General features: G+C 46.9%; 1 protein-coding gene across 1 annotated transcript; it reads right to left on the reverse strand.

The window, feature by feature from the left end:
* Positions 1-23,337: 23,337 nt before the first annotated feature.
* DESI1 (desumoylating isopeptidase 1) lies at positions 23,338-103,616 on the reverse strand. The gene is made up of 6 exons (XM_078683201.1): positions 103,436-103,616; positions 79,936-79,957; positions 78,743-78,812; positions 78,504-78,613; positions 44,405-44,527; positions 23,338-24,754 (listed from the first exon to the last, which is right to left on the reverse strand). Exons 1-6 carry the CDS (start codon positions 103,530-103,532, stop codon positions 24,661-24,663), a joined length of 516 nt encoding a protein of 171 aa, XP_078539327.1. The 5' UTR covers positions 103,533-103,616; the 3' UTR covers positions 23,338-24,660.
* Positions 103,617-144,179: the final 40,563 nt, after the last annotated feature.

The raw sequence follows: 144,179 nt of genomic DNA on the forward strand, positions 1-144,179 counted from the left end.
GAAGGAGACCCTGAGGGGCGGAGAGTTGCGGGAGGTTCAGGCCCAGCTGACTAAAAGACCTGCACAGTCGAGAAGGCGGGTCCGCAACAGAACTCAGAAAAAACACACACTTACCCAGACAACGCATGAGCGAGCAGCGGCGGTGCAGGCGGTGGTGGAGTTGGTGCAAGCTAGTGCTCCTGCGACTGATGAAGAGAAGGGCGCTACCACTGATGTCTCGGTTGAGCAGGACTCTGACTCCTCTCAAACGGGAGAGGAGCGGATGCCTGTGGTGACACCACAGACCGCAAATAACATAGCTTGAAGAAGATGGAGGTGAGATGGGAGCGAGATCGACAGCCATGGACTATTTTGGCAGGCGAGAGACTGGCTGACGATCCCGTCCTGGATTAGTAGATTTGGGGCTGGTGGGGTTCGTTAAGAGTTTCTTGAGCCAGTTACAGTCTCCAGTGTCTCTGAATTCGTCAGAGGCTTCTTGAGTGTGTTGATTTTGTGGTTTGGATGGGTACTAGCATGATAGTAACTGTCCTGGGGAGGGGGCGTTGGGATTGTTTATTAGTTTTTGGGGGTTATAGTGCCAGGCATGTCACTACCTTAGATAGCAGAGGTGCGTTTCAGGTGCAGTCAAAATGGGCTCTACTAGCGACCTGAAGTGTCTTTCCTGGAATGTGCAGGGAATGCACTCCATGTGGCGTAGGCAGAAGTTACATACGTATTTGGTAAGACAGGGAATTCACATTGCACTGTTACAAGAAGCGCATTTGCAGGCACAGGAAGGGGCAGCATTGCAGAGGCACTGGGGCGGTCAACTGTATCATATGGTTTACTCTGCCTTTGCTCGAGGAGTGCTGGTTTGGGTGCGAGTGGGGGTGCCTTTCCAGTGCAGAGAAAAGATTATTGACCCAGAGGGTAGGTTTTATACACACTAAGCACAGGGGTTTGAGGCTATGAAAGATTGCACCTATCCACTAGTGTCAAATTTATATCTACGAAGTTTAGGTGCTAAGGACTGGAGATCCAAGACCCCTCGATCTCCCTAAGACTACCAAGTCTCAAACAATCAAAATTAAAAAAAATGTCCAGCACTCTTTAACAACATGAAAGTGATCTGTTATTGTACAATACAACCATAACAATTTGTAATAAACAATGTTGTAACATGGTATTCCAATAATTGCAGTCCTGGTCAATGACGAGTCTTCAGTGGAAGAGTGATAAAGTCTTTATTTGGTTCAACAAGCGATTCTTTCTTCATAAAAAACAGACTGTAGCCGGTGCCAGAGGGTAGGTTTGTAGTGGTTATTGGGAAGTTAGATGGGAGGGACATTACCCTGGGCAGTGTCTACGTACCCAAAGCGGAGCAGCCACCCTTTTTCGTACGGTTATCCGCGAAGCTGGCACCTTATCTTACCGGGTCGGTGCTGATCGGCGGTGATTTTAATTGTGTGACTGACGTGATTTTGGATCGTTCCCAGCCATAGCTCCCTAATGCTCCCACTCATAGGATAGCGGAGGCCAAGCGAAATTGGCAGGCTCAGTGGGGCCTGGTAGACACTTGGAGGGCCAGGCATCCGGCTGACAGGGATTATTCCTATTTCGCTGTGCTGCATGATTAGCACGTGCCGCCTAAATGCGTTGCTTTGCACTCCAGATGAGCACGCCAGGGTGCAGGGTAGCGAGTACCTTGCCAGAACACTCTGGTATCCTAATCCAGTGTTGCTCCGGAGGCATTGGTCGCGATCCCGGGCTCGGATACCTACTTGGCGGCTCCGCCCAGAGGCTTTGGAGGACCCAGTACTTAGAGAAGCGGTTGGCACGGCTTTCACTCAATATTTCGGGGATAACATGGGAACTGCCTCCACGTCGAACGTAGAATGGGACGCATTTAAAGTATTGCTTCGGGGGCGCTGCATCGCCGAGGTGGTGGGGGTGCGCAAAGTGCTCTTGCAGGAGATAAATGAGGCTGAACAACACTTATGAGTTGTTGAGCAGGCTCGACCTGACAAGCCGGGAAAACAGCGAGACCTGTTAGAGGCACGTGAGGCAGTGGCAGGACAGGTGAAGTGCCTGCGGTGCTTTAACTACAAGGCACATATAGCACGTACTCATGTTGAAGGGGATTAGTCAGGGGCTCTGCTGGCCTGGCTGGCCAATCCATCGCGGAGGGGCTTGCCAATTCTGGAAGTTCGGGACGACCGGGGAGAGACTTGCTTTACTCCGGAAGGTATAAATAGGTTGTTTTATGATTATTACCAGGAATTATACAGGAGCAGGACAGTTAGGACCATGGATGAGTTTGAGGGGTTCACACGCGGACTACAACTTCCACAGCTGGAGGATGATCAACCCGAGACACTTGGGGGGACATAGACGTCCGAGAAGTGCGGGCGGCCATTAAGCACATGGCGCGCAACAAAACCCCGGGAACGGACAGCCTCCCGATTGAGTTCTATGTCACTTATGTGGAACAGTTGGCACCGCGGTTAGTGCATTTGTATAATGGGGCGAGGCAACTGGGTCACCTCTCTGTGAGCACGAGAGAGGCGGTTATTATCCCGCTATAAAAACCTGGTAAGCCGGCATGGGACAGAACGGCGTATCGGCCGCTGTCCATGCCTAATGCGGACTATAAGATATTAAGCCATATTTTGGCCACCCGTCTGATGCCCTATATGACTACCTTAATTCACCATGACCAAGCTGGTTTCATTCCTACGAGGAATACGGCCCTCGATTGCTGCGTATATTGGAGGCGGACACTTACCATAAGGCTAATGCTGCAGTATTTGCCGTCGATATAGAAAAGGCCTTCGATAGTTTGGGATGGCCTTATCTCTTTCATGTTATGGCCCGGTTTGGTCTGGGGGATAACTTCATAGCATGGATGGCTTTGCTTAATAAGTCCTCTACAGCACAGGTTCGGACGGGAAGGGTGATATCGGAGGTTTGCGAGGTGTCCTGGGGCACACGACAGGGATGTCCGTTGTCCCCCCTCTTATTTGCATTGGCCATGGAACCCTTAGCAGCGAAGGTTAGGACTGGGAGGTATTTCAGAGGACTACAGGTGCAGGAGCAAATTCTTCACATAGCCCTATATGCGGATGACCTGCTTATGTTGCTGGGAGGCACAGAGAGGTAACTATTAGGAGCAAAGGTGGTATTGCATGAGTTGGGGGAACTGTCTGGCCTTAGAGTTAATTGGACTAAATCCTGTTTGTTCCCTTTAGACGGACAACGGCAAGAGCTACAGGACATAGCGGGTGTGCGATGGGAATGTAGGTGCCTCCCATATCTGGGGGTCCAGATATACCATTCCAGATCGGATATGTTAGAGGGCAACATTAGTACAGCAGTGCGGGGCCTAGCGGGCAATTTTGTTTTTTGGGGAACATTGCCGCTCTCGGTCACTGGGCGATTGCCTTTATTTAAAATGGTGGCCCTTCCCCGATTGTTATATTATTTCGGGACCCTGCCAGTATGGATCCCAGCGAGGATATTTAAGCAGCTTACATCTATGATAACGGGGTTTCTGTGGGGTAATGGGAGACGGCGGGTCGCCTTGAAATTGGTGCTGAGACCACGCGCGGAGGCAGGTTGGGCGGTGCCTGATTTTGAGTCTTATTATCTGGCTGCCCAATTGCAATGGTTGACGCAGAGAGTGGCACTGAGACTACGAGGTACCGAAGAGGGAGGAGGGGGTGCCCTGGAATGTCTGGTGGCGTAGTTTTAAGAGGGCGGGCCTGAAAGTGCCATACGCCCCTGATATACCGCTTTTAATGTGTGAGGCACTCCCTCACGGAGGGTCTTGGCGGGAACTGCATGATTGGACCGAGAGGGGACTGACTACCAATGGAGATTTATATGAAGATGGAATTATGCTGCCTTTTAGTGCTTTACAAGAGCGTTTTGATCTGAGAGGGGGGTGACTTTTAGCTCCATGCGGCACTGACTGCGGCTATTCGAGTGCACTGGAGGGAAGGTCAGGCGGAACCTAGGGTTTCGTTGGGATGTCAACATGTGGTAACAGCGGCGGGAACGATTAAAGCGATCACATGCCTATACAAGCGGCTTATTACCGAAGGACTGGCCCCTCTGGACGAGCTTAAGTGAAAGTGGGAAATGGATGTGGGCAAGGAGATTCTGGAAAGAGCCTGGACTGGGGTGGTAGAGCGAGCGTGGAAAAGCACTAGGAATGCCCGCTTCCAATTGCTACGCTTTTCCATATTGCACCGCGCCTACCTCACGCCGGCGAAAATTGAAACCTATTTCAACACCGATTCAGACGAATGCCCGAGGTGTCGAAGGGAGGGGGTGGACTTTCCTCACATGCTATGGGGCTGCCCACTGCTGTCTGGTTATTGGACTGAGGTGCTTGCATTATTGAAGGAGGTGACAGAAAGAGAGCTGGAGTTGTCCATGGGGACTTGTATATTGCACTGGTTCCCTCACACAGCCAAAACTAAGATTACCAGCAAGATTATAGACATGGGACTAGTGTTGGCCCTAGAGGGAAATTTCGATGCATTGGAAGGTGAATGGGCCCCCGAACGTAGTTCGCTGGAGGAGAGGCTTTCTTAAATGGGCAGAATGTGATGGCATAGTTAGTTTACAACTAGCAAGAAGAGCGGGTAACGAGAGGGCGTTGGAGGCAGCGAGAGCGTGGGAAAGCTTGGTGGGATTACTGAGAGAACCGGATGCTGTGAGTGATGAGGAATCGGAACTGAGAGCCCCGGACGCAGAATAGGTCCTTCTGTGAGGCGTGGACGCACATTCACACCCTATGCTGTACGTACGAGTACTGTGAGGCTGGAGGGGTACCCTGCACAAGTCTCAATTGCTTAAGAGTTGGAATTCATTGACTGCACACAGATCATAGGGCTGGAAGGCTAAGAAGAAGAATTAGAAGAGACATGCCTGGAAGGGAGATGGGGGGGGGGGGGGGGGGAGTAGACAGATTAGGTTAAGACAAGCTTCTCCAATGAGTAGCTCGTGAGCTACTGGTAGCTCTCCAGTTACCTGCGAGTAGCTCTCCTGTGTGTTGCCCCGCCTACTAAATTAGAAGCTTTTGTTTGGTTGAATTAATGTCATACGTGCCAGCTTACAACATATTTTCAGTGTGTGAGGAAGCAGGGCCTTGGAGGGGGTAGGGCCTGGTGCTGGGAGTGCAGAGGCACTCTGACCCTCGCCAAGCCCCCTACCCACTTCCCTTTAAACAAAAAAAAACAAAGGGTCATCAAGGCTGTCCCAGTTGTTATGGGGTGTTTTCACACCTTTTAGGGACATTGGCTGGCTACTGCCTCCAAAAATGAGCTGGAAATACACTGTTTAAAGTGGTTTTCCGCTAGTTTTCCCTACCACCGTGTGATTTCAGCTCCTCCCTGGGGGACATGTGATGGGAGCCGAAATCGTGTGACACACGATGGCACTGTGTGAGGTGGCAGGTATGTAATATTTGTATCAAAATCCAAAACAATTGCCCTTTTGTGCCTCCTATCAATGTTCAGGATCTATTGTTAATCAATCAGAATGCACTGGAATAAAGATCTTAAACTATCTTAGCTCTTCCAGAAATATTTACTGTTTCCTATGGTGAAAAATACATTTATTTAAATTATTTACATGAAATGTATTCACAGTGTATGAATCAAAGAAAAACATCTAAAAGCATCAAGTGCTTCCTAAACAAACATCACCTATACATGAACATTTTAAAAGGTCTCTAAAATAAACCACCTATATCTAATGGGCACCTCTTATAATTCATACATTCTCAACATTTTGTATATATACAGTAAAAAATAGCTCAAGCTGCACAAATATTGTTTCTGAGCAAGTCGTTTATAGAAATATTGTCAAATCCTTTATAGAGATACTGTCATCGAGGCCCTCCCCGTTGTTCTGTGGTGTTTTCACACCTTTTGTGCACATCAGCTGGTTACTGCCTCCAAAACAGTGGTTTCTAGCTTGTTTTCCCAACCACAGTGTAATTTCAAGTCCTCCTCGGGGACTGTGTGAATGGAGCCTAAATCGTGTGACAGACAGTGGCACCATGTGAGTTGGCAATATATGTATACCAAAATTGAAAAGTGTGTATTTGATATGAAAATGTATGTATTTCCAAAACCCATCATTTCCTAAATCTATTTTAATCTGGTATATAAAATGATAGACTCATTGCTAATGTTATTACCTTGGTGCCAGGGGGATGCCCCTGCTGTAGGTTGCATACTTCCCAGAGCAACAGTAGGTCTGAATGACCAGAAGAGGCAAAATCGTAAAGAGCATGTCCTTCTATGTGGGTGTCGCTAGCTCCAACCGTAGTCGAGCTAGGTTGTGAAGCCTTGGAGGTTAAAAGATTTAACTTGATGGGACTAAACGGGGTAGCGGAAATCAGGTGACACGCAAAGTTGCTGGTAGTATTGTTCCAGTCAGTAAGTTGGGCACATAGACTAAGTTAACACTGGGCTGGGTGTCTGGTATGCCATACTTGTTACTGCAGTAGGACAATTACTCCTAACAACTTCTCCCTCTGTAGCCATGTTAACAGCATTTGTAACCAGAGATGGAGTGGTTGCATATTTTGTCCAGGATTGACAAACTATCCTCCAACATATCAGCAGCAGTGGCGTAACGAACCTTGAGGGGGCCCCCCTGCAGGGTACGTGAAGGGGCCCCCTCCGGACTCAATCTAGAGCTCCCCAGCAGAAGTGCGGTGCTGACAGGGCCCCCTGGAGGGTGAGGGCGCCCGCACCGCGGGGGCTGCAGGGGACTGTGTTACGCCCCTGATCAGCAGCATGGGTTTGAGCGGAGACGGTCATCAGGGCGCGACACATTTTGAGGTGGCCGGAATTAGCATACGTGCTTCCTTGCTCGTTACTGAGCGGCGCCTGTGAGTCACTTACTGAGGGGCATTGTAAAGGGTACTCCATTTTCCTTACCCTGGTGGGAGTGGAATTGCTTGAAATTGAGTAATCCGTAAACTTAAATCGCTTAGGGAGTGGCGGGTTCAAAAGTGATATGGGGTATGCAAACAGTCTGTTAAGGGTGACAGGCTTATTTGTGAGTCTGTAGCCCTACGTCTGAGAGGTAGCCTGCGTCCCTCTTGGTACGCTACTTGGAGGCTTTAGATCTACCCCCCTTTTTAGGTCTCGCCTGTCAATGCGCATGCGCATTGAGCAGAGCGAGACTATAGGGCTTTAAACAAAGTTTACCTAACTGCGGCGATTTGGTGCTGTGCCCGTGGCTTTTAGGTCAATGCGCTTGCGCATTGACCTAAAATGCGCGTGCACATCACTAAATCGCCGTCTGTTCCCTCAGCCGCACTCCTCCGACACCTTTGAAGTGAAGCTTAGCTTCACTTCAAAGGCCCCTGCTGCTTAACACCCTCTCCCCACTCCGCCCCTCCCCTGCCCGCCATGTCGCATTTCTCCTCCCCCCTTCTCTACCTTCAATCCGTCTTGTTTTATAAGTGATGTAGGCGTAGGCGAATACATCACCAACAAGCACGTGTGTAAATTCCATTGTTTATAACAGCCTGTCTCTTTTTTCTTTTTTTTAAATTAGGTTTTATGCGGTTTTGTAGGTTTTGTTGCAGTAACTACTATATGCGCACTATTCACGTTTTGTTATTGCGCCTGTTTTGAACCATCCATGCGTCAGCCTTTGCAATGTTATCTCAGCCGAAACATTACTTAACAGCCACGTACACCACGGGTCCCACGCTGCACTCCTTCACAGAGCGTCACCCTCCCTGCATCTGTTGATGCCAAAAATAAACAGCAAGTAGACAAACATTCCACCCGCGTGCAATGAGAGACTTGCACGATGGATTAAATGCATATGTAAATGCTTCTAAATATTTGTACTTTTTTTTTTGTTTTTTTACTAAATGCTGCCCAGACGCGAAGGCCGCTGGACTTCCTTGAAATAAACATCCTCTGTCTCCAGGGATGTCTCTCAGGAAAGGGTCGCTTTAGACACCATAAATTGTGCTTGCTGCCCCCTCCCCGTACACTTAGCAGGCCCCCACACGGCGGCCTGCAACAATGGCAGGGGGGCGCCTCTCAACACATCATTAAGGCTGTTTTACCAAATGCAAATACAGCAGAGGCGCCTCAAAGACCGTCTCATCTCTCACCCTCACCCTCACTCACCCTCAACCCCTCACCCTCAACCCCTCACCCTCACTCACCCTCACCCTCCCTCACCCTCAACCCCTCACCCTCACTCACCCTCACTCTCACTCACCCTCAACCCCTCACTCACCCTCACTCACCCTCAACCCCTCACTCACCCTCACTCACCCTCAACCCCTCACCCTCAACCCCTCCCCCTCACCCACCCTCACTCACCCTCACCCTCACTCACCCTCAACCCCTCACCCACCCTCACCCACCCTCACCCTCACTCACCCTCAACCCCTCACCCTCACTCACCCTCACTCACCCTCAACCCCTCACCCTCAACCCCTCACCCTCACTCACCCTCAACCCCTCACCCTCAACCCCTCACCCTCACTCACCCTCACCCCCTCACTCACCCTCACTCACCCTCACTCGCCCTCACCCTCGCTCACCCTCACCCACCCTCACTCACCCTCAACCCCTCACCCACCCTCAACCCCTCACCCTCACTCACCCTCAACCCCTCACCCTCACCCTCACTCACCCTCACCCTCACTCACACTCACCCTCACTCACCCTCACCCTCACCCCCACTCACCCTCAACCCCTCACCCTCACTCACCCTCACCCACACCCTCACTCACCCTCACCCACACTCACCCTCAACCCCTCACCCTCTCTCACTCACCCTCAACCCCTCACCCTCAACCCCTCACCCTCACTCACCCTCACCCTCACTCACCCTCAACCCCTCACTCACCCTCACTCACCCTCAACCCCTCACTCACCCTCACTCACCCTCAACCCCTCACTCACCCTCCCTCCCTCACCCTCCCTCACCCTCAACCCCTCACCCTCACTCACCCTCAAACCCTCACCCTCCCTCCCTCACCCTCCCTCACCCTCCCTCACCCTCACCCTCCCTCACCCACCCTCAACCCCTCACCCTCACTCACCCTCAACCCCTCACCCTCACTCACCCTCAACCCCTCACCCTCACCCTCAACCCCTCACCCTCACTCACCCTCAACCCCTCACTCACCCTCACTCTCACTCACCCTCACTCACCTCAACCCCTCACCCTCACTCACCCTCACCCTCACTCACCCTCAACCCCTCACCCTCAACCCCTCACCCCCTCACCCTCACTCACCCTCAACCCCTCACCCACCCTCAACCCCTCACCCACCCTCACTCACCCTCACTCACCCTCAACCCCTCACTCACCCTCAACCCCTCACCCTCAGCCTCACTCACCCTCACTCACCCTCAACCCCTCACCCTCACTCACCCTCAACCCCTCACCCACCCTCAACCCCTCACCCTCAACCCCTCACCCTAAACCCCTCACCCTCACTCACCCTCACCCTCACTCACCCTCACTCACCCACCCTCACCCTCACTCACCCTCACGCACCCTCAACCCCTCACCCTCACTCACCCTCACTCATCACCCTCACTCACCCTCACCCTCACTCACCCTCACCCACCCTCACCCCCACTCACCCTCACTCATCACCCTCACTCATCACCCTCACTCATCACCCTCACCCTCACTCACCCTCACTCACCCTCAACCCCTCACCCTCACTCACCCTCAACCCCTCACCCTCACTCACCCTCAACCCCTCAACCCCTCACTCACCCTCAACCCCTCACTCACCCTCACCCTCACTCACCCTCACCCTCACCCACCCTCACTCACCCTCAACCCCTCACCCTCACTCACCCTCAACCCCTCACCCTCAACCCCTCACCCTCAACCCCTCACCCCCACCCTCACTCACCCTCAACCCCTCACCCTCACTCACCCTCACTCACCCTCACCCACCCTCACTCACCCTCACTCACCCTCACCCACCCACCCTCACCCTCACTCACCCTCACTCACCCTCAACCCCTCACCCTCAACCCCTCACCCTCAACCCCTCACTCACCCTCACCCTCACTCACCCTCAACCCCTCACTCACCCTCAACCCCTCACCCACCCTCAACCCCTCACCCTCACTCACCCTCAACCCCTCACCCTCACTCACCCTCAACCCCTCACTCACCCTCACCCTCACTCACCCTCACCCTCACTCACCCTCACTCACCCTCACCCACCCTCACCCACCCTCACTCACCCTCAACCCCTCACCCTCACTCACCCTCAACCCCTCACCCTCAACCCCTCACCCTCAACCCCTCACCCTCAACCCCTCACTCTCTCACCCTCAACCCCTCACCCTCACCCTCACTCACCCTCAACCCCTCACCCTCACTCACCCTCACCCTCACTCACCCTCAACCCCTCACCCTCACTCACCCTCAACCCCTCACCCTCACTCACCCTCAACCCCTCACCCACCCTCAACCCCTCACCCTCACTCACCCTCACTCACCCTCACTCACCCTCAACCCCTCACCCTCACCCACCCTCAACCCCTCACCCTCACTCACCCTCAACCCCTCACCCTCACCCTCACTCACCCTCAACCCCTCACCCTCACTCACCCTCACCCTCACTCACCCTCACCCTCAACCCCTCACCCTCACTCACCCTCACTCACCCTCACCCTCACTCACCCTCAACCCCTCACCCTCAACCCCTCACCCTCACTCACCCTCAACCCCTCATCCTCACTCACCCTCAACCCCTCACCCTCACTCACCCTCAACCCCTCACTCACCCTCACTCACCCTCAACCCCTCACCCACCCTCACCCTCACTCACCCTCACCCTCACTCACCCTCAACCCCTCACCCTCACCCTCACCCTCACCCTCACTCACCCTCACTCACCCTCACCATCACTCACCCTCACCATCACTCACCCTCATCATCACTCACCCTCACCCTCACTCACCCTCAACCCCTCACCCTCACTCACCCTCACCCTCACTCACCCTCACCCCTCACCCTCAACCCCTCACTCACCCTCAACCCCTCACCCTCACTCACCCTCAACCCCTCACCCTCACTCACCCTCAACCCCTCACCCTCACTCACCCTCACAACACATATTGTGTTACAATAGGTGTCACATTTGCGAAAGATAAAACTATTGGCATTGTAAATAACAAAGCTATTAATTTCGCTATTTTCAAAACAAGCACATAAATAAAAAATGTGTGCTTTACAATACCAATAGCTCAAACTTTCCTAATGCGAGACCTATTGCATTGCTGTGCTTCTCTCCCCTGCTGCACTCTCCTGCTCTCTAGAGATGTGGCCTAACGACCAGAGCTGCCATCTAAGTCACGTAAATACAAAACATGTTGCATTCCGAATGCTATAGGTGTCACATTCGCGAAAGTTATAACTATTGACATTGTAAATGACAAAGCCATCAATTTAGCAATTTTAAAAACCAACAAATAAATAAAATATGTTATTTACAAGACCAATAACTCCAACTTTTCTAATGCGAGACCTATTGCATTTCCAATGCTTGTTGTTTGAGGTCTGCTTACCAGCACCCCATTTTCTGCAGTGGTGTAACATGGGCCCTAGCAGCCCCGCGGTGTGGAGGGAACCCTGAGCTCCAGGGCGATCCCTCACCACAGTACACTGGCCTGAGAGCTGCTGACTGAGTCAAGAGGGGGGGTCCCCCTTTATTTAGTTTGCAGGGGAGCCTCCTACAGTTTCGTCACTCTAGTGGTGTTCTGCCTGAACACATAGTGATGTGATACAACAAAGGAGAAAAGGATCAGGGCTTTAAGTTGGCCGGGTCCGGTCTATGCTCAGCACCGGCAGTTTTTAAAAGCAGGTGCCAAGACGGGTTCCTATCGGGCTCTCCATTTTTACCCTCGGGGTGGAAAAAAAATATCACTGCTTTTGATGTAACTTTAAAGAGACTCATTTTTCAGTTTTATGTGGCCCAAACTTGATGCACTTTACATGACCACTAGCTACATAGGACAAGGACATAATAGGTTTTTTTCAGCTCGAAGATCGGCTACTCTAGCCTTAGGCCAAAACCTCGCCCACAAGAACCAAACCATTTTCAATATTATACACAACGAAGTCATAGTTGTTGCTTATTTATCTTATGCAAGTTACAACCATTGACAAAGCCAATAGGCCTGGCTTGTTGCAGGTGTAATGTTACTTGTGTTATATATCTGGATGAATTGACAGAAACAGTAAAATACCAGTGGGGCAGCACACTAAACCACGCCCTTAATTACAGCGGCCACGCCTCTATGAGAGACCCCTCAGTTTTTTTATCCCACTTAAAGCCCTGACAAGGACTTAGAGCAAATATTACGTGCAGGTCACTGCGTCGCTAGGGCATATGTCCTAGATCTTGGTCTAGCACCGCTTCAACCCAACTAAGGCGGAGCAAGTGGTAGAATGTGGGTTGGGGGCACAAGCACGTTATAGTTTGGAGCCCTTGTTGTACCTGGCAGTGCGTGGAAACACTAGCTCATTCCAATGGAAATGACCCAGGGTAGAACACAGTGTTCTAAGCGGGTGTGAACGTGCTTTCTGTAGAACACTTACCTCACGCAACAAGCTTAGCTGCACGCGACCGTCGCAAGAGGCGCAAATGCTGGGGAGAAAAAACCACACGTGGCATAAAAAGGATTAATCACTTTTATTCATACACTATCCAGAGCAACAGAATACATTCAAATACAACATGGTCTCTCTGCTGTACACCAGCGACGTGCAGGAAATCTCGCTGACACAGAACCTTGATATGCAACTTCCTCTTATGAGGTGTTGGCATGGAGCTCACCCCGTGAAATACTCTGCAGTCATCACTGAATAAGAAGGTAGTAATATGCTTTGTTGGCATGTTCCACTCGTGCACACAATTATAACATTGTACAAAGTATTGGAATACTGTTGCCTTTTTAAAAATCGTATGTACAACCGTAAAGCTGTAAAATACATTTTGCATGGCTGTCATAAAATGGATTCTGTACAGTTAAAATGTCATAAAATACACTGCACGGTTTAGAAGTCATGCAACTCATTCTGCACAAGTGGGATTTTGTGAAACAAGTCTACATTTCTTGTTGCGCTGAATGAATCTGTTTGCTGTGGCATTAGTACAAAAACTGGCCATTTCCCTGTAAACAGATGACAATTTTGCAACCACATTACAGACAAGGAGCAAAGCGAGAAACACACACACATTTATAAAAGTGGGTGGTCTAATGGGCACCTTCTGATACCATTGGTAATTGACTAAAGATAGAGGGGGTGCAAATAGCATATTAAAAAATTGTGAACCATGAATGTAGTCATACAACAGGCCACCTCAGTGCCTCTATGCTTCATAGTACTTGCACAACAAAGAGACAGCTTTTTCCACAAATAGGAAATGCATCTTTCAAGTTTCTTCCCCTTCTTACTACGACTAGTATCATTCCTAATCCTCTGCTCAAGGACAGTCACGGAGATAAAACACATTTCAGGGTAAGCACAATTCATTTACGATATCCAGATGGGATACATTTGTGCATCATGGATATACATGGCACTCTGGACAGTTCCATTTAAATTCTTGGTGTACAAGCGTCTCGTCTGGATATTCTAAATACGTGGCATCAATTCTACTCACTGAACACTCTTTGTCAGGCAAGCCAGGACCAATAATACATTTTCAGGATAACTGCTGTCTATAAATGAATATTACGTAGATACAGTAAGTGTAAAATTATCTTACCGTGACACTGAAAAGGAAAAATGAAAAAATCATCCAGGATCCAGGTATGGACCTATGCTGGGACAATATCTGAACGTTTTAGTATTTTACTAGCCCTTTTGCACCTGTTTTCTCAGGTTCGATCTGCCGAAATTTAATAACGCAAAAAACTCTAGGGTTGTGGTTTTTAATCACCCTGGTAACTACCGGCTGTGGTAAACTCTGCATCTCTTATAACAAACAGGTGTTTGCATTGTGGTCACAAACATGTTGGATACCAATTTTAAGCCCTGAATGTTTTCAGATGAAATTCACACAGTGGACATTTGCCATTTAAAGGCCAATTGGTTTAACAGCATGCCAGTAATTTGGACCAAGGATCTTGGCCAAAACTCATGCTGCCAGGGCAGATTGCCCGCCCCATCCCTCCTTGCCACGCCACTGATGATAGTCTGTGACATAGGTAAGCATATATCTAACAGTGTACCACAACATAACTAGTGCAAGTTATGTTGGATTTAAAATGTATACTTTAGTCAATTATTGTATGTCCTAACCATGAAGACTGCAATGTACATTAGCATTCAGCATGGAGTTTCAAGACTGGTCAGTTTAGACCGCTTAGACCAACACTAAGGACTGTTTGCCTGCATTCTAGATGTCACTACCTGGTACAAGAAGCAAACCGAGACAGTAGGTGGCTATTTGTTTGTGTAGTGTGAGGTTAGGTGGATGAGTGCCTATAGTCATAACAGATACCTGCTGTTGGGAATTGACAGCTGTTAATTGTCCTTCCCCCCTCCTTGTACATTTTTGCCTTCGACTCACAACTACAAGGTGGGAAATACCAGCTATTTACACATCTTGAAGAAGACTTAATCTTCAATATTAATGCCCTTAGCAGGAGACAAAGCTGCTTAATGATTCTGGTGGTAAGGGGCTATGATCTGAGAGTATGAGGCATCAGAAAGTTGTAATGCAGGTTCTGTTATGCTGCATTTAGATATACCACATGCCACCAAAGTGTTGGCACACCAGCTAATGTATAGTGTCAACGCAGTCTAGTTATTTCTTTTGTAGCATATGACATGTCACCTTAAGGGTGTAACACTAGAACCTTAAGGGTGTAAAAAAAGATATATTACTGGTTTGCCCAGAATGGTATGTTATGTTAAGGGAATTTGTAAACACCTGCCTTCTCTATAGTGTGATCATTGAGTCTGGACTGCAGCAACACGAAATATAAGCAGAAAAGCCACCCTTTCTGAGTACCACTTGGGCAGTAATGTTATGGACAGTGCGTCTGAGATGGTCCCAGAGTTTGACAACGAGAGAGTGCAGCACCCGGAGCTTGACTTGTGGAAGTGGAAGTAGGGGCACTAGCTGAAGGGGAACACAAGCATCGATCTGAGGAGCACTGTATGAATGTCTGTGTGTTGAGAGTGGTCTTGTTTGCATTCAGCATGCCAAAAGTATTGAGCTTGACGCTCTTGGAAGCGGAGAGCCAGTGAATTACTGCAATACGAGGTGGTGCGACTGCAGTTCGTAAGATGCGGTGGGAATCAGCAGGATGCATTACAAGCTTGCTAGAGGCTGCAGATCAGGAATTGCACAAAATCACACTCCAGGTTTTTTCCAATGAAAGGCGGCTGACTTTTTGGGCATGGAGATAACTTTTCAGCAGATGGCGGTGGAAGAAACGGGCGAGGACCCCATGGTGTACATGGATTTGAGAGTGAGGTGTAGAATAAGATAAAATCATAAGGAAGATGGTGGTAGATGAGGAGGTATAGTCAGTAGAGGAGGAGAAGGACCTTGGTCTTGGCACTTGACGCCTGCGATAGTTTCTCCTTGCAGCCAGTCATAGATTGTTATTGTGCATAGGTGGAAAAGGCACATTGCATTGCCACCACTTTGGTGTCTTATCAAGCTTTGTGTTTTGCCAGTGTACAAGTAGCCAGCAAAAAGAAGAGACGTAGTAGAAGAGGCTAGGAGTTATAGATAAAAGTAGAAAAAGCAAATGGAGGGAGAAGGGTGGGAAATCATAATCAAGAGTTTTTTACCTTTACAGTTGAGGAGGATAGGGAGACCTGCATGGATTTCCAGCACAGGACCAGAGAAAGCCAATCAAAGACAGCCTGTCAACATTGGCTACTTCCAGCACAGTGAAGATTACACGTTGACACTACCAAAGGTCGCAAAATGATCAAGGAGCAAATCAAATCACCGTCAGCCATCACCTAGACAGCTTACAGTGCCAACCCGTAGAGAGTTGGTGACTGTGTATAAACCACAATGGTTGTCGTTGAGTAGCTGTAATGACCAACAGTCCAGCAATTTAGATGGATAGGCCGATAGAGCACATAAGATTTGTAGGGTGCATGGAAGTGGAGTAACCATGCCCATGCACCGGTATCTGTTGAGCAGGTGAAGAGGACTGTATCTCAGAGCATCAGCCGTTTCATCAGGGCAGGACACGAGAAGGGGCACGAGAGAGAAAAAGAAAGGATAGTTTAAGAACTACTTTGATGGTTTTCAGGGGCCACCTTGTTGAGGGTGTTACAGACCCTGCTGCAAAGCTGGGGCAGAACTCTGTGTGGGCCCAGATCCAATATTCAGTCTTGAGTTCAGCACACTGCGCAGAACGTAAGACCTGAGGCAAATGCGCTGCAGTGTTTAACAATATACATTATAGCTATGCTATACAAGATGAACGTTACTCACTGATGTGTCAGTGTACTGCCTGGTTAAACCAAACATGGTGAAAGTGACATGATCTTGGTATTAGAATACATCAAAACAAATCTTAAGCAAATACACTGTCTTGTCAAAAGAGATGAAGGCTAATATCCTATGTGATGAAAATGATTCATGGCTCTGGAATTAGCATCAGACAATACACAAAACCTGAACCAAAAGCACTGCAGTGTCCAACCGTACATGTCCGGTCTATGCTACATCATAGACAAACAAATGAAGCACAAATACAGTGTTAAGAAAATAACAGCAGTTATCCTGTAAAATATATGTTGAAAGTCACGTGATCCTGTGATCAGTAGCTGGTTAAATAGACGACACAAGAAACAAGAAGGGTGCAGTGTAAAATAGCATACTGCTTGGTTAACGTACACAGTGCCCAATGAAAGTGACAAATGATCCTGGAATATGTCATGTTATGACAACATCTGAAGTAAACGCACTGTACCGTTTCATAGATACTGCCTGCTCAGCCATAACACATACAATGAAAGCGACACTTGAGAGCACACACAGCCTGATCCCAATACACTGCTGTCAGACAGCATACTGCTTTGGGGATCCTATATGATTTATAGAGAAATCCTGAAATGTGTCCATGTTTCTGCATGAAAGCAAAACCCCATATCCTGAATGGTTAGTATGCTGCCTGGTTATCCTATACAATACATAATGAAAATGGCACACAGCCCTAGAATCAGCCGTGTTTCAATACATAAGCTGAAGCTAACACACTGCTCTGTTAGACAGTATACTGCCAGGTTATCCTATACAATATACAATGAATGTGACGTATGGTCCTCTATCAGTCTGTGTTAACACACAAAACCAAATATGCTGCAGTCACATAGGATACTGCCTGGTTATCCTACAGAATATACACTGAAAGTGACACATGGCCCTGAAATCAGTCCTGTTACAACACAAAACCTGAAGCTAACACACTGTACTGTCAGATAATATACTGTCTGGTTAGTCATATAATACATGGTGAAACATGAAAGCACAAAAAAGCTGAATACAACCCAAAGTACTTCTGTGTCACACAACAGTGTCTGGATATGTCATACAAAATGAAAAAACCTTGGTAGCACACAAACCTCTCCCAAATATACTGTGGAGCTATACAGTCTAGTGCCTTGTTATCTGATACTACACATGATAAAAGTGACACTTGGCACCATGCACAATACATACCCAACACACTGCTGTGTCATTCAGTTTACTGCCCGGTTATCCTATCTAATATATTAACAAGGCAATTCACGTGCTCAAATTGGTCTAAGACACCGTCCAAGATGTGCACCATTGCACTCCAATGCCAGACTGCATATTATGAGTTATCTACACAATGAAGTGTGTGCAATCGATGTTACGTGGAGAGAGGCGGGTTGAAGTGGCAGATTCAATAACATTTGCGCGATTCGCCAGATCTCACAGTTAGTTAATTGTGACGAGGAGAGCCGACCCGGGAGCATGATAGGGGAAACGATACCCTTGGGACCTACCTATAGCTCCTCACCGTCTCTCTCCCCACAGCAACCGGAAGCCTGGAGCCACGTCAGTTCCTCATTCTGCCTGCCGGAGGCCGAGACGGGACCCTGTTTCTTTAACTGGGCCGAGTTCTCAGGAGACGCCGGCCCCTTCGATGAAGTCACAGACACGGACGCTGAAAATCCCGGAAGTCAGACACGAGAGGTGTGTTTTACACCCGGAGGAGGCGAGTTTGCAGCAGCGGAGGAGACGAGCGTGCCGAGGAAGAAAGAAGCATTGGAAGACGTAAGGTTACCGAACCCGGAGAGCGGAGGAGGACGCCTGGAGATACCATCCCGAAGTCTGCCAGGGGGCCAACGACATCACGCACCGCCCAACCACGCTTCAGGAGAAGTGTGACTAGCACAGGTACGTTCTCGTATCGCGGGCTGGGTGAGGAGAAAAGGTTTAAAGCTGCCCTGACAACACCGTCTATCCCCTAGCTCTACCCTTCCTGAGCACTACCGGCACCCGAGTATTCTAGAGTTGTGCTGCACCGAGTGACTCCTCACACCCCTTCCCTGAGCACTATAAATATATACACCCCGTCCTAAAAAAATATTTTCTCTTTCTTTGTTTACTTGGTCCAACGAGCTTGGGAGACCCTGGAGAGGCGACGGAGAGGACTTGGAGGGAGCGGGTCCCCAGAGAAAGAACAAGAGACTTCGCTTCCTTACTACAGACCCAGTCCGAGGAGAAACAAATCATTAAAAGCAATAAAACCTCAGTTACCCAAGTTAACTGTCTCCTCTGTTACCTCGGTCCCGCTTACATGAATATATTTAATTTGCAATGTATCCTTTGCTACATCTGACCCCATACACTTATGTATTCAGCCCCAGGGCTCCTATTGCTGAACGCAGTATGCATGTCAAAGATAAAGCCCAGACGATGCCCAGGCTTAAAACATTAGCCATTTAAGCCAACAAGAATATGATCCTCTTTAAAACAGGATCAAAAATTAGAAATAATTGTACCTAAAGGGCACCTGTAGGCATAAAATTGTACTATTGGAATGTGGTGTATTGGTACCTGTAGCAGCTGGAGCAATAGAGTGGGGAGAGCAGAAGATTCATCCTCCTCCTCTACTACAACCCCCCCCGCCCCCCAATGTGGTGCTTGGCAGCCTTGATAAAGGGAATGAATTGTATTCAGATCTGAAGCAGTCTGGATTTGGTGCTGCCTCGGTGGTGGATTGGAGGCCAGTGCAGTTATGATTACACCTTTCACAAGCACCAAAGTCATACCCTAAACCATAGTAGTGCCTAGACGTAATTCAGTTAGTGGTGTGCAACACAAGCCCAAACACTCACGGCTGACTCTGATTTAATGTGAGCAGTATACTTAAGCAAATGTGTTACAATTAAACAATTGTTTTCGTGCAACACTGTGGTCACAATATTCATTATGTACCGTGAAGTGAAGGGTGGAGCAAGTTCGATATTGCTTTGTTCTGGGTCGGGTCGAGTGATAACATTTCTGGGCACCAAAAATAAATATAATTACGGGAGATAACACAATCTAAGTGTCTTCTCTTCTGTTTTGTTATGTACATACATATTTTTTGTAAAATGCTCAAGGGCAGGCTGCTTAGGCTTGGTCAAGTAAATCACAAACCAGGCGACAGAGAACACCCATCATGCAACTGATTCCACCCTGGCTTGGCTAGCATTTTAGAGGCCCGGGCCTGTCAGGTAAAACCCCCAATGCCCCAGAAAGCCCAGTCCACCTCTGAACGATGGAGCAGAAACTATAGACAAAACATAACAAGCATTTGCAATGCAACAGGTTTCGCATTTGCGAGTCTTTGAGCTACTGGCATAGTAAATGAAACACCTTTGATCTATGTGTTGGTTTTGAAAATATATAATTAAGAGGCATTGTCATTTACAATGCCAATAGCTCCACACACAGCAATAAAACGTCTGATCTCCAGGCAGGCACCTGAAACAGAAACCACACACAATTGTAGAGCTGCTGATCTCACTGCCAACACCTACGCAATCCCTGCTATCGCGACGGGAAAACAAAACCATACGGAATGCCAAACCCTCTGATCTCACTGCAGGCACCTAAGCTTGGTTTGCTAACGTATAGAGTAAACAAAAACAAATACAATGGCTGCATGCATATTAAACTCAGTCCTGCCGGCCATTAACAGTGGGGCGCTCGAAAAGGGAAGGCCGTGTCCCGTGCTGGGGTAGACCCTATGTCCATACTGCCAGCTTTTGCCTTATTACCACTTCTCATTACATTTCCTATGAACCCCTCCCTCCTTGTTATGTAAACCCCTAAAATGAGTGTCCTGGTACCACTCCTTTCATTCTACCCTATTCAGCGCTTTGTTATAGTGTCAATGAAGCGCTATGGTATATACTAAAAGCTAAGTATCGGTGGCAGGGGCATGTTAAGGAGGAAGGTATGTAGAGATGTTGCCCCTCACCCCGCAGCCAGAGTCTGTTTACTTTTTACATTACCATAAAAGGATATTCTCATTTATTAACTATGTGTTTGCTACGTTACCTTCAATTTTATTTCACGTTTGCTACAATGTCCCGTGATGAGATTTAATGCATCCGACCTATACGGTTCCCCTTCTGTCTGCTTCTAAATGGCGGGTCCTAAAATTGTGCTATGTGCTTGTACATAAGACTGGATTGAATATAGCGCTTCCCAGTAAACCGGTCCCCTCACGGTGCTCACTTGGTTTTTCAGCCATCTCTCAGGCCAGTTTCTTACTGCAGGTCTCTCCTCTTTCCGTCAGACTGGTAGGGGGTAGCGGTGTTAAAGATTGGCGGAGGAGAGTTAATGGAAAAGGGGGAGAGAAGGAGCGAGAAAAGAGAGAGGGGGAGAGAAACACTCGCAGAGCTGCTGCGCCAGAGGCAGCGGTTCAAAGAGAGAAGTGGAAGAGAACACTCGGGCAATGGCGGTGCCATGAAATAAAAGGAGAGACGGGGTAGAAAGATGGAGAGAAAGGCATACCCTTCTGAGAGGGGCAGAGAAATGGGGGAAGGAGAAGGGGAGAGGAAACTGAATGCAGGGGAATAGAAGAATGAATGACTGTAAGGGGGAGAAGACTGATTGAGGAGTGACGGGAGAAAACGAGGCATTAAAATATAGAGGAAGGGCAGAGACTTTCCCGAAAGGGATTAAACGGCGCACTGAAGTGTCATTGCAAGGGGACGTGTTTCGTGCGCCGGGCTCCTCTCGTGCGTGATAACCCAAGAACGGGGGCCTTAAGAAAATGAGGCGCACAGATTCTAGATAGATGACCCCAATGACCTGTGCCCAGCACCAGAGTGTGAAGAAGCTCTTTTATATTTATGTTGCCCTGTTAAATCCTGGAGTGCCCACTATTGCCGCGACTGAGACGGATTCTCAACATAGGAAAGGTAAAGAGATCTTATAGAGCGCCGCAAGTTCCCCGGGAAGTTTCAGCTTCCCACGCACATGAGGCAGCCAGCTCTGCAAGGCGCAGACCCGCAGTTTCAGCTTTCAAGCCATCGGAGTCTCTCCTGTCCACGCAGGCACAGTGAGCAGGAGACAGGGAGGGACAGGAGATGTGCACGCGTACACATGACCCGTACGCGTGCACATCTCCTATCTTCCGTACTCGTGCACATGTCCTGTCCCCTTTCGGCAAAGAAATCGACAACAATAGATCTCGCCAAGGCGAGAAGCGCATGCGCTGCGCCGCTAGGTGAGACCTTAAAAGTAGCGGTAAAAATATACACCAGAAACTCAGCATTGATCGATTAGCATATTCAAACAATGGGACGGTGTAAACCAAAAAAGGACTTGCACTTGTACAACTAGCACACATTAGATGAAATCAAATGTTCATCTTGCAATTGTTCCACACATTAGCAGTGCACAACGAAGGACCTTGGTCCACTGAGGGCAATAAACATCAACTGGGTGTTAGGGAGGTAAATAACATTTCTGTTGACACTCCAGTGAAGAGCTCTTTTGCACTACTACTACTACTAGAAACTGCAAAATAGAAGACATGGTTTTTCCACTTGGGCTTCGCAAAAATGAAATGCTGGAAGCGCTCCAAGCCCCACCCTCACCGCAAAGCAAAGAATATGGAATTTATCTGTCTGTCCAGAAGAGCAGCTGCCAGACACAGTGGCATCTGGTTCCACCCGAAATACACAGTTATGAGACAAAGGTCTATGCTGTACAATATATTGCTATTCATATTATATTATAATTATAGTCTCTGGCTAATGTTATTTATCTATAAATAAATTATAATCACTTTGCATTTGTCAATATAAATAAATATGTCATATTCCTAGAATTAAACAGTTATTCGGATGCAGAAAAACGGGTTACAGATATAGCTACAAGAGGAACGTTTTAACCAGCACCTTACCACTCAGAATGCCATTTAGAGAGGCCTGGTTCCACAGAAAGCCAACAAGTAAAGAGGATTTGAGGACCGTAACCCAAAGATAAATTATGTGTACCAATCTATGAAGATTGTTACGGGACATAGGGAATGGAAGGGTCAAAGAGGTCCGACAGAGACTGAGCGGTACACATCCAAACCCAATGGTGGAAAGAAACAATCTAAAAATGGAGCCAATGCCCATGCACATTGCCAGCTAATAGAGGTGTCACTATAACCTGTGACTGGAAAGACTTCTTCAGAGAATAACAAGTTGCAAAGACCGAACCCAACACTAGATGTCAGGGGTATGCAGAGGATGAGTAACTAAAGCCACACATGCTATGAACAGATGGGTACACACTCAGGCTCACACAGACCATGGACTGTTGTTGGTCTAAGCGGAGACATAGAAGGCTCACAGTTCAAGCTCATGTCTAAGAAAGCAGATGTAGCTTTTACATTATGAAGCTATAGCTCCAGTCTCAAGCAGGGCTAGTCCTCAAGACAGAGCTATGTCTGAGGTTACACAGATATCACTAGCTCAGAAAAGAGAGCTCTCCGTTACACATATCTCACGCGCTCAGCAGAGTAGTTTGGCAATATGTGCGCCTTGCACTAATGAAGGCGAGAGAGAGGTTCATAGATCAATGTTTAGAAGTATGAACTATTTCCAAGAGGGTTTAAAGGGATCATAACCTGGCACTACTGCACACTTATCAAAATAAGAGTGAGGCACACTTTTCACTATTATTCAAAAGTCAAACTAACTACCATAACATTGTTCTTCCGCAGTAATGTTCTGTTATTAATGCATATTTCTTTAATTCGTACTTATGATCATAAGCCTTAATTTGCCTCAGATGAAAATACATGTTTTACAGAATTTTGCGTTCTCAGGGCACAACTGACACAGATCATCAAAACTAGTTACCTTGAAAGCGATTAACTAATCAGTTGTTAAAGTATCCAACAACAAATACCAGTGCTTATAAACCCTACCAGTAAGCTAGAGTTTGGTGTGGTGAAACACCTTTTCATGGTCTGTAGTGGTTAAAATGAAGAAATACGCATTAATACTAAAGAACAATGAGAGACTTTAAAGGAGCCAGTCAGAAGAGAGGTAAAATACAGTTCTCTTACCCAGCATCTTAAACAATTGTCAGCAGTAATTTCGGAATGTTTGGTTGGTGATATCTGCTTGAGTTTTGAGACGTATTTTGACTTTCAGCAGATGGCCTCGAAGACAGTCGTTTTGGCTTTCTGAACAATAGTCCTTTGTATGCCTCTTTACTATTGTGACAGGCTGTATTTAAATCAGTTGTAGCGTCAAGTTTGGATTTAACTGTGTGCGGACATACAGAGAGTGCTGGTGCGTGAGATTTTAGTTAGAGATCCTTAACATGAGGTATATTCTGCATCACGTCCCCTACAGAGCATGAGTTAATAATCCAAACCCCCTTCGAACAACATTGATGTGGACCTACTGCCCTCCATAGGGCCTCTGCCTTTGCCAGGAGCATCCTTGGGGCCTGAACTGGCACCTGTCGAGCTCAGGTCTTGGGACCCTGACTATAAAACAGAGGGTCGGACTCGCTTACAGGGCAATCAGGCATTGCTGAAGGGCTGGTCTGACAGGTCAGTGGTGTGCTGGTTTTTGGCACGCACACGGACCTCACCGGTCAGGCCCATTTTAGGTCCGCTGGGCCGGTTTTTACTGCTGATTTCTCACATATTAAAACTAACATTTCCTGCAGCAAGCTCAAATACATGCAGTCATCAATACCTTTAAAAAACACTAATGCAGCGTGCCTTTACAAGTTCAAACCTTCTCCAATTTGCCAACATGGACCCATTTTCTAGCTATTTAATTCACTAATGGGGCCACTTTTATTTGGTGCCTAGGCCCATTTTCTGCCATTGTCCGACCCTGCAAAGATACATGAACTCAAGGGGCATGCTTGCTTCACAAATTCTAGTGTGACCCACTGGTACCTATGCCCTGCTCTGGAAAACTCAATTTCACCATACAGTACTCACCCATACCAGCTCTTCCCACTTCCTTCCACCTTCACAGCTCACTACCCTATTCCCAAAAAGCATCTATTTACACAATACCAAGGTCACCCGACAACAACATTAAATCGGGCTCAAGAATAAAATTCAAAGTTCATGGTGTTAAAAGGGGTGTGGTTGTCTGCCTTCCCAGTTAGCTCTGTCCGCCATGTTGGTTGAAGGTCCCTCCGCTGGTAGGTTGGATCTGCACAGAGTCCAGCAGAGGCCGCAGTGCTTGTCCAAAGGGCCTGTGATGGGGAGACATGAGAAAGAGAAAAGTTCAGGACGGACATCTGCATTAAGGTACCAAATTAAAGAAGCATTTGTAATGCAGTAGGTCTTGCATTTGCGAGACTTACAGCTATTGGCTTTGTCAAAAGAAAAACGGGCGCAGTGCTGAAACAAAGCATGGTGCCCGTGCACATAAAGTTATGTGCACATAAAGTTATGTGCATGGCGGCCCGAGAAGCAGGTGCCATGGTAATAAAAACAAGTTAATAAATATGAAAGTGCCATCAGCTGGTCGAGCACTCAGTGCGGTCTCCTAGGGTGGTGGGGGGGGGGGGGGGTTGGTATCTCGTAATGTGGTTGCGTTGTGAGGAAAGTAAAAATTGAAAGTGCCCTCAGCTAAGCGTCGGCTTAAGGGAGGTTGCTTCATCCTTAGGCAAGGCAAAGTAAACATAAAGAAAATAGTCCTTGGAAAACAACAAATCAACACAGGAGAAATAATACACGTACAAGGGGCAGTCGCCATGGGCGTGATAAACACACCAAAGGTGTGACAAATCAGCCAATTCACCACACAAAAGAAACACATTTTTAAATGCCCAGGAAGGAACCAATCATAAGCGATGGGCATGCTCTTATATTTCATATCGGTACCCTGATATAGGTCCAGGGAACATTGTACACTTTCCCTACATCATCTCCCCGTCATTTCATATGAACAACCCTTATACGGACATTACTCCAAATAAGGACAGAATACCTTATAAGGTCATTACGCCTTATAAGGATTGCAGGCTTTTATGGACTAAACCTTTCACCTAGTTCCATGCAGAGGGTGGGTTTTTCCCAATCGATATTGCTAAGATGTCATCCTTAGCACATATGAATAATTTAGGAGTACACTCTCCAGGAGGTACACTTCACCTCTCCCATTGACGCACAAGGTTTAAACCCCAACGTCATCCTCATACTGAACAATGGGTAACATACGCACATAGACTGTATAAATACAGCACCTCTTGCTATCAGTAGTCAGAAGGGAACCAAGGCTTCAAGGCCGACACACTGACTAGAGACGCTGCGGATCCGACATGCAATCGCTCCAGTTGACAGTGGTCAGACTATCCCTTGTGGGGTATCCCAAGTCCAGGACGAAGTCCCACACTCTCACTATTCAGGTAATGGGGTTCAACTAAATCCTAGTTGGATTCTTGGCTCTTAGATTCCTGCCTCTCAGACTCTTAGGCTTAGGCTCTTTTCGCACCTACTCACATGCTAGGTACATTTAGGTACATCTAGACAGGCATCTTAGGAGTACGTACTTTATTTTATAAATGCATGTAATATTCATGTGTGTGTTCATGACTATTGCAAAATCGTAGAACAATACTATTCCTTTTTATTCACTGTACTGCTGGTTCTATATCTCTGCTACTGTGTCTTTGTATATTCGTCGGAAAGTTCCAAAGCAATGTAGTATCTTTTGTTCAAATAAGTTCTTTATTACTTTCTCTTTCACGTAAAGACAAGTCCGGTAGATAAAATCCAGTAGCCTATATATACAAAGAATACTCTACAATTGAATCCTACAGACTTTACTGTTGAGTGCGGAACCACTTTGTGTTCTATGTTGGGTTGGAACTTTTTCCAAAATATGGAGTAGAAAGGGATGTACTCCTTAGTTTCCAGCACCAGTACTCACTTCCCAGATATTACTGGCAAGTGTGGACTGCTTTTGCCTCAACCCTCTGTTCGTCAGTGCATAATAATTAATACAATATTGCATTGCACAACTAGGAGCGAATTCCCCTTGCCTTAGCCAAAGCTTTTTCCATTTTGTATGTTTCCCTGACCAAAATCCACCAATCACTTAAAGAGGGAGGTTTCGAGGAGATCCATGCGCTAGCAATTACATGCCGGACAGCAACTAATAAAATTGAAGATAAGTCACATGAGTCCATGGTTCGCCTTCTTTTAACCTATCATAATTTCTGTAGCTGTAAGGGGTGAATCTATCCCAAATTTCTGACAAAACACTTGGCCACTCTTTTGCCAAAAAGTCCCCAGTTCCAAACAAGCTGCAAACATATGCAGAATGCTAGCCGCATACATACCACATCTAGGAAATTTTGTCCGATCTCCACTCGGGCCCCCCAGAGCCCACTTTGCAATTTTTTTCTGGCGCTTAGTACAGCATACATATATTACGAAATTGCTGTAGTCTCAAATTAACAGGTAAACTGAGTCATCTATAATTTGAAGTGCTTGTTTGATAGAGGTAGGCGTAATCTCCGTCCCCAGAACATTACTCCAACGCGCGACAAGCCTTTCGCAATCACTCGGTCTATAATTATTGAGGCATTTATACATCCACTAAACAGAGATTTTGTCTTTTTCCAGTCCCAATCTCAGCCAATCCCAGATCTCAGCGCTAGATATTGTTGTCAAGGCTCAATGTTTCACAAAGTAATCCCTGACCTGGAGATACTTAAAAAAACATATAATCAGGCAGTTTATAATGGAGCTGCAAGCTCTCAAAAGAAACAAAACCAATATTATCATACAAATCCCCAAGACAGAAGATCTCATATCTAGCCCAGCGTTTACCGACAGCATCTTTAAATACCTCTGGGAACATCGGATTACCCCATAGGGGAAGCTTATCACAGTAAAACGATAAAGTACATCTAGAAGACATTGCACGCCATGTATATAAGCTATCTCGGATAGTCTTAAACCTGACTCTTTTAAAATTATTCGGGTCATTAATTCTATATAAAAACATGCAGCTATCCTCTCCCAATATCAAACAATATCAAACAATGGGAGGCCGTAGCCGTAGGCAGGGGTGCAGGGTGGGGGGGGGAAGGGGGAGGGGTACTACTGTTTTTTCTCCTTTTCTGTTTCTAGGGCCTCTTTTTTCTCATTTGTTTCTTTTGGCGTTCCCTTTCCTTTTCCTCTTCTTCTTCTCTTTCTAGGAACCGAGTAATAGGTTGCTCTCCGTACGTTCTAGTGGTTCAATTTACAAGGGTGGATGTCTTTATAAAGTTTTCCGTTACAGCTGGCATACAGGGTATTGGTGGGCGAAATGTACAGCTTATTGTTTATCCTGATTAATCTGCGCTAGCGCCAACGCCCTGCTTGCAGTAGTCCTGACTGTGAATACCCTGATCTGTGGTAACCCCTTGCTTTGGTATTATTTGATTGTGTGGCACTAGCTCCTGCTCCTTCCTAAAATTTAAAAGAAACCTCTTTAATCCTGGTACCAATATGGTACAGACATTATCCTGAGCTACGACGGGGCATTTGGGAGGCGGACTGTTGCACTCTTATGGCTTGATTGATTTGCTTTTACCGTCTCTGAACTAATGGCCGGCCGTTATGGTTGTAGGCCCGTGATTGTAACTGCTTTACGTAACAAATAAAGGTTTTAAAAAAAAAAAAAAAAAACAATATCAAACAATGGTAGAAATTTTTATGAGCAGGGGTTAGAAGGCTACGAAAGCGCCCAGGAAAAGCTGCCCAATAATACACTTTAAAATCAGGGAAATCAAGGCCTCCTTGATTAAATTGGAGCTTTAGCAAATCTATCACTCGTGGGGCTTTTTCGTACACTCAGATGAAGCTACTTAACACACCCTCAAGTTTCTTAACAAATAACTTTGGGAATCCTCAGAGGAATAGATCGAAATAGATATAAAAATGTGGGTAAAATTTTAATTTCGATTTTATTAGATCTCCCTATGACCCCTATTGGGAGTTTATGCCAATTCTTTAACTGCTTAGCTGTATCTTTCAATAATACTTCGTAATTTAAAGCGAATATCTGATCAATCTGCGCAGAGACTCTAACCCCTAAATAGGTAGCTACAGGGCAGACGCCCACGACAGGTCTTTCAGGCTTAAAGTTAAGAAGTGCTTGTGTTTTTTTAAAACTTAATTTATATCCTGACAGAGAGCCAAACTTGGTTGCTTCGTCCTCAATAAGATTTATCGCCCTAACTGGGTCACTAGTAAAAAAACGCAACGTCATCCGCATAGGCAGTGGCCTTGAGCTTAGTTGCACCTGACACTAATTGAGTAATTTGTAAATTAGATTGCAGTGTACAAATAAATGGCTCAATATTAAGGGCGAACAAAAGAGGAGAAAGAGGACATCCCTCCTGAGTGCCACTTGAAATTGGAAATGTTGGTGAGTGTAAGCCTAATTATGCTAATTTAGCTTGAGGTTTGTTATATAAAGCTAATACCCATTGCCTAAATTGTCCCCTGAATCCGAATGTCGTCAGCGTAGCCCACAAAAAAATCCCGCACTATCGAAAGCCTTTTCGGCGTCCAAGAGAATCATGCCAAGGTTTGTTGACATCTTCCCAGCCCTATCAAAGGCCCCTACTGCCGTATTAACATGGGCTGTAGTATCCCTACCAAGAATGAAACTGTGTTGCTGATCAGATACTAATCCGGGCATTATTGGGCCAGCCAATTAGCCAAGATTTTAGCAAAAATGTTGGCATCAGTATTTATAAGCTAAATCGGCCAATAGGAACCACAATCATCAGGGGGTGTATCCTTCTTCAAGAAGAAAACTATCTTTGTCATATCCCAGGATTCTGGTGTCTTTCCACCTATACATTGTAAAACCAGACTGAATGGAAATATCAAAATATTTTTTAAAACCTTATAGAATTCGACAGGTACTTTTCCCAGAAGGCAAAGTAGATATTGCCAAGCTTATTTCCTCATTCACGAGGTTACCCTCTAATAGAACCAGTTCTTCCTCGCTCACGGCTGGGAGATGACTACCCTGAAGATACTGGTGTATGTCTCTCTCTTCAGGTATTATAGTTTCTGTATATAACTTATAGGGCCTGATTCTGATGCGGGTTGGAAAGCTTCCCGACTGAATTGGTTTGGAAATTGTTTCCGACCCACTCGGATCGGGAGAGTCCGACGGAGTACAATGCATCCAGATACGATTTGGTTGGACTCCCATTGACTTCAATGGGAGCATATGTTCCTAACCGCATCATAATTGGGCCCTGGGTCGGGAAGACACGTTTCCGATCCGATTTGGAAGGCGAAAATGCCATTAGGAGACCTTCCTAACCGCATAAGAATCAGGCCCTAGGTGGGAATGCTTTCCTAACCGCATCAGAATCAGGCCCTTGGTAGTACATAAAAAACTGTTCTAGGATTACTTGTGGATGTGTATGTAGAGTCCCGTTTTCCCCTTTTATGGATTTTATTTGAATTTTAGCCCTTTTGTCTGCCATCTTATAGGCCAGAACCCTACTTATTTGTTCCCCGTATTAATATTGCGAAAGCTGATGCTTGTTGTATACAACAAAAAACACAGTTGATGGATAGAATGTAGAACAATGTCATACATTCACCCCAGTACAAGGATCTGGGCCTAAATCCATCGTTTTTTTGCACTCCACAGCACCCTGGGTTAGACACTGGCTATATGCAAATCAGCTCTGACCCTGTGCCTCACGGGAACGGTCCAGTCCGAACTACCAAGCCATGTCTTTCCCAGACCGGAATCAAGCATCCAAGGACCGGTTTCTATCAGCCTTCATCAGCCTGGATAGCTTGACTCCATTGGTGTGGAGAGCCTGGGACTCACGTCTGAGCATCCTCAGCACACTCAGTGTGAAATTGCAAAAAACACAGTTGAAGGACAGAATGTAGAACAATGTCATACATTCACCCCAGTACAAGGGTCAGACTGATTTGCATATAGCCATGTCTGAACTGGGGTGGCAGAGTGGGCTAAAGAACGGTGATGGATCAAACCCAGATCTTTTGACTGGGAGTGAGTGTTTGATTGGTTCAGATGCACTGTGATGGCTTTTTAACTTTCACTGTTCGGGCCCCCACTCACTTAGAAGTGCATCCCTGTCTTCAGGTGTATGCCCGCCCTCCACCAAACACGGTTTCTGGAGGGCGACGACTGGCAGATGATGAAGCATGGCACCTGGTGGTGTGTAATGCCAGTCTATCACTTTTTGTGAGATGCCTCACTTTCACAAGGCACCTCATTGAGAATCTAATTTGGTCTCTAACTGGGAGCGGTCTCTATTGTGTGTACTACATTTGATTGGAGGCTGACCGTCTTCCACTACCCTACTGCCTCTTGTTCCCTCCTCAGGCTACTGCCTGGGAAAGTTTGTGTTCTCCTTCATTGTATCCTAAACTGTCAGCGGGGAGGCTGACCCCATATTCTCTGTAAATAAAGCTCGGGGGGTTGGGGGATGGTGGGGGGGTGGCCAAGATGGCGAGCGGGTAAGACCTGTCTTACCGAGTCTCGCCGCTCCCCCACAGACTGCAACAGAGGAAGAGGCAGTTACTCTGCCCAGATTGCTCCTGTGACACCCTGAATTTCGGAGCTGGGGGCTCGCCTGCGGAAGAGAGTGGACACCGGATGGCCGCGAGGCAGGCACAGAAGATGGCGGCGTGCCCCGGGTGCCGCTGCGGCCGTGAATTAGGCGGACTCAATACTTGGGCAATCAACGCCTGGGAGCCCAGCGGTGCCCAGTGGAAGCCAGCGAGGGGTGTAAGTGGAACAAAAGGCAGGGAGCAAGCAGTGAGGCCAGGATTCTGGCCCGTCACTGGGACTGCAGGAGTTCAAGGCGGCGTGACTGCAGAGACAGAGCGGCGGGGCCCAGTGGGGCCTAGAAAGCTGAAACTGCAGCGGGTGCCCACGAGCTGGGTTGAAGGAGCGGGGAGCTGCACCGCTGTCCCCTTACCTCCCTGTACATTGGCCAGAGGAATCCGCTGGCGGGGAAGGACTGAGGCGGTGAGCCGGACGGCAACGGGAGCACAGGACCGGATGGCGAGTCCAGCAGCATGCTCGCAGAGGAAAGTGCATGCGAGAATCCGGACTGCCCACGTGTGCGGTAGACGGAAGGGGGGACACGGATGGGCCGACCGGGCCTGGCAGAGGTGAGAGCGAGCAGTGATCTGGAGACCGACCTCGTGGACAGGCCACGCCGCCGAAACAGAGACCCAGGTGAGGCGCGGACCCAGAGCTGCTGCGCGGACGGGAACCAGAGCGACGGAGGCCTGGGGAAACAAGCAGAGAGGTCTTAGTGAGCGAGAGGAGTGCCCTGGTAGAGCGAAGCGTCCAGGCCTTTGGAGAGGCCAATTGCAGTAAGACCCAGCCAGGAGGAGAGGTCAAGACCGCGGCTCGATCTGAGAGCCAGGCATGGACAGCGGAAGAGCAGGGCCTCAACAAGAACCCCCTGGGTTGTCAACGAGGGGCACAGCATTGAAGCTAAGGGGATACCATTGCAGGAGCAAGATAGCACTATCCTGACGCAGCTGAAGGCAGTGCTTAGGGGCTGAGCAAGGCACAACATAAGGCCACCAGCTCCGCACCAACGGACAGAGGAGGAGTGGAGAAGGGGCACCACTGAGGCAGAGCACGCAAGCGCAGAACTGGCATGTCCTCGCTGCGAGGGAAGAAGGACCGGATGCTGAAGGGCATGCTGACCAAACCCCCGCAATCCGGCAGGGGGAGGGCTGACTGTCTCCGTCCAGGCAGGCGGAAAGTGCGGAGGCCCCGATCACCCGTTCTTTCCTAGTGTACGACACCCAGCTGATCCTCTCCCTCACCAACGACCCCGCCACTGCCAGAACCAAACTACACGAAGGGATGAAAGACGTCGCCGAGTGGATGAAGAACAGCTGCCTGAAACTGAACTCAGACAAGACGGAAGTCGTCATCCTGGGATCATCACCCTCCGCCTGGGACGACTCCTGGTGGCCCCCTGCCCTGGGCACTACTCCCAAACCAACAGACCACGCACGTAGCCTGGGCTTCATCCTGGACTCCTCCCTCTCGATGACCAGACAAGTCAACGCCGTCTCATCATCGTGCTTCAACACCCTGTGCATGCTCCGAAAGATCTTCTGGTGGATCCCCACCGAAACCAGGAAGACGGTCACCCAGGCACTCATCACCAGCCGACTGGACTACGGAAACAGCCTCTACGCCGGAACCACAGCCAAACTTCAGAAAAGACTCCAACGCATCCAGAACGCCTCCGCACGACTCGTCCTGGACGTCCCCCGACACAGCCACATCTCCGGACACCTGAGAGACCTGCACTGGTTCCCCGTCAGCAAGAGGATCACGTTCAGACTCCTCACCCATGCACACAAGGCTCTCCACGACCTGGCCCCAGGTACCTCCACAACCGCCTGACCTTCTACACTCCCACCCGCCTGCTACGATCGACCAGCCTCGCCCTCGTCGCCGTTCCACGCATCAGCAGAGCCACCACCGGAGGAAGATCCTTCTCCTACCTGTCAGCCAAGACATGGAACTCCCTCCCCATCCACCTCCGGCTAACCCAGGACCATCTCTCCTTTAGGAAGCAACTCAAGACCTGGCTTTTCGAGCAGTAGCGGACCCCTCTCCCCCAGCGCCTTGAGACCCCTCCGGGTGAGTAGTGCGCTATACAAATGTTATGATTGATTGAATGACACTGTTTAATATCCTACGGGATGACTTCCAGGCCCTGAAGAGAGACCTCGCAGGGGAGGTGAAGGAAATCTGGCAGGACGTGGACGCGGTTGGAGAACGCGTAGCTATCATGGAGGACCAGGACCAGGTCAGAGGGGAGAAAATAGAACAGCTCCAACAGGAAGTGCTGCGACTGCGGGATAAGCAGATTGACCTCCAAGCACAAGAAGAAGACCTGGAGGATCACTCCAGGTGGAACAACATACGCGTGAGGTGAGTTCCTCCGGACGAAGAGGGATTGGACATGGTTCACTATCTACAGGGACTGTTCCGACACATACTGGGGGTCCCTGAGGATTTTGACATTCAAATAGATCGGGAACATACAGTGGGGCTGCGGAGGAGGGCGCCCATCCCTCCACCTGACATCCTGGCCTTTCTACCGAGGTTCCCACTCACGGAGCGTATACTGAAGAAAACCAGAGCGAAACACCCACTTGTAGGAAGGTGGAATCTGACTATATGGTTACCCCCATTTTTTTCTGGTGTTTTGCTGGTTCTCGACTTAGTTGGCCTGGGACCCTACTATTCAGGGCCCCAGACTATCTGCTTTCTCTATAAAATGGACTCCATGTACTTTAGGTACATACCAGATTGGTTACTGGGTCACCCTTGTGAGCCCCTGTATAGTGTACCATAGGTACCCAGGGCATAGGTGCACCTTGGGCCTACCAGGGGCTGCAGCAAGTATTGTGCCACCCCTGGTTTGCTTTCCAAACTGACACCAAAGGTCTGTTCACACAGCCTGGGTAAGGTGGTGTAATTACCCCTTACTTAGATATAGTGTACCTATATCTACCTTTACATATTCACCTATAAGCCACTCCAATGGTAGGCCTCGACAATCCTGGAGGCAGAGTGCTTGGTTTTATGTGAGAGGGTGCCCTAGCATGAGCTGAGCCCCTCTGCAGCTTTGGGAACCATCTCCTTATAGCTGTTCTATGATATAGCCATACCATATACTCTGAAGTGCATTATAATCCTCGCGGTTAATGCTAAATTTGGTTTGGCTTTATCAAAACATGTCGTGCAAGGTGTCAAACACTTGGAATACTACCCCCGCCCCGCCAATTCTGGCGGCGGGGGTAGCATTCCACCCTCCTAGAGGGAAAAGACATGTAGCTTACTGCTTTACCCGGTTAAAGTTAAACAGAGCCTCAGCATCACAAAATGGATGCTGCTGCCACAGACACGAGTCTGACCTCCTGTTGCTGGACGAAACTCCGGCAGGGGAGGCCTGGGCAATAGGTTTCCTGTCCAGGGAGGTGCTGGCACCTCCCTAGACAGGGGTTCTGTATATTGGGGCATGGAGGGCTGCATTCAGTGAATGCATCTGGACACTGCCTGGGGCACACAAGGTGCTCCATGCATAGCCCGGTTTAAACCAGTTGCTGGGGCACTCCAGCCCCAGCTCTGGCGCGAAACTGGACAAAGGGAAAGTGGTGTATAGGAGCTGTGTCCCTGGCAGTTTAGATTATCCTGGACGAATCTTTGAAAGACATATCTTGGACCTTCGACATTCCATTCTGACTGGAAGACGGAAGACATCTCCCTTTTGGTCAAGGAGTGAACACCCTGTGCAAACAGGCACCAACAGCAACTTCGCCGGTCGGCATTTCAAGGCTCCAGTCGGAACCCGAAGACTCTGCGACTCAAGAACTGGACTTCCAGAATTCTCTGACCCCGATCCGCATCCACAGCAAAGCTGAGACCCGTGGCGGACACGAGAGACGTGGGCCCGGACGCCATGGACATCCTGCATTTTGCTACCTGCACTCCTTTCTTGAAGCCTCAGTAAGTTGTGCATTGGGGTACGAGAAGCCCCAGCCCCAGCCCCGAGCACCATTTGCACCGAAGTCCAGGACCCCACACTCCGCGAGTGTCCCGTGGGTCCCGCCTTTGCATTTGGGCTCGACGTGTCTTCCCGGTTCCTTGTCCGTTGGCTAGTGAGCCCCCTGAAGACGCCATCTTGAATTTACTTTGCTTTCCTGGTTGCTCCAGGCTTGATCCAGCTTCCCTGAAAAGGAGAAGCGCCACAGACCTTGCTGGTCTGCAACAGAGCCAATCTCGACATCCTGCGTGGGTTGCGGTTGCCAAGGCTTGTTGGGTCCAATCCGGATAACGACACCGCAGTCATCTAGATCCATCGTGGGACAGGCATCTTTTTCTCGGCGATCTGTGTTCTCTGGATCCTCGGTGAAAATCACTGGCACATTTCGTATTATCAATCCATTTGAGATAGTTCCTGAACGTAGATGTTGTATTAAATAGTGACCATGAAGGTCTGTTCTTACTTGTTTCTTTTTTAGTCGGATTAGTTTTTCGGATTCATTATCCAATTTATAAGAAGGGTTATAGTTTCATCGAAACTAAGTGCAGCCGGGACCTCATGGTCCTGACTGTAGAGACAGCACAACGTCTTTAAAGGAACAACTCATAGATTCGAGAAATTGGAATCAGAAATCAAAACAAACCAACTCATCACAGATTCAAAAGCTTTATTGGACAAAGTTGAAAAAGACATCTTGGAATTTAAAGACTATACAATAAACCAAAAAGAGACTACATTCGAAAAGGACAAAAAGAGCTTCTCCCTGGAAAAGGCTTATACATATTTACAGCAGGATTTTTACACACGAACCGATTCAAGGCGTTACTTAATAGACCACCAAGGTAGATCTAGACACAACTTCATTACCTTTTCGGACACATCATCGTCATCAAGTGGTAGCGAAATGGACAATAGTAATTACAGGACTGGATTCAATAGAAGAGGCAATTTCCAACAACATTTTCAGTCAAATCCTCAAGCCCAACAACAGCCTTTTTTAGGGAGGGGCCAACAAAAAACACGCGGGAAAGCAAGATTCAACGATCCACCATGGGAGATATCCACTCGAACACGGACATACAGAAACTAAAGGAAACTTCAATACATAACTTGTCATCAAAAATTTTAACAACTACAGAAATAAGTGTTCCTAGAAGATTGACCAATTTTTTACTAATGAAAATAGAATTCATTGAGTTCTGTAGAAAGATCAGATTAACCACCTTCTTCTCAGGACAACAACCATTAGAAATCATGGAAACCACTGGTCTAAAAAGACCCTCAAATTTTTGTCCCCCGACCAGCAAAATACCAATAGAGGTTGCCACTTTTGAAAAGACAATTTTATCGGAAATAACAGCACAAGAGAAAAAAAGACAAGGCTTCATTAAATACAACTTGACAAAACCACAAAAGGAGGCCTTATTGAGTCTCAAAAATGACCATTCCATAGTCATAAAACAAGCCGATAAAGGTGGATCAATAGTGGTGTGGGGAACTTCGGAATACACAACAGAAGTAACCCGACAGCTTTCAGATGAACAAGCCGATAAAGGCGGATCAATAGTGGTGTGGGGAACTTCGGAATACACAACAGAAGTAATCCGACAGCTTTCAGATGAACAATGTTACAAGAAAATCTCAAAAGACCCGACCTGGGAATTACAAGGCGAACTCTTCAGAATCTTACAAATTGGTTTCGAAAACGGTTTTCTTGGAAAAAAGGAACATGCTTATTTACAAAACAAACACCCAAGAACGCCAATTTTTTACGTCTTGCCAAAGGTCCACAAGGACGAACATAAACCACCTGGACGACCAATCGTCTCAGGATGTGAATCCTTATTTGAGCCAATCTCAAAATTCGTGGACTTCTTCTTAAAACCCTGGATGACCGAAGTTAAATCATACATCAAGGATACAACTGATTTCATCAATAAACTCGAATTGCTGGAATTTGATGAACAGAATGATCTTTTGGTTAGTATGGACGTAACATCTCTCTATACCCAGATCCCCCAAGAGGAAGGCCTGGCAGTATTAGAATTATACTTAGACAAACGACAAAGACCAATGAAAATACCCACGAGTTTCATTTTGGAGTTAGCTCGTATGGCCTTAAAAAGAAACTACTTTAAGTTTAAAGATGATTTCTACTACCAGATAAAGGGAGTGGCGATGGGGTGCCCCTTTGCCCCAGAGCTAGCTGTGCTGTTTATGTCTCAATATGAAGAGAAATTTGTCTACCAAAATAACCCTTTCCATCAATATATCGGTGTTGGGTCCGATATATTGATGATGTCTTCCTGATATGGAAAGGCTCTGAAGGCCAGCTACACAGATCTCATGAATGGTAGAATAACCAAACAGAGGACATAAAATTCAGTATCAATTTCTCAAAAGAAAAGTTGGCATTTTTGGATGTTGAAATATATCCCTCAGAAGGAAGTCTAAAAACAACGCTCTATAAGAAGAAAACAGATAGAAACAAATCACTCCATTACACCAGCAACCATCCGCGCAGTTTAAAAGACAACCTACCGGTGGGCCAATTTTTGAGAATTAGGCGCAATTGCTCATTTAAAGATGAATTTTTCTTTCATGCCAGCAAATTGAAAGACAACCTACTTGCCAGAGGTTACCCCAAAAAAATGCTGAAAAGGGCAATAAAGAGAGCTTGGTGGACCCCCCGAGAGGTACTATTAGAACCAAAACAAAAGAAACCCATGGAGCGGATTGTGTGTGTTTCCACATACTGCTCAACATCAAACTGGCTCAAAAAACAAATAAAAAACAACTGGCATCTAGTTCTAGAGTTGGATGAAAAACTGAATGAAACCCCTCTTTTTGCCTTTAAAAGAGATAAGAGTATTGCGAACCAAGTTATACGAGCTGCCCTTCCAAAAGAGCGGATACCAACAATACGTGATTTCCTGAATTTGCCCCGGATAAAAGGCCCCCACAAATGTGGCACCTGCCTCTGTTGCAACTCGACAATAGAAGGAGATTTGTTCGGCCATAAAGGGGTCTTCTGGAAGCATGAAAGCTTCACGAATTGTAAATCAAAAAATGTCATCTATGCAATCCTGTGCCCATGTAAAAAAAATCTACATTGGAAAAACGAGCCAGGAGGTAAGACATCGAATATCTCAACACAAATCAAGGATCAGAAAAAATGTACATACGGCTCCCCTTGTAAATCACTGGCACATGCATACTCATACAGAACAAGAACTACAGTGGACTATAATTTCGAAGGTGGAACAGGATGCCAGAGGAGGAGACCTGGAAGCGAAACTGTCAAAACGAGAAGCAATGCTTATCATCAAATTCAACACGACCATTGACGGACTTCACGAGCTGTAAGAGATCTTCAACCTGTAGTGTATGAAAAATCCCTTCTTGCCTCATATCATCATAAGATGCGTCACAAATATTTCATATAAACTACAAACAGCTTAGATGCGGACGTCACAATTTTCATGTAAAGCCTTTCGGCACAACTACCGGCACGCACTAATTCAATCACTTGCACAATATATTTTTTTGAAACAATTGTCAGCAATGATCATACGGGCAAAAGTGGCTTTAAAGAGTCGATCTATCGACTAGAAGCGGCGAACACAACAACCGAACTACATGCCCCAGAATTCTTTGACTAACAAATATCGCGAGACCAAAAGCAGCAGATCCAACGGCTTCTCTAAACAGACTACATGGAGAGAGACGAACAACAAGCTAGCTGACTGAGACACAAGGTAAATACCCAATTTAGATCAATTTCGAGACTTCATGCGAACGAGGGTTATTAATATAATACCGCAGTTCGAGGTACGCACTGCAGAACTGTCGGTTTTAAACTAAAATCTACCAGCTCACCATGCGATGCGAAGGAAGGCTATTAAATACAAGACCGCCACTCGAGCATTGCCCTTGTACAATTGTCAATTTAAAATTGAATTCACTGGCACACGATCCCTATACCAACTGGTCAAGAAACATGACACTGCTCCCGTTTACTTTCCAGTTTGAAACCGGACGTGCTCGCTTCAAACCTTAAAGCGACTACAATAACGAGGCAACCAGGGTAGGAACAGTAAATGTTTTGTTCATGGCAATCCGGCAGACTACGAATGTACCGCAGAAACAGATACCACAAAGCAGTGTCTTTTTACTTTTTTAGGCACTCCCAGGTCCAAGCTCCAAGTGTTCGAATTATTGAAGTCCCACACCGAAAAACAGCATTCACAATTCTAAAGTAAGGAAAAAGCCAGCTTCTAAGTAACACACTGCACATATGCTTCTAGACAGACATGCTTTTATCCATTTATCCTTTCTTTATGATTTTCTAGAGTATGAATGTGATTATGAAGAATAATAAGAAAAGATGTGAACCTTAAGGTAAGAGGGCTAACGCCCCCGCCCTAGAGATAGAAGGGTTACTATTTCTCCTTATAACACAATAAGACAAAGCCTTTATTATGTTTTTCAGAACCAATTGAGGTCCTGAAGAGAGTTCCTCCTCCAAGGAACTCGAAACGCGTCGACCACCACCGTGCTAGGCCAATCATTTTCAAAAAAACCCGATAACAGATTTTGAATTTATTTTTTTATTCAGGTGGCCTACTGTATAAATTAGCAAGTGTTTCATTGTAAATACTTTCCAAGTGTAACATTTGACTAAACACCAGTTGTGTAGAACACAGTTATTTATACTTGTTTTGATTTGCTTTTCTCCTTTCTTTCACCCTGCCTTTTTTCTCCAATTTGTTTCACAACGTATGTATGAATTTGACTGAGGTTTTATGAGTGAATGCTTGACTGAATGTGAATCATAAGTGGGTGTAAATATTGTCAAGAAGGATTCTTTTCCTTTTTTTCTCTCCTGTGTATTGAATTTCTAAATCTTTTGATAATGAAGGAAAGTTGCCGTTTAAATAATGTTGTGTGACTTTGTATTGGAAATAAATAGATTAACTCAATAAGTAATTGGTTTGAAGAACTAGTTTTATTTCTGTTCTTCTTGTTGCATTTGTAGTTAGAAGTAAAATTGCAGTATTGGCAATTGTGGTCGTTTCTTAAAGATAGGTTCAGGCCAGGTTGGGGGGGGGAGTGTAAGCCATTCCACGAGGCTGGGGGGATATGGTGGTTGGATTGGGTGGACACGTGGCGGCGCATACACAGGGACAGACGAGAGTATACATTCCCTTCTGCCGTACACAAATCCTTTTCTAGACTGGACTACATTTTTGTTCCTTGGGAAGTGGTGGGAAGGGTCGAGTCGGCTGCGATCCTCCCGGGAGGCCTCTCCGATCATTCACCTATTTCCGTAGACCTCCGAGTGGGCAGGGGCAGGTATCCATTTCGTTGGCGCCTGTCAGTGTGGCACTTGCAGCAGGAAGAGTATGGGAGGCATAGGAGTGAGGCAATAGCTGATTACTTCGTCAGGAATGTTGGCTACGTCTCTAGCGCTGGGACGTTATGGGAAGCACGCTACGGGGGGTAGATATAGCTTAGTGTGTCGCGGCTAGAAAGCAGTGTAGAGCAGATCTGGGGCGGGCAGAGGCGGAGATTGAGGTACTAGAACGGCGGAGTCGGGTATCTGACGGGAGCCGGGGGGGTAGGTCAGCTCCTCCTGGCGCAACAGGCGTATGCAGCCCTCCAGTCAGATGAGGCACAGCAGGTCTGGCTCGCAACGCGCAGCAGAATATGTCAGTGGGGGGATAAGTCCGTCAAAATGCTGCTTCGGCTCAGTCAAGGGGCCTTTCATGCGCAGACTCTACCTGGGATACTTGATGGAACGGGTGCCCCACTCACAGATCCCCGGGAACTCGCGGAGAGCTTCCCTGTATATTATGCTGACCTATATGCCCCGAGGGAGTGCCGGCCGGAATACATGGTGGATAAGTTCATAGCCGACTTGCCTCCCAAGGCTGTGTCGGACGAGCTGCTGGAGCGATTGGAGCTTCCCCTGACAGATGAGGAACTGGGTACGGCCCTGGGTGAACTCAACTCGGGGAAAGCCCCGGGTCCGAATGGATTCCCCAGTGAGTTCTTCAAGAAATATAATTTACAGCTGGCTTCTCACTTTCGGGCGGCATTGGAGGAGGCAAGGGAGCGGGGCAGACTCCCCCCAGCATGCAGAAGTAGTGGTCTTTCACAAGCAGGGTCATTCCCCGGAACAGCATGCTTCCTATCGCCCGATCTCCCTCTTAAATGTAGAGGTCAAGGTTCTGGCCAAGGCGCTGGCTAACAGACTCCTCCCCCATATTGCGACGCTTGTACACCTGGATCAGGCCGGCTTCATGCCCCAAAGGGCGACTAGGCATAATATCCGATGGGCGCATGTGGCGGTAGAGGCGAATCGAGGCACGGGGACGCGGGCAGCGCTGCTCCTTGCGGACATAGACAGGGCGTTTGACTCGCTGAGCTGGATCTATCTGTTCGCACTGTTGCCGCGGCCTAATCTGGGACCTTGCTTCTTATCCTATCTATGTCTTCTTTACACGGATCTGACGGCATCGGTGCGGGTGGCGGGAGCGACTTCATCCTCCTTTCCAATTCGGCGCGGTACGCGGCCTAATCTGGGACCTTGCTTCTTATCCTATCTATGTCTTCTTTACACGGATCTGACGGCATCGGTGCGGGTGGCGGGAGCGACTTCATCCTCCTTTCCAATTCGGCGCGGTACTCGGCAGGGCTGCCGCCTCTCACCCAACCTATTCGCCTTGGCTATGGAGCCGCTGGCGGCGTGGGTGCGCATGGATGCGCAATTGAGCGGTTTTGAGTGGGCACAGGGGCCGTCCAATAGGATCGCGCTGTATGCGGACGATGTCCTCTTTTTCCTTACAGATCTTGACAGGTCGGGCCCCTTCTGCAAATAATGCAGATCTTTGGCGAGTCCTCGGGGCTCTACATGAATCCTCGCAAGTCCACATTGTGGGTGCTGGGGGAGCAGACACAGGTAGGTGATTGGGCAACCGCATTACAGGTAGCTGTGGGGGGGGTCTCAAGTATTTGGGGGGTTTTCTGTCGGAGATCCCGGCCGTATCATGGGAACGGAATCTGGTGCCGGTATGGGAGCGAGTTCGGGCAGATCTCAAAGTCTGGTCACGTTTGCCGCTTACTATTTATGGACGATTGGCGTCTATTATATCAGCTGCAAAATCACCCGTATCCTATACCGCCCAGTTGGTTCCTGCAGGTGAACTCCGCCTTGGGGCAATTTTTGTGGGGGGGTGGTGCGTGTGGCTATACGCACATGTTTTCTCTCCACGTACTGTGGCGGGTTAGCGACTTCTGACATCCTCTCCTATTACCAGGCCTCCCACCTTTTTGTCCTGAACGAGTGGTGGTATGGTGATAGGAGGGATCCGTCATATGCCATGGAATGTTACCCGATGGGTTCACATACACTTCATACCATTCTGTATACAGCATCGATACGGAGTGCGCTACCAGGTGCCACCCAGCTGGTGTTTCGCATCTGGCGGCAGGCTTTGCGCCGGATGGGGTGGTGGAATACTCTGACCGGAGAAACCCCTCTATGGCACAATGGGCGGCTGCCCGGTCTGGCGGTGCTGCAGGGCTTTAGGGGATGGGACAATATAGGTATCTCGACCTTGGGAGATGTTCTGAGGGGTACCACTCTTAAGTACTTTCAGGAACTGCGGGAAGAATTTGAAATGCCTCGCTCCCAGTTCTTTAGATGCCTCCAGTTTCGTCATGCAATATCACCCAGTCTGGAGGGGCTAGAGGCCCTCCCCGAATTCAGTCCGTTGGAAGCGAGATTATTCATGGGGGACTTAGAGACAAAGAAAATATCCTGCATTTATCAGGCGCTAGTCACTCACTGCTCTTCTAGGCTGCAGAGGCTCTGGGAGCTGTGGGAGGAGGATGTGGGCGAGCTGGAGGAGGAAGACTGGAGGGAGGCTCTGGCCGCCCCCAGGGGTGCGGCCATAGCAATGCATCACCGCCTTATTCAATTTAAATATTTACACAGAGTATACACTTTACCAGGGTTCGGCTGTGGAGGGCTGGGTTGATTGCCTCACCGGTCTGTCTCCGTTGTAACAGGGAGGATGGGACGTTTCTGCATACAGTGTGGAGCTGCGAATCCCTGAATCGGTTTTGGAGGGGGGTCCTGGCCTGCATGTCTGAGGTGTTGGGATGGGAGCTTCGCCGTACGCCGCAGTTTGCCCTGCTACATGTTATGGAAGGGGTGGGGGGTAACCTTTACAAGAGACACCTGATGCTACTTGCCCTTACATTGGCCAAAAGAGACATTGCTAAAGGGTGGAAGGATACACAAGCCCAGTCTGTGGTTGTTTGGAAAAAGGGGTTAGATTTTTGTATGGGGTTGGAGCAGCCGATCTTTGTGGCCAGGGGATGCCCGCGGAAACATTATAAAATCTGGAAGCGCTGGGTGGATTATAGGGGCCTGTGGCTTGAACCTCTGATGGAGCGGGATGATCTTCCTGGGATGGTATGATGGGCGCAGATAGACATGGGGAGGGAGGCATGGGGGCCTGGGAGGAGGGTGTGCATATACTGCGACTATGTGTTTACATATGCTCTTTTCACTGCTAGTGGGTAGAACCTAGTGGGTTTGTGCGACTCGGGGGGAAGGAGTTGGGGGGGGGGGGGAGTTGGGGGGGCAGGGAAGGGGGGGGGGGGTTCCAGTTTCATGTGATTCTCCTGTAGCCTGTTTGTATTTGCATAAGAAAAGTCGATTGCCATTCAGATGATGTATTGTGTTTTTGACCTGCAGTTATCCCTGGGATGCAGAGCCCTGCATAATATTTGCAATCTGACAATAAAATCTGTTTCAAAAAAATTATAAATGCTTAAAGCTGTTTTTAAGTGTATTACGGTCAATGTTTTAAAACTATGTCCGTGTATTTGTTGACATCACTAGAGGTCTATACCAAATTCAATAAACCTTGAACCATGTATTCTCATCAACCCACATTACTGGCGTAATTTATGGATGTTTTTACATAGTAAAAATGTACTCTACTCACTGAACAAATTATTTCTTATTAGATATTCCACTTTTGGGTGCAACTCTATGAAAGATCCCAAGATGGCAATGCTACTGAAAAGGAGACTGCAAGGAGCCCAAGAGGTGGAGTCATGGTCACTTCGGTTGTAATAACCACCGCCCATATACCACCCCCCTACACCCTGCACCTTTGCTCAGTCCAACAGACAAGGTTTAAACTCTAAACATAGCTGAGGCTGGATGTGGACTTATTCCACCAGTTCCTAAAAAGTAACTTGCTTATCATGTACCAGGCTACTTACGTAGAGAGAATTTCAGAGGGCAGGTCGGTAATGTAGGAGGGGATCTTCTTTCCAGTCAGGAACTGGGCCACCTCGTTGCTGAATGTATTGCAGTTGTGATCGAACAGGTTGTAGCTGGACCCACTGCATATAGAACAGGGAAACAAAGAAGTCGGGGATCTATGAATAGGAAAGCTGAGAGATTACAAGGTGGGGTAGTAGTAATAGCAAGGGGGATGGTTAGACTTGTGGAACCCAAATAGAAGTAGGAAGGTAAGCAAAGCAAAACTTGGGACCAACCAGGCATGAGTGGTGATACTTTGGACTGAGAAGTCAGGAATGGGGAAGCTCAGACCTAACAAACCATGAGCGGGGAAACTTGGGACGTACGAGTGGAGAAGCTCCTGTCCCACAAGTAAGCTCAGTACCTATGAGCCTTGAGTGTGGAAGCTCAGTATTTATGAGCCATTAGTGTGGAAACTTGGAGCCATGAACGTGGAAACATGGGATCGAGGAGACGTCATGCAGAATCGTGGATAGACTTAGGAGCCACAAAAGAGGGAGCTTGGGACCTAGAAGCCACAAATGTGGAAGCTTGGATAGTAGCAGATAGGGGAGACATTTACTATGTCTGTGAATTGTGTGGGGGTGCAATGGTTCAAGTCCTCTGTCACAAGGCAGGTTGCAGGGATTCAGGTGCAGACTGGAAGCGAGTACTTATAATATTAATTCAAGAAAATCTCTTATGGTTGGGATGGTGTAGTTATTCAAATCCATCCGCATGTCACAGTCATTACAAGGTTATTAGAGTTGGCGCTACCCAACTTGGTAAAAGAAACACGTGGTCCTAGTGGAGAACACCAATTCTTCACGCGAGAGACTTTTGTTTCCACAACTTTTCTCAAAACTTATTACAAACCTTTTTCAAACCCAAGAAAAAACAAAAAACGACAATACATGCCACTTGGAATAGATTTCAGTCTTTTATTTTGTATATTAGCAATTTGTTATTCGATTCGTACAATTAAGTTTGAAAGTGAAGATTAATAAAAACAAGTCGAGGAGTTGCTCCAAGGTAAATGCAAGGGGATAGGTGGTAGATTAAGTGCTCGTGATTTAGATGAAGGTAGAAAGGATAAGAATACACAGAAAAATTATTTTGAAACAATGGTCTAGATTTTCTTGAGTCTTGAACCTGTCTGGGAATTATTGACACATTTCATATAATCTACATTAAGTTATTGACTCAATTTTTTTTATATCTAAACATAGGATCTAGTTCCAGTGCAGGTTCATATGGTAGAAATGTCGGCGTTTCAACCCCGGGTGTAGGGTAAAGGCCAATTGCTCCTTGGAAAGTTATCTTCTTCATGACGGGGAGAGGAGCAACCTATAGAGCACTGTACAGAGATCAGTACAATGGCAACAAAGAGAAAGGCCCGTAGGCTCCAAACTAGGGGAGAGGCAGAGGCCAGTTCCAGGGCCCAGTGAGGATCCGTAGCAGTGTTGGTGTACCATCAGTTTCACTGTAAAACAATGTTTCTTGAATGGTGGTTCTCAAACTATGGTATTATTGAAGGCCGAGATTATCAGGCAAAATGTGTATTTATGGAGCGTCTCCATGACCAATTGGATACAATTTTATCCCCGGTGCGGTTCCAAAGTAGGCCGAGTAAATGAGGCACATGTATTAAGAATGTCTCCTGCAGGCAGCTACCCAGTTTGGGTCAGATCACTGGGTTGGTCATCTTGGCGCGGTGTAGTGTGCTGTACAAGACTTTTTCATAGCTCTGGACTGTACCAATACTGGTATAAGGGGTTATCGCTTTGGGTTCTATCCCGGGTCAGTGGATTTTTTTTTCCAACAAACTTTATTGATCCCGGGTCAGTGGATGATACAATTATCTTGGGAACAATTGTTATTACACCTCTTATGAAATGTAAATGCTTCTGGATATGTTGAATCTTGGCTGATAGAGAGTTCCAGAGTTTGCCAGCTTCTACAGAGAAAGCAGAGCTATGAAATTCTTACTGTAAGGCAGTATTGTCGTGTATTTCTATAGGTTCTGAATCGATCCCCCTATTCCTGACCCTATTCTGGTTAAACTAACTAGCTAGTTAACTAACAGTCAGCCCATGAGGCAAGAAATCCCCCATGATGCAGATACCGTTATCTGACGCAGTCACACTACGGCACAGGAACGTGTTATCTGATTAGGTCATAACGCTTGAGATCTAATTAGACAAGCGACATTCCTCCAGCCCCTGATAAGGCATACGACGTTCTCATAACAAATCAAACCTATGACAACCTGGATAATCCGTGCGGCCATTGTTTTGATTTCACAGAGAACTTTAGTAAAGAATGTGCTAACGAGCAAGTCGTATGACATCTTTATTGACGTACCTATGTCCATCCTTACGTCAATCCCGGCACCTTTAAGGTATAAATATTGCCGACCTTGCCCTATGCAAACACACGCGTGGTGACAAGACGGAGCAGCCATACTTGCCGAAGCCGAGAGCAGAAGCAGACCCCGCTGGCAGCAGCCCCGCCTTCCTGACGCGCTGAGAGACGCGCTGCTATCTCAAGCCGAGAGACCCAGCACCGGCGCTTCCGGGTAGCCCTCGCAGGCAGCCTGGAATATCGAGAGCAGAGAAAGAGATACCATTCCTCATTCATCCTAACTTCCAGGTACAGAACTGAATAACCCCTCACAGAGAATTCTTTAGTTATTCACTTGGCAAAAACAAACTTAACTTAAACTGTAACTTTCTATTCCCGCCCACGCATTAGACTTAGGTCAGGTACACGGGGTAGGCGTATTTAGAAACACCAGTTGAGTACGTTTAGTCAAATGTATATGTGTATGTAAATATATTTTAATCATTTTAAACATCATATGGCTCAGAAACCATATCAATGTTTTTACAGTATTATTTTATACTATTGCTTCTAATGTATGCACTTTACTTAACTATAAGTATTGCAATAATATCGATCCATTTCTCTTGTACGAGAAAAGAGACTGATCAATAAATAACACCTTTTTATTGAACACGCCCGTCTCTTCCTTTTCTCTACATTCTGATGAGACTAAGAATGCACGTACTGACTGAGTAAAATAATTGCCTTGTGCTCACACGACTCTTGAGATTGACTCTTGATTAGGGGAGAGCAAAGTTGTCATGTTCTATGGTTGTCAGAAACTAAATCCCTTCTTGTCTAATCAGGGAAGTTAATCCTTCCTTGAACATTCGAGAAAGTTTCTAGCGAACTCTGAGCTTAGCTGGCAAACCCAAAAATTAAGTCTAGTATCGACAGTAGTAGACCTAGTTAACGTCTGGCCTAGGCCTTTACTGCTGTAGGTACTATTCCAATGCGCAGAGCCTATTGGGAAAATAGGAGCTACACTACATGGCGCCCAACGTGTTTGGAAAGGGCGATAAAACTAACGTAAGACATTTAGAGTAACTCAGTCGTGCTTTCTCACTCAGACCCCTTTTCCCAAATACTCCAAAGACGTCTGGAGTGGGTGAAAGGTTATATCCTCCAAAACCTCGCAGGAGGGAACTCCTATGTATGGTTTTTGGTCAAGTCAACGTTGAAGGATAAACAGTGTTCCAAAATATTGTGCATCTAATCTTTGTTCCATAAAGAAACCTGATCTGCAAATAAACATAATACCATTCTGTCAGTAAAATGGACAGCGATGAAGAAAGAGAGGCTACTAGATTAGCAGCTGAAATAGCAGCAGCTGACACTACAGCACTCGATGCAGACCCGGATATAATACTCATCCAGGTCGCCAAAAGGAGATCTATAACCTTAAAACTTATAGAAAATGGACTGACACCTAGAGGTGGCACAGTCATATTCGTAATTGAGGCACACGAATATCGGCAGACAGAGGTATATTATACATGGATAAATTTTCCAGCAGCAAATGCTGTAACAAAGTACTTCCACTATTACAAAGTAGAGGAACCTCCTAATGAGTACACTCCTTTCGAGGAGGTGGAAGTACCACTCAAATTCCAAGAGCATTTGCTCTTATTTGATGGCGCCCTAATACATAACAATCACATCACAAGGCTCGGTCCTTTAGGAAGACCAGCAGCAACGTGGCCGGTCTTAGCCGGATACACACCACATCCAGACATCGAAAGAATGCCTGCAGCAGAGCTATTAATACAGCTAAAACAACTACTAAAAATTCATAGACAATTAGTTCAGTATGTAATGCGGACTTCAACAATTCAGCCAGCGATTAAACTTCCACAGCTGACCCCTCACCAGGGGAACACAAATAAAATTACACCACAAAACATCCAATCCTGCCTAGGTAAAGTTCCAGTTAAACGGGAACAGATACCATTCTGGTTGGCACAGAAAATCACCCAAATAGAGGCGGTGTTTCCTGACACCACCCCATTGGAAAAACACAGGATTCTGACTATATGTCTCCCAATGGGAATCGCACCACACATTGAGGACTGTGACACTTGGGGTACAGTCTTTGCTTCCATCTACACAAAAACGCACGGTGTCCCATCCATTTCGGTGATACCAGATGTGCTAAAACAAATTCAAGATGAATACGGTCCAGAACCTGCTTTAACTCTTGGTATGAAATTACTAAAAGACTTCAAGCAGGTCTCGGCTATATTATTAGCCAACATAAAAGGTGAAGCAGCAAACGTGGCGATCCGCCAGAGGTTAAAAGAGACAGATATAGCAGACCAACCAGCTGAAATTGCCAGAATCATAGAAAAATCCTATGAAGAACTAGGCAGAGATAGTCTAGGTGGAATACCAGTAAAACCGCAACTGACTACAAGTCCAGAAAAAATATTTTTTAATAATAATAATTCACCGAAAAAGAACTGGGATGGAAACAAACAATCCAATCCTAAAGAAAAGAAATTCCAGTCCCGAGGAAGGTCTCCTAGGCGAAGAGAGAAATCTCCAAACCAAAGACAGAGGTCACCACAGAGTGACCCCTCTGGGAATAGATATAACCTTAGAAATAGGGATAATATTAAAAAACCTGATAGATATCAAGACATTGATACACGTCCCTCTCAATCTTTTCAGAATTCCTCGCAGAAATCGGAAAGAAGGGGACGATCAGAAGAGCACGCCAAGTCCAAAGACAAGGAACCTGCTCAACTGAAAAAGAAATTACAATTTCCAAAAAAGAAGGTAGCCAGTATCAAGGTAGTTAACAATGCCGAGAATACTGAGGACACAACTGAAAAACGGAGAGTGGGCTCAGACAATGCTAGACAGCGCAGCAGAGGTGAGCATAGCTCGCAAAGTCCTTATGAATCATCTGGAGACAGTGGACACGAATGAATACCTTCAAGTGGAAACTGCAGACACCAGAGTTAGCAAGCCCCACAAGATATACGAGATAACATTACGTATAGAGGGAGATAAGACTAGGAAAATAAGGGGACTATTTTGGGATAATCTATCCAAAGGCTATGACATCCTTCTTGCTGAAAAAGACTGGCCACCAGAGTTTGTCAGGGAGTGCCCTCATGGCGAAGAAGTAATTATGCCTGCCTTCTCGAATCAAATACCGATTCATAAAAAATATACACTTGCTAGAAAGTGGGCAGTGGCCTTAGCACCTGCTTTATATAAAAATCTTGTAGGATGGGATGAGGATTCTCCTCCTCACAAAATCCAGTTAAAATCACAACCTACTGCACAAAGGCAGTACCCAATTAAGCAAGAAGCTAAAAAACAGGTAAATGAAATACTAGACCAGCTAGAATACCAGGGGGTGATTGAAACTTGCACCTCACAAATGAACAATCCTTTGTTTCCGGTCTCCAAACCAGACAATTCATATCGTCTAGTTTTGGATTACCGACACCTTAACACATGTTGCAAAACCTTTGCAGTGCAAAACTCACACAGTGCTGCACTAATGAATAACATAGTGCGCAAAAAATACAAAACAACCTTGGACATCTCCAATGGATTCTTTTGTCAAAACATAGCACCAGAGAGCAGATATTTAACTGCATTCTCAGTAAATGGCACTCAAAAACAATTCTGTCGGTTAGCCCAGGGGTACAAGAACAGCCCGGGGGTATTCTCAGCAAGAGTAACAGAATTACTACAACTATATGATGATGAAGCATTATCTTATGTCGATGACATTTACTTAACAGATGATGACTTGGAGACTCACTTGAAAAGAGTGAACACCATAATACTTGGTTTCGCTGCAGAGGGTTACAAATTCAACTTCAAAAAATCCAGAATTGCCCATCTAAAAGTTCTATACGAAGGTATGAATTATCAAGTATAGCCTGGTTGACAATTTTTTGAGAACTAGAAGAATTAAAAAAAAAATAAAAAAAAATCTAAAATATGAAAAGACGTATCCTCTGCCAATCGACATTCTGCCTCTACGACATTACGCCTGTGTAATCTATACAGACGGACATGCTCAACCCTCCGTTTGGGGAGAACAAGCATACAACCCCACATGTGAGATTACAAAAGAAGTGTGGCGCGGAGGTATATTAAAACCTCTATTAACAAAATCACACTCAGTAGAAACTAATTCAGAACAACAAACTGAAATAATCGCATTGAAAATGGCGCTAGATAATGCGGATCGCGAATTCCCGACACTTATAGTGTCAGATTCATATTACTGCGTCAAATCATATAACAGCGATTTGCAGAAATGGATTCAGAACGGTTACAAAGATGACACAGATGCACCAATAAAGCAGAGACTGCTCTGGGAACAAGTAGCTCTTTTGAAAAAAGAACTACCAAAGACTCACGTGACACACTCACTGAGTCACCAGCGTGATGGCGTTCACGTTGTAGGGAATTCATTGGCTGAAACAGCCGCAGCGGCAGCCACTAAACCGGCTCCCGTAGATCGAAAAAAGCGTACATTAAAATACATTGACGGTGAAACATTGCTGGCGGTGAAAACGTCATCAAAAGGCGACTGCTCAGCGTTACCGATCAACTATCCACTCAATTATACATACATAATCGATGCAAACTCCGTCCCTTTTGCTCGAATCCCTGGAGTGGGGGATAGAGTGATTCCAAACATGGACAGGAGACACTTGTTAATCGCAGACGCACATATGGGTGAGGGTCTTGGACACCTCAAACTAAAAGATTCTCTGGAAGATTTACAATCACGGTACTGGTGGCCAGGCATGAGCCTACATCATACCATGTTTGTAAAAAACTGCCCAAACTGCAACAGAAATCGCAGTGGGGAGAGAAAAAATAAAACACGGTGGAATCTGACTGCAGATAACATCACCACTAAAAAGAATGGCTTGCGATTAACATATACAGGCTAGTTTCCACTTATAATGTAGATCCACAGCACTCGGCTGACGTCCGGACTGTTATACAAGATTTGCGAGTCTAAATGGCATATACGCTAAGAGCATGCTACGTTCGACCATTTCTTTTCACTCAGGCAATCCAGCCTGGGGGGGAAACATGGCCAAATGAGCACAGCCCAGCGGGAATCTTCTCACTTCCTTCCTGAGGGTACTGGATGGTGTAAAGAAAAAACCAAGGCAGAAAGCAATCTATAATAGAAAGGATATTAGGTTCGGGAGCTGGGTGGGTCAAACATCTAATAAGTGTCCAACGTAGTCTAAATAACTTGCCAAGAAATTCTCTGAAGGGATTCAGTCCGTACGAATTATTATTCGGAACTAGGATGTTGATCTCTGACCTTGATAGTCAGACTTCAGTGGTAATAGAAAAAACCTTTGATGTCAAAGACCGTTTGGCTATTTTGCAGGACTTAAACAAAACAAGAAAAGACCTGAGCAACATACAGTTGAAACAACAGCCAACGACCACTGAAGAATCACCACCTGTCCCAGCAAGACCTGTCTGGATTCCAAAAGTCGGGGATCTAGTCAGGGAGAAGATCGCGGTAAGAAGGAATTTGGGCCTTCTTACAGAAAAGCAGTTCCTGTCTTGTCTATCAACGGGACAAGATCAGTTGTACTACCGCCACTTGCTGGAAAAAAGGAGAACCGAGTTGTATCCATCGACCTGGTAAAACCACAACATGTGGCCGATAACAAACAGTAGGCCAAGTGGACTCCCAATAAGTAGCAGAACACCAAGGTTTGCTACCAGTACAGAGGTCCTATCAAAGAGGCTCATCACATTCGAAACGCCTACAGAAGAACAACAAGGACTATGCAACAATGCAATAGAACTCAGACCTCTGAAAACCCAAATAAAAACATTTAGCAGAGACACACCAATCTACACTGAAGTACCAAGTGACAATGCAAGAAACAAAAATCCTGAACCAATTGGAACAATTGACAGAACTGCATCTGGTTACTTCATCAACTTCGATGATTCCTCTGAAGGTTTCAGTGAATCAAAGACACAGCCATCATCAAAATCCTTTAAAGACAAAGCGAAGGAACTTTTGAAACAACTGAAAGAAACATATCTGGTTTCTCCATGGATTGAATTTTGGGTGGGTTTTGGTGCATTTATCCTCATACTTTGGCTTATCATGGTATTTACTTTGGGACGCTTCATTGAGGGGAAATATGCTAAAATGGACACAGCAAGTCAGAACATCAACTTGGTCCTCAAACCACACACATCTTCACACGTCGAGAAAAGAGAACTTTCTTCAGAACTTTCTTTAGCCAACTTCACAGCAATTCCAATACCTGGTGGGGTAGCCTGGGACAACACTGACTATGAAATTTATGGTCCGGTCGAGATCCTGAAATACCCACACCAAATCAAGATTTCCTTGAGTGACTTTGCAAAACCAAACTCATTTGCTGATGATTGGGATTTCGAAAGTATTAACAATATGATGTCTGACTTAGTAATGTCTGCTAAATTTACAAAACATGATTATTTGCAAGGTTCTACAAATTATGATAGTATGTATTGCTATAACCACTATGGTAACAGTTTTTTGCATAAATCTGCATAACCTAGAAATGTTTTAAATTATAATCAATGGGAACATTGTGCAACACCTCCAAAAGGGAGTTCAAGAACCGTTTATGACAAATATTCATACTTTCAAGGTTTTAACACAAGTAATGCTGAAACATTTTATTATAAATTGTCAAACAAGACAGGGATGAAAACCATGATAACCAACACAAAATTGATATATTCAGATTCATTCTTTGAAAAAATGAATACTTTTGGATTTGATTATTGGGACAAAAATGTTGATTTGAAAAGTGTTTGGGGTACAAAAGAATGGCAAGTACAGGGTTTAGAAGCTTTGTTTAGAGCCTGCATGATCCCAGAACAAATGATATTTTTAAATGACACTGTTCAACAAACCACCTGTCTTGGCTTAGCCAAAATCAAAGATTTAAATAACCTGTCTATTCCAAAGCCAACAATGTTTAGCAATAACTCTGATACAGATGAAGAAATAGACATAAACCATATACTTAACCAAAACAGAACACATCCTGATTGGAAACAATGGTTGATCTGGCCCACAGATACAAATAACTGTCAAGATAGATTCCTGAATAAAACACAGGGTTTCAAAATGACCAGGCCAGACCCTAGATATCCTCAAAGACATCACCCAGGGATAATAACAACCTACAGTGTGGGCAAATTATGCCTTCAATGGCTTCATACTTCCACACTGCCTGAAATTAAGCAACACCTAACTTTACTTACTGATGGTGCTGACTTGCGTGATTTCATACTGGGACCACGCAAACAGCGTCAAAAGCGTTTCATAGCAGCCTCTGTATATGCAGCATACAATGAGGCCCGGAAGGTTACTCAAATTGAGACAGCAGAAAGAATACGGGAAATTGACCGTATTAATTTGGAAAAATCACTTTCTGTAGTGGACAATGGGTTAATGACTCTGTCCTCCAGAATTTTTTCATTGGACAGCATTGTGTCTTCAGCAATCGATATATTATCGCAAGACTTACTGTTATTACAACATGGTCAGTCACAATTGCGTTCTATTGTACAGCTTGGCTGGACGTTACAAAATCTGCGTTCAGGCTATGTGCCTTGGCGTTTAATCAACACAACGTCACTATTCCAAATCTTTAACCTTACTGATAGACAAATCGGTATGGCGCAAAAGGGTGCTGATTATACAATCTTGAGCATTGAAAAACTAGAAAGATTACCAATGACAATGTCAGAACGACCTGTCAGTGAATGGATAATACACGGAATCATAAATATTCCAATCTCAACCTTCAGGTTTCAATACTGCCAAAAATATATACAGGCTGGCATGTACGAGAAATTGGGAAAGGGGTACCTTAAAACAACTTGGAACCTGCCCTATTCACATGCATGTGTCAGTAATAAAGGACAGAAAGTGTTTCTTAGTGGCAACAATTGTGCTATGTCACTAAGCGGCACGCTTCTGTGTAACGGTATTAGTTTGCACGGAGCCTGTGAAGGGAATTCATACAACCTTTCATGTCACCAGCAAGGCGCACCTGCAACTGAAATAGAACCATTCTTTCAAAGACTCTATAATGGGAGTTACATTCTTATTGTAGACCGCAGATGTTGTAGTCTTATGCCCGGGACTCCTTATCTCGTCACTACGACGGCGAAGGTCAAGTGCTGTGGACGTTCTTTGTTCCCCAGCTCCTTTCCAGACAGGGAGGCAAGGGCATGGCCCGGTTTGAAAATTACTTCTATTCGAATAGACACTTTAAGCAGAATGAAAACAGTGCTTCTTCAGACGCCTACAAGGCTCACGTCATCAAAAGAAACGTATGATCTACAAGTCGCAAGTACGACTGCAGAGATACATACATTATTATCAACCAATTCCCCCGTACATTTCGCGGAAATCCTGAGCGAAATCTTAAATATTTCTGATACCACAGGGGTCTCAAAGGTATTTAAGACAGTATTTTCGATGGCATTAACACCATTCAAAGCCATACTGGGTATTTTTCCAGATTTCGTCCATTCGATTTTTGGCGGACTTCCCCTGATCCTGGGACTAATTGCAGGAATCCTATTCCTAGTCCTTATTTTTCGTTATGGCAACCCATGTCACAGATCAAACTCTCGCGACAATGGAAGATACGATCCTAGCCATTGGATACCGGGACCGGATATCAAAAATCCTGGGACTCTCCCGGCTTAGAGACCTGAACATGACTTGGTTTCTATCATTTCGACCAATGTGGCAAAGGTGTGTTTTACCTGTACTAAGGTGTCTGCTATGCGGAGAAGAATGCGTGTTAGACACCTGTCTGACGCTACAATCGGATGCGCCAGTGGATGCAGATACACTGTTGGTTGCTACCAAGGTTCACGCTTTGTGCTGCCCTCAAAGGCTGCCAATCCTGATGACGGCATTCCTGGAATCTTCACCACTACGATTGAAGGGTAGTGAAGTTCAAGATGAAAGCAGCATCGAACAGGTACGACCTTCTGTCAGTGATGCGAATCAGAATGTCAATGGAGACAATCATGCGCACGAATGCATGGTTACCCCTATATCCGACTTAGTGGAACTTTCCCATGAAGCTGTTGACAGTTTTTTCGAAAGCCTGAATGATATGATGTTCTCTCCGGAACAGAAATAGAGACTTTTGAGTAAACTCGCACACGGCGTTCCCTGAATTCGGCCTTCAACTTTTAAAAATAAAGTCACATGAACAATTACAATCCAGTTCACGGACAGCAATTTTTTTCAGCAAGCCCATAAAATATTTTTCTATATATTTTTTTCCCGGGACACTGATCTTCTGCTTAAAGTAAGAAACTATTCCTAGAGAACTAAGATTTCTATTTTTAGATACTTTATAGACTTCATAAACTTTAGCTGCCCGCTGGTATGTTCACAAATATTTTATTATGTGATGAAATGGTCTCGAACTTCCTTTCTGTATAGCCATATTAAGAGCCATTTCATGTGTACTTCTCATATACCAAAAAGCAATAATGCATAACAAATGCGTGTTTACCTTTGCATTTAATTCATAGCTTAAGTGCATACAATATATACGACTGCAATTTTTCAGTATATTTGAAAATTTCGAAATGCATTTATGTATTTTGGGGTGGTAAGGTATACACTATACTCTATAGTATGTTGTACTATGTTATACTATGCATAGATTAGTAGATATGACCATAGTTAGCGTGGAGTGGGTGTCGTGTATTTCTATAGGTTCTGAATCGATCCCCCTATTCCTGACCCTATTCTGGTTAAACTAACTAGCTAGTTAACTAACAGTCAGCCCATGAGGCAAGAAATCCCCCATGATGCAGATACCGTTAAATGCAAGGGGATAGGTGGTAGATTAAGTGCTCGTGATTTAGATGAAGGTAGAAAGGATAAGAATACACAGAAAAATTATTTTGAAACAATGGTCTAGATTTTCTTGAGTCTTGAACCTGTCTGGGAATTATTGACACATTTCATATAATCTACATTAAGTTATTGACTCAATTTTTTTCATATCTAAACATAGGATCTAGTTCCAGTGCAGGTTCATATGGTAGAAATGTCGGCGTTTCAACCCCGGGTGTAGGGTAAAGGCCAATTGCTCCTTGGAAAGTTATCTTCTTCATGACGGGGAGAGGAGCAACCTATAGAGCACTGTACAGAGATCAGTACAATGGCAACAAAGAGAAAGGCCCGTAGGCTCCAAACTAGGGGAGAGGCAGAGGCCAGTTCCAGGGCCCAGTGAGGATCCGTAGCAGTGTTGGTGTACCATCAGTTTCACTGTAAAACAATGTTTCTTGAATGGTGGTTCTCAAACTATGGTATTATTGAAGGCCGAGATTATCAGGCAAAATGTGTATTTATGGAGCGTCTCCATGACCAATTGGATACAATTTTATCCCCGGTGCGGTTCCAAAGTAGGCCGAGTAAATGAGGCACATGTATTAAGAATGTCTCCTGCAGGCAGCTACCCAGTTTGGGTCAGATCACTGGGTTGGTCATCTTGGCGCGGTGTAGTGTGCTGTACAAGACTTTTTCATAGCTCTGGACTGTACCAATACTGGTATAAGGGGTTATCGCTTTGGGTTCTATCCCGGGTCAGTGGATTTATTTTTCCAACAAACTTTATTGATCCCGGGTCAGTGGATGATACAATTATCTTGGGAACAATTGTTATTACACCTCTTATGAAATGTAAATGCTTCTGGATATGTTGAATCTTGGCTGATAGAGAGTTCCAGAGTTTGCCAGCTTCTACAGAGAAAGCAGAGCTATGAAATTCTTACTGTAAGGCAGTATTGTCGTGTATTTCTATAGGTTCTGAATCGATCCCCCTATTCCTGACCCTATTCTGGTTAAACTAACTAGCTAGTTAACTAACAGTCAGCCCATGAGGCAAGAAATCCCCCATGATGCAGATACCGTTATCTGACGCAGTCACACTACGGCACAGGAACGTGTTATCTGATTAGGTCATAACGCTTGAGATCTAATTAGACAAGCGACATTCCTCCAGCCCCTGATAAGGCATACGACGTTCTCATAACAAATCAAACCTATGACAACCTGGATAATCCGTGCGGCCATTGTTTTGATTTCACAGAGAACTTTAGTAAAGAATGTGCTAACGAGCAAGTCGTATGACATCTTTATTGACGTACCTATGTCCATCCTTACGTCAATCCCGGCACCTTTAAGGTATAAATATTGCCGACCTTGCCCTATGCAAACACACGCGTGGTGACAAGACGGAGCAGCCATACTTGCCGAAGCCGAGAGCAGAAGCAGACCCCGCTGGCAGCAGCCCCGCCTTCCTGACGCGCTGAGAGACGCGCTGCTATCTCAAGCCGAGAGACCCAGCACCGGCGCTTCCGGGTAGCCCTCGCAGGCAGCCTGGAATATCGAGAGCAGAGAAAGAGATACCATTCCTCATTCATCCTAACTTCCAGGTACAGAACTGAATAACCCCTCACAGAGAATTCTTTAGTTATTCACTTGGCAAAAACAAACTTAACTTAAACTGTAACTTTCTATTCCCGCCCACGCATTAGACTTAGGTCAGGTACACGGGGTAGGCGTATTTAGAAACACCAGTTGAGTACGTTTAGTCAAATGTATATGTGTATGTAAATATATTTTAATCATTTTAAACATCATATGGCTCAGAAACCATATCAATGTTTTTACAGTATTATTTTATACTATTGCTTCTAATGTATGCACTTTACTTAACTATAAGTATTGCAATAATATCGATCCATTTCTCTTGTACGAGAAAAGAGACTGATCAATAAAAACCACCTTTTTATTGAACACGCCCGTCTCTTCCTTCTCTCTACATTCTGATGAGACTAAGAATGCACGTACTGACTGAGTAAAATAATTGCCTTGTGCTCACACGACTCTTGAGATTGACTCTTGATTAGGGGAGAGCAAAGTTGTCATGTTCTATGGTTGTCAGAAACTAAATCCCTTCTTGTCTAATCAGGGAAGTTAATCCTTCCTTGAACATTCGAGAAAGTTTCTAGCGAACTCTGAGCTTAGCTGGCAAACCCAAAAATTAAGTCTAGTATCGACAGTAGTAGACCTAGTTAACGTCTGGCCTAGGCCTTTACTGCTGTAGGTACTATTCCAATGCGCAGAGCCTATTGGGAAAATAGGAGCTACACTACAGTATGACAACCTGTGGGGCTAGACAGGAGTAGGGTGTCCTATTTGGTTGTATTGCTTGAATTTAATTTGTAGGTATGATGGTCATTATTTTTGGGACAATGCAAAAGACTTTGACCATTGATTGCCTAGCTAAAAGTAATCAGCAGAGAGTGTGCAGGCCAGCATCATGTGTTCTCTGGGGAGAGGGCGGAGGAGGAGCCTTACTGCGTGTTTTGGATTTGTTGAGTTGTGCGTACAGTAAAACTGAAGGGGCCATGGTATTGGTGATCAGCGTAGTCAAGCTTGGAAATCACAAGACTGAGTACAGCTTACCATTTTTGTTAGTGCCTAATATACAGCGAGTCCTTGGTTACTCCGAGGTTTCTCATTTCTCTTGACATAGCTGCTGAGGCCTCAAATGCATTGGGCCATATGGATGTAGGGTCCCATTTCTGCAACTGTCCTCTGGCCATGATCTCAGTCTTTGCAGTGTTGAACTGTAGGTGGTTAATCATCTTCCAGGTATCCAAGCAATGAAGGCGACAGTTAAATCATGACTTGAAATGTTCTTCTGGGCCATCCATTCTCACAAGGATTTGCATATTATCTGCATAGTTGAAGCATATATGGTTAGCCTATTCGATTCGGTCCTGTAAGAAAGTTAGGTAGTAGATATTGAATAGGAGAGAAGAGAAGATGGCCTCCAGATGGAAACCGCAGTGTTGGGTCGAGGAAAGGATGTAACAGGTGGAAGGAATACCAAGCTTTGTTGTCTCCGTGGTATGATGCAATCCAATGTAGGGTGTTTGCGCATATTCTGAGTTTATGGAGTCTGTGTAATAGTCTATGGTGGGAAACAGTGTAAAATACAGCCTTAAGCTCCAACGGCAGTTAAGTAGCCCCTCCATTCTTGTCCACTGTGGGTTTTAGATCGTCTCATATACAAGGGTGGACTATTTGTCTCAACATGGTCTGAATGAAGACTATTAATCCAACAAGTTATTTTGCTCGGTAAAATTTGAGAACTAAATCAAAAACTGCCGAGTTGTGTTAAATTGTTCTGAGCTGGTCCTTAAGCCATGTGGTCTTTTTGAGAGGAACCCTGGTAGTGGTATTTACGGCATCTGGTTGTCCAATTCATCAACAGCCATTTGTAGAAGGTGGGCATGCCCTGAGGTTGCATAGTGATGGGGGTTATGTAAAGGTTGAAATTAATTGTGAGGAGGGCCAATTTGTTTGCACTGCCTGTGAAGTTTTTTGGTAGGTGCTATGTTCTGGGAGTTGTTGTTATAAATCAGTGCACTTATCCTGAAGGTAATGACATGGTGGTCACTCAGATGACCAGGGAGTTGTAAGTCACATAGGTGAGTGGGGGTGAATATTGTGTCCCAGTAGAGTGAGTTGGACCAGATACGATTTGATAGAGGTTTAAGGTCTCATGACTAAATGTGATGGCAGTGGTTGCTGCTAAATGCTTGTGAAACCCAGAGTCAAGATCTCAGAGGATGTATAGGTTGGTGTGGTTTAGTACAGGCTTGGTCAGCTCTTCTATTAGAGCATCCTCAAACTCAAAGTTGGTGTGGGGTAACATCTTACCTTGAAGGTGAGAAAGCTTGGTATTTAGCAGAAATCAGCAAGGAAGCTTGGGACCTAGCAGCTTTGAGTCAAGGAGACTGCGACCTAGGGACCTAGCAGCCACGAGTCAAGAAGACTGCGACCTAGGAGTCACAAATGGGAAAACCTTTGGCGTAGGAACCAAATGAGGACAAGCTTGTGGGGTTAGAAGCCATGAGGGGGGGGGGAGCTTAGAGCTAGGAAACCATGATTGGGAATAGTAAACATGTCCCATAATTAAAAGGTGCATGCTGATATGTAGCTGCAAATAAAGTCCGAAAAATAACATCATAATTAACATTTGCAAGCTTTTATTTTTCGTAGAAACCGTTTTATTGTGCCTTTTTTCAAAGGGATAACAACCCTTCAGTCTATTCTATCCTATTGTGTTGTCGCCCATGAACAAAAGCACCATTTGCTGACACTATGGATAATTTATAATGGTTCGGATTGTCTTGTGCAAAAAAGAGAGAGTTCACATGAACAGCAAGGGTGACATGCCAGCTTCGGTTGGCTACCACAATACTGAAAACATCTCACATGGGGTTATTTGCTGTGCACAATCACAAGGCCAGGCACTCTAAGAGAATGACTCTGAAAATCAGTATTACCCATGAAACTGAAAAGGCCTTTTGCCAAGGAGAATTTCCATATCGAAGTTTCTAAATAGACAGCATTTAGAGGTGGGGAGCATTCTCTCATGTTTTCCTGAGTAAGGAAATATTCATGCATCTTTGCCTGGAAACAGATCACCTTTTCCACTTAGCATTGATCCACTTCTGGGAAAAGAGTACACGTATCCATAAAGTGGTGCAGCAGATGATTGTCAAATTACAAAGCCAGAATCAAAACAGAAATATTAAACACTGCAGAAGGGGTTAGGAAAATGCTACTTACCCTGTAATGGTTTGTTCATAGTATGTAGTTCAGTAGATTCATACTCCTGCCATCTAGACTTGGCGGTTTGCACTATAGTTTTTTTCTTTTAAGTCTTTCGAGTCATCAGATATGGTCTGACACCTCATCTTATTGTACATTGAGCATGGGCACCAACCCCACATTAGATTTGTTTTCATGCAAAAGGTGAGAGTATAAATGAAGCGTAACCGAAAGTAAGGTGCGTGAAGCGTAATGTGTAGTGTAAAGAATAAAGCAAGAGCCCCACAAAGGACAAGCTTCCAGCGAAGAGGGCAGCCACATGAAAATCTACAGCATTACTCACTGCAAACAGATGCTTACAGTGTGAGTAGCATTTTCCATTCGTAGTATGTATTGCTGTATATATACACATGCTTAACATAGACTGTAAAGAAGTGCCCTACAGAAGCGGTAGCTAGTGTGTGGATGAGGCAGATGCCTGGAACAAGGTTTTTAATACCATCTGGCCAACCATGGCCAAGTGATGCACAAAGATGTCCACACATTAGGACTTGGTAAGGTGTGTGATGTTGACCGGGTGGTTATCTTGCAGATATCCGCTATGGGGAAGTTTCCTAGGAAGGCCATAGTGGCTCATTTCTTGTGTGTGTAGTGTGCCCGGAGAAGAGCCGGTAAAAAAAAAAGTTTTGCTTTATGATAGAAGGTCTGAATACTCTTGGCTTCCCACATAGCTATTCCAGCTTTGGAAGAGGAGACGTCCTGTCCTCTCGGAGGCTTTAAAATGGACAAAAAGAGTGGTTTTGATTTACAGAAATGGCCTTGTTCTGTCAATGTACTACGAGAGCCCTTTTGACATTCAGTGTGTGGGGTGCTCTCTCCGCAACAGAATCCAGTTGTGGGAAAAAGAGAGAGAGCTCTATGGTTTGGCTAAGGTGGAAGAGAAACTTGACCTTAAGGGGGAACTTAGGATTTGCTCAAAGGACAGCCCTGCCCTTGTAGATATGGAAGAATGGCTCATATAGGGTGAGTGCCTGCAGCTTGGTAATATGCCTAAGTGAAGAAATGCAAAAAGAACAATTGATGGACAGAATGCATAACAATGTCATACATTCACCCCAGTGCAGAGATCTGGGCCTAAATCCATCGCTTTTTTGCTCCCCATGCAATTCCAGTTTGAACCCAGCCATATGCAAATCAGTCTTGACCCTGCGCCCAATGGAAACAGTGCAGCCCTAACTGCCAGGCCAGGTCCTCCCTGGACTGGAAACAAGCATCCCAGGGCCGGTTTCGGGGTTTCACCCCTCATCAGCCAGGATAGCTTGACTCCAGTGCCATGTAGAGCACGGAACCCACGTCTGGGCATACCTGTCTCACTCGGGGTGACAAATGCAAAAACAACAATCGATGGACAGAATGCAGAACAAGGTCATACATTCATCCCAGTACAAAGATCTGGGTCTAAATCCATCGTTATTTTGCTCCCCATGCCATTCAAGACTGAGAAGGTCAAGACTGATTTGATTGATTTAACACAGATCTCTTGACTGGGGGTGAATGTTTTGATTTGTACTGCATTCCGTCCATCAATTGTGTGTCTTTTGCTTTCTCACCCTATGTGAAGAAATGGCCACAAGAAAGACCGCCTTCCAGGAAAGGAACTGGAGGCATGAATGCATAGGTTTAAAGTTTGGTCCCACGAGTCTAGTGAAGCCGACACGGAGATCCCACATAAACAACAGATGGTAATCTGAGTATCACCCAATTGAGGCCCTCCTTGAAGGTCTGGACCATGGGAATTCTGAAGAGGGACGAGCGTTTCCTGTTCTGCATATAAGTTGTGACTGTAGATGAAGAGAGGAGTACGCAAGGCCTGCTTTCTGTAAGTGCAAAAGGTAAGCAATAATATCATAGACAGTTGGCCTTAGTGGGTCCGTGTTGTTGGAGATGCAGTGAATGAACCTTTTTGATTTTGCCATGCAACAGGCCGATGTTGTAGACCGCCGGCTTCCTTTAACACAACCATACATTCTTGAAGAAGGCTGAGGTACTAGAATTCTAGGATTTCAGGTACTAAATCGCAAGGTTGAGCTGATTGGGATCTGGATGCCTGACCTGTCTTTGCTTCTGTCTGAGAATGTTCAACATGAGGAGAAGCCTCTTGTGATGGTTGTGGGACATATCCAGGAGAGTGGAGTAGCAAGGCTGTCTGGCCTACTAGACTGAAAGGAAGTGATGTTTGCCTGAGTTTCCTTACCATGAAGGGAAGCAGTGGGAGAGGTATTAGGCGTAGGATATAAGCCTGACCAGTTCATCAATAGTGCAATGCGCATGGACTGTGGGTACATGGCGGCCTGCAGTGCTGGCATGCAAAAATGTCCTTGGTTGAAGGGTCTGGGATTGGAGATTGCTCTGAGGGAGCTGCTCTTCGTGGGGGTTAGAAAGTAGAGAGAGTACATGCCGCTCCCTCTGTGTTTTGGTAGCACACTCTATATAGCACCCTTCTGTTAGAAGGCAGGCAGTGCATTTCCTCCTAAATGAGGGAAAGGTGTTTCTAGCTGAATTTGTGTGTACAGAGCAGGAAGTTTGAGGCGGGGAGGTTGTGAGTAGTTCAATGCAAAAACTGTGTTGAACCTAAGACTTACCCATGTGATGCGATGTGATTTCCCCCCAGTGAGATAGGAAGTTGAGTTTTCTCCCCCCAATAATGATATGTGGCCGGGGTGGTGGTGGTGCAAGTCACTGCTTGTAGGTGACAGCTCCATTGCGATAGCAAATTTTGCCCCTACCTGTCGTTTGTTACCTCTGTAAGAGGTGCTGCTGATGGAGCAGATTCCATCTGCAGTCAGGCATTGTTTTATTTTTTGTGCTTCAGACAGGCTGCATTTAAATTGCCACGCACATTTTGGTGCAGGTTAAAACATGGCACATGAAAAACATGAAAGTGAGGCCTATTCAGTCTGAAAATGCTTTTGCTGAATTAACTTGTGTTTTTTTTTACAGTCTAGAGAAAAGTGGCCTTTTTAGCTTTGAAGATTAATAGAAGGTGTTTCTCTCTTTCCAGCTCATCCCATTCAATCTAAATTTACTATTCCTGTCTTAATAGACTTTGACTTGTTGCATATTTTGATAAACATTTTCAGTTAATAACACCTCTTTTTATAATGTGTGCGAATTAACAAATGCACCAAACACTACACAGGGGACTAAATGTTTTTTTGCATGAAAAGCTATCTAAAACATTAAAGCATGTTGTTGTGTGCGCTGTAGTAACTGTGTGTGCTTTTAAATTTTACACTAAATGCATGAAAATGCTATGTTGCACATTTATTTTGCATCTTGTCATAAATAATAGAAAAGCTGCTTGAAACTAATAGCTTGGCTAGGTAAACATTTATAAGGGGTATTAGTATGGAGTTGGGAAACATAATGGGCTGATTTACATGAAATTAATATTATCTTTGTGTTTGTTTTATTTTTGGGGCCTACACAAAACATGGCTGCCTGTGAATCCATCAAGGCTATGGCTTGCAATTTAATGAGAAGGGAGCATGCGCAGACTGTGGCAGCTTTCCTCATGACAAGAAGTGAAGGACATCTTGAACTGTAGATTCTTGTGACTGTGCCAATGTACCAGTTAGTTAAAAGTATCCGTCCTACTGCGCTGAGAAGGGAAGGAAGAGAATTAGAGTGAAACATTTTTCCTAGTAAATGTTGCAAATGTTTATAAATGTAGTTATTCATGTATGCTTCTTTTGTTAAAACTGGTAAAGTCAGGATTTTAGAATGAGTCAGGGTAGTGTGACCTCATGCCATCATGACTGACCAATCACGTACAAGTTTCCTGAAAGATGCTACATCTTTGTATATTCTGCCAAGGATTAGAGTATAAAATAATGACCTCTCTGGATGGGGGCTGGCTTTCTCAGCTCAGCTGGCTTCTAGGCTCATTAGGGGGGTGTGTGAGCTCTTGAGAGAAGGAACAGATTAGGCCAGACATCCTATGGGTTAGGTACGAGATCGTCACGGGTGCATGGGCGTCCGAGGAGAGTCAGGGGGAGGTTTCTTGCTTCCACGTCATATTTTGGCACTGCAGGCCACATTCCTTTGAGGCCTGTGAAGGGCGGCTGTCTGCTCCTTGTTTGCTCTTTAGACACAGAGATGCACAGAGCAGCAACAGATAGAAAGGCTCTTTAGATTTAGATGCTAAACTTTAAGTTTATGCTTTGACTAATTAATTAGGTCTAAAAAGATTTATTTGTCTTATGCATTTATTTCTCTTAATGGGAGATTTTTTGCAAACTATTTAATTATTGATTAGCTTTGCAAGACTATTTTTCTTAGAAACTCTTTAAGAATTGTGACTGAAATTTTGCGCCACATTTTTCTTTCTTACATGTTATGCTTATATGCAGACTGTAATGTGTTCTGTATTAATGCTATTTTTCATGTTTTCCAAATTCTGTAACCTGATTGATATGTTACTAATGAATAAAGGGTCAGAGAAAAATTAACTTTTGACTAGAAAATAAAACCCTTTAAAATACTCAACAACTCCCTTTATTGGCTTGAATAATAAATTGCATTTTTTGACTGTTCAGGTTTATTTAAAATCTCCTGAAGGTAATACATGTTGTGAAGGGCCCAACACCTTTTGAGCGGTAAATTAGAGGTAGCATGAGGGTTTTGCATTGAGAAACTACCAGAAGAAATTACCACTCCATCACTGCTACTCTGGTGGTAAGCCTGGGGCTGTAGTTGATCTGAGTGGGGTTGCTCATGTGCAGGGGTTTTTGCTCCCCCTCTGGCCTGGTGTTTTCGGAAGGAGCCCCTGTATGGAGTGGCCTGAAGCACTCCCATAGATGTTACCTTTGCTGTATCTTTCTTGATGTTCTCAAACTTCTTGGCAATCTGTGATCGTAAAAGGTGCACTCCGCTGAACAGGAGGTTGAGAAGATGCTGCTGGTCCTCAGGTTTGAACCCAGAGATATGAGTCAGACATGTCACCCGAGTAGGACGTTAGAGTTAATGACCCTGGAGGCTGTGTACATGACTTTTGACCTGCAGCAAGTGCTGGTGTTGGAGAGGAACTTGCCCTTAGATGCAGTCTCCCTCCCATGCTTCCTGTACTGCTCAGAGGGGTGCTTAAGGGGCTCTTGCATCTCCTCTCATTGCGCCCAGTCGTAGCTTGACAGGAAAGCCACAGAACTGGGTATTTGCCTACTATCACCCTCTTGCCTGCTGTGTCTATTTTCTTGCTGGTCTTGTTTGGGGGAGGAGCATAGATGGTGACTTGGATAGGGATGCGATTGTGGGCTGTGTGCATCACCAGGGAGTTGGGTTGGAACATACTCAATATATGTTGGATGCTGGAAGTGGATTTCATTTCTCCTTGACCCGGTAACCACTTTAGCTTTGACAGATTCTCTGAAATTCTTGTGGCCCAATGTCAGCATGTCCTTGAGCAGGATGAGAAACTGAATTTTGCTCTCAGATTTAGAAAAAGTGTGTCTACAAGGAATCCTCTTCCACCTGAGTGAAATGGACGTCAACCTTATGAAAGGTTGCAGCCCTCTAAATGACCTTGTGGTAGCAAATTTGAACATTGCACAAACGCCGTGAGGGGAACGGCAGCCCTACCAGCGCTCTCCTTCTCTCTCCTGCCGTGAGGGCAACGGCGCATTTCACCATCACCGGGAACTACAACTCCCAGGAGCACCGGGGCAGGCACAGCGGGAGCAACGTGGACAGCGCGCCCGGCGGCGCATTATGTTATGTTATGTTATGTTATTAAAATTTCTTGAGCGCACAGCTGCCCCAGCAAAGGGGCGTCCTGGCGCTTTGACAGATGCTATAACATAACACACTAAAAAGACTAGCCAGAAACTGGAAAGAGGAAAGTTTTAATGGCCTGCCTGAAGGCGAACATATCCTCAAGAGCACGAATGTGGACTGGTAACGAGTTCCATAGGCCAGCCGCTAGAACCCTAAAAGAACGGCCACCCATCCTGCTCAACCTGAAGCGTGGGCAGACAGCCAAATGGAGACCCTCCGATCTTAAAGATCTCGATGGCACATAGGGAGTAAGCAGAGTAACAAGTGCCGGTGGCGAAGAGGTTTTCAAAATTTTGAAGGCCAGACACAGCGCCTTGAACTTGATTCGCTGTCTGACCGGGAGCCAATGCAAGGCCATGATGGTACCCGACACCGAACAGTGTCTGGGAAGGCCCACAATGGCTCGTGCCGCGGCATTTTGTACTCTTTGGAGCCTGGAGGCCTCCGCTTGATTCACCCCTAACAGCAATGAGCTACCGTAGTCCAGCCTAGATAGTATTGAGGCCTGAACTACGAGCTGTCTGGTAGGGGGATCAAAGTACTTCAAGACTGGTCTAATACCACGCAATATTCCATAACATGTGGCAGCCACCTTCATGGTGTGGTCCTTGAAGGAAAGCGCAGAGTCTACCCAGACTCCTAGATTTCTCACTCCAGCCACTGGAATAGGTGTGACACCAAGCTCTGACGGCCACCACTGATTACCCCATAGCTCAGCTTGCTTCCCAAGAACCAATACCTCCGTTTTGGTGGCATTCAACTGGAGGCAGTTGGTGCGAAGCCAGCTTGCTACTGCCAAGAGACCCGCCCGGAATCTCGAAGCAGCTACCTCGGGGTCTCCACTAAGTGTCACCGCTAGCTGTGTGTCGTCCGCATATGAGGCCATCGTAAGGCCCCACTGTTTGACGACACCAGCCAGCGGTTTCACATAAAGATTAAATATAGTCGGACTTAGTGAAGATCCCTGAGGGACTCCCGTCTTCAGGGGGTAAGTAGTGGATTGGCCAGGTGGTATCGCCACTTTAAAAGTACGATCAGCCAGAAAGGACCGGAACCATTGGAGAGCGACATCCGTCACTCCCGCCTCCTGTAAGCGCTGGATAAGTATTTGGTGGGACACAGTATCGAACGCAGCGCTTAAATCTAATAATATAAGCGCTGCGGTATGACCCATGTCAAGTACCTGGCGAAGATGTTCCAAGATGTAAAGAAGTGCCGTCTCGGTACTGTGTCCTGACCTAAATCCATTCTGGCTAGAGTCCAAGATCTGGTTGCAAGCCAGATGCTCGGACAGAACCGAGTTGACATGCGCTTCTGTTACCTTGGCGATCCACGGCAACAGGGAGATAGGTCGGTAATTTTCTGGCAGTCGGGGGTCAGAGTTTGCTTTTTTTAATATGGGGGTAACCACTGCCTGCTTCCAGGCCGCGGGTACAGTTCCAGAAGACAGGGACATATTAATAAGATCCAGTATGGGATTGCGACACAGCGGGGAAAGGGTATTAATGAAGGCAGGCTTCAGCGGGTCCGCCGGGGAACCTGATTTGACCCTGAGGCTGAGTCTGTCAAAAGCCTCAACTGACAATTCAGGTAAGATAGCCAGAGGCTCATGATCCAATGTATCAGAGACAGTGGCTTCTCGATCCTGGTGGAGTGTGTCGAACCCGTGATATATTTTTTCCACTTTCTCCACAAAAAAAGAGGCCAGTTTATCACAGTGTGAGTCTGTGCAAATCGCCTCTGCTGTGGATCTATTTTTCATTAGGTCCTTCAGTACCTTCAGTACCAGTATGAGCAGGGCGCGTCGAGCGCTCTGGGGGAGAAAATTTGAACATTGCACAAACGCCGTGAGGGGAACGGCAGCCCTACCAGCGCTCTCCTTCTCTCTCCTGCCATGAGGGCAACGGCGCATTTCACCTTCACCATCACCGGGAACCACCGGGAACTACAACTCCCAGGAGCACCGAGGCAGGCACAGCGGGAGCAACGTGGACAGCGCGCCCGGCGGCGCATTAAGAGCAGGGTGCGGCGAGCGCTCTGGGGGAGCAAATTTGAACATTGCACAAACGCCGTGAGGGGAACGGCAGCCCTACCAGCGCTCTCCTTCTCTCTCCTGCCGTGAGGGCAACGGCGCATTTCACCTTCACCATCACCGGGAACCACCGGGAACTACAACTCTAGGCGCACCGGGGCAGGCACAGTGGGAGCAACGTGGACAGCGCGCCTGGCAGCGCATTAAGAGCAGGGCGCGGCGAGCGCTCTGGGGGAGCAAATTTGAACATTGCACAAACGCCGTGAGGGGAACGGCAGCCCTACCAGCGCTCTCTTTCTCTCTCCTGCCGTGAGGGCAACGGCGCATTTCACCTTCACCATCACTGGGAACTACAACTCCCAGGAGCACCGGGGCAGGCACAGCGGGAGCAACGTGGACAGCGCGCCCGGCGGCGCATTATGAGCAGGGCGCGTCGAGCGCTCTGGGGGAGAAAATTTGAACATTGCACAAACGCCGTGAGGGGAACGGCAGCCCTACCAGCGCTCTCCTTCTCTCTCCTGCCGTGAGGGCAACGGCGCATTTCCCCTTCACCATCACCGGGAACCACCGGGAACTACAACTCCCAGGAGCACCGGGGCAGGCACAGCGGGAGCAACGTGGACAGCGCGCCCGGCGGCGCATTAAGAGCAGGGCGCGGCGAGCGCTCTTGGGGAGCAAATTTGAACATTGCACAAACGCTGTGAGGGGAACGGCAGCCCTACCAGCGCTCTCCTTCTCTCTCCTGCCGTGAGGGCAACGGCGCATTTCACCTTCACCATCACCGGGAACCACCGGGAACTACAACTCCCAGGCGCACCAGGGCAGGCACAGCGGGAGCAACGTGGACAGCGCGCCCGGCGGCGCATTAAGAGCAGGGCGCGGCGAGCGCTCTGGGGGAGCAAATTTGAACATTGCACAAACGCCGTGAGGGGAACGGCAGCCCTACCAGCGCTCTCCTTCTCTCTCCTGCCGTGAGGGCAACGGCGCATTTCACCTTCACCATCACCGGGAACTACAACTCCCAGGAGCACCGGGGCAGGCACAGCGGGAGCAACGTGGACAGTGCGCCCGGCGGCGCATTATGAGCAGGGCGCGTCGAGCGCTCTGGGGGAGAAAATTTGAACATTGCACAAACGCCGTGAGGGGAACGGCAGCCCTACCAGCGCTCTCCTTCTCTCTCCTGCCGTGAGGGCAACGGCGCATTTCACCTTCACCATCACCGGGAACCACCGGGAACTACAACTCCCAGGAGCACCGGGGCAGGCACAGCGGGAGCAACGTGGACAGCGCGCCCGGCGGCGCATTAAGAGCAGGGCGCGGCGAGCGCTCTGGGGGAGCAAATTTGAACATTGCACAAACGCCGTGAGGGGAACGGCAGCCCTACCAGCGCTCTCCTTCTCTCTCCTGCCGTGAGGGCAACGGCGCATTTCACCTTCACCATCACCGGGAACTACAACTCCCAGGAGCACCGGGGCAGGCACAGCGGGAGCAACGTGGACAGCGCGCCCGGCGGCGCATTAAGAGCAGGGCGCGGCGAGCGCTCTGGGGGAGCAAATGTGAACATTGCACAAACGCCGTGAGGGGAACGGCAGCCCTACCAGCGCTCTCCTTCTCTCTCCTGCCGTGAGGGCAACGGCGCATTTCACCATCACCGGGAATCACCGGGAACTACAACTCCCAGGAGCACCGGGGCAGGCACAGCGGGAGCAACGTGGACAGCGCGCCCGGCGGCGCATTAAGAGCAGGGCACACCTCCCGTCCCGCGGGACGCGCGTGGGCGGCGCCGGGCTGAGGCTGGGCTGGGCCACCCCCCTTGGCTGTTTATCCGAGTAAGTGCCCCGACTTCCACAAACTATATATTTTGGAAACCGAGAAGCTATGTGAGTGTTGTATGGTTTATGACATTTCTGAACGCCACTTTATCCCGTAACTTGTGCCCTATATTCCTAAATAGCTGCCAACAATGTCAAAACAAACCTCTCTAATGGATAACTATTTGGTTAAAGTTGTTAGTAGGATTAACAGTGACAGAAGAAAATCCTTAGGTCAAGGCAATCTACCTGACCCACCACCGGATTTATCATTGGATCCCACTATCGAGGATAACACTTCTTCCACTGTGACAATTGAGCCTAAGGACACCAGTTGTAACATCGGAATTACCCCCGTAGAGGTGCTAGATGACTCTATCCCTGTGGAAGACCAATTTGATAACCCTGATGGTACTCTACAACCATGCACAGGGGCTACACGTTCCATGAGAACATGTAGGAAATTAACTACCAAGCGGGGAGGCCATATGACCAGGAGGAAAAAGGAATCCACACCTAAGAAAAATGTTTGTGATAAAGGGACTTTAACTAAAGACAATTGTGTTACTATTAATACTGACCAATTTGATTCATTAGTGGGTTGTATAGATGGTAAATTTAAGATGATTGTTGAACCGTTACTTGCCAAAATTGATGCCCTATCAGCTGAAGTATCTAGATTGGGGTCCCAGCTAGATATGTACGCAGCTAAGATAGTTCACACTGGACCAGCTAGTAAGGATGCCACTAGTATTCAATCTGCCCCAAAACCAGCTAAGGGGAGGTCTTGCTCTATGAACAATGTTACATCTGGTTCCAACAAGGATAGTTTGCAGGTCCCATCTGCCTTGCCAAGTACGAGCACGTTACCAGAACGCAATTTAGACAGGGTAGGGCAGGCGCCACCTGCGATGGTTGCGGCTGCAGGTGTGGGGTCTATAATGGGCCCTATTCGAAAAAAAAAACACTACCAACCCCTAAGACAGGCGGGGCAGTCCAGGCACCAGCAATACCGGCCGCGGCTGCTGGGTATGTAGGGGCATCTGTTGGTAACAATCGCTCGGTAGATCTCCCACCTGAGTGTGTACCCTACGTAGTGGTTTTAACCAATGTTCCCTCCTTAGCACTTAGTCAGGCCTTATCATCCCAAGAGCCGCGGGACTCGTTAAAGAACAAAACTGTCTCCTGGCTACATAGTCATTGTGGGTTTCCAGTTAATTTTTCGGATCAAATTCTATCTACCAGAAGGGTTAACTAGATTGGCAACACTAGAAAGAACTGCAGGGGAGACTGTGTGATCGTCAATTTTAAATACCCCCAGCACGTTGCGACGGTCCTGCTAAGAGCTGCTGCCATTACACAGTATGAGACCGACGTAACTGCACGTCCTTTGGGCTATTTTTATAACCATCTTAATAAAATTCCACCTGCCACTAGCAGAGATAGGGCATTCACCCCTAACTCAGTAACCAATGGTGAGAGATTTTTTCAACCTACCCCTAAGTTTGTATCTAATGGGGATAGATTTTCCATGCCTACAACAAACTTTACACCCTCTAGTGATAGATTTCTCCAACCTAACCCTAACTTTGTACCTATTGGTGACAGATTTTTTCAACCAACTCACGGGATGGTCTATGAAGTCCCGGTCCAGAACAGGTATCAACTCCTAAGCTCTCTGGACCAGAATGATTGACTTCATAAGGGACCTGTGCTTCAGAGGGACGTCATCGGGGATGCCAATCTGAATAATCCTAGTGAAGAAAAGGTGGTCGCTGAGAGCCAACATACTAATGATATTGTGGGCAATACGAGTAGTAGGACAATAGTAACCTGTGTGACTGAGATTGACGAGGACCTAGGGAAGGCTGTAGGTAGTTACATAGGGAGGTCAGTGATTGAACGAAGTAGTAAAGGCTATAATCGCAACAATGTACATTGCATTCCGAATAGTGACTGTACCATGGGGATTTCTATTGTTAGCTGGAATATTGCCGGATGGGCCTCAAAGGTAGACGAATTGGAGTGGGAGGGCATTGTTAGGTCCTACGACATCCTGTGCCTACAGGAGACATGGTGTGTTGTTAAACCTAGTTTCGAAGGGTACACATGCTATAGTCTAGAAGCTACTGAATCAAGGCATGGTAGGGCGAAGGGAGGACTACTTTTTCTTATTTCTGTAGATTTAAAAATGACAATTATTAAACATTTGTTAGTCGAACCCCACTCACAAATTCTTTGGGTACGTGCTCAAGATGGGACTGATGTGCTTTTAATACATTTTTACAACAATATTTTTAACAACCTACGGCACAAAGTGATAGAGGAGTTACACTGTGCCCTCATGAAGCTGATATCTGAGGCAAAATGCACTTTTACTTATATTTGGTTAGGGGATTTTAATCTAAGAGTCTGCAGTTTGTCCTCATCCAGGGCATGCGGGATTCAAACCAATAGCGGGGAGAACATGATGCATTTCCCACATCATGCCTATGGGGAGGCTATCAATAACGTCATGGCTTCCTATGATTTAGAGCTAGTGAGTACTGACCTAGGGGGTAGTGAGAGTTCAATTCCAACCTTTACTGGGCGGAATAGCGGATCCACTATTGACCATATTATGGTTTCATCTAGTTTGGTACCTCACTGCCTGACTAAGGTAAGGGATGCTTCCGCCCTGAACGACCACAATTATATCACAATGCAAATAACTACGTGGAAGTGCAGAGTAGAATTGCCAACAAGAATTTTGGATGACATTGAGCCATACAGGGCTAATGGGACCAGGCTTAGGTGGAAAGGGGAGAAAGCAGCCATAGTGGAACCAATAATTGTAAATAAATGTCTGGCAGACATCGATATTATCTTGACCCCAGGATGTCCGCCTGCTTCTGTTATGACTCATTTTCTTAACATTAACACCGTTATTAATAACATCTTTACGGGGACTCAATCTGGAAGAAGCGGAAAAAGGATCGGATGGTTTGACCATACCTGTACGACCCTTCTCTTGCAACTTAAACACGCTTTAGCCCTTACCCCAAGAGACAAGAATAGAGTCAGACTTTTAAGAACTGAATATGAAAAGGCGCTTTCCAAAAGGAAGAAGCAATTACAGCAGGAAGCCTGGGATCACCTGTCCAAGACAGTAGAAACCGCTGACAGTCGCCTGTTTTGGTCCACCGTTAACTCCCCTTTCCTCCAAGATGATAAAAATCCACAGCTCTCCTCCAACGTTGGCAGCGAGGAATGGGTGAAACACTTTTCCGTAATTTTTCAGGATAATACCCAGTCATCCGATGGGCAAAGGTTTTGGCCCGAGGTACCTATAGATATCACCCTGAAGGAAGTGGAAAGTAGTATTAAAAGCAGTAAGGGTGGTAAGGCCCAGGGGCCAGATGGAGTACCAATTGATGTGTTCAAGGCTCAACCGAAGCTTTGGGGGCCTATACTTACCTTGGTACTTAATGCGGCAGTAACCACCTTGATCCCACCTTCTTGGGGTGACTCCATCATTGTACCCATTTATAAAAAGGGGGATAAGGCATCAGCCTGCAATTACCGGCCGATTAGCCTGCTGGATTCATCGGTTAAAATCATGAGTCGAGTACTGTTATATAGATTAGAAGAGTGGGCGGATGAGAACGGGATTCTTGCCAATTCCCAATACGGATTCAGGAAGGGACGAGGGACCTTAGATCAGTGCCTGAATCTAGAGTTATTGATTGGCAAGTACACTAGAGCTAAGCCCGGTAATATTTATCTTTGCTTTGACGACCTTAGCAGTGCTTTTGATTTAGTAAACCATTCACTCCTGTGGTCAGTTTTGCTTGATATGGGTGCCCCCAAAGAAATTATCTTTTTCCTTGCAAGATTGTATAGTAAGATGCAAACATGTGTCCGCTATGGGGTTAGCGGGGAGTGCACCCCAAATTTTAATGTCAAACGGGGAATTAGACAGGGGTGTGTTCTTGCCCCCCTGTTGTTTACCCTTTTTATTAATGAGGTTGAATCTGCCCTGAAAACTGTCAAAGCTGATGCCCCACAGGTTGCTGGGAATAGTGTCCCAGTTCTGCTCTATGCAGATGACGCGGTGCTCCTGTCCCGAACACCTGTTGGCCTGCAGTGCTTGATGGACAGGTTCACTGATTTTATTGGGAGTAGGAGACTGCCGATTAATAAAAACAAAACCCACACTATGACCTGCGGGACAAAGACGGGGAAAAATCGTGCCTTTTTTATAGAAGGGGTAAAAGTAAAGCATGTCAATAGTTTTTGCTACCTCGGGGTAACCTTTTCCAGTGATGGCAGTTGGGGGCAAGAATTAACCAATGTTAGGAGCAAAATGAGCAAAAGCGCCTATGGCATTTTTAAATTTGCCTCCAAGCTGGGGGATAGGCGAATCAAAGATATGACGGAGATCTACAAGGCGCGTAGTGTATCCATCGCACTTTATGGGGCGGGCCTTTGGGGCAACTGCAATATTGAGTGTCTGCAGAGGGAAGAAAATAACTTCCTAAAGAAATTACTGTGTCTCCCTAAATCTGCTTCAACAGAGTTGATCCATAAAGAGGTAGGGCTTGCTTATTTGGGCGACCTTGCTTTACTTAGGCCTCTACTACTTTATCGAGCTATTTGGCTCAAGGAAGAGACTGAGTTTAATCAACTTGTAATTAAGGACTGCCTTGGTTTAGATAACTGTTTGAAGATACCATGGCTTAAATATGTTGTGGATTGCTACCAGAGTATCTATGATATTAACCTGTTGTTAGATCACTGCCCCCCTAGGGGTCTTGCCAAGCAGGACATGAAAAATACTTTTAAGCTATATAGAGCTCAAAAACGCTCAGTTGTGATCAATTCCCTCGTTACTGTTAATCTTTATAATAAGTATATTGTTACCGAGGGATTCCAGAATTATCTGAGCGTGGTAACTAGGCCCTCGCACAGATTTGTATTGACTAGATTAAGGGCTGGAATTGCTCATGCTTTGGTGGCCTTCCCACATCAAAAAAAGCACCCGGTTGGCACCCGGATGGGCATTATAAACAAAGCACCTTGCACTTTATGCTCATTTGTACATTGTTCCAGAATGTAAGCATCACATATCTGAAACCAGTATTTCTTAGGTATGGTATTCTTACTGTGGAGGATGCAATGTGTTTATTATAGAATATGGACTGCCCCTATATATGTTTTTTATGCTGCAAGTTTTATTTGTAAATCTATGGCTTTTAGGAAAAGTATGATCTTTTAAACATTATTGGTAATTTACCTGTATTTTATCCTGCTGCATTTTGCTATGTGCTTTTATGGTCATTAATTGTTATGAACCGAATAAAGCTTCATGAAATGAAATGACCTTGTGGTAGGCTGTGGTGCCACCAGGAACTGAGGCTCTGACAGGATAGTGGTCTAGATGAAGATCACAGGGGTCGGAGATTCACATTATAGTCATCCCAGCGATTGTCTGTGAGGCCTTCACCTGACAGCTGATCATAGGGGTCAAAGGCACCATAGAAGATACCTAGCTGTGAATATAAAAGGGGGGCTTGTCTAGTGGGTCTGGCGGAGGCAGGGGGTTAAATGTACATGAGTGTGGTAGTTGCAAGGAAGGTGGAGGCGGTGGCACTGGTAGTCTATACGATAGGAGAAGAGGACTAGTGCCTCTGTCTCTGGGTCTCCTCTGGGCTGACTCTGGAGAGGGAGGCCTGGAAAAGGGTTTTGCCCAAAGGAGAGTCTCCTTTTTCAAGGAAGCAACTCGGGATGTGGCGGTGGGGCCAATGGAGGTAGCTTTGCTGAGATCACAGGCATCGACTGTGGTCTAGAGCTCAACTTCTCCTTTGTCTTCAGTGCAGAGGTGGGTTTCTGTGCACAGGAAATCTTTGGTATCTTGTGCACAGGCACCAAAGATGTTTCGTCTTAAGGGTGCAGCTGCTAATGCTCTGCTCCCTTCGAGCAGCTGGGGCTGTACGGGTGATGGTGATTGACAACTTTGGCTGATGGCTTGCTCAGCTCCAAAGCCTCTAGTCGGTGCCGACCTACGCCCAATGGCGGTGGTGACCAATTGCTGGCCTTTTCCTTGGCACCTTTGCTCAGTGCTGGATCTCCTGCCTGTTCCTCTGTGCCAGGGATCTTCCCCGTGGGAAAGGTCTGCAGTGTTCGAGATGACCTGTTGCTGGATGCTCAAGTGTGCCCAGCGGCATTCCCGTTGGTACTAAAGAGTCTTCGTGGAACAGACAAGAGGCCCTGTCAAAGTCAGGGGGCAGGCATCAATTGCACATTTCAAGGTACTTTGAGTGGTAGCAAGGGCAGTTTTGGAATGGTGTCCCTTCCATCACCATCTGGCGATGGTATACTGGAGACGGTACTGTGCCCCCAAGGGGAGCTAGGCCTTTGACGTGTTGACAACATTCTATGTGCTGTGGAAATGAGTGCTCATCTGGGACAGAGAGGATGGGGTCAGAGCTCGGGTGAAACTAGTGCAATGGGATGGAGGAGTAACTGAATGGGTCAGATGAATAATGTGTTCTGGGCACTACTTCATAGCCCACTTGGTGTATGTCCGAACCCTTTGGCAAGAAGAAAAAGAAAACTAACATGGAATTGTCCCCATACGCAATGAACACTGAGAGGATAAGAAGCACCACATCTCGCGATTAAGAAGACTTCTTGAAACAAACAACTTGCAAACATCAGATGGCAAGAATATGGTAAACATATGCAACTACAGCCACACGTGTCAAGTTAATAAATAAAGTGCGCTGACAAGGCCAGCCTAGACAATGAGCATCTTGACCTAAGTGCAGCTTTTGGTTGGTTACAAGACTGTCTAGCAAGTGGCACAACGTGTGATAAGAGGGTGCAATGAAAAGCTGTTCCCCCAGGTACATAACTGACAAGAAGAGAATCATGATGGTGTCCAAAGATCTGCCTGACAACCTACTAACAAGATGACTTGCGGTTCACTTAGTTACAACCTATCTGGCCACTTAGCAAGTGTGGAGTGGCTGTTCAACACCACACGGCCTTTGCCTGCCACAAAAACTATCAGTAACTAAGTATTCATCAATGCATGAAAATTCTCATGGGTGCCATTGGCAGTGTTAGGAGTCAAAGTAGTTCCTTTTGTCTTGTGAGAGCTTACACGTAGGTTGCAGTCCCTGCATCTCTTGCTTTGTTTTACATATTCTAATTCACATTAGTCTACGGCGGTGCAATTTATATTTTCCATGTTTACCTAGATAGACTCTGGTTTTCAACTCTGAAAAAGGCACTCTGATCTTGAACATGTAAAATGGTTGTAGAAAAGAACCCACCAGAACATGGACTCTCCTAAGGACGCAAGGTACTCCATGAACAGGTCTTCGGTCACTTCCGTGCTCCCCAAATCCACCACAGAGTCAGGAGGCCCCAACAACGTACCTCCCTGCAGAGAAAGAAAGTAATATAAGGAGTGTCAGAGTGAAAAACTGACCAGACCATATAAAATCAGTCACATATGATATTGACAGACACAGAAAAAGAAAGCTAGCTTAGCAGAGTAAAATAGACTTACCGGAGGGCAGCTGGTGATGCCTCCGCTGCCATAGAAAAACTCATCCTCATAAACCACTACACCACTGTGCCTAGGAATGCAAAGGAGAGAGGGTCTGTGAATACTATATATATTGGAATATAACACCTTGGTGTGGATGGTGATAACCAAAGGCCCACTGAAAAGATCAGTCATCTCAGTGTCAAGCCTTAGGGGCAAAGATTGTCTGCGTAGCCAACTGCACCTATGCACAACACTTTTCCACACAAGTTTGTTCCTGCTTTTTCTGTTCCATAGCTTTATAACTTTTTGCAGGTAAAAACAGACTGAAAATAGGAAATATGAACTTATCTCTCCATGATATAGATTATGCAAATTAGCCACCATTTAGTTTTGGTTAGGATCTTCCCCAATAAAGAAAATCATATTCTGGTTTGCCTATAAATTTGGCACTATTTGCTGAATCTAACCAAAAACGTTTCAGTCAAGTGTGTAAATTCTAAAGTTTTGGCAAGCCAAGTTTTTTCTCACTCCATCCAGGAGATTATCCTGTCTAAGGCCAGTTCTCTGGCTAACCCAGCCTAGATGGTCAATCTTTGCAGCATATGGGCACAGTTGTTCACCCCGGCAGGTGGGTCAAGGCACCCTTTTAAGACATATGTCTCAAAAGTCACTATTATGTGCAGCGGCATTTTGCTGCCGAAGTAAGGTTTTCATGATAATAGCATGAGTGCTGTTACAGCTACAAAACCCAAAACAATTTCCTCAAAGTGGTCACTCGTGTTTATTTACGCAAACCTTAAAGTGTGCCTCTGAAGCAAGGGCTCGACACACTGAGCTGTCACGCCTCTTACGTCTCTATTCAAATGCACTGTATTCATTTCTAGAAAGCACAGTTGTATAGTGAGATTGATGGATGTTTTGTGGCACCCAAGGACAAACGTGGAAAGGACCCTTTCAAGGGCAAGGGGGAATTTCGGGTCCAAGCATGTTCAGCCTTGGCTCCAACACTATATTATATACTTGTAGGGATAATAATCTATTGTTTAAATCAATATTTAAGTCCTACAAGGCTGGGAGACAGAAAATGAGTGTAGGTTGTAACATTGGAAGGGTCCACAGGGCAGCATGTCATCGTATATACCAGTGGGTCAGTGCAAGGAAGGTACTCCCCACCCCCAACTCGATAAAGGAGCGCCTTAGACTACACTCACCAGATGCCATCCAGCTGTTTTCCTGTAGAGAAAAGAGAGAAGGGAATGAGAAAAAATAATGAAACATGGCACATGGATTCGAAAGACACATCATCAGGGCCACTATAATTAAGTGACAGGGAAAGGCTAAATTAAGCAGCAATGTTGACAAACGTTTGCAGCAAAAGAAGGCAAGTTATGCAGTGTAATGTGGCATATTTTGTGATTGTATTACTTCATTATTGTGTAATTTTGGCACAGTAACACTGTTTGGGCAAAGGTTTCACTTTATTAGCACCAGTTTAACACCGAAATACAGCAATAAGCAACTAAAAGGTGACTAGTCAACCTTAGCGAACAGCCTTCCACTGACAGAAACGCATGCCACAACAGTATTAGTAACTTTTAATCCGCTTGAGCTAGAAACAATTTTTTGTTTGTTTAAATCTGCACATTATACAGCAGATGATGGATTAGGTGGCAAATGCGTCAAATCCATAATTATGCCGACAACACCCCATCCGCAGAATTGCATGATTCTAGTGACCATGCACATAATCAATCAGGGGCATAACACAGGCCCCTGCAGCCTCACCCTCCAGGGGGCCCCATCAGTACCGCACTTCTGCTGGGGAGCTCTAGATTGAGTCCGGATGGGGCCCCTTCATTGTACCCTGCAGGGGGGTCCCCCTCAAGGTTCATTACGCCACTGTTTTCAATACAGGTGCAAAACAAGCTGTGAACGTATGAAGGCAGAAGTAAAGACCTGGGACTATTTACCACTCAACTATGTAGTCAATGAGACCTTTAGCAGGTCCCAGATAATAAGCAGAGAGCTTGTGGTAGAACGATTGGCCCTCAGTCCCCTCCTCCTTCTCATGACACCCTATCGCCTTCTCCAGACTCTCCTATCTATCCTCGGCCATCTCCTTTTCATGACCATCACAGACCCCTTCCTTAACATGAAACTCAGACACCTCCTTTCTCCTACTGCTTAGCGTTGCATGTCATTGAGAAAGAGGCAGACATCCTGCTGGGATGTCATACAGCTGAAGAACTGGGCCTCATGTCTTTTGCCAGGAACATGCAGGCATACCGGGTAGACAAACTGCCAGTTACCAGATTTGTTCAAGAGACTAGGATGCCTGCGTGCCCCGCCCATCACTTCACACGTTAAGTCAAGCCAGTGGTCCTACACCATCGCCGTGTGCGGTTCCTCTTGCAGCCGTTGGTGGAACAGGAACTCGACAAGCTTGAGGGATGTTGAGAAAGTATTGGGCCCGACTCCCTTGGTGTTATCGATGGCGATTGCCAAGAAACCTAAACAACCAGGTACGGTGAGGCTGTATATTGACATACGTCTTCCAAACCCGGCCAACAAGAAGGAGAGGCACACCACTCCTACAATGGACAATATTTTAGCTGATCTGAACGGGGCCAGATAGTTTTCTAAATTAGACCTCAACGCTGGAGATCACCAACTCCAACTAGCAGAAGAGAGCTGATACACAACATACTCTACGCACCTGGGTCTGCGAAGATACAAGCAGCTAAATTTTGGGGTATCATCCGTAGCAGAGGTATTCCATAATGTGATAAAAGAGGTGCTGTCTGGTCTACAAGGCATCATGAATGTCAGTGATGACATTTCGATCTATTCTGCCACCACAGAAGAACATCACCAATGCCTGCGAGCCAACCTAAAACGCCTGTAGTGTGGGAGAAAGGCATAACCCTCCATCTGTAGATATGGCAAAACCCTCCATCTGTAGATATGCTCTTTCTTCCAAATCAACATTAATTATTTGGCTATATGTTCAGTCAAGGGGGGGTGCTGGTCGATTCGAGGAAATTACAGGCCATCAAGCAAGCACCCGACCCTGCAATGCCTCGGAGGTTTGCAGTTTCTTAGGAATGGCCACATACTGTGGCCAATTCATTCCCAATCAGGCGCTATTGCAGAGCCACAGAGGGCTTTTACAAAAGTTGATGCTCGCTGGGTATGGGGGCCAAATGAGGAGGAGGCGTTCCAGAAGGTCAAGACAACAATACTGAGCAAACCAACAATGCTTTGACCCAAAGAAGAGGACAGAGCTAATACTAGCCAGCAACCCAATTGGCCTGGGGGCAGTACTCACACAGGAAGTGGAGCAAGGAAGGTAGGCACCTCTGGCATTTGCAAGCAGAGCCCTCACTCCAATGGAGGCGAGATATGCTCAAATCAAGAGGGAAGTCCTTGCCATCAAGCGGCATGTGGCCTTTTTCCATCTACACCTCTGTGGGTGATCATTCTGTGTGATCATCATCCACTTGTACCTTTGTTCCTGGGTACTCCCCACCCATCCCCCACCTCGCATTCAACGGTGGGCGATTCAGCTACAGCGCTATCAATTCCAAGTGATCCACAGACAAGAGTCCAAAATTCCAGCTGACTTCCTTTCTTGTCATCTGCCCCAAGTGAATGGTGAAGCGGTGGAGGACGCTGATCGGACAGGAGTACATCTGCCTGGTGTCTCAAGGCCCTTGCCCGAAAGCACTGAATGTGCCAGAAGTTGGGGAAGCGACCGCTGGAAAATCAGTTTTGAAAAAGGTCAGAAACACACTACAATAAGGATCTTAGCATGCCTTCCTCTAAAATGCAAACAGTTGGAGTGGCCCGGACAAGGAATGCCTCACACAGCTGTGGAGCAGACGGCATGAGCTCAGTGCCACTCCTGAGGATCTGGTTCTACAAGGTCACTGGCTAGTGAGCCAAAAAGGTTTGGCAAGGCGAGTGGCAAAGCTAGCCCCCAGAGGACATCAGGGGACGGCAAAGATGAAGGCTCATCTGTGGTAGAAAGTGTGGCTCCCAAGACTGGAAGCAGTAGTGGATGATCTGATACAGCAGTGTCCAGCATGTCAGATAACTAGCAGCCCCAAATTGCCAGCCCCTATCATTACTGAAGAGCCAGGAGATAACTCTCTGTACCAAAGTAAGCACAGATTATGGCAGTTTCCCTGATGGAAGACTCACCATGGTCATCCTGGACAGCCATTCAAAATATCCTATTGTAGAGCTTGTCGAATCGAAGCCTTTTGTAAACGTGGCACCAGACATAGAAAAGGTATTTGCCCTGTTCGACCTTCCCGATAAATTTAAAACAGCAAACGGTCCTCCATTTCAGGGGTTTACGTTCCAAGATCTGCTCACATCTTGGCATTAGACATCACAGCATTACCCCCACAGTGGCCACAAGCGAATGGGGAGGTCAGGCGCTTCATGCAGACACTGAACAACACGCATCGCCATGCATGAAGGAACCAGCCCAGATGTCAGCCTGCATCGGTTCCGAGGGGAAATACAAAGGAACACCACATTGCACTACTCAATGCCCCCCATGAGCTTTGATGCTAAAATGGCACAGAAGCGGCATGATTCCTGTACATCTGGAACGGACAACCAGGGAATGATCCAGATGGGTCTCAGAACAGGCGATGCCAAAATAATACTGGGGAAAGTATTCACTGGAGAGCAGCCTCAAGACAGTTGGAGAATGGAGATCATGTACTCCTAAGAGACTGCAGGCCTGGATGGAAGTTCAGGACACCATTTGAACCAGGAGTATCAGAAACAGTGAGAGTGGAAGGCACGATGATGTCAGCTAAAAAGGGAGAGGAGACAGTTGTAGGAGAGTAGGATCTGCTTACTATGGTTACCCCCACTTTTTGCTGGTGTTTCACTGTTTTTCGACTTTAGTCTGGCTGGGGCCCTGCTACTTCCTCTCTAAAATGATTGCATGTACTTTAGGTATGCTCCAGATTGGTTACTGCGTTACCCTTGTGAGTACCTAGATTATGGTACCTTAGGTACTAAGGACATAGGTACCCCAGAGGCCTACCAGGGGCTGAAGCATGTATTATGCCACTCCTGGGAAGCCTTCCAAAATGGCACCACAGGTCTGCTACTGCAGCCTGGGTAAGGTGGTGCATGCACCCCTTACTAAGATATAGGTTACCTATATCTACCTTTAATCACTGACACATACAAACCTATAAGTCCCCCCTATGGCAGGCCTTATCAATCCTGAAGGCAGAGTGCTTGGTTTTGTGTGAGAGGGTGCCCATGCATGAGCATGACCCCTCTGCAGCTTTCGGAATTTATTCTCTGAAGCTGTTCTGTGATGCAGCCAGACCATATACTCTTAAGTGCATTATAACCTCGCGGTAAATGCTAACTTTGGAATGGCTGCATGGAAACATGTCATGTCGTGTTTAGTGTCAAACACTTTGGAATCCCCCCCCCCCCTCCCGCCAGTCCTGGCGGCGGGGGTAGAATTCCACCCTTCTAGAAAGAGAGACATGAACACACTGACCTAACCAGTAATAGCTTTAAGAGCCCTGGCATCCACAGACACAGGCCTGACCTCCTGCTGCTGGACGAAACTCCAGCAGGGGAGGCCTGGACAATAGGTTTCCTGTCACAGGGAGGCGTAACCACCTCCCAGACAGGCTTTAGTGTAGTGGGGCTGGGTGGGTGCATTCAGAGAATGCTTTTCAGACAGTGCTGGGGGCACACTTGGTGTCCCTGTGCATATCCCAGTTCAAACCGGTTGCAGGGGCACTCATCCCCCGCTCTGGCACGAAACTGGACAAAGGGAATGGGTGTAACCACCCCTCTTCCCAGACCCTCCCATAGGTGGGTGCCCAGAGTATGTCCAACCCCCTTTCTTAGTAGAAGTATGGGACGTCAGTCCTTGGGACTTCAGATTACACCTGGATGAAACTCTGCAACATATATCTTGGAACTTCGACATTCTACACGACTAGAAGACGTAAGAATATCCCTTGGCATAAGCACGACTCATCCTGGACATCCCTCGCCGCAGCCACATCTCTGCCCACCTGAAAGACCTGCACTCGCTCCTCGTCAACAAGAGGATCACGTTCAGACTCCTAGCCCACGCACACAAGGCTCTCCACGACATGGGCCTGAAGTACCTCAACAGCCGCCTCACATTCTACACACTCACCCGCCAGCTCCGATCCGCCAGCCTCGCCCTCGCCTCCGTCCCACGATTTCGGAAATCCACCATTGGGGGAAGATCCTTCTCCTTCCTGGCAGCCAAGACATGGAACTCCCTCCCCACTCACCTACGACTGACCCTGGACCATCTCTCCTTCAGGAAACAACTCAAGACCTGGCTGTTCGAGCAGTAGCGACCCCCACCCCCCTCAGCGCCTTGAGACCCTTACGGGTGAGTAGCGCGCTATACAAATTCGGTTGATTGATTGATTGATTGATTGGGGTCAAGGTGTTGAAATTGGCAATGTATATACACATAAGCGGCGTTCATTTGTGTTCACTGTACCTCTTGTCGTAAGCAGAATGGACATTGCAAAACACGGACTGTGTTATCCCGCCAGCATAGACCCATGCACACATATATACAACAGCCATTTTAGGTATCATGGTCTCCCTGTTCACGATCGATCGTCGGCGCACTTCCCTGACCCTGCAAGCATCCCCCACGCACCCTGGCTGCCCCCCCCCCTGCTCTCACATGCACAAGTCATGAGCCCTCCCCTCCCGCATGACTCTGTCTCTGAGAATCACACCCCGCGCCTGACCAACACCTCCTTTCCTTCCATGAATACCCCTCTTCTGATAAACCCTTTTCTCTACGCTCGATTTTCCACACTGATCCTTCCTTTCATGAATATCTCTCCTTTGATGACCTCTTCCTCTGAACCTAATTGTCTACATGGACCGCTGGTCATCCCTTAGCCTGAGGATACAGTTTATTGCCCACTACTGTATGCACTCGCCTCTCTTGAAAGGGGCTACTATTGATCATGACCTCCCCACCCCATGAGATTCGATCAGGCGCACACATTCCAAAGAATCAGCAGAACACTCAGCTGCGTGATAGCCCCCTCCTATTGTATGGAGGATCAGGGCCCCTACTGTAGCCACGTGTTGGAATTTCTTCATACTTCACAATGTCTTGATTATAATGAAGGATGTCTGTGTGCCATAAACCTGTGTATAAAAGACGAAGCCTCAGAGAAACTTGTTAGAGCACCTCCTGAAGACACTATGAGAGTGTCCGAAATGACAGGCTCTCCTCATGAGAAATAAACTCTGTTCTTGTTTTCCTGCTTCCAGTGCCCGTCTCTTTATTTGGTAATTATTTACGATGGGAACTAAGAGGCGCCTTGCGCCAGCAGCCTGGGCATCCGGTGCGTTATGGGCTGACTTTTCCACAATTGGCGTCCCAACGCGGGGTCCATCAGCGACATAAGGTCCGGTAAGAGAGGTCCAGACGATGGGGTGAACATCTAAATGATTGGAGTACACCTGCCTTGAGAGGGCCCTCGTCCGGCTGCCGATTGAATGAACTTCACCGATTCCGAACGGACCTCTCTCAAGTGACCTAATGTCCTGACTGGAATCCCACAGGAATGCTGCGGTAAAAACATGGAGAAAGAGAACGATCGGGCGCTGGAAAAAGGAAGGCGAAGAACTGTCCACACGGTCCGGTCCGGGTAAGGTTAAGTAGGACGTCTTTACGTCTAATTGGTAGGATGGCTTTATCCATCTGATTGATTGATTGATTGATTATTGATATTGGAAACGGTATTTAGATACTGGTATTGTTTATTGATTGGTTCATTTAGCCTTGGGTGCTACTTGAAGTATTGGTTCTCTTGGAGACATTCTCTGTTTGCAAACAGCGACAGATAGGAACGTCTCTCTCTCTTTGCAAATAGTGAAGGATAGGTAATGCGGACTTTTGTCCCCCATTGTAATCCGTCATACCTATTTTTCTCCCCGCTGATTGATTGGTTGCTCTGTTGCTCTTTGAGACATTCGCTGTCTACAAACGGGGAAGAATAGGAATATTCTGTCTCCCTTTGCAGATAGTGAAGGGTAGGTAATGCAGACTTTTGTCCCCATTGTAATCCGTCATACCTATTTTTCTCCCCATTGATTGATTGTTTGATCGAACATTGAATTGTTCGAAGTTGGTTCTCTTAAGGATCTTCTCTGCCTACAAACGGGGAAGAATAGGAATATTCTCTCTCCCTTTGCAGATAGTGAAGGGTAGGTAACGCAGGCTTTTGCCCCCATTGTAACCCGTCGTGCCTATTTCGTTCCTCATTGATTGATTGGTTGTCCGAACATTGACTGTTTGGAATTGTTCTTTTTGGAGGTATTCTCTGTTTGCAAATAACATAGAAAAGAAATACTCTGTCTAGTCTTTGCAAGTAGTGAAGGGTAGGTAATGCGGACCTTTGTCCCCCGTTGTAATCTGTCATGCCTATCTACTCCCCACTGATTGATAAACCAGTTCCACCCGGACCATTTACTAGAGGTAGGTCATCTGGCCCGACCAGAGAGCACCCCTAGTGAAAAGGACATATGCAATAATAACGAAGTGATCACTGTATCCGGTTAACAGAAACTTTAGCATGAAACAAACTAGAAAGAAAGGAATAGGAAAACGAAATCAGTAGGCCACTGATGAAATTTTTATTAAATAACGAATAAGGAAACGATAACAATACTTAATGATAAAACATATGATTGTCCTAGAAACAAGAAACGTTAGAAATAAGCCCGTAATAAGAAACATGAAAATGATAAGAGAAGCCAAGCTTGACATTGCGACGGCCACGAGGCAACGAGGCTTCATCGCCCCTCACTGCTCCAAACATGTCTGTCCCACCGCCTGCCACGCCCCAATAACGGCAACCTGGGAAAGATACAAGTCAGCAGACATCCGCCCCCATTCTGGAAACTCCCAAAGTGCAACAGGTTTGCGGCTACGCCCAGCCGGAAGACGAGATCTTCAACACATGTAGGGCGGGTCCTGCTGCCAGCCGTCGGCCGGAGGTCATCGCATGAGGTGGGCCTGAGGGGAAGCCGGGGCCGACGGGATCCGGCCGCGGTGGCGGCTGCGACAACGCTGGAGAGTTGTAGGGGGGAATGTCCATGCCCCCGACCCCCCCTCTCTCAGACAGTCTGGACCGTCTTCCATAAGAGGCCTGGGGGTGGAGAGGCCACTACGCGAATAGCCTGAAAACAGCACCATGCGCCAAGGTCTGTCCCCCGGATGAACCAAGGGACCCGTTCCTGGGGCCGTGGCGAAGAGCATCCGGCCACCATCAACCGGAGGCCCGGCCCGAAACGTACTAGGCGCCACTTCTTCTATAATGGCTGCGACAACCCTGGAGGGGGATGTCTTGCACATGCCTCCGATCCCCCCCCCTCGTCCTCATCACCTGGTCCGGCCATAACAAATGTCAAGCGAGACGCCGTGGGGTGCACCGGGAGGGAGAGGCGGCGCGAACGAGCCTCTCCCACCTCCCCAGGTGAAGGCTCCCCAGCTGCACCCCCAACGCTCCTCGCACCCGTCAAAGGGTTCGTCCACTGTGGCGATGCTGCGACGCCTCGCCCGGCAGGTTGGAGCCTGTCTGCTCATTTGACCCCGCGATTGCCGGTGGCTGCCGAACTCTCAAAATGGCGGTCGACCCTGCAAGAGCGGGCCCAGCATGAAGGAATGGCCCGGTCACTTGTTGACTCCACCATCACAAAAGTTCTCCACGACCTTGAAGATTCTATGAGAGCCGCGGGGGCCTCCGACCCCCGCAGAAACCCCCGATGGGGAATGACTGCCATGATTGCCCACGGAACGATGAAAATGTAGCCGCAAGACGTCGACGCTCCCATGCTGACGCCAGCCTCAGTTTGAATGACTAGAATCCTGCAGACTACAGTTCAGATCAGTTCCGGTGAAAACCCAGTATGACCCGGTAGGAAAATTGTTGCCTCCCTCCCCCCTTTGACTGATGGTTCAGACCACCGATCCTTTCTTTTGCCCTTTAACGGAACTTTTGGACTGCCGAAAGAGGCTCTGGGCCAACCACGAGTTAGTGGAGATTTAGACTATGCCTGGATCTGCCTGGTTGCACCCAAAATGGCGCTGGTACAAATGAAACTTTCAACTCCTTATTGTACCCAGATTGCTCAGCCTTGGTGTCATGGGATATGTATGTAGTTTTTAAACATATGGATTGATATAGGATGTGTACTGATTATATGTTCTGACAATGGATTGATATAGGATGTGTACTTTCAGTTTGGACAATGAATTGATATGGGATGGGTACTGATTATGTGTTCGGACAATGAAGGACAATGAATTGACATGAGATGGGTACCGATTGAACATTCGGACAATGAATTGTTGTTAAGTTTTGGCGCATAGTGATTATTGAAAGTTCGAATTTCAACGCTTATGATACTTGCTCACACTGAAGTTTTGATATGATTTTATTGTACTTGTCGCACTTTTAGTATGAAATCAACAACCACCGACTCCATTAGGTTTTCCACTAATAAGTATTCCCACATGTACGGTTCTAGCCAGCCCCCCTGGGTTGTAGGCCCGTATTTATGCACTGGCCTTTTTTTATTAAAGATTTTTGAAAAGCTACGTAGTTGTCACGTGTAAATTGGTACTTTCGAATAAATGACCCCTGTTTCCGATATAACTGAATTACAGGTGAAATGATTCAGCTCGATTAGTTAAGGGTTAAAAGATATAATATATAGCGATATTGCAGATATGAGGGGTCCAAGTTTTAGTTGTGTATTTTTTCCCTTTTTATACAGCCAAAAGCAACCGCTAATGATCCTGGTATTTAGCCTATGCTTTATATACTACCTGTATAAGAAAAGTCACACTAACGGTCCACCTGGGCTTGAACGCCCAGTTGGCAGGGACTGCATCCCGTGGAGATAGGCCGAGTATGCAGTAAGTAAAAGCCTTTCTGGGTTTATGCGCGCTAATGTGTCTATCAATGTAGCCCCTGCCCCCTTCTTTTTTCCTCTCTCTGCAGGTCACATTGGAATGTCGATTAATGTACGAAAATGGTGATCTAGCGGACGGAGAGACGGGAAGGAGGGTTTGATTATGGTACCTAACCGCGACAAACTCCGAATAATGCAACCAAAAATGACGTACAATAATGAATACATTCCTACGTTTAACTAAATAGGGAACGTTTAAGGAATATTCCGAGGTAAGGTTTACACAAGTATCCTCCGCCGAGAGGACTAGGAATATTGCCAATATTTAAAAACCTACTACCTCCTTTTTCGCATCCTCATAGACATGTAACTCAAAGCTGCCCCATTGTTCTCCAATTGACACCAACTGTTGTCTCGGCCTGGAAACACATTTGCTAAAATGACTCGAAAAATCCCACCGTGAGCATTAGCCCGACCAGGTTAGTTCATGACCAATTGGCAGAGGTGTAAGTGTGTGCAACCACAACATCCAGTGAAGGCAGCCGACAATCAATCAATCAATCAATCAATCAATCAATATCTCTCTCTCTCTCTCTCTCTCTCTCTCTCTCTCTCTCTCCAAATGGTTCGTTTAGAGTGCGGGCGACTCTCTCTCTGAGGGTCCCCCTGTCCCGTTCCTCTCCTTCCCACCCCCCCCTCTCTCTCTCTCTCTCTCTCTCTCTCTCTCTCTCTCACCAAATGGTTCGTTTAGAGTGCGGGCGACTCTCTCTCTGAGGGTCCCCCTGTCCCGTTCCTCTCCTTCCCCCCCCCCCTTTGTGCAAGAACGTTGTGCCCCACCGGCACGAACCTAATTGGGTCTCTTCGAACACAAAGGTGTTCGGCAAAATTGACAGGAACTAAAACGATTGTAACTTGCCATATTACTACCTCTCCTTTCTGCAAAACGATAGAACCCGAGTTGGTAATGAAAGAAAGGACAGGTCAGACGACTGACGTCCCCTAATCTGGCCTTTTTATAGGGGGACTATAACGTCAATGGTCTTCTGTTTGTCAGTTCGTCAGAAATGCGATCCCCAATGCCCAGATTGTCCCACCCCTCTGCACTTAAGTGCGGATGTCCAAAGCGTCCTCGCTTCTCCCGATTGACCCCGGCTCCATATCAGCTATCCCCGAAGCACAATTAATAACCTTGATTAACCGTCACTCCCCAAGAAAAGCATGTTTGGTCTTTGCCCCCCCTCGTGATGATAACCCCTGCTTGCAAGATTTAGCCGACCCCGAAGGGAAATGTAAGATTGTCAGTACCTAGTCCGATTTCCCCCCACGTACGTCACGAATGAACGCCGAATAGGTTTACCAATTCAGTAGAAATGCCCTCCTACATACTCCATAAGTGATGACTTCTGACTGTGATCGATGAACATATCCCCCCACCTACGCAGGATTGAGGACGGAATTGAGATGTATAAATGTCTTCTCCTGCCAATTTTTCTAAAAACTTGTTTTTTACCCATTCAAAGATACAATCACCGGAGGAGAGGAGCTGGACGTGACGCACAGCCTGGCCACAGATCATGAAGCACATGTGACCGCAACCAAAGGTGGAGCCGCAGAGCAACGAGACGCGGGACGAGGCACAACTTTCAAACTCGGCAGATGAAGGAATGAAGGGCTGCCTTGAAGCCCTCGACTTGCTGACCCACTCGTGCCTGAAGTCCCCGTCCCCTTTTGAGTCCGACTGATGGGCCTGCCTGCTCGTTGTCCTTTGCTCCCTTGGTCCCTTGGTGTGTTCAAAGATCTGGCCCCACTCCGCCCTCTCTTCCCTTGATTATTCAACAACATCACCCTTTTTTTCGCATAAACTTTTGACTATAGAATGAGGTTTTGCCACGGAAAAAGAAAGACACGCAGGTGCCCAGCTTGAGGCACCCCTAAGAAAATAAGTTAGGAAACAGGACTGTGATCTAACAGCAGAGGACTGATCGCACCCTGCAACGTGTAAGGATGAATCCGAGCTGGACCTATAGCTCCACCGCCGGTGCTCAGCAGCGCCAACAAAAGAAGACGGACTCTGTTAAAAGACATTGCGACAAAGACCCCCCCCTTCCTGAACTTTCTACCCACCCCTTGACTAGTTGCTTACATCGAACTGAATTCCTCCCTCAACTATTTTTGTTCAAATCTGTTTTTATTGTGAACACAGCGATAAGCCTACAACCCCATTTCAGGGCCGGCCGCGCAGAAAAAAAAAGACCAGTGGGCAGTATTAACCGGGGGAGGTGGAACCATTAACACAGCGCTCTGCCTACAACCCCTGGAGGGGCCGGCCGCGTGGCTTAGGGGAGAGTATAACAAGAGGTGGTCAGATGACGGCAATGCGTCGGTGTGCGGGGGAGGTGCGTACGTAAGAGAGAGCAATGGTGCCACATTTTCAAAGGCCCAACAGGGGCCGAACTGCCCCAAAGAGGGGTGGAAGCCAGAGTGGCAAGTAGGAAAGAAGAAAAGTCAGAGGAGGAGTGAGTAGTAGCGAGGTGGAGAGGGATCTGGGGGGCGTGACTGCAGTCGCCAATATGGGATGGACAGCGCAAATCGGCACTGGGGGAAGCGATTAGGTGGCTAGCCTGTTTGGGTCAGCAGGGATGAGGGCATCCTCAAACAATTGCAGGGCGCGGAGCCTGGGAGGCATGTGGCGGGCATAACTGATGGAGCACAGGTATCGCACGAGAGGTTCCCACACTGCCTTGAAGCGTATCCCCCGTGATTGTATCCGCGCCGTGAGTAGCTCCATAGTCAGGACGTGCCAGAGGCGCACGAACCAAGAGGCTATCGGCGGTGCCTCAGTCCGCTTCCAGTATAGAGCAATGAGTTGCCTGGCTGCGCCCAACATGTGAAGGGAGAGGATCCAGTCGCTGCGCGTGAGGGCCCTAAGTGTGGGGGGTCGAATGCCCAGCAGGAGTGTGCAAACCTCTTCAGGGAGGGGAAAACCCAGCACCTTCTTAATGTGACTAAGGACCTCCTTCCAAAAGACAGCTAGGGTAGGGCACGACCACCAGATGTGTACGAAGTCACCAGTCGCAGTGCCACACCTCCAGCACAGCGGCGAGGAAGTGGGGAACATTTTGCTGAGTCTCAGGGGAGTGTAGTACCATTGTGTTAGCATCTTGTACGCGTTTTCCCTCTGTGGGATGCTGCGGTAGGTTTTGGGGATGTCGTTCCAGAGCCGAGTCCATTGAGATGGCGTGATATCAGCGCCAGTCACCGACCGCCACTGCCTCTGATAGGGATGCGCAGGCGGAGCGACGGGGTGTTGCAATATGTTGTAGATCTGGGAGATGAGCCGTTTCAATCCCCCGAGGGAGCGTGCCAACTTCTCAAACGGGGTATATGCCCTGGTAGCAGCCTGATACATGTCGTCCCCCGAGAGCCAGTGGCGTAGCTGCGCATATTGTAAGCTAGCGGTGAGAGGAAGGCCAAATTCATCTCTGCAGTCCAGCCACGATTTAGGCGACCCACCAAGAAAAAGATCTCCTGCGACCCTGCAGTCTCCTTGAGTCCAACTCTCGAAGGCTCGGGTCTGGGCAGCAGGGGGAAAGTGCGGGTTACCTGCAATGGGGGTGTGCGGAGAGGGGAACGTGGTGAGGCCCTTGGGCACTGCCACTCTGTCCCATACTTCAAGAACCGTCCTTGTGGGGACCGCCATATATGCACTTCTGGAGCGCGCCACACGCGGTAGCCATGGTAGGTCCCATAATGGTGCGTCCCGTGACCACTCGGTCCATGTGGAACCAGTGCTTGTCGCTTTCGCGTGCACCCCATTCGATCACGAACCGGAGATGCGCCGCCCAATAGTAGTGGAGGAGATTCGGGCAGGCCAGTCCACCCCTGTCTCTCGGCTCCATGAGGACTTTCTGTGAGAACCGGGGCCGCTTGCCCCCCCATATGAAGGACGTGAGGTCGCGTTGGAGGGTTCTGATGCAGTGAATCGGGATCGGGGTGGGGAGGCACTGGAAGACATACAGGATGCGGGGGAGGATCGACATCTTGACAGCGTTGAGCCGCCCCAGCCAGGAAATCATCAAAGGTTTCCATTTCCGCAGGTCCGCCAGGACTTCCTTGCGGCAAGAGGCCCAGTTCCTCGGGGACCACGAGTCGAGGTGGGGCGTGAGGTCTAGACCCAGATATTGAATGTGGTCATCCGCCCAACGGTAGGGTGAGACCCCCTTCAGGAGGGAGACCTCCTCTTCGGGGATGGTGAGGTTAAGCGCCCAAGATTTGGTGTGATTAATTTTAAGGCCGGACGCCTGCTCAAACAATGAGAGGGTTTCGTGCACCGCTGGGAGGGAGACCCGAGGATTCGTAAGAGTAAGAATCAGGTCGTCCGCAAATAGCGCAACCTTGTTAGAGCGCCCTCCGTGGGGGATACCATGAATATCAGGAGTGCGCCTAATCAGCTCCGCCAATGGCTCGACCGCAAGAGCGAACAGGAGCGGCGAAAGCGGGCATCCCTGCCTCGTGCCCCTGTGGATCAAGAGCGGCGATGTCAGCTGACCGTTGACCCGAATTCTGGCCTGCGGCCCAAGGTAAGGGGCCATGCACCTGGAGATCATGATAGGGCCAAGACCAAGTTTCGTGAGGACCGCCCGTAGGAAGGTCCAGTCGACCCGGTCGAAAGCCTTTTCTGCGTCCAGCGAAAGGAGGCAGGCCGGGATTTTCCAGTGGTGCACCTTACCCACTAGGTGTGCCAGCCTGCGAACGTTGTCGGCTCCCTGACGGTCCCGTATAAATCCCACCTGGTCCGGGTTCACTAATCCCGGCATGTGCGGGTCCAGCCGCTTGGCCAGGATCTTAGTGTAGATCTTGAGATCGGTGTTAAGGAGGGCGATGGGGCGGTAGGAGGCACACAGGTCGGGATCCTTCCCAGGCTTGGGGATCAGGGCAATTTCCGCCAGGCCCATATCAGGGGATGGGCCAACGGTATCAGAGAAGGAGCTGTAGAGCCGCAGCAGATGCGGGCGGAGTTGGGTCAAGAACAGGCGATAGAAGGTCAACGGCAGGCCGTCCGGCCCCGGGGTTTTCCCCACAGGGAGGTCTTTGACCGCTTCTGTTATTTCCTCCTCCTGCAGGGGCCCCTCCAGCGTGGCCGCACAAGCAGGGGACAGTGGAGACCCCCCGAAGTCCGCGAGAACGGCCTCTCGCGCCTCCGCAGAGGTGGGCTCCTCAGCATACAGGGAGGAGTAGTAAGCGACAAATGCGGCCTGTTTGGCCTTCTCTGAGGTGGCACTGGTGCCATCCTGCCGCTTGACATTGGCAATGTGGGCCCTAGCTGCGCGTGCCCGCAGCCTGCCGGCCAATAGACGACCAACCTTGTCCCCTCCCTCGTAATACCGTTGCTTAAGCGCTAGTAGGGAGTGTTCCGCCTTGTTGGTGCGCAGGGCGCGGAGTTGCCCCCTGAGAATGGCGAGAGTTCTCTTTGACGCCCGTGAAGGGGAGTCCCGGTCCCGAGACTCCGCCTGCTTGATCTCGCTAGCCAGGTCGGTTTCCATCTGGAACGCTTCCTTCCTCCGCGCCGCCGCCAGGGAGGTGATATGGCCCCGAATGGTGGCCTTGAAGGCATCCCAGACCGTGTGAAAGGGCAGGTCGGGGGTGTCGTTGATGGCGAAGTAAGAGTCTATGGCGTCTCAGATGCTGGCGACGTCGTCCGGATCCCGGAGGATCCTCGGCGGGAGCGCCCATCTGCGCTCACGAGTGGCACGGGTCAGGGGGTCCTGCAACAAAAGCTCCACGTGAGCGTGGTCCGACAGGGAAATGTCGGAGATAGTGGCAGTTAAGGAGTCTCGGGCCAATTCAAGGGAGGTGAAGAGATAGTCGATTCGGGAGTATGTCCGATGGGAATGTGAATAGAAGGAATAGTCCCGGGTCCCCGGGTTGTGGTAGCGCCACACGTCCACTAGTCCCAGGTCTGTAAGCTGCGTTCTAAGGGCAGAGGACATTGCTCCCGCGCCGTTAAAGGGGGTTCCCGCCCGATCTAGCTCAGGGTCCCAGACAAGATTGAAGTCGCCGCCCAGGATCACATTACTGTCGCCCGATGGGAACTGTTCTCGCAGAAGCGCCTGGAGGTATTTGTCCTGCGACTGGTTGGGTGCGTACACACATCCTAGAGTGAACTGTGCTCGTCCCATCTGTACCGTGGCTCGGAGGAAACGCCCGTCAGCGCTTTTGAAGGGTTTCACGGGTCCCCGCCGAATGCCAGCCCTACAGAGGATCGCCACCCCGCTGTCTTGGTGTCAGAGGATGCCCAGAACTGTGTAGGGTATCTGGGGTGCGCCATGCATTTGATGTCACCCCTGAGAAGGTGCGTCTCCTGGAGGAGGATAATGTCAGGGGAGTGGTGTAGGAGGTAGCGCCATATCTGCTTACGCTTGTTGGGGGAGTTGAGCCCTTTGACGTTGAGGGAGAGGACCTTCAAGGGCGTAGGGATGTTCGCTGTCATAGCACTAAGGGGGTGTGGAGTCGCGCAAGACCCAACATAGCAGACCCACCCGCAGACAGGACAGCGGCAGCCTCATCTCGCCTCCAGCGCGCCAACCCCCACGGGACCCACCCCGCCACCCCTTCGCAGGCGCGGGGAAAGAGTGATAAGAGAGGGCAGTGAAGGGTAAAGTAGGAAGAGGAGAGAGAGGAAAAAGAGAAAAGGCGCAGAGAAGAAGTAAAACCAAAACAGGCCAACAGGGCCAGTGTACATTGTCCCAGATACCGGACATCCTCTACCCAAGGGTTTGGATGAACTCAGGAATGTCACTTCCTATGGGACAAAGGGGGGGGGAAGCGAAGAGCTAGGTAAGTGGAGTAAGATTGAATCGTCTCAGAGCCCGTCCACCCCGCTGCTCCAAGGTAGTTCGGGGGCGTGTCGGGCCGTGGGACCACTTGGTCCATTCAGGCGCCAGTGGGGCGCTGGGGCTCCTTGATGCAGTACATGGCCTGGAGGAGGCAAAAGATATCGTCCATTCCTTCAGACCCCCGCGGGCGGGGGGGGAGAGCCACGGATGTGGCCTGCCAGTGAGAGGGGGAAAGCCCCTTTTCCAAGAACAGTGGGGTGAAGTCTCCATGATGCATGAGGACACATCGGGGTGCCCAATGGGCGAGCGCATGTTCAGGGCATCTGTGAGCACAATAGCAATGGTCAGTGTTCTTCCGTAGCCGAGGGGCGATCCCCACCCTCAGAGCCAGAAGCGAGGAGCTGGGAGGCCTGTTCCTCGCGGTCGCCCTCAAGAGAGCGGATGTGTGCGATGATGTCCTGTTTGGTCTGTGAGGCAGAGAGTGCAGCCACCGGAGGGGACCGTCGACGTTTGCGCACAGTGGACCATTCCGAGCGTGGAGGGGCCTTCTCCAGGTGGGGAGGTCGGGTTGGACTGTGATCCGGGGACTCCGGCATGCCTAGCAGTTGTGCCGCTTCCTGATAGGACCTGAGCGCCCTGCGCTTGTCCTCCCACCTGAAGATGAGCGCGAAGGGGTGGCCCCACTGGTAAGAGATGTTGAGGGTCCGGAGTCTCTCCGTGATCGGGCGGAAGACCTTTCGTCTGTAGAGGGTTGAGGGGGCCAGGTCCTGAAAGATCTGGATCTTGTGGCCTTCGTACCTCAGGTCCGGGTTGTCCCTAGCCGCCTTCAAAATGGCCTCCTTCTCAGTGAAATAATGAAGCCTGGTGACGATGTCGGGCAGGGGACCCGCTTTTCCTCCCGCTCCAAAGACTCGGTGTGCGCGGTCGAGGCGCGGCGGGGGGGCGTCCTCCTCGCCCCACACCGCTTGCAGGAGTAGGGCCACGTAGGCCATGGTATTAGTCCCCTCTTCTCCAAGTGGCACACCCCGTATGCGGAGGTTGTTGCGGCGTCCCCTATTTTCCAAGTCCTCCTGCTTAATCTGGAGCTGGATATGTTGTTCTTCGAGGGTCGCCACCCTCCGCCAGATCTGCTCCAGGTCTTCGGTGCGGGAATCGACCGTCTTTTCCAGGCCATCGACCCGGTCGCCAAGGTCGGTGACTTCCTTGCGAAGTTCTTTGACGCATGTATGGACCTCCGACCTGAGGGAGCCAATCTCAGTCTTCAGATCAGCCATGAAGGAGGACATGAAGGCCTGCGTCACCGGTGGGGAGTCGGCTGGCGGTGGGGGTTTCCCCCCTGAAGACGATGAGGGCCCCCCGGATGATGACGGCGAACCCGCCTTGCCCCACATGGAAGCCACTGATGCTCCTCTGGTCGTCGTGGGCGGGGGGTCCGGCCTGGTCCCCTTGCCGCGGGTCATGGTCCACTCAGGGCGGCAAAGGGCAGTGGGGGGCAGGGCCAGTTGCTGTGGACGATCCCTGATCAGCGGCGGGGGATACGCTGTGTGAGGCCGCCCTGGTGCCCCGCTTCCCAGCCGTCCGGATCTCACGAGCAGGGGTTCAAGTCCATGAGGCTAGAGAGGGCGGTGCACGCCTTGGCCCTCACGAGTCCAAAGCCTGGACGGTCCGCCAACAGGACGCGGAGCGCACTCAGGCGAGAGAAGGCCAGGCCGTAGAGAGGTCGCAGGAGCGGAGGTAGATGGCGCAGCCGGGGAGGCAAGGCAGCGTGGAGGTAGAGGAGGCGTCAGGGGGGCGATGGCAGTAGGTGCTCCACGACAAGCAGGACCCGGGGCTTACAGGCGAAGAGCCTCCTATGGCTCGTGGCGTGGCGCAGCCTCCCGGTCTCGACTGTGCCAGGGCCAGTCCCCAGCGCGACCCCCAGCCGGCTCTGCAGCGACAGCCGAGGAGTGATCAGGGGGGTCCTTCCCAGTGTCCCCACGTCTCAGCAGTAGGAGGCCCAGTGCCTGGGGGTAGAAGATGGCGGATCCGCCCGCCCGTGGCAAGGTGGTGGTCCGGGCTGCAGCTCACCAGGCTCAGCAGGGCCGGGTTGTGGTGGAGAGGCGGTCAGGGGAAGTGTCCTGTGGTGCAGGGGCCCACCGAGGCTCAGGCAGCGCCAGCAAGCAGCGTCAGGGCCGCTTCCCCAAAGCGCTGCTGTATGCGTCCGGGGCAGCGTCTAAGTTGGGGCTGTCCGCACTGGTGGTGCTGTCCTCCACCCAGGGTGCAAGATGGCGGGTAGGCCCGCGGCCGAGCTCCGCTGTCGCCGGATTCCCCCCGGGAGTTGGAGAAGGGGGGGTAAGGGCGGCGCGCTGCAGCTCACCAGGTGTGTCCAGCGATGGGGTCGTGGTCGGGCCTCACGGGCAGGGGGCCTCCGGCGACTCCTCCGGTCTGGGCCTGCTGTTCCCGCCAAAGCCGGGGCCTCTCGTGGATGCGGCGTCCAGGCCGCCGCTGCTCGCCCCGCCGGTGGCAGCCCGGTGCAGACAGCGTCGGTGCACCGCAGCCGGTGTCAGACCGGCTCCGCTGATGGATCGGAGCCGCAGGCTGGGTTAAGAATGCTCCGGAGCCTCACTCAGGCCGCTGTGCCGGTCTCCTTCTCGGGAGCTAGTCCGGATGTTTCGGCAGCGGGCCCTGCGGCAAGATGGCGGCCAGCGGCCGAGCCGGGGACCCCAGAGCCGTGCGCTGTGGCCGCATGAGTGCTCACGGCCGCGATTCGCCGCCAAGAAGGATCGCCAGCAGGGTCGGCAGTGCACCGGGGGTCCTCAGGAGCAGATGACCCCCGAAACTACGCTAAAACAGGCTCAACAGTGCAGCGGGGCGACGGAGCTCGATCGAGACACGTCTGCTCACATCGCTGTCTTGGCCACGCCCCCCCTCAACTATTTTTTATTGCTTTCAAAAATGTTTCATCGGTCACTCAAGTCCAAAAGTCTCATATAGCACTTTTTTACTGTATGTTGATGTCATTGAAAAGAAAGTCAGAACCTGAGTCTATAATATGTCGGAACGTTTTTCCTGATTGCCCTCGACTAAAGTGTTATGTCGATCTCTAGACTTGTACGAATAACCCAACAAATGTAAATTCATACGTACCACATTTCGCCAATCATAGCGACTACATATGGTTATATGCAATCTGCTAGCATTGACAAACGCTATTTCATTGGCCACACTTGGCTATACGTACACCCCATCAGTTGGGGTAAACACAAATGTACTAGCGTATGTTAAAAAGCGGCGACTGTTGAAATTGGCAATGTATATACACATAAGCGGCGTTCATTTGTGTTCACTGTACCTCTTGTCGTAAGCAGAATGGACATTGCAAAACACTGACTGTGTTATCCCGCCAGCATAGACCCATGCACACATATATACAACAGCCATTTTAGGTATCATGGTCTCCCTGTTCACGATCGATCGTCGGCGCACTTCCCTGACCCTGCAAGCATCCCCCTCGCACCCTGGCTGCCCCCCCCGCTCTCACATGCACAAGTCATGAGCCCTCCCCTCCCGCATGACTCTGTCTCTGAGAATCACACCCCGCGCCTGACCAACACCTCCTTTCCTTCCATGAATACCCCTCTTCTGATAAACCCTTTTCTCTACGCTCGATTTTCCACACTGATCCTTCCTTTCATGAATATCTCTCCTTTGATGACCTCTTCCTCTGAACCTAATTGTCTACATGGACCGCTGGTCATCCCTTAGCCTGAGGATACAGTTTATTGCCCACTACTGTATGCACTCGCCTCTCTTGAAAGGGGCTACTATTGATCATGACCTCCCCACCCCCTGAGATTCGATCAGGCGCACACATTCCAAAGAATCAGCAGAACACTCAGCTGCGTGATAGCCCCCTCCTATTGTATGGAGGATCAGGGCCCCTACTGTAGCCACGTGTTGGAATATCTTCATACTTCACAATGTCTTGATTGTAATGAAGGATGTCTGTGTGCCATAAACCTGTGTATAAAAGACGAAGCCTCAGAGAAACTTGTTAGAGCACCTCCTGAAGACACTATGAGAGTGTCCGAAATGACAGGCTCTCCTCATGAGAAATAAACTCTGTTCTTGTTTTCCTGCTTCCAGTGCCCGTCTCTTTATTTGGTAATTATTTACGATGGGAACTAAGAGGCGCCTTGCGCCAGCAGCCTGGGCATCCGGTGCGTTATGGGCTGACTTTTCCACAAAGGAGTGACTCCCCTGTTCAAACAGGCACCAAAGAAGCATCTTGACCGTCTGCATTTCCAAGGCTCCCGCCGGACCCCGAAGTATTTGCGACTCAGGACACGGAGCTCCAGACTTCTCAGAGGCCGACACGAGATACTAGCAAAGCTGAGACCTGCAGCCCTCACGAGTGATGTGGGACTGGAACTCCTGGACACGGTGCACATTTGCTAGTGTATCCACTTCCCGAGCTTTCCTGAAGTTGTGCATTGGTCTACTTGTAGTCCAAGCCCCGAGCACCATCTGCACCAACGATTGTTGGCCTACACTCCACGAGTGTTCCGTGAGCCCGCTTCTAGCATTTCTGCTCAAGACCCCTTCACGATCCCGGGTCCGTCGACTAGTGGGTCCCCACGACGGTAACTCTTCTTTCCTTTGGGCTTCCCTGGTTGCTCCAGACGTGCCCTGACTTCCCACCAAAGGGTGAGTCCATCATACCTTGCTGGTCTGTCCCAAAGCCAATCTCTGCTTTCTGCGTGGGTTGCTGTAGCCAAGGCTTATTGGGTCCAATCCGGAAACCGACAGCGCAGCACTCAACATCCTTCGTGGGACAGCTCGAATCCAGCACCTGGTCGTCGTCGACGCCTCCTGGTCCTCGTGGCTGAAGAGTCAAGCTTCACCTTCTTCACCTGAAATCACCCGACATCGGTGGGCATCCGCTCTTCGCCTTCCTGGTCACTGGCAAGTGATCCAGACTCTGTCCCCTCTGCTTTCATGTTCTTCACATCTCCGATCCACCCAGACACTTTCCACTTGGTCACCAGCAGCACTTTGCAGCAGCCCGCCATTGAAATCGACGACGAAACCCGACACGAAAATACGCCTATGCACCCGGCTTCCCTGGGTGAGGTAACTCGAGTACTCCGGTGCTCCCGTGGGTGTTGACTCTAGAACCTCCTAGTTCTAAATGGGTTTGCTCCAAATCCTCTTCTAAGTGTCCTTAACCCCTTGCCTGCGGGGCTAATTCCCCCGCTGTGCTGGGGGGCGGGGGCGCGCACAGCGCCCCGGTACTCATGACAAGCTCAGCTCATCATGAGCCACGGTGGCCGTGTGCTCATGGCAAGCTGAGCTCGTCACGGCCACACCCGTTTCTGCAGAACGTTCAACACAGCGGGGGAATTAGCCCCGCGTGCAGGCGTTGCGGCCGTTATGACGAGCTCAGCTCGTCATGAGCACACGTCCACTGTGGCTCATGACAAGCTGAGCTCGTCGTGAGCATGGGAGGGGTTAATCTTTACATTTCCAAACGCGACTTTCCCCATAGAAGTTAATGATTCGCGGCTGTGTTTATACACTGCACGCGTACCCCGTGGGTCCCCTGTGTCACCACCTTGGGTGGTTCCTGGTGGCCCCAGTGGTTCTAAAGGCTCTAGGCCTTGTATCTATGTCAGTTATGGTTCTTATACCACTTTCTTAATATATGGTTTGGCACTCCCCTATTGCTCAACGTATACTGTGCTAATTTACTGTGTGCTAAATAAGTTTACTGAATGTACTTTTGCCTCTAGCCTCTTAAAGAGACTAGAGGGATGTGTTTAGAATAAATACATATATTTGTATATATGTACACACATACACCTGGTGTGGTTCTCCTTTCATTTGGTCATTCACAAGATTATAGACTGGTAAAACAAGCTGCTTTACATTCCTTCAAGACTTAGCCTGAAGACTGTTCTCCACAGCTACCACTAGGATAGCTTTCAATATAGGTTGTCCTTAAACCTACCATCAATAAGGGTCGTTTGGACTGGTGCAAGGTGCGCACTAGAATAGCGGACAGCATATGCCAGGCCAACTTCTCATAACAGTCAGTCGCAATATTTCACGGTTCAACAAAGTGGAGAGATCTTGTCAAAGGAGTCAGAAGAAAGAGGGGACCCGAGATGTAGCTGCTCAATCATTGATGGAGGAGCCTCGGGATCAACCACAGCATGGCAGTTCATCAAGGGAATAGTCAAGAGGAGAAGAGGGGCGATGAGAGTCTCAAGAACAAGGTAAGCGAGAAGGTAGCCCAGATCTCTCGTGACATCAGCGGTACAATCTGTGGCCTCATCCCAGGCCGAAACTGGGTTCAATGGCTTTGTGGGTAAAGTCCCGGAGTGAATTTCAGAGCTAAGTTGGGAAGGGATGTAGTGAGCCACCCGGACACTCCAGGGCAGTCCACCGACCCAGATATGTATGCAGTATCCTCCAGCCGGACTTGGCAAGAGGTTATAAATAAAAGGGTCTCAGACCGCACGTGGTCTTTGCCCACAAGACACTAAGGTGTGTCAGTGTTTGTACCGGTTGGACCATGCGTGGTAGAGGCTGTGCTCGCCTGCACACAAACCACGAGCCACTTCCTTTCCCTTATGACACTCAAATAGCCCTTCTTCCCGATTCTGCGCCCCTTCTTCTCCTGGCTGATGGCCCTACTTTTCACGACCCATGTCCTTTCCCAGACCCCCAGCCCCTTCTTCGCCTGTCTCTCATCCCTCCTTTTTTGAGCCACTCTTTCTCTAAATACTATATTCATCTTCTCCTAGTCCTCTGTTATTCTAACCCATCCGCCATCATCTTTCTCCCTATGAACCCCAGCCCCCCGGGCTCGCGAAGCCCTCACTCCAAGCGGTGGTGGGTGTCTTACCTAGCATGACGGGACTGAGGCGCCGGGCCATGCCTCGGGAGAGGTCGTACACGTAGAGCTTGACGGACTGCAACCCAGGGGCTGACTGGGACTGCATGGGGGCGATCCGGCAGGATTCAGGGAGCACAGAGCCAGAGTGGAAGCCCAAGACAGTGACAGGTAGAGCGACACCGGGCTAAAGCACGTCCCCAAGAACTCATTTGCCCAATCAGAGCCGAAAGCAGGTTGGCGTCACACACAAGGAACAGCAGAGCAACCAATCAGCTGAGGGACGCGCTTGAGGCCACTCCTAACACAACAATGACTTTGCAACCAATAAATACAAGAATGCTTCTTACACAGAATAACCTTCTAGCGAATCACCGATGAGAAAAGACAAAACTGTCTGCCCGTAGAACTCTGAATCACCAATAAAGACTAGGAGCGAAGCCACGCCCACAATCCCCATGACTCAGCACCCATAGGAAGAGGGAAGCGAGGTCACGCCCACAGGATACGTATATAAAACTGAGGCCTGTGAAGCTACGCCCACAAAGCAACTGCCCAGCACTATTGGTTTAAAAGGTGTGAGGTCATGCCGACACAGATATGACCTTTTGATCAGGAGCAGCAAAGTGAAACCATTTTCATAGAGTAGCGTTGGTACAAAATAGGATGGGAAGCGAGACCCTGCCCACAAACCAATCACAGCAATAACAGGAAGAGAGGATTAAGGCCACGCTCACAAGACGGTGATGCAGCACATTTGGAAGGTCCGCGAAGGCCACGCCAATTCTTTTTAATTTGTCTTTACTGTTTTTTTTTTAAATAGCATTGCAAGGTGCGTAGCACATGTCATAAAATGACACTGCAAAAAAAAACAAGCATTGCCATAGCCAATAGGTCTCGCCTTTGGAACTTTATAAGTGTTTAGCCATGATGTTGTTGCACCAAGGATATTGTGCTGTATAACTGAATACTTATAAGGTCTCGAAATCGAGACTTATTGGCTATGCCAATGCTTGTTAGAGAGGGTCGACTGCAAGCTGCAACAGGTGCGTTTTATGTTTTACAAAGAAGGGGTAGTTATCAGTTGTTTCAAGAAAGCAATCCAATTACCAGGCAAGCTACTGGGTTTAAAAAATTGCATTGTATGTATGTTCTAACTGCCTGTTCTGTATTTCTCTGCTGAGGAGCGCTGTCATACTGTCTGCTCGCATGAAGTAGAATTGTAGTCCTTCTTCTATTTTCGTGAAATGTCCCGGTTTTTGGCTTTAAAATTCTAGTCACCCTATCCCTACTTTGCTTTTCGTGCTTTGAGCTTCTTCCTTTACCTTTTGTTTCTAAATTTCCATTTACTGCTCTAACCTAGCTGTCTAACATGTTAGAGCAGTAAATTAGACAACAAGGGCCCTTCCTGCCCAAGGCTACTCTCTGACGAGGGACAGTATGCCACATGGAGACGAAGACATTCCGCCCACAGCTGCAGTTGTAGGTGGCTCTCTCAACATGCCCAGAGGCTGGGTTCGCCCGTGAGCTACCCTTGCACTATGCCTTGGATTATGTTGCCTGCTGCCGAAGGTGTTTGCAATTGTTGGTGGCACCGCTCGCGAAGGGCAAATTTGCCCATCTACTGAGGGCTGCAGTGGGCCCTACCAGGCGGCCCTTCTCCTCTGCCTGCCCCCTCACCTCGCTCTTTCACAAATATGGCAACGGGGTTTTGGCAACTTGGCCCCAGGTGCACAGGCCCAACAGCCAGAGCGAGCCAGCTGATGATGACTTCAGGGCACTTGAAGGGCATCCTAAGCATTTAGATCGCAGCAGGCCGCAGGCAAGGAGCAGCTCGAGATTTCCTCCATCTGCTCTGTAAAATAAGACTACGGTGACAGGCACACCCCTCAATGGGGCACGGGGGCACCAGGTGATTGCCCCCATCAGAGACCGCTGAATCGGAGGGGTGGGGAATTCGTAACCTCCTCCTGCGCACTCCAGAAGAAGTCTAGGATAGGAGTGTGAGGGGTGCTTAGTGCTCCCCCTGAGGATTGAGCCAGCGGCAAGCGGAGGCGGTCCTCCGAACACCTTGCTGTGTGCACCCCCGCCCTGTCTGAGTTCTTGCTGTTCGCCCAGCCCTGCGGAGACCCTCAGGAGATCCCCAGGGGTGGGCCAGTGTCAATAGTTGAAGAACTATTGAAGGCTTGACACAACCTTAGGCTATCAAGATTAGTCTGCACCCGCAGCACCAGCGCCACTAACTATCGGTCCCAGTCCAACCCCATCTAACCACTACTCTCTAGCCAACAATCAAATACTCTTTCCAGTGAAGGGAAGGATTTGGTGGAGCAATCAAAGAGTGACAATGTCCACTGGTCTGGAGGACATAAGATATGGGAGGACAAGGGTCACTCCAACAAAGATGAGGCACAAGGAGAGATGTCTTAGCGCACCAGAAAATAATGGCATTCCTAAGACTACATTCACAATGGCACGGCAGCCCCAGTGGGGCAACGGCCCACTTTATCCCCATTACCAGCTGAATTTGCAAGAACAACAGCCAAACTCCCTGACTACATTTAATTTCTTTAAAAATCCAATGGATGCACTACTCTCACATACCAGGGAATCAAGAGGCCTACAGTCATTCATACAGCCTCATTCCCTCCCATAGTTGTTCATCACTGGATCGCTCCAAAGACGACCTAAGGTTACAGAAATCAACAGTGCAAAAGAATAAGCTCCCTTCAAATGGGAAGAATGTGCCATATAAAGTATGGAAGCAAGAGATAAGCGACCGACTCTGGCTTTAGACCACTCCATAGCGGTGGACTGCAATGGAAACAACAGGGTCGGGTGCAACGTGCGCACTCACAGCAAACACAATGGAAAGATCTCCATTCGGCATTTCTACCACAAAAAGACCTTATGACATGTAGTTTAAGTCAAGCAGCCAGAAGAAAGGAAGGGTCACCTAGTCACTGCTGAGTTGCACCATGTGCTAACACAAACAGCACCAGTACCAGAGCTCACATCCTCCTCTCCAGAATACCAGGATAGTAAAGAGTGGAACGGCTGCTCCCTTGTAAAACCTTCTTGGATCCTAGACCAGCCTACCAACAAAATAACAATACCTTTTAGTCAGAAAAGGGGGGTCTTCTGTTCTTGAAAGATCACTAACTCGGTCAATAGAAATTACTCCTATTACAGGAACAGAGCCCGCTCGATCCGACGCAACGGTCCCTCGGGTTTCAACTATCTTCCTACCAGACCAGTGAAGAATCAATCTAGAAGACTGCCACAGCTCGTCAACACGACATAAGGAAGGGCAAAGGGACACTTAGTGTACTCTGGTACACTTAATTGAATCAGTTGTTAATGCACTAACCTACCAGTCAAATAAGCTTGATCTATGGGTGAATATCCTTAACACGATGGCTATGTAGGTCACAGCAATTGACTCTAAAATAGGCAGTCTAAACTCGCTGACACAACGCATGCGCAGTCTGATGCAGGTCAACCTGTCTTAGCGTGTGCATGTGTTCCGGTGAGTTACAAACTTGTATGCTTATCTGCCACCTTAGCCACAGTGTTTACAGAAATACAGCTCCAGTGAAACCCAGGACGCTAGTTAACTCATGAAACTTCTGCACAAAATGTTCTGAGCAGTTCCAGGAGGCCTAAGAAAGTGCTCGCTATTAGAGTAGTGTAATTCCTCAGGTATCCCCAGGACGGATGCACTCAGTGCTGTGCCATCTACTCTTCAACCTATTGGAATAGCACTTCCAACAAAAAAAGAAACTCAGAAAGGCTCACAATAAACAGCCTACAAAAGGAGTGCCAACTGTACCACATGAACGAATATACTCTATCGTCAGACCTGCCACTAAGAACAAAGCTACAGTCAAAGACTCACCAGCTGAAGGGGTTGTACGAGACCTAGAAGGGAAATTGTCTGGCAGAACTATTCCTGACAAAATAGACGACAGCAAGATGGACACGATCAAAGCCACTCTTGGACAAAAGAAACCTTCAACTTCAAGAACTAACCAATCAGTAAAGCAGGTAGCTCAAGAGCCTTTGACAGAGCCAGCTAGCACAGAGAATCTAGATAAGTGAAAATCTGCCAGGTCCTCAATCCTCTCAAGTAGGCCCATGGCCACCTCAAAAGGGAGAATGCAGGATTAAGTATCTGTATCAAGCAATCAATAGAGAAAGACAGCAGATTAATTTGTCGCCAACGGGCTCTCCATTTGCCCTAAAGAGTGTGACAGATCCTCTGCTACCATCAGATTCGACCCTCTGCTAACTATTACATTTCTACCCATCTTAGAGGATAGAATGCCACCGGGCAAAAAAATAGAATTAAGGGACCGCAAAACACGATAGCAGCTATGCAAATTAACTTTCACTCCACTATATAAATCAAGTGGGCAGTTTGATATTATTAACAGAGGCACAATGCTCTGTATGCTCCCCCCAAAACTTTTTATGGCACATCAAAACAAAAGACAGTTACAACATCACTTTCTGCTGCAGCACTACACCCAACACGGAAGAATCCACCCTAATCACCTAGGCAAATAAATCACTTACCGAGCAGGTTTGGAAGGGGAAACTGACTTTTGGGAAATGTGGCATTGAGTTATCACAGGACCAGGATGCTTCATATCGTCAAATCCTAATGCCTAGTAACCCAATCGAAGGCTCTCTCTCACAACTGCACCTAGAATAAAGAGCTCACAAGAAGCTTTGGCTCGACTCCACGGTCAGCCTCAAACTGCGTCAGTCCTGAGAGGGGAAAGGAGTCAATCAACGTCATCAGCAAGTCCCAAGGCTAACATCAGTGGCAGCAATGATGACATGAAGTGGTCGCTCAGTCAAGTTCCAATTGATTGAGCATGGCTCCCAAGTATGCTACAATGAAATACGAACATTTGACAAGAAAAACCTTCACCAGAACCGGGAAAGAAAAATGTATGACTTACTCTTCTTTGCTTATACAAAGTCCTTCCATCTGGCAATTCTGCAAGCAACTTGGACATTGGTCCCCCTGGACATAACAGCATTCCTAGGATTCGACAAACATGTGGAAAAAACTCATTTGATAGGATGACCTGTTAAGGACCTATCTATCTATGCTGCGGCTAAAATTAACACCAAAATAGAAGAGCTAACAAGCCGTGAGCGTGTACATCCTGAAACCGGAAGTTCGGGAGCGTCACGCCTGTCGTGGGGCGGGACTTCCGTCTTCTGCGAGAAGACGGCGCCCACGGAGAGGATGGCCGAGGAGCAGTGGTGACGCGGGGCTCCCATGCCTGAGGGAGAGCCCCGGTGGCAGCAGAAGTCAGGAGTGGCGGCTGAGGCCGCTGATGCGGTAAGTTGGGTTGAGTTGTGGGAGGGAGGGACCGTGGGGTGGCGGAGGCGGCGGTGGTGTGTGTGTATGTGTGTGTGTGCGTCTGTGGGTGTGCGTGTGTGTATGTGCGTGGGGAGGCGGGGGCGGTGTGTGTGTGTGTCTGTGTGTGTGTGCGTAGGGTGGCGGCGGCAGTGTGTGTGTATGTGTGTCTGTGTGTGTGTGTGCGCATGTGTGTGTGCCTTCGGCGGGCCTAAGTAACGCTGTGTGTGTGTGTGCGCGAGTAAGCGCGTCCACGGACCCTAATCGGCTCGTGCACCGGTGTATACCACTTGGGAGGCTAAACAACAACAATAGGTCTCGCTGGCGACAGCGCTTTCGCGCTGCAACGCCAGGCGAGACCTAAAAAACAAAGCACATGACATGGCACAGGAGAGTAAAGAAAGGAGAACTTAGCATAGAGGACTTCAGATTAACTTAATGCTGAACAAGCACCGACATTGCCAATAAGTCTGGATTATCGAGTGGATAAATTTGTGTGACACAAATATTAAGTTCACCAATCATGTTGATAATCAACAAGTGGAGTATTTGGATGTTATTATCAAGCATCAGAGTGGTGTCCTCGTAGTGGATTTATTCGTCAAGCCCACTGCGAGGAATACCTTGTTACACTATGACAGCTTTCACCCAACAGGACAGAAAAATAGTGTCCCATTTGGAGAATTCTTGCGTCTGAGACGCAATTGCACGAATATCTCTGATTATGATGAAAAATCAGTTATGATGAAATCTAAATTTCTGGCACGAGGTTATCCAAGAAAAATAGTGCGCGATTCATATAAGCGGGTTCACTTCTATGATCGCCAGCACCTTTTGGAACCCAGAAAAGACAAAAAAGATCCAGGGTTGGTGTTTGTGTTACTAAACATTCAGTCCTAAATGAAAGAATTAGACTTTTGAGTACGTTGGAGAATTGGTGCTGTTTGGTTGATTGGGGCATTGCAAGTTGCAACTACTATTTTTAGGTTTCGACCTGGCGAGGGGCAAAGCCCCTCCCAGATCGAAAACTTTTGTTTTCAGTAGGGATGTTTGGACCGCCTCTGTTTCCAATTGGCTAGCTTCATAAATGGAGACTAGCCATTGGGAGACAGAGGCTGTCAATCGTGCTTTCTCTTGAAAACGCGATTCGGGGGCGTTTCTGGTGCTTTTTTTAAGCCCCGCCCCTTTGTCCCGGGCCGCGCTGTGATTGGCTGCCGGCCCGGGACACTCCCGTGACGTCATTTCCCGGGCCGCGCTGTGATTGGCTGCCGGCCCGGGACCTGACTTGTTTTTAAATCTTGAGTCCAAAATGTGATTTGAAAAATCACTGAAAGGCGCGCTCATTTAACATGAAACTGAGTCAGTTTCTTCGGAAATTATTGTACTTGTACGAAAAAATAAATAAGATTGAATAATAACATGAGAGACTTCTCATTCCTCTACTTATGATATACTGGATATTAGAACTTTTTTCTGGACTCGCATTACAATTTTTTAATTTTTGAATTATGTTTATGCAGTATGTTTAATTGACTAATCACATTATGGATCATCGTTCATCATGTATTAGCGTTCATAGTCAAACTTGAAATGTGCAACTAATTACCGTTATGCCGTAAATTAAGTACCATTCACAGTCTTACATAATTAATGCACATTCACCCACCTCTGCTCAAGCTATATGTGTCGCATGCGCTTAGCCATGACCGCATTAATTAACCTTTTACTTTTCATGAGCGTTTGTTTACCTACAGACGCCTTATCTCATGACCCGACCACTATTATGAACTTTCACGAAAGTTTTGTTTACTTCCAGACGTCCGTTCACGTGACCTTGCATGAACCTATCCTATCACTTGTTGCATCCGCACTACGGGTCTTTCTCCGTGCATTTAAGTTTATTTATTTTCCAACCTATCACATTCACATCTTAATCCTTGATATTTTCTCCATAACCAGTAATGTTTTTACGTTTTCGTGATTATTTTACCTTAACTTGAACTCCGTTTATCTGACACCCGCTATTGCCGATCACGTGACCCACCCACATACCTATAACAAGCTCTCACATTGGTCTTTCCCTAAACCCGACCGGCTCCGCGTTTGGAACCTGGAATTCACTACACGTTACTTCTCCGGTAAGTCTCGAAAGAACCGCTGCATTTAACCCTGCCGTATACTTTAGCATATTATCTTTACCTCCACAGTTATATTTGTTATTTACGCTTGTTCTACCCTCGAGTGCGTTACATGCACACCATACACTTTGATTGTAACATATTCCACGCATATATTAGAATGTCTCAGCTGACTTACAGATGGTCTTATTTAGTAAACTGATGCAATACTAAGTTTGCAATGTTATTTTTGTAATTATTTTCATATGATGACCCACCGTTAATGTATTGACATACTGTTGCTGTATAAGATTTAATGGTTCTTTTTCTGACAGCTAAGGCCCTGTATGTTTACATTTCAGTCCCCTGACGAAGGGTTATTCCCACTAACCCGAAATGCATTGGGCAAACATGAAGTAATGTTATGAATATTCACGATGGATATAATTTTCAATTATGATTGGATGATGAAATATCCTTTTGGAATGACAATAAATTCTTAATCAAGAACCCAAGGATTATTCAATCTTATTTATTTTTTCGTACAAGTACAATAATTTCCGAAGAAACTGACTCAGTTTCATGTTAAATGAGCGCGCCTTTCAGTGATTTTTCAAATCACATTTTGGACTCATTTCATAAGGCACTATCAGGCATAGTGTGACAAGGAAACGCGCCCAAATTGTTTTCTATTCAAACAAATTCACCGTGTGCAAGGAGATACTTTAACCAGATTGTTTTTAAATCTTGCCTTCCCGCCCCCTCCTCCCCGTCCCCGTGTGCCCGTTCCCTCCCCTTTCACTGAAAGTGCCGTGTGTCTGTTCCCGCCCCCCCTCCCGCTGTCCGTGTCTCGGCTCCCGCCCCCCCCCCGCTCCCCGTGTCTCGGCTCCCGCCCCCCCTCCCGCTCCCCGTGTCTCGGCTCCCGCCCCCCCTCCCGCTCCCCGTGTCTCGGCACCAGAGTCCGAAACTACCACTGCTTCATTGTCTTAGCAGTGCACTAAAAAGCTGCAACGTCTGAGCGATATTCCGTTAACACTCATTGGTTAGGATCTCGGCGTCACTTCCGGTAGGTGAGGCCGCGTTTCCGGCCGCCATTTCGGGCTGCGCTAGGGGGCGGTGGCGCCATGTCCGGGCACTTCGATGCAGAGGACCGCAATGCTTGGTACTGGGGGCGACAGACCCGGGTCGAGGCAGTGGCCCTTTTGCAAGGCCAGTGCCACGGGACGTTCCTGGTCCGCGACTCGGCCACAATCCCCGGGGACTATGTGCTCTCTGTGTCCGAAAACTCGCGAGTGTCCCACTACATCATCAACAGGGGGAGTAAGTGCTGCTGGGAATGAAGGGAACGGTTCGTGGAGTCTCTGGGCGCCTTTCGGCAGCAGCTGCATGAGCCCTATCAATTCTAATGCAACTTTATATACATTTACATAAGGAGTGAGCTCTGGTGGTTGGAACTAGAATGGAAAGTTTGATTGGGAGGGGGCAGCTACTCTAGACGCGTGGACGGTATAATTACTGATTTTTGTACCTGGGCCCATTTATCGCCTTAAAATTGCAAGGTACAATACTGATTAAGTCGCCAAAAATGACTTTAAAAATCCTTATGGCCACCTAAGTCCACGCTGCAGGTCCCGTTTATATTTTACTTCATCCTAGAGAATTTGTGTGTTCCAGATGTTTGTATTTTTTCGTGCAATATATGGCACATATAGGGTATACAATGAACTGAGTCACCTGTAGGTCCCTGGGTGAGTTCAACTTGTGGGTGTTCATATCTGGGGTACACAGATCTCTGCAGTTTTAAGGTAGTGCGAACTCCCCAGAGTGCAAGAGAAACGAGCGTATTCAGCCTACATGCTTATTCGGTTATCTTTATAATAATTTCCTGTGAAAGGGGTGTGCACAGGTGTAAAATATTGACAGCGCCGAAGGAAGATAATTGTGATAGGTGTGTGTTCGTGAGAGAGTAAAACGAAGGGGAGCGATGAGAGGCAAACAAGTGAATGTACGAGTATTGTAAAAAGGAGGATATTTTGTATGAGAAAGTACAGATATGCGATTTCAAAACAATGAGCGAAAAGTGTCTTACAGTGAGAGCGTTCTGGACAATGAGCGAAAAGTGTCTTACAGTGAGAGCGTTCTGGACAATGAGCGAAAAGTGTCTTACAGTGAGAGCGTTCTGGTCTAGTATAGCAGAAGGTTTTATTCTAGCCTTCTGCCTAGGGCTATAGCGTATGTTGAAGGCCCTGATCTGCATAGTGTGTGGACCACAAAACACCCTTCTGGTAGGATAGAACTGCTGATTCTTCACTTTTATGGTGTTCGTCTGAAACTATTAATGCCACTTTAGCGGTTCCCAAATTAGTTCCTTTCATTTTTGCCATGGGACATTCTGACGCACGCACTCCACCTGTGACTTCTGCGGTCAAAGGCCGCCTAATCATGTTAGTATTTACTCCTGACTTTAATTGCCCATTATCCACCTCTTTCCCGAACCTACTGTAGGTTTTTATTATTGATTTGTGCTGCTCTTTCACAATTTTTTCATTCATGTTTTACTTTTAAGAAGCACGCCGCAACCAGGGTGTGTGTTAGCTGCTCATTTCAGCGCCCCGCGTCTCTGCTGGGTAGAGATATATATCATCCGACCCACATTTCTTTTCCGTCGAGGGGGTGCTCCCTCTTTTCCCAACTGTATGTCCTCGCTTGCTCAGTGTAATCCCGTTGTGTAGAGTACACACAGTGAATTCTCCAGCAGTGAAGAGTATGCAGCTTTAATTCTGCATGCTTATTACATTTACCTATTTTGTGTCTATAAGCCTAGATTGTTGGCTGGAATAAAACAGATTTGTATCTCAGACCATTTGTATACGGTCAAAATGCTGCATTTTTATCGCTTTCCCGTAGGGAGATATTTAGTCAGAACATTTATAGTAAGAATGCGAGTTGAAATAACATAGTCGCAGCCACATATGTTACACGTTGTTAAAATACACGATTCCACTTAACAATGTCGTGGCTGTGGTCCAGCCTTCAGCCAGCATTTTGTTGCATGGTGAAATAAGTCCGTTTTGACAAGCAGCGTTCCTTATTGTTAATATTATAATTAACTTCGAATGTAGTCATTTAAAAAGTATATTTTACATGCAGGAATGCATTTTAATATAATTATTTGCATACAGTGACACTTTCTTCAGGGAGTTCTGAAATTAAGGTATTCGAACAAAAATTGGAAGAACCGAACAAGCATTGACAACGCCAGTAGAATCCAGTTTAAAAGACCATGTCATTTGGCTTTACTATTGCTTGTTCTGAAAGTGTTCTTGATATGAAAATCTGTCTGTGCAAGGTTTGCTCCCCCCCCCCCAGTTCTTACTGTGTGCCTTTCTCCATTTAATCAAGCTTTGTGTACTTGCTGTGTAACCTAAATACCCTTTCCCACGCGCACCCATTTCACATTGCTTGGATGCAATGGTACCTTTGTGCTGTGCAAGTATCAAGTCGTGATTATTGCAAATAACATTTCCCCACTTCTGAGACATAACCTGCACTTTCTGTGACGAGAGTACCAGCACAATATAAGGTCTGTATATGAGGCATTAAGGACAATTTAGGACAGATAAGGGAAAATGCTGTTCAGGTGGAAGAGGGAAGCCAGGTAATGGAAGGGGATATGTGGAGGATTGAGGGAGGGCATGGTCACAGATAGCAAGGTGAAAACAGGATAGGTCCAATTGTTAGTAAGAGAAATACAAATTGGATTAGTTTGCTCCTGGTCCAGTAGGCTACACGGAGAGATGATGAGAGAATAACCTAAATAGCGAGACAAGTGATTTGTCTTAAGGCGCTGGTTAGTTCAGGTACGTCAGGAAGAAGGTTCATGGTTCTTTCCATGCTACATTTTATTGGTGATCCAGTGTGATTGAATACTTTTCATCTGTCTCCCTCTTGGTCCACCTAATTAATCATACATATTTCAAGAAGGGTGATCGTGAAGAACCTCGCTGTTAAAGCCCATCTCCCATATTGAGTCCTCTGACTATTTTCTTGGCAGTTATTTTTTATAGGAATAGAACTTGGACAAATGAACACAATATTCTTAGTTCTTGTATGTTCCTTGCCTGTTCTTCTATGTTTGAAAACACCAACGATCTCACCCGCTGTCTACACATGAGGGATCCCGAGTGTGTGCGTGTGTGACTGCTCCATTGTGTGTGTATGTGACTGCTCCAGTGTGTGTGTGTGTGTGTGACTGCTCCAGTGTGTGTGTGTGTATGTGACTGCTCCAGTGTGTGTGTGTGTGTATGTGACTGCTCCAGAGTGTGTGTGTGTATATGTGACTGCTCCAGAATGTGTGTGTGTGTTTGTGACTGCTCCAGTGTGTGTGTGTGTGTGTATGCGACTGCTCCAGTGTGTGTGTGTGTATGTGACTGCTTGCGTGTGTGTGTGACTGCTCCAGCGGGTGTGTGTATGTGACTGCTCTGGTTGTGTGTGTGTGGGGGGGGCTCTGGGTGTGTGGGGGGCTCTGGGTGTGGCTGGCTCTGGGTGTGTGTGGCTGGCTCTGGGTGTGTGTGGCTGGCTCTGGGTGTATGTGGCTGGCTCTGGGTGTGTGTGTGTGGCTCTGGGTGTGTGTGTGGGTGGTAGTAATTGCTGTCTGCTGAGCTCATCCGTAGGGTACAATAGTTCTCACATTTGCGAGAGATTAAGCTATTGGCAATGTAAATGACAATGCCATTTATTTATCTGTTTTCAAAACCAACACATAAATACAAATTTTGTCATTTACAATGCCAATAGCTGTAACTTCTCCAAAGGCGAAACCGTTGCATTGTAAATGCTTGTTTGTACTTGTCATCAGTTTTTTAAAATTTATAGTGGGTAGCCAGTAGGCCCAGATCTACACATGGGTACATGAAACAACTGTCTCTGTGGTGTCTGTTGAATTTAAACATCATTTAGGGCATGGATGGCATTGGATTGAATTGCAACATTTTTTTGGGGGGGGTATTTAACTTTTTTGTGTATGTTAAATAAATGCCTTTGTTGGATGTGTGTGGTGTGGTTGTTGTTGTGTATCTTGCAAACCTTGTTTAGCCCTGTGGATTTTCGTTTTTGCATTTTTGCATTAACGCTGTGTTGTTTAGCATGCCTCTTTTGCCTGGCCATTATAGGCCTGCCTGAGGTCATTGTTTTCCAGGCCTCCTGCTTGTTGTGACTGTGAGTGACCACATGGCTGGTGGCCATTTTGTGGTGGTAGTTTAGTAGTGTGCTGCTTTTGCCGTATATAGGCCTGCATGTCTTTCCTTGGTTCCTCTTGGCCTATGCTTCTTGTTGTTGTGGCCTGGCAATGTGGCTGGCAGCCATTTTGTGAAGCCAGGTAGTGTGCTTTTGCCATAGGCCTGCATTGTCTGTCTTCCCCTTTCTTGTTGTTGTGGGTGGCCTGGCCATGTGGCTGGCGGCCATTTTCTGGAGCCAGCCACTGTGATTTTGCCATAGGCCAGCAAGCTTGTGGCCTAGTCTGCCAATATAGGCCTTTCAGCCAGTAGGCCCTGAGCTACTCATGGGTGCATGAAACAACTGTCTCTATGGTGTCTGTTGAATTTAAACATTATTTAGGGCATGGATGGCATTGGATTGAATTGCAAAATGTGTTTTTTTGCAGTATTTCACTTTTTTGGTGTGTGTTAAATAAGTGCCTTTGTTGGATGTGTGTGTGGTGTGAAAGTTGTTGTGTAACTTGCAAACCTTGCTTAGCCCTGTGGATTTTCATTTTTGCATTACAGCTGTGTTGTTTAGCATGCCTCCTTTGACTGGTCATTATAGGCCTGCTTGAGGTCATTGCAGACCCCTTGTACCTGTAACCATTCTTGTCCTGTAAGTTCTATTTCGATGTGTGATTCTGTCTGTATTCCTATTTGACACATTTACTGCAACTGTTACTTTCCTTTCCCCACAATTGTAAAGTGCTCTGATATCCCTTGGGATCATGTTCGAGCTATATAAAACTTCATAAATAAAGAAATAAAATTCTAACCTATAAAATGCAATTTGCATGTAGTTCTTTATGACAGTTCAAAGGTCTCTGTGTTAAATTGGTATTGTAATTTTATGAACCGCAAGTAACAAAATTATTTCTGTGATAAAAACAGAAACCCACTGAGCTATACACATAATAGAAATTTCTGCTATCTGCATGGTACACGTTCTTTGCAGCAGGCATAGCATCCTCCAAGGTTAGCGCCAAGTCCGGCTGCACAAAATGCACCACCTTAAAGCCAGCCCTAATGACAGGTGTTACCATTACGGAATGCCGTGGCCTCTATATTAATTTCAGAAATAACAGTGCATGACACAGCACCTGCTTTACTTGGGCCTCACAGTCTCTACCTGCTGTCTTCCTAACAAACAGCTACGCCTGCATACTTCGCAACCACCACACGTTACTTACAACCATCTGTCTGTCACTGCATACCTCCCTACAATGTAATTGAGAACTTGTTCTTTTTCTATCTGCCTGCCTCCACTTTAGCCATTGCTCACTGTAACTGTTTCCTTGCTGTTAAAAAACATGGGTAAAACAGATTGTCATTTACAACACCAATAGCTCTAATTCTTGTTACCTTTATTGTTTGGACACACCGCTTTGGTGCTAATTTTAATATAAACTTTGAAATATTTTATGTGTCAAAATATCTTTTCACTTCCTTGTACAATAGGAAACTGTTTATCCCATTCTCTGCAGCTGTCCTTCTTTTGAGCCTTTGTGTAAATTATATGGTCTCTGGATGCCAAATTTATTTACTCACCGGTCGCATGTCAGGGTCAGTCGTTTGGTGCTAAATGGAGCAGTGAAAGGCAGTTGAATTAGAACAAATGCAAGTAATTTTTAAAGCTTTTTATTCTCAAAGGGAACCTTTTGGCCCCCTCTTTAATCCTTTCCCCACACTCAGCGATGGTGTCCATGGTGAGCAGCTCTAACTTTGATAACGTTTCTATTACTTGCGTTGCTGGCTCACATCACATCTGTTTCCTGATCCATTGGTTGACTGCAGTCAAAGAATACTGAGGATAACAAACTATCCACAAATCTTTTCTACAGTGTAGACTCTCCTATAGTTCCGGCACATTGCTTAAGCCTGGTTTACTGTAATGGCATGGGCTGGTCACTCTAGTTGTATAGATCTATTAACATCCTTAAGGTGAAATGGGCTCCGGACAATTTTATAACAAGCTTTCACATAGGGTTCAGATTACCTGAGGAATGCATCTGATGTCACATGAGCCGTTCCAGTGTTTATCATAATGCTTAACAATTCTAATCCAAACCACATAATTCCACTCCACACCACATACATCCACAACACTCCAAACAAAAACACATGTGTAAAAGACATTAACATTTACAACGCCAATAGTTCTAATTCTTGCAACTGAGTGACCTATTGCATTGCAAATGCTTGTTAAAGATTGGTATGAATATTGAGTGGGTCCAGGAGGTTGGCGGGCTGGTTTCGCTACAGAGTTAAAAACATTTGCCAGTAGTGGGCCCCACAATAGTTTGTTGGTTAAGAAGATATCAACGAGAACCCCATAGGATCCAGAGACCTTCAGGGAACATGACTGCTGCAATGCTTACTCAACTTCTGACACCTCAAGATACAAAGAAGGATTATTTGCCATCACAGGGAGATCTACAAGGTTAACTAGCCCTACGTTATTTTGACATAGAGCATTTACCACCTTCCAGAACCCAGTGTTGTAATTTCTCTCAGAGGCTTGCCTTATATTTTCCCAGACTTCCTCTCTTAGGTATAGCAATCTTTTATCTCTTACTTTTTATATCTGGAGCGTAGAGTCCGTACAAGCTGAATGTTTCTTGGGACCCCTTTCAAGGCTGTACGCAGGTTTGCTAATGCTTTAGAGCAATTACTATCAAACCACTGTATTGGTGGTTGATGGGCGAGTTAAATGCTGCTTGTTGCCAATCAAGATGTCCTTAAGTGCCCCTACCACCTGAATTGGGGTAGGAGAATCGTCTAAGGAGGTCATGATCTCAAGTTTGTTAGATGTCAGGACTGAGGTAACTAAGTTAACCTCGTCCACTCTATCCCAATTTAAAGTATAACCGTTTTTCCTAGTTAAAACTGGTTTGGGTACTTTCTTCTCTATTTTATCGATGTATCCTCTCCAGACCAGTACACAGGTTAGAGAGCATGATAGCTAAAAACTATGGGCAATGCCTGATCATTCTTTATATTGTCTCCCAAATTTTACGACGCCATAATGTAATCTAAAGTTGACTCTTTTCCTGCCCTTTCAAAGGTTATGTCCATTTGCCTGGTGTCCATATTTAGCCCATTGCCAACCATTAACATTCCAGGTAATCAAAAGCCTATTTAGGGTATTCCTATAGGCTGTATGACTAAAATGGGTGATGGGATCTCCCTCCAAGTCGGCTACTCCGCTGATGAATTTTGCAGTTATTTGACAGTTCTTAATATTGAAGTCTCCCATCCATATAGTTTTAGTGGTTTAAGATGGTGGTAGGTGAACTCATTAATTTCCCCTTCAAATCCTTCTGCAGCCTGTGCAAAGTTCCTAAAGTGGTTATTATAGTAGTTTATAATTGCTAAATCCCAATCACCATGCCCCTTACAAACCAAGTAATGGAAATATGGTGAATCATTGAAGATTTTTTTTTCTCCCAGCTGGGTTTGCTATGAGAGTTAGTAGACCTCCCTTTGCCCTTCCCACTCTAGAAGGTAATGCCGTGGTTTGGAATGAATGATAACCATCGAAGGAGATGGGCCCCAAATCCCATGTTTCCTGGAAGCAGACAATGTCATATTTAGTACTCTATTTTAACCAATCTGTGTTATTTTTCTCAGCACCATACCGTGCAGTATTACATTTGATCAACATTAGTTCTGTTATCCCCTCTGAGACTTTATATTCTCCTCCCTTATTTCTAGGTGCCTACAAGCCTGCATACATTCAACCTTGTTTCCTGATATAGGGAGTCAGTCGCACCCTTCTAGACTTTCTAAAGGGGCAAATTGGTTGCGAGCGGGTATCCCTCTAAGATCATAAAGACCTCTTATGGGCATGGGATGAATAAAGTGGGGGCCCATAACGCCGTCTAACCCTTTCTGGTGCCTGAGAATATCTTGAGACACGTAGAAGAAACCCAAGGGTAGGGCTTAGGTCTGAGACCCTACCGATGGTGCTATTGGTAGTTGGCCTAAATTAGCCCCAACTAATCTTGGACTGTCAAAGTTAACTACAATGCAGTCACCCGTGATCTTTTTTGAGGCTGGGCTCACCCATGGATTTCTCCTTGCCATGATGAGATGCCCTTATATTTGCAACCCCACTCCGGCATATTTGGTCAGCCAGTAGCGTGCTTTGTCCATTAGTTGCTCTGTTGCCTCCTGTTTGGCATTCTATAACCTTTGCATTCATCCATCCACTGACTCATTATTGCATTCATCCTCTGACACACCGTAAAAAAACACAAACTCACCATATTAAAGATCAATTAAAAGAATACAAGTAGAAAAAAGGAAAACGTGTGGCATATGCTTGCCACAACAAAATTAAACCTAGGAGCAGATGCTTGTCTTCCAGAGGTATTGTAAATAGTCTATGTTGCCACCTGTCTAGTTTTCCACCAGCACCACCAGAATTTTAATGTCCCAGGCTACTACATAAATATGCAAAATCACCAAAAGCAGGTCTTATGAGCCTTTATTCGTACATCAAATAGAAATAGAAATCACTTTTAAATGTGTTCTAGAGCTATGTTCATGATCCATGACTAATAAGTAAACAAAGGTAAGTCATGTTACAAAATAATACATACAATTATATTTAAAGTCACATTTACTATCATATCCAGACCTTTGCAGAATCTTAAAACAACAAATGGACAATATTTTTCTCTTGGAAAGGTGGCAACCCTAATTTTAAAGTTCCAGCAGTGCAGTCACATTTAGAACCAACATGTTGGCTATGTTGGAATGGTAAAACAATGATACACTATGGAAAACAGTATACAAACAAGCATTTACAATGCAACGGTTTCGCCTTTGGAAAAGGTAGAGCTATTGGCATTGTAAATTACAAAATATTTTATTTATGTGTTGGTTTTGAAAACAGATAAATAAATGGCATTGTCATTTACATTGCCAATAGCTTAATCTCTCACAAATGTGAGACCTATTGTACCCTACGGACGAGCTCAGCAGACAGCAATTACTACCACACACACACACCCAGAGCCACGCACACACACACCCAGAGCCAGACACACACACCCAGAGCCAGCCACACCCAGAGCCAGCCACACACACCCAGAGCCACACACACACACCCAGAGCCCCACACACACCCAGAGCAGTCACATACACACACCCACTGGAGCAGTCACACACACACACTGGAGCAGTCACACACACACAACACACACACTCTGGAGCAGTCACACACACACACACACACACTGGAGCAGTCACATACACACACACACTCTGGAGCAGTCACATACACACACACCCTGGAGCAGTCACATACACACACACCCTGGAGCAGTCACACACACACACACACACACTCTGGAGCAGTCACATGCACACACACACTGGAGCAGTCACACACGCACACACTCGGGATCAGTCACATACACACACACACACTGGAGCAGTCACACACGCACACATTCTGGAGCAGTCACATACACACACACATACACACACTGGAGCAGTCACACACACACACACACACTGGAGCAGTCACACACACACACACACACACTCTGGAGCAGTCACATACACACACACACACACACACACACACTGGAGCAGGCATACACACACACACTGGAGCAGTCACATACACACACACACTGGAGCAGTCACACACACACACTCTGGAGCAGTCACACACACACACACACACATTGGGGCAGTCACACACACACTCTGCAGCAGTCACACACACACACACACACACACTTGAGCAGTCACACACAAACACACACACTCTGGAGCAGTCACATACACACACACACACACTGGAGCAGTCATGGTTTTCAGGTATTTTAGTCTAATTAGTTCAATGGAAGCAAGACTACAATACCCATAATGCATTAGGTGATGACATACAGGATGAGGACTGGATACGATGCCCCTAATGACGGAAAGAAGGCAGTCCTGCTATTGAGGTGTGGCACCAGCCTCTCTGTGGGGGTGTGGTTCCACACCTTGTCCCGCCTGGGGTTTGACATTTGAGGCTGTCACAGTGACGGTTTTCAAAGCCTGACCTGTTTTGTGTGACTTTCCACGGTAATACCACTGGCGCCCCAGGGTTGTAGCCGCAGCAAGTGTAAAACCCGGTGTCATCGAACAGAAATGGAGCAGCCCTTGCTTCCATCAAAATATCCATTCTAAATGTTTGTAGACTCTGGGGGTGAGACTACCACTTCCTAATGGCGAGCACAAACTTGCAGCAGGGCCTTATTTTATGTAAAATAGGCTTCCGTGTCATGTTTATTACTGACGGATAATCTCTTATATATGCCTCTTATTGGGCTCTTGGCAGCATGCCTGATTTGCTGTCTTTCTTAAGCCCTGTGCGTCGCTTTCTCTCAACGTCATGGAGGTTTGAGCAGAAATATCCTGTGGGGGCTGTGAAAGCAGATGTTTGCTGCCTCAGCAACGCTCCCCACAACATTCACAGGAACTGGACGGTCCCAAGGTAAAGGTGCGCAAGTTCATTTACGCTCGCAAACGGATGGTGAAAATGGAATCTCTTGAAAGTTCAAATTTACACAAGGACTTAAGTCGTTGTGTAAAACCTGTGGTTCTTGTGGGAATGATGGATGTTGTGTAGGAAAGAAACAAAGCAATGTAATTCCAGCCCAACGTAAATATGTGCATTGGACCGCGTATGTGGTGGACGTTGGAAACTCAACAGGGTTTTGCCGTTTTCCATCAAACTTGTTAGTGTTTGCCATCTCAGCCTCAAGTAATGCTCCTAGGGCGAGGGCTACACGGCGGCTGATAGGTATCCGACCGACAGAAGCCTTTGGTCCATCTCACTCCACCCAGTAACATGGACAGACGCCATAGGATTGCCTCCGAGAGCTCATGTACAATGATAGCTTGTTCCTCCTTCTTAGGCGTAGGGAGACCCTATGCTTTCACTCCTACAGCTCAGTCAGCCACTGGAATGGTTACAGCTCCATACACCCCTGTCCTTGTGTGCATCTGGTAGATTGTTAACAAAAGGTGTGCTGATAACGTCACTACGATATACACTATACTAACAGCATATACTTGAACCCTCCAGCTCACACGCTGGGCTGTTAACACTTTTGAATGTGCTGGTGGCGCGGTGGGCAGCCTTTACAAATCACATAACCGAAGTCTTCTGGATCCCCAAATCTATTGTTTACAGTTTACAATGCATCAGCAGTGTTGGGGATAGAGCTTACTAACGGTATATGCCTGAGCCTCCTGGATCCCTGGCTACATAGTTTACACTTTACAATGCACCGTCAGCGTTGAGGGTCGAGTTTAAGTCGGAGATAGCATATGTATACAAGTCAGTCCCGGGCCGGCAGCCAATCACAGCACGGCCCAGGGAGTGACGTCCCGGGGGTGTCCCGGGCCGGCAGCCAATAACAGCGCGGACCGGGGAATTACGTCACGGGGTGTCCCGGGCCGGCAGCCAATCACAGCAAAAACCAATTAAGGGTTTGGCTCATCTGCAGTAAGGCCAAGCCTTAGAATTAAGAAACAACCACAAATGCCAGTACTGCAGCACTGTTTATCACCACGTCATCATGAAGAAAAGAATTAAACTGCTTCTTCAAAAGGCATCAATCTCTTGAATTAATCTATTTATTTTCAAGTCATAAATCAAAAGAACACAATTTCCTTTTTCATCAATAAAGTTACATAATACATTCCAAGGAGAGAGAGAAGAAGAAAAAGAATTCTTGTATGAAAAATGTATTGCTTTGTTTGTTAAAAAAACATTCATTCGTATTCTGCATACATACTCATATATACAATGTTTAGTGTATCAAAAATGTGATGTGTGCAAAGAAGGGGGAGGGTGAGAAGTCTTCACAGACTGGAAAAAACAATTATACCGTGGTGAAAAAAGAACATTTAAGATTCAATTTGTAAATTTTCAGATTTTCACAATAGGCCATCTAACCTATTCATTATCATTTCCAAATGATTTTTCTTAATAAACAATGATTGGCCTAACACAATGCGGGTCGACGCGTTTCGAGTTCCCAGTGCAAGGAACTCTCTTCAGGACCTCTGAAGGTTCTAGAAAATAAGGAAAGAGCTAAGTCTTATTCTATGATAGCGAACCTTATTTTGAAAAAATACCACCCACTTCCAGCCGGGAGCAGTGAGTCTTACCTTAGCTAATTGTCTTGAACCCAGTCATTTCCATAGTGACATTCATTCTATAAAAACAATGACAATGGCCCTTGTAAATATGTTATCTTATGCGGGCATCTGAGCAGTTTAAAGGGATTGGGAACGGGGGTCCTTACTTGTGGCTGCTGTCTATTTGCTTGTCTTTACACTTCGAAAAGTCCGCGTGTCTGGGCTTGGAAAATGAAGCCTGCAACCAATTGAACGGAAAGTTTAACTGCCGTAAATACATACAAGTGGAGTGCAAGGCAGAACTGCAGTTCTATTCGTACCTGAAAAAACTCTTTTTTTGCTTTGTCCAGAAACTCCTCGGGTTGGTGGATAATCTGTGAGGGGCGAAAAAATGATTCAATAATGGTCGCGGCGGTCTTTGTTTACATGGTGGCGTTTTAAATACACAGCGATGTGATCGCGACTGATTGGGGCTTGTGTTCTTCATGCTCACACAATGGTGACTTTGGCATGTTTTACTAACGTACACCGATATCTTACAATGCAGGGGCAAACCGGTGGCTATAAACGTCTCTCATCTCTATTGTGAAGCTGTTGTGGCATTTACCTGGGAGGGCAGTATTTTCGTCCCGTCTCTCTCAGCTCTGTGTCGTTTCTGTTTCCGCTCGCATTCGACTGCTTTTCGCTGGTCTCCTCTGGGCGGTTCCTTTAGGATTGCTGGGATTTGTAGTTCATGACAGATTGCGCAATAGATGTTTATCGGTTTCTCCTGCGAATACTTATTATAGCGTTGTCTGTATTTTACCATTGCCGACTTTATATGTTCTGGAGTCCAAATTTATTTGTTATCCGATATGTCAACGGAGGGCAGTGTATAAAGGAATAAATTTGCTCTTTTTGTCGCAAATGAAGTGTTTTTTTCAGCATTTACATGTTACATAGTGCAGCTTTCTGTAATTTCGGGACGTCATTCAGAGATTGAAAATCTCTGACATTTCATTCAATCCTTCTGTGGCTGTGTTAAATTTTATAATTAGCATTGCCTCTTGTTTAGATAATTTTGCATCCAGATCACCACCTCTAGCATCATGTTCCACTTTGGATATTACGGTCCATTTTAATTCTTGTTCTGTGTGAGACTTTGTATGCCAGTGATTCACAAGGGGCGCAGTTTGGACATTTCTTCTGATTCTGGATTTATGTTGAGATATCCGATATCGTATTTCTTATGAGGTTTTCCCGATATATATTTTGTCACATGGACATTGAATCGCATAAATGACATGTTTAGATTTACAGTTTGTGAAATTTTCATGTTTCCAGAACAACCCTTTATGGCTGAATAGATCTCCTTCAACTGTAGAGGTGCAACAAACACAGTTGCCACATTTATGATGGCCTTTCACAGGGGGTAGATTAACAAAATCTCGCACTGTTGGTGTCTGATCTTTTGGCATCGCTGCTCTTACAATTTGGTTCCCTATACTTTTATCCTTCCTGAAAGCAAACAGGGGAGTGTCCGTTAGTTTTTGATCTAGACCTTGTACTAGGTGCCAGTTATTTCTGATCTGTTTTTTGAACCAATTCGATGTCGGGCAATAAGTAGATACGCAGACAATCCTGTCTAGTGCTTTTTTCTGGTTGGATTGTAGTAATGTCTCTCGGGGGGTCCACCAGGCTCTTTTTATTGCTCTTTTAAGTAGTTTTTTTGGGTAACCCCTTTCCAGCAGGTTGTCTTTCAACTTACTGGCATGAAAGAAAAATTCATCTTTGAAGGCACAATTGCGTCTAATTCGCAAAAATTGTCCTACTGGTAAAATGTCTTTCAGACTTCGTGGATGGTTACTAGTATAGTGCAGGGATTTATTTCTGTCTGTTTTTTTCTTGTAAAGAGTTGTTTTTAAGCTCCCTCCGGAAGGATAAATTTCAACATCAAGGAATGGCAATTTGTTGTGTGAGTGATTTAGACTGAATTTGATGTCTTCTGTCTGATTATTCAGCCATTCGTGAAATTTATGTAGCTGATCCTCAGAGCCTTTCCATGTTAGAAAAACATCATCAATATATCGGATCCAACATCCGATATATTGATGATAAGGGTTGTTTTCATAAATGAATTTCTCCTCATACTGTGACATATACAAAACTGCCAGCTCTGGGGCAAAGGGACACCCCATCGCTACACCTTTGATTTGGTAGTAAAAGTCTTCTTTGAACTTGAAGTAATTCCTTTTAAGCGCTATACTTGCTAGCTCTAGAATGAATTCTGTTGGTATTCTCATTGGTCTTTCTCGTTTGTTTAGATATAGTTCCAGAACGGCTAGACCTTCTTCCTGAGGGATCTGGGGATATAAGGATGTAACATCCATGCTGTCTAGCAGATCTTTTTGCTCCTCAAAATCCATCATTGCGAGTTTGTTGATGCAATCAGTCGTGTCAATCAGCCCTTATCATCAATATATCGGATGTTGGATCCGATATATTGATGATGTTTTTCTAACATGGAAAGGCTCTGAGGATCAGCTACATAAATTTCACGAATGGCTGAATAATCAGACAGAAGACATCAAATTCAGTCTAAATCACTCACACAACAAATTGCCATTCCTTGATGTTGAAATTTATTCTCCCGGAGGGAGCTTAAAAACAACTCTTTACAAGAAAAAAACAGACAGAAATAAATCCCTGCACTATACTAGTAACCATCCACGAAATCTGAAAGACAATTTACCAGTAGGACAATTTTTGCGAATTAGGCGCAATTGTGCCTTCAAGGATGAATTTTTCTTTCATGCCAGTAAGTTGAAAGACAACCTGCTGGAAAGGGGTTACCCAAAAAAACTACTTAAAAGAGCAATAAAAAGAGCCTGGTGGACCCCCCGAGAGACATTACTACAATCCAACCAGAAAAAAGCACTAGACAGGATTGTCTGCGTATCTACTTATTGCCCGACATCGAATTGGTTCAAAAAACAGATCAGAAATAACTGGCACCTAGTACAAGGTCTAGATCAAAAACTAACGGACACTCCCCTGTTTGCTTTCAGGAAGGATAAAAGTATAGGGAACCAAATTGTAAGAGCAGCGATGCCAATAGATCGGACACCAACAGTGCGAGATTTTGTTAATCTACCCCCTGTGAAAGGCCATCATAAATGTGGCAACTGTGTTTGTTGCACCTCTACAGTTGAAGGAGATCTATTCAGCCATAAAGGGTTGTTCTGGAAACATGAAAATTTCACAAACTGTAAATCAAAACATGTCATTTATGCGATTCAATGTCCATGTGACAAAATATATATCGGGAAAACCTCACAAGAAATACGATATCGGATATCTCAACATAAATCCAGAATCAGAAGAAATGTCCAAACTGCGCCCCTTGTGAATCACTGGCATACAAAGTCTCACACAGAACAAGAATTAAAATGGACCGTAATATCCAAAGTGGAACATGATGCTAGAGGTGGTGATCTGGATGCAAAATTATCTAAACAAGAGGCAATGCTAATTATAAAATTTAACACAGCCACAGAAGGATTGAATGAAATATCAGAGATTTTCAATCTCTGAATGACGTCCCAAAATGACAGAAAGCTGCACTATGTAACATGTAAATGCTGAAAAAAACACTTCATTTGCAACAAAAAGAGCAAATTTATTCCTTTATACACTGCCCTCCGTTGACATATCGGATAACAAATGAATTTGGACTCCAGAACATATAAAGTCGGCAATGGTAAAATACAGACAACGCTATATTAAGTATTCGCAGGAGAAACCGATAAACATCTATTGCGCAATCTGTCATGAACTACAAATCCCAGCAATCCTAAAGGAACCGCCCAGAGGAGACCAGCGAAAAGCAGTCGAATGCGCGCGGAAACAGAAACGACACAGAGCTGAGAGACGGGACGAAAATACTGCCCTCCCAGGTAAATGCCACAACAGCTTCGCAATAGAGATGAGAGACGTTTATAGCCACCGGTTTGCCCCTGCATTGTAAGATATCGGTGTACGTTAGTAAAACATGCCAAAGTCACCATTGTGTGAGCATGAAGAACACAAGCCCCAATCAGTCGCGATCACATCGCTGTGTATTTAAAATGCCACCATGTAAACAAAGACCGCCGCGACCATTATTGAATAATTTTTTCGCCCCTCACAGATTATCCACCAACCCGAGGAGTTTCTGGACAAAGCAAAAAAAGAGTTTTTTCAGGTACGAATACAACTGCAGTTCTGCCTTGCACTCCACTTGTATGTATTTACGGCAGTTAAACTTTCCGTTCAATTGGTTGCAGGCTTCATTTTCCAAGCCCAGACACGCGGACTTTTCGAAGTGTAAAGGCAAGCAAATAGACAGCAGCCACAAGTAAGGACCCCCGTTCCCAATCCCTTTAAACTGCTCAGATGCCCGCATAAGATAACATATTTACAAGGGCCATTGTCATTGTTTTTATAGAATGAATGTCACTATGGAAATGACTGGGTTCAAGACAATTAGCTAAGGTAAGACTCACCGCTCCCGGCTGGAAGTGGGTGGTATTTTTTCAAAATAAGGTTCGCTATCATAGAATAAGACTTAGTTCTTTCCTTATTTTCTAGAACCATCAGAGGTCCTGAAGAGAGTTCCTTGCACTGGGAACTCGAAACGCGTCGACCAGCATTGTGTTAGGCCAATCATTGTTTATTAAGAAAAATCATTTGGAAATGATAATGAATAGGTTAGATGGCCTATTGTGAAAATCTGAAAATTTACAAATTGAATCTTAAATGTTCTTTTTTCACCACGGTATAATTGTTTTTTCCAGTCTGTGAAGACTTCTCACCCTCCCCCTTCTTTGCACACATCACATTTTTGATACACTAAACATTGTATATATGAGTATGTATGCGGAATACGAATGAATGTTTTTTTAACAAACAAAGCAATACATTTTTCATACAAGAATTCTTTTTCTTCTTCTCTCTCTCCTTGGAATGTATTATGTAACTTTATTGATGAAAAAGGAAATTGTGTTCTTTTGATTTATGACTTGAAAATAAATAGATTAATTCAAGAGATTGATGCCTTTTGAAGAAGCAGTTTAATTCTTTTCTTCATGATGACGTGGTGATAAACAGTGTCGGCAGCCAATCACAGCGCGACCCGGGGAAGGACGTCAGGGGGTTGTACCGGGCCGACCGGCGGTGATTTTCATACGGCAACAGATGTGGGGTGGGCTCCCTTGAAATAAATAAATAAAGCGGGACTAAGCAAATTAAAAGAAGCGCTCCTCAGCGCGGACCTCGGCGAGAGGGAGGGTGTGGGGGGCGGGACTTACGCCCACGGATTGCATCAAGCCGCGGACCTCGGCGAAAGGGAGGGTGTGGGGGGCGGGACTTAAAAAAAGACCGAGAAACGCCCCCGAATCGCGTTGTGACGGGGGAAAGAGTGATTGACAACCATCTCTTCCAATGGCTAGCCTCCATTTATGAAGCTAGCCAATGGAAGAGAAGGCGGGACAAAGCCCCACACTGTAGGATCATAAGATTGCGCCCTGCGCAGTGCTACGGCCAGGGCGAAACCTAAAAAGTAATTAGTAGAACCTAAACACCTGATCGATTGTGCCTAGCTTCTTCTGAAGTCAGCTTGTTTCTGGAAAAATATCTTTTTGCCCTCAACCAATGCTTTGAGTGTGGCAAGCACCATAAAGGAGAATCTTTTTTCTACTAAGGTGATAGGGTAGTAGTTGACAGGGTCATATCAGTCGCTCCTCTTATATAATTGCAGAATGTCCCAGTTAGACCTCTGCATACTATTGCATTACTTATTAATGTGAATTAACACCCCTAGAGAATGTGCACAGTTGTATGTAGGTCAGCTGGTATTTTATCAGGGCAGGGAACCTTGCCCCTCTTCTGTTAATTGGCAACAGTTTGTTTCCGGGGAAATGGGAATATTTGCAGGAACCTATCTAATACAAATAAGTGGTGCAATTCACACCCAGACAGAGCAGGGTGTGATAATACAGGGATGAAAATAAGTTGTCAAACCAGTTACATTCAGTGATGTTCACCTCTGGTTTTGCCACATAACTTTTGCTACTTTGGCTATGATGTGCCAAAAAGTACATGAGTCCTTTCATGCTAACAGCCTTCAGGAACTCTTGCCATTTTGTATGTTTCCATTCAGCCTTCTTCAAGTCCAGTAGAGCTTTGTAGCATGCACTACTGTTTATTGTTCCCCTTCTGATATTGCTTTTTGTGGCCACAAATAATAGTGACTTCGCTTGTTTGCAGTCCTTATCAACCCAGTGAGTTTAATAGAAAAGTGACTCGCAGCTGCTTGGTGATTATCCTCCTTTGAAACAAGTCTACCATCACTGGTTGGTTCAAAGGAAGTGTTGACACTGGCAGCTATAACCACAGTGAGCTTCCTCAGTGGAAGACGGGAGAATATGGCGGCTGGCTAGAAGCAGGTCACGGAACACTGAAGCTCCAGAGATACATGTAGATGCTATTAATCTAAAAGTCCTTTTTAAAAAGAGGACGAGAGAAATGTGTTTGGTCACGTAGGATTAGTTTGGCATAACTCACTAAAGGCTGCTTTTTGGCGACCGGCCCGGTGTCTGCAATCACCACGTCTGCATAGATCACAATTATGGCGGACACATCAGCTCAGGAGTTGAATGCAGAGCACTGGGCAAGAGCTGTGCTCAAGGTACGAAGGGGGCAGAGATCCTCCTCAAGGATCCCCTTCCAGGGGAAAGGAGGCAGAAGCAGAGGTGCTGCTGGCACAAGCAACACAGAGGGCATTTGCGGCACAGGAGAGGCGGGCAGAGGCCGGTCAAACTTTGGAGCCAGAAGCCGATACAGACACAGTCTTGGTACACAGTGAGCTTCCTCTTTTAGTCTATAGCATATGCTGACAAGTTAAGCCAAGCTTCAAGAAAATTCAGTGTTACAGATTCATCCGTACTTTTGGTATCCTTTGATAAACATTAAAGATCATCATTGGTTACCTGGTTTAGTAGTTAGTAACAACTATAGATATCCAGGTTGTTTGTTCTTTTTTCTTTAACAGTCCAATTCAGATTGATGTGTACCCAGATTGCCAGCCTCCTCCTTTGGGTGTACCCTTTGCGTCCTTTATTGCAGGAATACTAAATGTTGTGTACACCACACTGTGCACGGGGCTAGTAGCCCAAGTTTTTTGAAAGATTGAGATTGAGTGATTTGTCAAAAATTCATACCAATCCAGCATTATAGCCTTTTGCGTGTAGGAAATTACCATCTTTTGTGTGGTGTTCCCTCAGATTTTTGCCTAATCTGTTTTTGCTGCCTATAGAACTCTGTGAACTGCTAACCAGTAGTAAAATGACTGTGCTCACCTTTAAACATGGTCAAATTGGCATGTCCATATATCCGTAACTGGCATATTTAACTTACCTATAAGACCCTAGTATATGGTACAAGGTGGACCCAAGGCCTATAAGTTAAAAGTAACTAGTAGACTCCAGCACCTATTGTGCCATATAGTACTGTGGCAGTGCAAACATGGTTTCGGGCGTACCATTGTAGCTTGACTGAAGTAGTGAAGAGAAATTGCAATTCAAGCTGTCAAAATAAACGGTTTTGACAGGTCAAAAACTTCCTTTTATATCTTAACCACTTGGATGCTAAGGTGTTTTATGGCTTTTAATGTAATTTCCATTGAAGTCAATGGAAACTCCATGACGAGCTGGGCTCGTCATGAGCGTCGAAGGGGTTAATAAATCACCCCTGTGTAGGCCTCATAACCTACATGCGAGGGTGCATGGTAAATAACAGTAGGTCATAAGTTGGTTTTGTATACAAATAAATAATGAAGTTTCCCTAACTATATTTATCCTCAACCTTTAGTTTTTTAATTAAAAAAACATATATATACTTACCTTTCAATATTTTGTCCTTCAATATTGTGTCTAAGATATTTGGTGCCATCAACATTCCAATCTCAAAGTGGGGTTTGTTATGTCAGTTTGCCCTGCCAGTCTGCAGTGCTATGCGACAAGTCATAAAATTACTTGGGTGGGTTCAGGGAGACATTGTGGAAATGGGTCTCCATATAGGAGTCCCATTACTCTGTCGTGACCCAGAAGATATAGCTCCACCAGGTAGGCAAGGTTGTTCGACCCTCTGGTCAACCATTCATTAAGTACTAGTAATTGCGTTGCCCAAAAGTACATCTGAGGGTCTGCCTTTCTGATCCCTCCCTCGCAGACTGATCCAACATTTGGTATATACTATGTTTGGCGATCGGTTTGCCCTCAGGAAATTTCGTATTGATGACATGAGATTCTTGAACCAGCTATTGGGGATCTAGTGTGGGAAGGTTTGGCGACCATAGAGATATCCAGGTAAGACCATTATTTTGAAGAGAGTCATGTGGCCCAGTACATTAAGTGGCAGGGCCATCCACCGTAGGTGGGCTGACTTCATATTTGCTATCAGGGTTGTCACAAATTCCATGTCAGTTCCAGTGCGTAGGAGATATGTATCCCTAGATACTTAAAGCTAAGCACCTCAGAACCACGCCCTCCCCTGCATTCCTCCACCATAATAAATAAGCAATGGCAGCGAACCAGATCCTGGAGGACATGCAGGCAGACCTCGAACTTCCCTGACTCGTCTGGCTTGGAAGGACAGCACCACCATGAACCAACTGCTCTATGAGCCGAAGACAACCCACCAAATAACGGAAAAGTGGTACTGGATTATGCCTTTCTCTGTTCGGTCTCCTTCCTCTGTTGTTGTGCTTTGCAGCTGATGCATGATGAGTTGACTTGTAAATTTGTACGCTGATAATGCTGAATCTTTCAATAAAGGTTTTTGGGTAAAAAAATAAAAATAAAAAAATAACAGAAAAGTGCGGACTCACAGAGACGAGCAATCCCCACCCCCACTGGTGCCTCACACAGGCGAGTCTCACGGCGAGTCCAGCAGGGCACGCCGCTGTATTATTGGCACTTGAGCCCGCCACCCCAGTGGTTTCTGCTGCACTCTGCGGCCAAGTCACCAGGCTGTGGGGAGCTCCTCTACGCAGTGGGGCCACTCGGGCCTACTTCAGAAAGCCATGATCCAAGGGAGCCGCAAACCAGCCTTAAGGTGTGTGGGCTGATTCTGGGTGTAGTCCATCAAATGGCGAAGGATTCAGAGAAGACCCGGGAACACAATCACAATGCGTCTGCCATTTTGGCTAGACACGCCATGCCCCCACCTGCTTACGTTTCTAATGCTGCACTAAACACTGTGTCTAGCATTTGACCAATCTTTTTTAGGCTATGCTGAGTGATGTGTTGCAGCCTTCTAGCACTAGGATATGTGTGATGGGAATGTGTATGGTGCAAATGTCCTCAACAGTTTTCCAAATCAAAACATTGCTGACCATAAAGGCAGGACACAAGGGATTGTGCTCAATGACTAGATAAGGAAGAAATAGGCAACATACATAGGGTTTTGACCTTACCAGTCAGACAGGATGGATGTTACAAAGAACCCAATGAAGAATAACTGCTATGTAATGCCCAGTGATTCATTTAGAGCTTAGTGGTAGTGTAAACATCGGAGCAAACAGTGTATGTTTCTGCTTTTGCAATGTGAGTCACTCAGAGTTTTTGTGCATGTTCATAAAGTAAATGTAAAATGCAGGAAATGTAGAAATGATGACTGCTAAAGGAGAGCAAATATGTTTACATACATAACTCCTCATATTTTGCACTAATGTGTAAATTGAATGCAAAAACTGGCCTGATACAGGCAGTGAAGCCTTTAATACTTTGTGGTATGTTATTAGCGTTTCCCCGTATATCTCACAACAGTAGAGGGTTCACATACCTTACTCCAGTGTGCAGGCAGGTTTTAGTCTGTATGAGCCTGAAAGCTCAGTCACGAAACACAAACGCTTCACAGCTTCTCTCAATAATGCCGCTACTTGAATCTTTCTGGTCAGAATTGTAATATAGTTAGGGATTAAAAATTCCCATATATTTCTCTATGTTCTAAACATAACTTCTGAGAGCTAGGAAGGAAGCATACAAGCAGGGAGAGCAGAAAGAATGTATGAGTTAGACTCCAGTGAGATATACCGGAAGACCCCCGAGTAATATGCACCTGGCCACCAAGCTTGCCACTTGCCAGTGGCCTCCAGTTCCTGCTTGTTCCATCCTGATCCAGTTGCTTCCTTTTGAACAAGTGACTCTGCCGATGACTGGCTTTTCCCGCCTGAGTTTTTCCCACTCAACGTTCTTCCCGCCAACAGAAGCCCCACCCACCCCAGGACCCACTTACTGGAGGCTACAGCACAACTGTATCAGTAGACACCTGGCCATCAAGCTTGCCAGTGGCCTCCAGTTCCTGCTTGTTCCAGCCTGATCTGGTTGTCACCATTTGATCAAGTGACCCCGCTGCTGTCTGGGTGTTCCCGCTCACCGTTCTTCCCACTAACAGAAGCCCCACCCAACCCAGGACTTATATATACAGGCCACAGCGTGACCACATCAGTAGGCACTAGGACAACTAGTTTGCCACTTGCCAGTGGGATCCAGTTCCTTCTTGTTGAAGCCTGATCCAATTGACACCTTTTGACCAAGTGACATCGCAATTGTCCAGGATTTCCTGCCTGGGACTTTCAAGCTCACTGTTCTTCCCACCAAAAGAAGCCCTGCCCACCCTAGGACCTACTTAATGCAGGCGGCAGCACAACCACATCAGTAGGCACCTGTATATCTTGCTTGCCACTTACCAGTGGCATCCAATCCCTTCTTGTTTCAGTCTGATCTAGTTGCTTGCTTTTGACCACATGACACTACCATTGCTTGGGTTTTCCCACCCTGGTTTTCCCCACTAACCATTCTTCCCACCAACAGAAGCCCCACCCACCCCAGGACCTACTTAATGTAGTATGTAGCACAACTGCATCATTAGGCACCTGGACTCCTAGGTTGCCACTTGCCAGTGGCCACCAGTTCCTGCTTGTTCCAGCCTGATCCAGTTACCCCCTTTTGACGAAGTGACACCGCTGCTGCTTGGATTTTCCCACCCAGGTTTTTCTCGCTTACTGTTCTTCCCGCCAACAGAAGCCCCGTCCATCCCTGGACCTACTTAATGCAGACAGCAGCGCGACTGTGCAGTGGACGAACACAGCGGGCGCACCGAAGATGCACCAAAGGCAAGCCTGTCTGCTGCCTGTCCGTGACTGGACCACGCCCAGCAGCAGGATTCCTGGCCCCACGACCATCCAGTGCAACACCACAGCCGCCAACGGAGCCAACAAACATTGCCACTACTCCTCCGCCATCCTCAGTAACCGCAACAACACACACCTGCAAACACCCTGCTGCCGCACATCCCACAGCACCACTGTAAGATCTTTCTCCTGCACCCATTGCGATTTCACCTGTGACACCTCAGATGCCGCCACCACCACCTCCAAACAACCAACACACACCACCACCCCGCACCAACTGTCCACTTCACCAAAATTTGGGACCTCCTCAACATCAAGACACCCAACCTTCTAATCTTGACTGAAATATGGCTCAATTCCAGCCTCCAACCCAGACATCGCAACATACACCAAGAACGAACCCACAAACTAGGCGGAAGACTTGCGATCATCTACAAAACCACAATTGACTGCACCACCTCCATTGACTCGCACACCAACCTCATGGAACACCTCCACTTCAAAATACGAACGGACTACAACGCCATCCTTAAGGGAACCCTTACCTACCATCCCCCAGACCCTGAGCGGAATCTGCAACCACATTGCAGACTTGGTCGCTCCCCTCTCCATTAGATCAACCAACTACATCCTACTCATGGACCTCAATTTCCACCTGGAAGACATCACAGACCCTTTCTCCAAGGCCCTCCTCAGCAGCCACAGCAACCTCGGACTCACCCAGCTTGTCCAGGGACCAACCCACACAGTAGACCATACCCTCAACCCTATTTTCTCTTCCAACAACAGGATCGCCACCACACCCCACACAACCCCGTTCACATGGTCCAACCACTACATCATACATTTCAACGTACCACAAAGCAATTCCTAAGCACACACTTCCAAATCAACAATATATACAATATGCAATATTTTGGACAATCTTTGTCATTTATTCTTTATTTTCTTTTTATATCTCCATGCCCAACCAACACGTGTTTCGTCGTATCTAGTATTTCCCGCGACTTCCTCAGGACTGTCTTCTTCTTCCAAGAAGAAGACAGCCCAAGGAAGTTGTGGGAAAGAACAAAAGACGAAGATTGTTCAAAATATTGCATGTTGTATGTATTGTTGATTTGGAAGTGTGTGCTTGGGAATTGCTTTGTGGTACTTAGAGGGATCTTTTGGATCTCAAGTTCATGAGGGAGGGTGATTCCTCCTTCCTTTGAGCACCACGAGTATAGATATGAGTGTAAATTGATATACCGACAATTGAGAGCGCCTACTACAGACTTGGGAACGTGTCACCCAGGGTGTGCATCTTTATGCATTTCAAGATACCCATCCAACAAGCCACCCCACCAGAAAAACCCAAAGCACCATCAAGACACTGGGGCAATATATCTGAAGAAACCAGGACCAAGACCTTACAAGAACACCCACCCAACCACAAAGGAATATCGATGTTGGCACCAAGATCTTCAATAAATGGCTTGCTAACTGTGTCAAACGCACCGCTCCCCCCACAAACAAGACCTACACAAATAACAAAAAATCCAGCTGGTATATAAATTACCTCAGTGAGTCCAAGCGCCACTGCAAACAACTTGAACACCACAGCAAGATCCACATACAAAGCCACCTGCAACCTCTACCACCAACAACTATAAGATGCAAAGAAAAAGTCTCTAACTCTCAGACCCAAAGCCAGCTTCAACAACGACAAATAACTCTTCACCATCAGCAAGGAGTTCTCCAAACCCGCAGCTGCCAGCAACGACACCATCCCATCTCAAGCACACTGCAACAACCTCTCAAACATCTTTGAAAAGAAGATTGCCAAGATCTATAACACATTTAACCCACAACATACTGGTATGAACTCCCCTGACCATTGGGACACCTCCAAACAGCTAAGCAACTGGAAGTCCCTCTCTAACTAACAAACCACTGTCTGATGAATATCATCCACTCAGGAGGCCCCTCAGACCCATGCCCTCACTTCATATACAACCTTAAGAGAGCCATCATCTCCCTTGTGCTCACTGCTATCATCAACACCTCTATAACCACCACCACCTTTTCTTCTTGCTGGAAAAATGCAGAAGTCAACGCCCTATTGAAGAAACCACCAACGGGCCATTAAGAAAGTCATCAATACCCAACTCCCGGACCACCTAGAACTTCATCAACTCTAAGACAGCTCTTAATCAGGCTTTCACACCAACCACAGCACAGAGACAGCCCTCACTGTGACCACCAATGACATTAGAAGTATCCTAGACTGAGGAGAAACAGCTGCACTCGACCTCTCAGCAACTTTCGATACGGTCTCCCACAAGTAAATCAATTAATCAATCAAAGATAGCTTTATTCGGTTAGCCTAAAAAACATAAAAGCGTCACAATATATACAATAGTATAATAGATACATAAGAAAAAATGATGAATAAAAACAGCAGGTGTATATATGACCACATAACCATCCAGCTGTACAGAATACATTCCATTGCCTATTGAATTGCATGAGCTCAAAACAGCTTTTAAAAGCTAGCAACATTAAAAACAAGCATTGGAAATGCAATAGGTCTCGCATTAGAAAAGTTTGAGCTATTGGTGTGGTAAATGTAAAAATTATTTAAGTATTGTTTATGTTTTTCAAATAATAAAAGTATTAATTTTGTTCTTTGAAATGCCAATAGTTATAAAATTAGCAAATGTGACACCTATAGCATTAGTAAAGCTACATGTTTAGTGTTTCCCTGTCTTACATGTATTGATCTGACAAATCACAATGGCTTATACATTTTCTAAATAATTAATACTGACATAATATTTGTTTTAATTTTTAATGGTACTAGATTAAACGTTTGTAATTAAAAAAAAAATTGGGGGTTTAATAATTTGGAATAAAAGTCTAATCATTTTTTATTTATTTGATTTTTGTAAAAAAGCTGTGTTGTTGGTGATTGTTGCTGTGGTGGTGTGTAGTGATGCTGGTGTTGTGCTGAGTGATGCTGTTATTGTGCTTATTGCTGCTGTGCTGTTGCTGAGTGGTGCTGTGGTGCTGTGGTGGTGTAGAGTGATGCTGGTGTGTCCCTTATTGATGCTGGTGTGGTGCTGAGTGGTGCTGTGGTGTAGCTGAGTGGTGCTTTTGTTGTGCGGACCTTTGCTGCGGTGGTGCTGAGTAATGCAGTGGTGGTGTTGAGTGGTGCTGTGGTGGTGCATAGTGTTGCTTTTGTTGTTTTCAGTGATGCTATGGTGTTGCTTTTTGCGGTGCAGAGTGATGCTGTGGTGTTGCTGAGTGGTGTGGTGTTGAGTGGTGGTGTGGTGATGCTGTTGTTGCGCTGAGTGTTAATGTTGTGCTGCTGAGTGATGCTGTGGTGTTGCTGAGTGATGTTGTGGTGGTGCTGATTGTTGCTGGTGTTGCACTAAGTAATGTTGGGGTGTTGCTGAGAGATGCTGGGCTGGTGCTCAGTGTTGTTGTGGTGTTGTACAGTGTTGCTGTTGTTGTGCTGACTTATGCTGTGTTGATGCTGAGTAATGCTGTGTTGGTGCTGAATGGTGCTGTGGTGATAATGTGTTGGTGCTGAGTGATAATGTGGTGGTGCTGAGTAATAATGTGGTGGTGCTGAGTGATAATGTGGTGGTGCTGAATGATAATGTGGTGGTGCTGAGTGATGCTGTGGTGATGCGATAGTAGAGTGAGTGCGATAGATAGGTAGAGGGAGGGCGATAGATAGAGGGAGGGCGATAGAGGGAGGGAGGGCGATAGAGGGAGGGCGATAGATATAGGGAGGGCGATAGATAGAGGGAGGGCGATAGATAGAGGGAGGGCGATAGAAAGATAGAGGGAGGGAGGGCGATAGATAACTAGAGGGAGGGAGGGAGGGCGATAGATAGATAGAGTGAGGGCGATAGAGTGAGGGCGATAGATAGAGTGAGGGTGATAGAGTGAGTGAGGGTGATAGAGTGCCTGAGGGCGAGAGTGAGTGAGGGCGATAGAGTGAGTGAGGGCGATAGAGTGAGGGAGGGCGATAGAGTGAGTGAGGGCGATAGAGTGAGTGAGGGTGATAGAGTGAGGGTGATAGAGTGAGTGAGGGCGATAGAGTGAGTGAGGGCGGTAGAGTGAGGGCGGTAGAGTGAAGGCGGTAGAGTGAAGGCGGTAGAGTGGTAGAGCGAGGGCGGTAGAGTGAGGGGGTAGAGTGAGGGGGTAGAGTGAGGGCAGTAGAGTGGTAGAGTGAGTGGTAGAGTGAGGGTGGTAGAGTGGTAGAGTGAGGGTTGTAGAGTGAGGGCGGTACAGTGAGGGCGGGAGGGTGGTAGAGTGAGGGTGGTAGAGTGAGGGCGGTCGAGTGAGGGGGTAGAGTGAGGGCAGTAGAGTGGTAGAGTGAGTGGTAGAGTGAGGGTGGTAGAGTGAGGGCGGTAGAGTGGGTGTGAGGGTGGTAGAGTGAGGGTGGTAGAGTGAGGGCGGTAGAGTGAGGGGGGTAGAGTGGTAGAGTGAGGATGGTAGAGTGAGGGCATGAGGGCGGTAGAGTGAGGGCGGTAGAGTGATAGAGTGAGGGCGGTAGAGTGAGGGCAGTAGAGTGGTAGAGTGAGGGCGGTAAAGTGAGGGTGTGAGGGCGGTAGAGTGGTAAAGTGAGTGCGGTAGAGTGAGGGCGGTAGAGTGGTAGAGTGAGTGCGGTAGAGTGAGGGCATGAGGGCGGTAGAGTGGTAGAGTGAGGGCGGTAGAGGGAGGGCATGAGGGCGGTAGAGTGGTAGAGTGAGGGCGGTAGAGTGAGGGCATGAGGGCGGTAGAGTGAGGGCGGTAGAGTGAGGGCGGTAGAGTGGTAGAATGAGGACGGTAGAGTGAGTGCGGTAGAGTGAGGGCATGAGGGAGGTAGATATTTACTGGTTCCTTAAACATCAGTTACTCTGGTTACATATTGGTCACAACTTTAAGAGATTAGCAACCAAGGAGAGCTTCGCAAACAACAAAAAATAACCAGATGGACTAGCTTTACACGTTCAGACAAAGAAGACTGTTGCAGCACAAGAATCAACAACTTAAGGCATTGTTCTAGTTATTTACTGAAACGATTGTAAAAAATGAAATAGTCTTTCAATGGCCAAAGGCGTAAAGGAGAAAAAAGAACATTTTGTGAACAATAACAGTAATTGCAACTAAAATATATTCTTCTAGACAGTCTAACGGTCAAAAAACGACTGGTTTTGGAATATGGTTGGCAGTCATTGTTATTTAGCAAACAGAAGTAAAATACATTTCTGAACAAGAACTCTATCCAAAGACTCGCACCATGCAATGCCGTCTAGATAGCTGCATTCAAGACTAAAAATGTTTGTTATCTATGAAATGTATGGCATAATACGAATAGCATTCCAAGTACCCATCAATGCTTATCCTCCAATACAGAAGCAAATTCAAAGTATTGCCAAGGAAGAGCTTTGTGTGCCAATATATTTTAGAGTTAGAAAACCCCTCAGTCTGAAGAAGAATAAAAACACCACGAGAGAAAATATTTAGCGAAAGGCAATCCGCATGCAGGATAGTGGGAAGTACTTCAGAAAAAACGTAACCACGTAACGTAAAGTAAAAGCATTTTAAGCATGTGGTCAGCACAGTTAGGAACGAGACGCACGGGGAGCAGCAGGCCGTGCAGTGAATAATATGGGGAGGAGAAATGCCGGCCTGAGGCAGAGCGCACGCTGGGAAAAGCTTGTGGGAAGGAGGCTGGGCTGCACAATCAACAAAAAATAACCAGATGGACTAGCTTTACACGTTCAAACAAAGAAAACTGTTGCAGCACAAGAATCAACAACTTAAAGCATTGTTCTAGTTATTAAAGACAAGCCCGGAGTTGTGTTTAAAGTAAAGAAAAAACGAGACACGGTCTGCCGGCCGTGAAAGCCTGGAGTTGTGTTTAAAGTAAAAAAAAAACGAGACACGGCCACAAAGAAAACTGTTGCAGCAGAAGAATCAACAACTTAAAGCATTGTTCTAGTTATTAAAGACAAGCCCGGAGTTGTGTTTAAAGTAAAAAAAAAACGAGACACGGCCTGCCGGCGGTGAAAGCCCGGAGTTGTGTTTAAAGTAAAAAAAAAACGAGACACGGCCTACCGCCCGTGAAAGTGAAAGTACGGCCGGCCGGCCGGCCGTGAATAATATGGGGAGGAGAAATCCTTTGAAGAGCTGCTGGCGGCACCAAGCTGGGGAACAGATGGCTGGCGATTTGATGCTGTGCACGCGCTTTTTAGCTCAATGCGCTTGCGCATTCACCTAAAAGCGCAAGGGCACAGCATCAAATCGCCTGTTTGGTAAACTCTCGATAAGCCCCTATATATCTCGCCTTTAATGCGCAAGCGCATTGCAAGCGCATTGACAGGCGAGACCTAATGATATTGCCAGAGAGCAGTTCTAAAAACAACAGAGCAGGTCGAGCGTGATTAAAATGGTGAGCCTTTAAAAAAGGAACAATGTAAGCTTTCCTAGGAATGTCAAAGTAACTGTAAAACAAAGCAAATGCATGGTATTCTGCTGAGACACCTGGTCGCAGCCGCAGTGTGCTAGTGAGCGTACATCCTACCAGCCCCATGGGGAAGCTAGCAGCTGGGGTAGCAGATTTAACCTGAACATAGTCAGCAGATACCGATCATAATTTGAGGTTACAATGGTAAGATAAGGCTCTGTAAATTGGTTAGATTTCAACAACATGTAACTCCGACCCAACTTCTTCTGGAGAGCCATGAGCTCTCTGTCTATTAATCTATGTTGCAGAAAGTAATTTTTAACCCGGTTGTGATCTGCCTTGACAATCCCCCCATGGTTGTCAAAGAGCTTGCCCCTTCCTAGACTCTGCAAAGTTGCCTTAATATATTTAAACCAGGGGATACGAAGTGCGTAGTCAAGGGAAAGATATTCAAGCAGGGCATCTTTATTCAACTGAGCTCCTTTGGTCCAGATGTCAATCCAACATAAGAGGATGAAGAGCTGTTGAATCTGAAAGGTAGTTAGCCCCTAGTTCTTCATGGACTATGTAGGAGGGAATACATTGAGGGACAATGAGAAGCCGCCTAAAAATGTTATTTTCAGTTACCTGAAGAGAGTCATAATTTACATATCCCCAATTGTCACTCTCGTAGGAGGCTTTCAAGACGGATTTTGCCCTGTAGACTTGCATAGGTGCCATTATTGGTTTCCTGCCCAGTCCGGAAGCAAACTTCCATATTGCAGTGTTAGTCCTCATGAGGCCAGACTTAATCTCGTTAATAGGGCATTCCAACACAACTCAGCGTCAAACATGAACCCCGAATACCAAAAAGCTTTAACTCTTGTCAGGGCATGTGTTCCTACTTTGAAAGATTGTGTTTTTGTGGAACTGAGGTCTACCACCATTACATGGGCTTTACCTATAATGAGGCTTAAGTCTAACTCCTCCATAAAACTTGAGAAGGTGTTGAGAAGCGTTTGTAAGCCCCTTGCGGTCTTTGCCATTAGCACGGCATCGTCTGTGTGCGGTATACAACGGTAACCACGCATTTTTTACAACGCGGTACCGTTACCACGCTACTTTTACCACGCAAGTCGTTACCACGACTTGCGCTGGGGGGCGCTCCAGGATAGTAAATAGATTAATTTACTATCCAACTCCTTTCCCTAGAGTCCACGGGGACTGGAGTTGGAATAGTAAATTAAAAAATGTACTATCCAGCGCCCCTCCACGCAAGTCGTTGTAACGACTTGCGTGGTAAAAGTAGCATTGTAACGGTACGCGTTGTAAAAGTACGCGTGGTACCGTCATATATCCCTGTGTGCAGAAGGACCGGCAGTGATCGATCGCCTAACTTCAGGCAGTCAGCACCCGCAGTCACCAGGACCTGCTCTAGTTTATTAATGTATAAAGTGAAAAGTAAAGGTTCCAAGATACATCCCTGTCTGACTCCCCTTTTAGTTTTTTTAAAGCTTTGTGTGCAATTACAATGTGACTCGTTAGTGTATCTAACCAATGCTACGGTGCGGGCAAATACTTTATAAATAAATAAATAAATGAAGGCCTTCAAGAAACAGACTATGTCCCGTCAACCCCGACATCTAGAATGATCCTCCAAAATGTGTCTCAATTTACTCGGTCAAATGCTGAGGTAAGATCCATGAAGGCAAGATGGATAGAGCCTTCATGGGCCACCGTACATTTGGACAAGACCATGCATAGGCTCAAGCACTGGTCGATAATCGATCTTCCCAGTCTGAAACTATATTGGAGGTCAGATAAAAATATTATGTTCGGTAGCCCAAGATGTTAATCTACTTCGGAGGACACACTCCATAACTATAACGACATAATCAAACAGAGAGTGGTCTTTAACACTGTGGGATATCCCTGTCCCTTTTTTTAAAGACTGGGACAATAATTGAGGTGGCCCAGGAGGCAGACGGGCCCTCACTTACTGCAGCATTTAACACATGGGATACTTTGTGCCTCGTTCCTACGGCAGCAGCTGAATTTCCCTGTGCCTTTATTAACTGCTCGTGGAACCCGCTTCGCGGGTCCCGCTTCGTGTGGGGTCTTATTCACAGCACTTTTCGTGACGCCTGGTGAGGAGTGACAAACACTACGCCCGTGGTGGTGTTTGTGGGCGTTTGAGATTGCAGGGCTGCGAGTGAG

The sequence above is a fragment of the Lissotriton helveticus genome, chromosome 1_1 (genome assembly GCF_964261635.1).
Source record: "Lissotriton helveticus chromosome 1_1, aLisHel1.1, whole genome shotgun sequence".
Lineage (NCBI taxonomy): Eukaryota > Metazoa > Chordata > Amphibia > Caudata > Salamandridae > Lissotriton > Lissotriton helveticus.

Coding starts and splice junctions, on each gene's coding strand:
- DESI1 (XM_078683201.1), bottom strand. CDS start 103,532: ATGCAGTCCCAGTCAGCCCCTGGGTTGCAGTCCGTCAAGCTCTACGTG. Junction 78,813..79,935: donor AAACAGCTGGATGGCATCTG/GTGAGTGTAGTC, acceptor TTGCATTCCTAG/GCACAGTGGTGTAGTGGTTT. Junction 24,755..44,404: donor CCCTCTGAAATTCTCTCTAC/GTAAGTAGCCTG, acceptor TCCCCATCACAG/GCCCTTTGGACAAGCACTGC.